Below are 144,179 nucleotides of genomic sequence, written 5' to 3' on the forward strand. Positions count from 1 at the left end.
CCATGTGCCACTGTTGAACCTAAAACATGGCTTCCCCCTCCAACCTAAAACATGGCTTCCCCCTCCCCAGCTTCGTCCCTGCATCTAACCCCCCGGGGCTGTTATGCTAATGTACTTCTTTCAGCTGGGTGTTGATGCAGCAAAGCTCTAGATCAACGTCAGATGCCATATAGCCTAGTATTGTAAACAGTCTGGACATATTTGATTCACATTGCTTTTGCTGTACAATGCTATTTTGCTCCACATATAAAAAAAACATTTTGCTATTGATTTCTTTTAGAAGACTGAAAAGATCAGCACTTTGAGATTTTTTTAATGAAAAGTACGTTACAAATAAGATTTATTATTATTATTAAAGATCATGAATTATTAGTGAAGTTGTCCGCACTGTATTTTCTTGAAAGAGTCGAACGAGCAATCATTTTTGGTAGGGAGGTTCTCTCAAATTACGTACGCCGTTATGAGAGTCTAAATTCAGTTCTAAGTGTGTGTGTGTGTCACTGCGTTGCTAGTCAGTATCGCGTCCGACCTCACTTGCCCTCGCCTGGCTCAACCTCAGGTCCTCTGACTTACGACCACCCTCGTGACCACCTCTCATAAACACCGCTTCAGACAGCTACTGTACACCCCTGAGACAGCTTCAGACAGCTACTGTACACCCCTGAGACAGCTTCAGACAGCTACTGTACACCCCTGAGACAGCTTCGGACAGCTACTGTACACCCCTGAGACAGCTTCGGACAGCTACTGTACACCCCTGAGACAGCTTCAGACAGCTACTGTACACCCCTGAGACAGCTTCGGACAGCTACTGTACACCCCTGAGAAGCCAGCGACTGGGCGGTGTTTATACTGAGGAGCGCGTTTAACCAATTCAACTTGGCTACATGTGCTCTCAGTTTTAGACCATTACACAAGAAAAGGACTGGTTGCTTTGGTTCGTATTTCCAATCTGCAGGACTGATCCAGCGCCCTAACCCCCACCCCCCTTCAATCGCCCTAACCCCCCCCAAGCGCCCTCAACCCCCCCCCCCCCCTCAGCCCCTGCCCATGCTGACCCAGAGTCACAGTTGGCCAGGCCACAGGGCCATGCCAGTCTAGGACCATAAAAGCTACTTCTGCCTCTGCTGTATGAGTTTCAAAGGCATTTTTACAAGCTCCACAATTTAGACTAGACTCATCCAATACATCCAACACAGAACACCAGTCTTAATGAATGTTATTTTATTTCCATTTATGCACAAAGTGAATTGCTTTTTGTTGACTGGATGCAAGTTGTTTTGCTATTAATGAACTTAACTTGCATTTTAGCTGGGGCCCCACTGGCGTCGTGGTGGGTTTTGTGAGTGTCAATGAGTAGTGAAGACTTAGTCCCAGGGGCCTTTAAACCATCCAAAATCACCCAGGTTGGGGAGTAGGTCGGTCCAACTTTAACACTTCTCATTTTCTTTTTGTTCCATTTTACTGCATCGCTTTTGCAACTTCATTTTCTTTTGTATTGTATTATATCACAACTGAGTTTGTCATGTCAAAGTCTTGTCTCTAAAAAATGTTAATGGAAAAGATTAGCCTTAGGGGGACACAGTGTAGTCATGGATAAGAGGGTGGACAAAAAAACAAATGTTCCTCACTGGTGGAGGCATGGGTCTCTTGGTGATTTGAGAGTGTTTGCATTTATGATGCTACAATATGGTATCATAATTGGTTGCCTGCTGCCCGATCATTTACAGTAGGCCAATTATTTTCTTTGATATTATTATGATCGTGCCTTGATTTCACCTTGAATCCCATGCCATCCCATTCAGTCTCTGGGAGTGCTTTAGCTAAAAAGTTTCTGAGAGTAGCTGATATGTTTGGTGATTTGCAGATACTTTGAGCTTTATAGAACGATGAGTAGCAACAAGTCTACTTGACCGACAGGCCTGTATTTCACCTCCAACTCTATTGAGCACTCCACTAGCTCAAAGTAAGCACTCTGCTCCTCTTCTGATGTCAACCAAACCTATCATTATACAAGAAGCCCCTTTACCTTTTGTCCCTCATGCTTCTCCCATTTGAATATTGAATCGCAATGCATTTCGTTAACCAGAGTATTGTGCACCAACAAAGCAGCTGACAACTCAGGTTTCAAACAAGCCCATGACATGAGCCCCCCCCCCTTGAAGGCCTCCACATCGGTGGCTACAGCTGTCCCACTGCCCAGCTATCTCTCTATTGGGAACGGATGGTTTCCTTTTGAAGAACCCCCCTTTCACCATTTCCTGGTTCTGACCACTTCAAGGTTATCAGATAAACTGTCCTGTTTGCAGGAGGTAGCATCATTATTAATAATAACCATAAAATCAGGCAATACTTGGCTCTTGAATCCAAACTGATCACTCTCTGGATGGAGGCTTAATTTATTCAAGATTCAAGATCTGTTTATTAGCCATGTACATGGTTTACACATACTAGAAAGGTGTCAAGGGTAATGGCATACGCTGATGAAGACGACATAGGACAGTTATGGACAGGAGCAAAGACTTGACAGTGCACATGCAATACAAAAATACAAAACACAATATAACCAATAAAAAGAAAGAAAGGCACAATGCAAATTACTCGATATATACAGAATAGAGTGTGGTGAGTGTACAGGGTTTAGGTTTTAGCTCAAGAACAGACCTTTTCTCTTACAGTAGAGAGGTTCAAAACATCTGTTTTCTCATTAGAGCAACGGTTAACAGTAAACGCATTACCTCAAGTGACGATGGCGTATAGCGAAAGCGCTGTTGGACTGAAAGGACTGGGGGTGAAGAGGTGTTTAACATGTGTCTCTGATTTAAGTCCTCTCCCTCTGTTCACACAACATTCTCCTGTGATAACTCAGACTTCCTGATTCAATTATTTTCTCTCCTGTCCTCTAATGTCCGTCCCGCCCCGACCCCCTTGACTCTGGGTTCTCTCCACTGAGAGACCTGGCAAACAAACAGCCTCGCGTGTTTAGACTGCAGCGCTAGCGGGGGCTACGGAGGAAGCAGAGAGAGACCGACAGACGGAGAGACAGACAGACGGGAGAGACTCCAGGCATACCCCTCTGCTCCCCAACAACTTCTTTGTTTCGTGCTCTCCTCCAGCTCACGCTGTCCTTGCCTTAAGCCACGGCTGCTGGTGTTTTCATTAGACCCACAGCAAGGCTACTCGCTCCAGATGAGGACGAGAAAAAAAAGATTGCCTCCCTCCCCCCTCTGGAGAGAGACAGCAGGGCATAAAAGGGCAGTTGTTTGAAATGTACACAAGTCACTGATGGGACGATTTACTCAGGCATAATATTATTTGCAAATGTACAGTAGTCTACAGAAAGCTTTTAGGGTCTATAAATAAGTCAGGAGTGAACTAACTAAGAGCAATGAACCTTTACAAAGCTCAGGGGTGGGGTTGTTTTTTTGGAGTGGACTTGTTTTACACCTTTGTTTCTCGAGCTTCTGTTGGTGTTTTTAAGCGTTTGGAAAAGAGGGGCTAAAAGTGGCTGCAAATCACCCAGCGTGATTCTCATGTTTTATAAATGCCTCATGTCAATCTGCATGTTCAGCACACATCTATCAAATGAATGCCTCGACATTAGATTACATCTCAAGAATATCTCCTCAGTATTTCAAAACCACTGTTCTGTTGACCTGTATTTCAGTTGCTTTATTTCTATTACATTCATATTTCTATTATATTCATATCTTACGTCAGGCTGTGTGTGAAAATGGAACTAGTTCAGTTGCATCCTAACTTGGGATCTGCATGTGGGGTCTGTAGGGATCATAGTGTTTTAATGTTGTAACGTTAGGGCAAATTAACACACATCCCTCTCTCTGAAACCAATCAAATTCAAAACACCTCTCACCTTTTATTGTTTGTGTATAATCTGCTCAGTTAAGTAGCTGATCCCAGAATCAGGTGTGAGCATGTCCAAATCTTGATCACATGTTTTTTGGGGGAATTAGAAATGCAGCTTGATTTGGGTCATGTATGCTCTGTATAGGGATTTTCCTGGGTTTTGTGGGTTTCCACAAGCAGAAGCAAAGTTCTGCACTTTTTAAAAGCATTCTTGTTCGTCAGAGAGTACAACAGTGCACCCTCTCTCCATGACTTCCTTCTGTCATCACAGGTCTCTCGCCCAGCTGATGTAGCCGTTGCGAAGCATCAGAAACAGGGCCAAACTCTGTAGTTTCATCCACATATTCACTACAATAGCAGTCATACATGAACATGGCCTAGTTCTTGTCTGTGTTAATGGATAATGCTATCCATTACAAAGCCAGCAGTGTGTAAGGCTGTAGTTGAACTCATTCATTGTTCCTTCCTACATTCTACCTACAGCATTTGGAATGGGGAAAGTGAACGGGCATGTGGGAAGAATATTGAGTGACCGAGTGGCTGGAGATTGTTCTAAAAGACAATTCACAGCATTGACATACTGTAAAGTCACAGGCATCTGGGATTCTTATTACCAATAGATCATCAGTCTTTTCCGACATAAGTATGTTCCGTTTTTTGGAAGGAGTGTAAGCGTATAGCGCAGCTTCTATTGAACTTCCTGATTGACAGATACTAAACATTTAGAACATATTTTCAGCATCTAACAATGCATATAGCCTAGCCAGAGAACAATCATCTGTGTCTTTTCAATAGCCAACTTTGCTTCCCGCTGCTCCTTTGCGTAAGTTCTCACCTGCATGATTAGACCTTACTACAGTATATAGCCTTCGTCCCTGCCCAACCCCCACCTCAGTCTGTGGCCCTCAAGACAATGAACGTTCTTCCATGATACCGGTTACTCTGTATCCGAGTGTCAGAATAAGATCGTTATTCTCCTTTTATTCTATCATTTTACCATCTTCCAGCACTGTTCTCTTGTGCCCTATTGAGTGACTGTGAGAAGCACTACAGTAGCCAAACAACCGAGTAAGCCTTCTGCAATCTTTTCCATTTCACCGTCAAACACGTACCCAACCATACACCCCAGTACATGATCAGTGTTTTAAGAATGCTTTTGAAACGTAGTCGACATTTGCTGCTCTCTTCCTCTCAACTGAATGCTGAGAAGATCTAAATTAGGACTTCCCAAAAACATTGTTGAGACCCTTGAACGAAAGTTCCATTTTCACAATGACCCCTTTTTTCCATTTTGTTTCAAATAAAGGTTAATGTTCAGCTCTTATTGCTCATTCGCTGTTTCATTTTTATTCCAGGAAGTTCCCTCTGAAGCAGGGAGTGTCTGCATATAAAATGGTCTGCAGTTCTCTGCTTCATAGGTCAGAAGCTTGTTTATCTTGTCTCTGTGGCTACGCTCAGTCCCAACTAAATTTTTTGAACCTCTGTCAAAAAAAAAGAAGACCCAATTGGCATGCATCATCTTACACACCAGATAATTCAAAAAGTACACTGAGTAAATATTCAGCTATGCAGATTTTCGATATTCACATTTTGTCCAACATCTACCTTTTTCCAGTTTTTTTTTCCAGTAACAACACCCATTTGCACACACACACATACACACACGCACATAAACTCACACTCACACACCCACTCATCATGATGCATTAAAACAAACGTGAAAAAAAATTATAATTGGACAACAGAAAATAAAGCAAAAAAAAAAGAAATAAATAAAACAATCATGCACAAATTTCGCTGCTTGAATGGGACTGCTAGCCAATGCTGGTTGAGATGCCTTTATTGATTGTCCAATTGTATACACTGTAGATGCCACCAGCGCCTCCTCTACCCTGGCCATGGGAGGCCCCCGCAGTGCTTTTCTCACCTCTTCCAGCTCCGCCTTGCACTCCGCTACGTCAGCCAGCGAGGAGGCCTCTGCCCACGCCGGCGCTGCCGCCTCCGAGGAAGCCGGGAGTAACCGCGGGGCGGCGGAGACGCTTGGCGCCGAAGGCGGGAGCGCCGTCGGCTGCAAGGCTGGCGGTGAGAAAGGAGGCGGGGCAGGATCGGTCGGCGGAGGGAGAGGGACGGTGTCCCAGGAGGCCCAGCAGCAGCAGCATCACCAGCAGATGACCCCCTCCAAGCGGCGGACGGTGCTGAACATCTCGCCGCCACCGGAGGACCTGCTGGACACCAGCCGCATGTCCTGCCAGGACGACCTGGAGTCGGAGCAGAGCAACAGCATCTGGATGGACGACTCCACCTCCAACTTCAGCATTGTCAGCTCCAGCTCCTACAACGACAACACCGAGGTGCCCCGCAAGTCCCGCAAACGCACGCCACGCCAGCGGCCCGGGCCCAAGCCCGCGCCGGCCGAGGAGGCCAGCATGGACGTGTTCGACGCAGACAGCGCCAAAGGGCCCCACTTTGTCCTCTCCCAGCTGGGCCCGGACAGCAAGGCCTCCACCAAAGGAAGGTAGGTGTCCCTACTGGGGCTGCATCCCACTGTTGACCCTAACACTTCCCTCTGGTCGGCGGATTTAACTTCCCTTGTTATTGTCGTTGTTTCCGTTTTACACCTCGTAAGAACCGTCCTCGTACATCGTGGTGTAGTTTAAAGTCGCACAGCAACGGACGTTTGAGATCATCTAACTTCCGTAGTTTTAAGTATTTCCGACACGAACAAGCTATGAGGGTGGGACATAATGTTTAGAGGAATTTGATTGGAACATTGACAAGTGGACGACGGGTTTTAAAAACTTTAGACAGATTCGATAGGATAGCGTTGATTGACGGGTGGATGTCGTGAGATTATTGGCCTAAAATCTAAGGTACCTGTTCTCGTAATTGCATGTGACCTACCATTTTACAGGAAGTAAGAAATTATATACTTTGATATAAGATTACAACAAAAGTAGAATTTTTTTGTAGTAATTTTTTTGGCATACATCGTTGAATAGGTGAACACTATGACCAATTATGTGAACCAAAATGGGACAGAATGCTTTTTTCATTTCTGTGCGACTTTTAAGTTCTCTGTTTGAACCTATTCTACATCAGCGTGAAGTGAAATGTATAGGATTCCATGGATGTGTCCACTTGATAGGCTGTTAAACCAATCATTGATATACACCTGTGTGTAGTCTTATGATTGGGACATCAACAGAGGAGTTACTACTAGAGGAATAGTCTCTTTAAATGATTCCCATAGTTGATCCCTTTGTCAAAATATGTGTGAGGAAATAATACAACTCACCTTGTACACTATAGACGGAAACCACCGGCTCAACTCTTCCATTGGTCCGACACTGAAAAGAACAGGGGAGATCAGAGAGTAGGGAGTGGTAGGATACCACGGCACAAACAATGGCGAGCCATTGTGAATCACACACAGCCTATTTGAAAAGCCCTGGGTTAAAAAGCAGAGCGGATTGAATAAACAGTTAAGTCGGGAAGCCCTTTAGATCTTCTGATGGACTCAACTAAGTTTAGTTGAAAGTGGGCCGCCGGACTGTACACATTGCGGAGCTGTGGGATCACCATAGCAACTATCAAGAGTTTGATCTCATTCCTAACCCTGCCGCTCTGTCTCAGTCTCGTGCACACACACACACACACTCGCACACACACTTAGACATTCACACACTGAATATTTATATGTATATAGGTTACCGCTTGGCTGGAACTTGTAAGAGTTCAGTGGACTGTGTCCAGTTCCTGTCAGTACCTTTCCTACAGAGAGACAGGAAGCTCGGTGCCAGCGGTGGGACTGACCCAAGGACTGACCCTTCCTCTGCTGATGAATGAAGGCCAGGGACAAGAGGAGCAGGAGAGGGGGGGTTATTTGCCGCTGAAGGACTGCCCCTTGTTGACCTCTGTCTCTATCACAAGGACAGAGACAGGCCGCTGAATTATCCCCCGCATGCAACAACGTGCGTTATGAGTGGCGTCGAGCGTTTCACGGCAGGTGGCAGAGACGGTTTAGGGAGGGGATCAAAAGCAGGCAGGGCCTTTGTGATAGAACACCGTGCAAGTCGCTATTAGATTCAAGCTAACCAATCATGTAATCCCGTGCAAACCGATCGGTCTTTCCTCTCTTGCAGTTGCTCGGACGGTCCGCAGGCCTCCGCGCAGAAAGGGGGCGCCCTGTCCTGTCAGTACCCCCAGAAGAGCGAGGGGAAGGAGCTGAAGATCCTGGTGCAGCCAGAGACGCAGCACCGGGCGCGCTACCTGACGGAGGGCAGCAGGGGCTCGGTGAAAGACCGCACTCAGCAGGGCTTCCCCACCGTGAAGGTAGGGCTAGGCCGGCCCAGGTCAACCTGCACGCCCGCCTTTGTCTGTAAACAAGAGGGGTTTACACACAGGGGGCAGTATTTTAACTCTAGCCCCAGTGTTTCTACGTGCCCTTATCTATCTCTCAGCAAACGCCAGCATCAACTGGCGTCAGGCCCGTTGTTGCACAACGCCTTCTCGGTGAATAAACTTGCGCAAGTCGGTGATTCAGGGATTGTCACTGGCTTTGTAGAGACCTGTTTGAGAGGTGATGCAATGCATCTAGCCGCTGGTTATTTGATTTCGCTGAACTATTGTTTAATAGCCAGCAGTTAAAAACATATCTGGTTAGGCTGCTTAAACTTACAAGAAGACAAATATTGACATGTCCATCAGGAAAGTGTGGGCCCCTACTATTACTCACTCACAGTGAATGCAACGCATGCAGATATTTGCCTTGTTTGCGTTCTTGTGTCATATCTCTGTGTCAAACAATGTGTTGCATAATTCACATTTCTTTACGCAGGGTTAGAACATGAAGGAAGTGGCTCAGTCATGATGGCACATTTCTTGCATCCTCTTGTCTTAGTATTATGTACACATAGCACCAAGCATAAAGCTATCAATGCACAGACAGTAAGCCTGTGTCAACATGCTCTTTTAGCTGGCTATCATTATCCCTTGCCCCAGAATTATTATAGAAGTCTATAAATAGTCTAGAAGTCTCTACTTACTGCGTTCAGTTACTGCGTACTGAAATGCAACGTTCTGGATTTGAGCTACGGTCTCTTGATGTCAATGTTCCCCGTGCTTCTCCTCCATCCACAGCTGGAGGGCGTGAATGAGCCAGTGGTGCTGCAGGTGTTTGTGGGTAACGACGCCGGACGAGTGAAGCCTCACGGCTTCTACCAAGCGTGCAGGGTGACCGGGCGCAACACCACAGCGTGCAAGGAGGTGGACATCGAGGGGACCACGGTCATCGAGGTGTCCCTGGACCCCAGCAGCAACATGAGCCTAGCGTATGTACCTCGGTCGTCCAGATCCGTTTGTGTTTCCTGTCCGTTTGCTGCGTCACTCCTCACAAGTCATGCTCTGTCACAACTGTTTGAGCATAATCAGTCGTCAGGCCTAATGACGGCTGTGTGTGTGTCTGGTGTGTGTGTGTGTCTGTGTCTGTGCGTGTGTGTGTGCGTGTGTGTGCGCTTGGTGTGTGTCTGTGTGTGTGTGTGTGTGCAGTGTGGACTGCGTGGGGATCCTGAAGCTCCGCAACGCTGACGTGGAGGCTCGTATCGGCGTGGCTGGCTCCAAGAAGAAGAGCACGCGCGCCCGGCTGGTGTTCCGGGTCAACGTCCCGCGGCCCGACGGCTCTCTGCTCACGCTACAAACGCCCTCGTCCTCCATCCTGTGCAGTGAGTGACTGTGGGTTATTCATAGCTAGCTTCCTCCCACCAACCAGGGCTCGGCCTTGAATCCAGACCAAGGCACGCCACCAGGACAGCAGAGAATCAGGAACAGCAAGACAGGCTCAGATAGACAGGCTCAGATAGACAGGCTCAGATAGACAGGCTCAGATAGACAGGCTCAGATAGACAGGCTCAGATAGACAGGCTCATAGACAGGGTTAGATAGACAGGGTCAGATAGACAGGGTTAGATAAACAGGGTCAGATAGACAGGCTCAGATAGACAGGCTCAGATAGACAGGCTCAGATAGACAGGCTCATAGACAGGGTTAGATAGACAGGGTCAGATAGACAGGGTTAGATAGACAGGGTCAGATAGACAGGGTTGGATAGACAGGGTCAGACAGGTGACAAATAATACAATCTGAATCAGGTCAGATAGACATGTTAGATAGGTCTGTCAAGGTGGAGAATGGACAGAGGGAACATGAATTAATAGTTGTGACAGAAGGAACATGAATTAGTGGTTGTGATAGAGGCCATAGTGTCAGTAGACAGAAGCACACACTGTTACCAGTCCTGTCTACACAGTGTGGGTTTTCCAACAGAGCACCAGTAGCCAAAATAAGCCAAGTCTAATGGTTGTCATTTTCCCATTGATTGTAATACTCAGAGATGTGTGAAGGCTCCCCAGACGTTCATGTGTTCCTCTGGTTGTGGGCACGTAGGGTGTGGCCGCTCACGGAGTGGCAAAAACAGGAAAGACCGCTTTGGGGCATAAGAAGTTTCATTGTGGCGAGTTTGAGGAGCGTTCCCAGCGAGAGGGGTGAGAGAGAAAAGGGAGAAGAGAAAAGAGGTGTGGACTTCCATTGTTTACAGAGAGCCAGAGTGGAATCCGACCGGGGGAATATCTGGCCAGAAAACATAACGTAGGAATCTCCAGTGGCGTCGCTCGGCGTCTGCGCTGAGCCGAGGAGGCGGACGGCGCCGAGGGAGGCCGATGAAAGCTGGAGGGGGGAGGGGGGGAGGCAGAGGAGGAGGAGTCTGGTCTTGTTTACAGTACATCAACTTTAGGCATTTCTTAAGCTTGTGAGAAAGGGGCACCGCAGAGGTAAAATTAGAACCGCGACGAGGCTCACTCTACTGGCTCGATAACGATCCGAAATTAGGGAAATAAAACTTAAACGCTCACTGACACACATTCGGACGGTTTTCTTGGGCCAGCTCGCATTTCCCCGGCAGTGCAATTAAAACACAGTTGCCATTTACTGTCGTAACCCAAGAGTACAAATGTGCCTTCCAAGAAATCACAAGGTAGTCTTGAGCAATTGGGTTTAAGCTGTTCTGCTGGCGTCCCTGTCCCTGTGCATGCCAGGGGCTCTGTACCCCCGAGAGGTAGGGGGGGGGGGGGTAGGTCAGTCAGGCGGGAGCCTGGTCCAAGTTTGTCTTAAAGGCTTCTGCTCATGTGTATTTGTGTGTGTGTTTGTCTGTCTGTCTGTGTGTGTCCTGTGTGTGTCTCCTGACAGCCCAGCCCGCTGGTGTGCCTGAGATCCTGAAGAAGTCGCTCCACAGCTGCTCTGTGAGGGGCAGGGAGGAGGTCTTCATCATCGGCAAGAACTTCCTCAAGGACACGAAAGTTATATTCCAGGAGAACGTGTCAGGTACATTCACCAACCTTCTGCTTTCTATTCTATATAAATCATACGTGTTTTGTACGATTAGTTATTTGTGATCGTCTTCGCCAACACCCTCTTGTCTTCTTCAGATGAGAAGTCCTGGAAGTCAGAGGCTGAGATAGACATGGAGCTGTTTCATCAGGTACGGCTGATTGTTCCCTGGTTATTTGGATCCCGGGTGATACATGCCAGAGATTAATGAGGTTACATAAGAGCGGCCCAGTTGATATTTGTAGAGGGATTTAGATGTAATCATCTTAAAGTGCTGCTCACTCCAGGTTCTGAGTGGCCTCATTGTGTTGTGTCCTAATTATCCGAGGCCTAGCGATAATGATGAATAACAACCTTCGCCCTTGAGAACGCTTGCTGAACGAGCTTCAGTCAGATGTTTAACATCTTTAACTACACTTTCTCTGACTTAACAGGCGTGCTATGCACATCAATCAGGCCTATTACTCAACATCAGGTTTTTTGTTTTTCATGTCTGATGTTGTCTTTCACACTGCCCTCACTTGCCTTTTTTCCAGCTTAGTCACATTGTGGTTTTGCATGCATTTGAAAGTCAGTAGCTTTCATAACGGCCAACTCTACCTTGTAGTTTGCATAGTGAATGGAGCTGTGATGTCAGCTTGTGATATTTATGTGTCGTTTTTCTCCCTCCCCCCTCAGAATCACTTGATAGTGAAGGTTCCACCATACCAGAACCCCGGCATCTCGTCAGCAGTGTGTGTCGGGATCTACGTGGTGACCAACGCTGGGCGGTCCCACGATGTCCAGCCCTTTACCTACACTCCCGACCCAGGTCTGTCAGTCTGTCTGTCTGTCTGTCTGTCTGTCTGTCTGTCATAACCACCCTTATATACCATGTTCTGAACATGTGTACCAGAAGGGATACATTCAGGACACATGATGCAAAAGACAGATTACACATACAGTACAGAAAGCAGAAATGCAAGCACAAATAGGATAGACCCAGTAAAGAAAAGTACAAAAATCTCCCACAAAAACTATGTACACTATAGTGCATTCAACCGAATCGACTAGTCTGCTATAAGTTTCAAGATTCAAAATGTCTTTATTGTTACATCCTTCATACAAGTATAAGGGGGTAAAATGCTTGGGCTCTGGCTCGTCAGCCTTGCAGCAACAACAACAACAACATAATAATAATAATAATAATAATAATAATAATAATAATAATTTACAAGATGATAGTAATAATAAAAAAAGAACAGTGCAAAGCAATGTTTGCCATGATGCTCCTTATACAGTACTTGGAATACCTTGCAACAGACTCTAAAGCTTGAGGTCCTTCCTTCAGTCACAGAGTTTAAATCCATGGCTCTAGACCTATTTATTTCGAGCTGTAACTGTTTTTAATTATTATGATAGTATTTTGAATTTGTTTTGTTGATTTGTGTTCACGAGTATAAATAAAGGTTTGAAATGAAATGAAATGAATAGAACGGTGCTATACAATACAATAAAAGTGAACTTATTATGGTGTGTGTAAAGTGTAGGTTCGAGAAAAGTGCAAATGCGCATTGTTCACACGTTAGTGTATGTTTTGTGTATGCTCAGTCTGTGTCTGTCTGACAGGCAGGCAGGCAACAGGCCACTAGCGTCCATTGTTCAAGTGCCCGGTTGCCTGGTGGAAAAAGCTCTCCCGAAGGCTACAGGTCCGGGCCTTGAGGCTGTGATAATGTCCGCCAGGCAACGGCAGCTGAAACAGGCCATGGTTGGGGTGGCTGGGGTCTTTGAGGATCACACCGGCCTTACTGGCTCTCTAACCGTCGTGTAGCTCCTGGATGGAGGGAAGCTCTCATCCCCTGATGCGTTGGCCAGTCCGCACTACTCTCTGTGGTGCTTTGTGGTTGAGGGCAGAGCAGTTCCCACACCACGCTGGGATGTTCCTAGTCAGGATGCTCTCAGTTGTGCCTCTGTAGACTCGTAGGATCTTGGGCCCCGTGCCAAACTGTGTGGCTGTCCTCGACACAGGAAACCATGCCCTTCTCAGGAACAGGGTAGCGTTCCCCCCTCCTATTCTCATACGATATAGCTGCTTATCTGGAGGTCTTATGGGCACTGTTGCATGATGATGAGAAGGGTTGATGATTACATTACATTACATTACAATACATTGCATTACAGTAATTTAGCTGACACTTTTATCCAAAGGAACTTACACTAATTGCAAGCCAATGTACTACTACTTGCCAGAACTCACAAGTGCATCTCCTTTCTAAAACAAGTGACTAAGAGTATAATCTAGTGCTGAAGGCAAAGTGCAAGAATAGCAAACTAAAATACAATAGGTGCTTAAGAGGTAGGTCGTGGTAGCATTTCTTGAAGAGATGCGTTTTGAGCCTGCAGCGAAAGATCGGCAGTACAGTGTCCAGTTGATTCCATCACTGTGGGGCCAGGACCAAGAAGAGCCGTGACCACGTCGATCGACCACAGGGGCCTCGGAGTGACGGGGCAACCAGTCGCCCTGAGGTAGCAGAGCGTAGCAGTCAGGAAGGGGTGTAGGGTTTGACCATGGCCTGGAGGTAGGAGGGAGCTGTTCCTTTCATGGCCCTGTAGGCTAGTACCAGAGTTTTAAACTGGATGTGAGCTGCTACAGGGAGCCAGTGTAGAGAACGGAGAAGGGAAGTTGTGTGGGAGAATTTGGGGTGGTTGAACACCAGGCGAGCAGCAGCTTTTCAATTTCCAAGTTGTAGAGGTTTAATGGCTGACACCGGGGCCCCAGCAAGGAGGGAGTTGCAGTAGTCCAGGCGGGAGATGACAAGGGCCTGGATGAGCACCTGCACCGTTTCGTCAGTGAGGAAAGGGTGAATCCTCCTGATGTTGTAGGGCAGGAATCTACCCAGAACATCGCTAGACCCTTACATGTTTATATTGCGCATGTCTGTGCCCTTTACACGCAACACTGTATTTACATCCTGACAACACACTTCCTCATAGTTGTTCCTTAATACAGTACATGAGCACTGGACTGGACTGGGTGATTTGAGTTTAAGTTTCACAGGAACAAACTTGACTTCTGCAGTAGTTCAAATGAGAGTATCGAGTACGATGCAGAGCAGGTGTGCGTCCTCTAGACACCTCACTGTGGGGGCTCAGCTACAGTCAAAATCACCAGGTTGGTGGGGTAGCGGCACTCCAAAAATAATAAAGATGCAAGACTTTAGGGTCAAGTTAAATTTTTTATTAGGCAATCAGGCTGACACATTTCGGCATTGTGCCTTCATCTGAGCCTCATGTCAGTATGATGGTGCCAGCCTCTTTTATATTTTACATAATACTAGGTACTAGCATAGAACATATGAAATTTACAAATATATCATAACACATAGGCAAAAAATTGCAGTGAGACCATTCAGTCATCATCTCAGAATAGAAGGTACCAAGGAAACCATCACTGAATACAAAGGCTATGAGGATTACTGTATCAAGGGACCATGCTATCTATCTCGAATGTGCAACAAGTTAGACTGTAGGCCTACTAGGACTCATTCATACTCCTGACATGTTACAATAGGCTTAAACCTGTTTGAGATATCTAGTATGGTCCCTTGATAATCCTCAAAGCCCACTCGAACTGCTGTTTGTGTTGGATTTGCATATTTATGTTCTATGCTAGTTCCTCCCCCTACACAGGTGTGGATGACCTTGTGCAATACTCAAAGAGGCTGTGTATATATTTGTATATTGAATGTGTTATGCTACTGTAGTATATGTAACCCCCCCCTACACAGGTGGGGGGGGGGTGATCATGTGTATACTGAATGTGTTTTAGCACCTCCCCCTACATAACAGGTGGGGGTGATCATTAATTATGTGTAATATTAAAGTGGCTGGTACTATCATACTGATATGATGAAGGCACAATGCCGAAACGCATGAGCCTGATAGTAACTTGGGAACAACGTAACTTGAGCCCAAAGTCTTGCACCTTTATTCTTTTTGAGTGCCGCTATCCCCATCAACCTGGTGTTTTCGAGAGTATCGAGTAACTTCCAGTAGTGAGAAGTTGACTGTTTGATGTCAGAAAAGGAGAATAAAAAGAAGCTCCCGCACACCGTCTACATCACTCGCCGATAAACATGAACAGGACAAAGTTTCGGTCCGCAGACCTCCTTCAAGTGAACTTGACGTTGAACTTGAACTTGGGAAATTGAAGGTCTGCGTACCGAAACGTTGATCCATTAAAGTTTATCTGCCGCTGAAGTAGAAAGTTTGTGGGAGCATTTAATATCATTACTGTCTTACTGGCTTTCTCCTACGCACCTGTCATATCACAGGTGTGCAAAATATTTTTTTTCCTTAGAAAATGAAAATAAACATCTCTTTTGACGTATAAACTTGTCCCATTTTTTACAAGTGATCTGTGTGCTGAAGATGTCTGTTGGTCTGTGTTTGATCCAGCAGCCAAATCAGTGGATGTATCTGTGAAGAAAGAGGTCCCTTCTCCCATCAAACCTTGTCCGTACGATGAACGAATGAAAGGTACAGTATCGTATTAACGTATTATCACAAAACTGTATCATGAGTCCTTGTTCTAGCTCATAATTGTAGTTGTCTGATAGTTATCTGATATCTGGTGTCCTATATCCTGACATTTATGGAGACATGTTTATTGTCCCACTCCTGCAGCTATTGACAGTGCCTTGATGCCCCCGATGTTGTCTCTAGTGAAGAGAGAGGAGGTCACTCCAATGGAGGTCTCCAGCAACCTCCAGTCTGGCGCGGTTTTTAAGGTGAAACTTCTTCCAGTTCAGGCTTCCATAACGAATCATATACATTTATTTCAGACATATCCAGAGATGTGTTTTCACGTGCTACCGCTCACACACCCGGTGGTATCTCTTCTCAGCAGAACTCTGACGTGCTGTGTCCGGCCCAGACCCTGGACATGAGCTCCAGCCTGCCCACCAACAGCGGCCCGTTCTCCAGCCCCCTGCCGCGGCCTCCTGGAGACGCAGACAAAACCCAGGCGACGGTCTTCACCGGCGCCGAGTCGCTGAGTACCATCCAGGAGCAGGACATCGCCCCCTCCAGTCCCTTCCCTGTACCTGCGGATCCTCTGCTCCAGCAGGGCCGGTCTGGCAGCAACACCGGGGCTGTGGGGAGGCTGTGTGGGGAGTCCTCCCCCCAGCAGCACCAGCTGCCCCACTTCCCCCCAGATGAGGTGGCCCAGTTAGAGCAGGCGCTCACACAACTGCAGGCCAAGGGGTTCTGCAGCCTGCCACTGCAGTCAGAAAGCTCCATGGCCAAGCAACAGCAGCAACAACAGCTCCAGCAGCAGCAACTGCAGCAACAGCAGCTCCAACAGCAGCAGCAACTGCAGCAACAGCAACTTCAACAACAACAACAAATACAACAACAGCAACAACAGCAACAGCAACAACAACAACAGCAACAAATTCAACAACAACAAATACAACAACAGCAACAAATTCAACAACAACAACAAATACAACAACAGCAACAAATTCAACAACAACAACAACTACAACAACAGCAACAACAACAACAACAGATTCAACACCAACAGATTCAACAACAACAACAGCAACAACAAATTCAGCAACACCAGATTCAACAGCAGCAGCAACAGCAGCAGCAGCAGCAACATCAGGTTCTGGAGAACCTACAGCAGCAGCTGTTTCAGTCCCAGATCCCCATGCAGTGTGGTATGTTCCAGGGTGGATCGCGAGACGAGAACGTTGAGCAACAGGGTTCCCCACAGAGCATGGTACAGAACCATGGATCCCTCTTCCAGCAGGCCCAACAACAACAACAACAACAGAAACAGCAGCAGCAAGCAGCACTATTTCAACAAGCCACTGAGCTCCTCTCCATCCAGACCAAATTTCTCCAACAGGTGCCCTCACACCCCTCCCCACCCCTGTTCCACAACCCCAGCCCCCTGGCAGAGGCGCAGGACCCCCAGGGGGCGCTGTTCCATGGTCAGAAAACCTCTCCCACCCAGGAGCAGGTCCAGGCAGCTCTCTTCCAGAACACCCTGACGGTGCTGGGGGGGACCAGCCTCTCGGATCAGCCCCCCTCAGCCCCCAGCATGTTCCTTCCCCCGAGCGCTCTGCCCCCTCAGCTGGCGGCCGGCGGTAACCAACAGCAGCAGCAGCAGCTGGCCTTCCTCAACGCCCTGCAGACCTCCGCCCCCGAGCCCCAGTCGGTGTTCCAGGCCCAGAGTCAGCTCTCGCCCATCCAGCAGGGAACCCCCATGGAGCAGCAGCAGCAGTCCCAGCCCCAACCCCAGCCCCAGCCCCCGCAACAGGCCTCCATGTTCCAGAACATCTCCCCTCACCCGCCCGCCAACACCCTCTCGCAGAGCCAGCTCCAGCAGGCCGGACTGCTGTTCTGCAGCAACCCCCTCTCGGCCCCGAAGCAGCCCCCCGGTCTGCTGTTCAGCGGTCAGGGCCAGATGCCCCCCATGAGCAGCAGCAGCCTGGTCTCTCAGGAGTCCCAGAACCCCTCCATGCTCTTCTCCCAGACCAGGATGGTGAACGTCAGCCAGCAGGAGGCCTCCGAGCCCATGGCCTTCCAGGACCAGAGCTCCGTGGTGGGGAACCCGCAGGAGCCTCGGCAGCAGGGGCTGTTCCAGGACCAGCAGCCCATGCAGCTGGTACCCAGCGCCAACACGCGCCCCGAGCAGCCCATCGCCCTCTTCATGCCGCAGTCCAACATGGCCGCCCTGCAAGAGGGGGCCATCTTCACCGCGCAGAACGGCGTGGCAGGCCTGCAGACCACCAGCTCCTCCCCGGTGCAGCAGCCGGGCTCGTTGTTCCAGACCTCCGTCAGCGGGAATCTCAGCCAGCCCAGCCAAGCCCGGCAGCCCGGCCTGTTCCTCTTCGGCATCCAGAACGGTAAAGACTCTTTTTTTGTTGTTGATATTTTTAAGGCATTTCTGCTTTATTATGATAGGACAGTGTGCAGTAGGTGACAGACAGGAAAGGTGGGAGAGAGAGAGAGGGAGAGAGGGAGAGAGGGGAAGATATGCAGCAAAGGAGGTGGGCTGGATTCTAACTCACGCAGCTACAGAAAGGAATAACCTTTATATGGTAAGCGCCCCAGCCCGTTGAGCTACAGTGGCACCCCCTTGAACGGTAAAGACTCTTAACCGTGCGCTGTATGTGGTGACCGGATGTTTTTCCCTGGGTCCTCCCGCTGTGGTGAGTGACCGACCTCTTCTTTCATGTTCACAGAGTGCGGCCAGCTGATAAACACTCCAGGGACCACCCTGTCCGACCAGATCATCGCCATCAGCCAGTCTGGCCAGAACCAGAGGGAGAGCGACGCGCAGATCCAGTCGCTGCTCAGCCAGTCCATGTCCGAGTCCAGGAGCATGCAGGACAGCATGACCGCCTCTCAGAACATGGAGAAGATAGATGACCTGCTGGTTAGCCTCCAGGAGCAGGGCAACAACCTCACTCGCTCCTACTAGGCCTGCTGTCGGTGTCGGGTAAATACTCTTCCTCATCTTCAAATGCTGTGGTGTTTTGGTGTATCGTAAAAGCTAGGACGAAAAGTGTAGTGCTTTGTGGTTTAAACGTGAGGAATGCACCTTTGAGATTGTCTCACAATGAAAAGTGCTTTATGAATAAATTGAATTATTTATTTATTATTTAGCTCGAAGCATTGGACACTGCTGTTAACGCCTGATTCAACTCCCTCTAGGAGCATGTGGGCAGTGGAAGTCCTGAACCTAACTCCGTGGCCGGCTCCTGTTCTGACTCAAAGTTACATTTAAACGTTGGCTTCCTTCTCCTCTGAAGACAGTCTTCAAGAAGATGCTCCAAAGTGTCACAGAAAGTGGCCCGTGTCATTCCCTGACATGGACCTGGGACTGGGTTGGGTGGAGAAGAACATGCTTAGATTACATAGCTACGTGTTGACACTACACCAGTAGAATGTGTTTTCTTATTGTGAATGACACATCGCACAGGAATGATTGGCTAACTCAAGAGTATGTTCTCAGTACAGCACTTTGCAATGTGGTTTTGTACAGATGTTGGTGCGCGTTAGCACAATATTCTGTAGTCTCCAGGACCAGACTGTGGGTTTATAACACATTGTTGATGTCCCTTTTGTACCACATAAAAAGTATTTTAGGAACAATGAAATAGTAAAAGTAAATGTACAACCCATGAAAAGAAACCTTTGTAAGGTATTTTTACATTTGTTCCCCCAGCACTTTATGATGCTTTTCGTTTGTGACCAGTTTCTCATGAAGTCGGCCCACAGATCTCTCTGTGCAGTCAATAGCTATTTACGTCCTCCCATGTTTACTGGATGTTTATGGCTCATGCATGTTTCTGAATTGAGGATCTAGTTAAGTATGTTTGGTTTAATGCAATACCAGTCGTCTCCTTAGCAGCCTCACACAACCTACAGTAGTTACAGTGCTGTCGATTCCTGAGAATGACTACATGTTTGAATATTACACCGTGAACCCCTATTACTGGGAGACCTCAGAGTGGATTAAAAATCATCCAGCCTTTAAATCATTTACATTTAGTCAACATTCAGCTTGAGTATTTGTGTATTTTTGTATGTTTATACATGCGTACCTACAGTATATCATCCATATACCAGATCACCTGGTTGTCTGTTTGATGTCATTAGTACGTGTTTGCCGTTATTTGTGTTGTTATATTGTACATGTAGATATTGTGTGGCATTTTAGCTATTTCCATGGCAGATGTTTTATTTGCTCGCGTCTGGCACGCATGAACTGGATTTCTATCCATATGCAGATCAGAAAAGAGAATGTTTTCCTGCTCCCCTCAATGTTGAGGTGGGTTTTAAGAATGCTGCCATGTTACAGAGAGGCAGCAGTTCTTTGGCTTCATCCGTTCATAGATGGGTTGTTTCTCTTGTTATGGTGCTACCTGCAGGAAACAAGCCCACTATCATACATTTTATCTTTGAAAATGAAATGAGTATGAAATACTTCTGTTTATCTTACTGTAAACTATCAGCTCTCTTGCCTACAGTTGGCCCTCGTTGGGCATCTCTGGGCCTTTAGGCCCGTCGGTCTCACGTTACCGTCACTCTTTGTGATTGGCCAGTTTTATGGCTCGTATTGACAGTCGTGTTGAGACATCGTCTGTGACTCGCCATGTGATGACAGGGAGGAAGTGGGCTAGAGCAGTTGTTTAGCTTTGACCATGTACGGTTTGTCTCTAGTGGTCAGGTGTGAAGTACTGCTGCCAAACTGGAATGTGTGTGTGTGTTCTTTACATTTGAGTATTGGGGACGGAGAAGAGCCAACTGAGGGTGTGTCTTCATTTTGGTCTGAATCTGAGTGTACTTATGAACAAGGGGCTGGTCTCTGATGATTGGCTCAGTTGAGTGCCTTCATAATTATCCCTTTTTTCTATATTAGTATTCGTTGTTGACACCATTTTCTTTTATTCGCTTTAAAAAAAAAAAAGAAGAAAAAAAAAGAAGCTTTTTATAACGGAGTGTGTTGAATCTCTGTTTGGTCATGTGAGTGGTTGGGCCTATGGTGTGCCTCAAGTTCCCCACACCAGAGTTTGATCTGAGTTCTTTTAGATATTTAAAGGGACCCTACTCCTTAAGAATGAATCATAAACTTGGTTTGGAGAAAAGAGCTGTCTGTGATTGGCTTTCTTCAACTCTTGTGATAGTCATACCTATTTATGTGAATTTTTTATAGGATATACAAATATTTTATCATAGCTTTTTTACTGGTGTACTTCGTATACCTCTTCTCAGAAAACCATATCTAATTTATTTGTGTTTAAGATGTGTCTACATCATGTCTCACAATCATCGTTGTGCTACAAATGACGAGATTGGTTTTAGTTTCTCTGCATTTTTGAAGACAAAATCAATGTCAGCTATGTGATTTGGCCCCCGTATCACCTGTTTTAACTAACTGGATGTGCTTTAATGTGACTTTTATCCTTTCTACTTAAAAAGTACAATGATATGATTTTGTGATTGTGAGAGTTGAAATGAGTCACATGTACATTCCTGTGGATTGTATTCCCTTTTTGATTTTGGTCAGGTACATATCAATACGTTGAGATTGACTATAAGCCATATTTTTCCAAACCTGATGGTTAAAGAGTCAGACCCTTCTGATAATCGAGTGAGACGTTGACCCTACACTGTCATATTTCCAACCTCTTGGCTGAGGGGAGCACAGGACTCTCTTGGGCAGCTATGCCAGTGTAATAAAGCCATCCATCAAAACTGCAAATAAGATGTATCCATACAAAAAAAACTCAAAGAATGTATATCTGGCCACCTCACCCGATGTTGGACCAATGAAGTTAATAAAGTACATTATTTTATATATCAGCATACTGCAAAAATACAGTGTGTGCACTATATACATTAACTACTGTAAGTAGAATGTTTGTGTTATGCATACACAGTGATATCATTTTCAAAATGTTCCCTGCAAATTAGTTTATATGACCAGAAGCATGAGATTTGACAGGTAGGCAGTATCACTGGTCACAGTGTACTTTTGCAGTAGAAAAATGTTTTATTTATTGAAATCCTCAAAAGTATATGGAATAGTATATCGGGTTTTTAGATACTTGAATAATTGATCTTGAAAACAAGTATATTTCAAACCAACCAAAACCACAGTAATGTTAGATATGGGATCTTCCTTGTTCAGTTGTAATTGCACCAAGACTAACCAGTGATTCATGATGTAATAGTGTACAGAAAATGTTTTGTAGAAATATTGTTCTGTACAACGAACATTAGAGGATATACTTGTGCCTTGACAAACTTTTATTGTAGATAACAGAAATGTTTCTTGTACCATTGTTGCCTGTTTCACTCCCACTGTGCAGTGGGTCTGATCCCTGGATAGCTAGTGCTAAGCCATAACATCTGTATGCATCAGTTACTCTACAAATGCCGTAAAGAAATCAGTGACCAGAAAAATGTAATAGTTGTGCAATTTTGTTGACCTTCTGATTTATTTTCAAAGATATTCATTGCATTTATGTTGTCTAACGTACGTGCAGTTGAAATTTTGTTCCAAACTGCTATGCAGCTTGACTCTGTAAATCTGTTACTTTTAATAGGCTATGTATATTTTTTCTATCCAGTCTCTCTTTATTCTTCATCACAAACGGGAAAGTAGATTTTTAATTATAGCAATTATTTATATAGCTTCATACTCAGATGATGTTGCGTGCCACGAGGAAGGAGTTGTTGTTGTTGTTTTATGATTGGGCAGTTTGTCAGTCCAGACAAACAAATATCACTAAATCCAAACATGGGGTGTTCTATGTAATTTTTGTAAGTCTCATCGGTTAGTCAGTTCGCAAACTGTTCCCTTTGTGTCTTCTTCTACTGTCTTGGTTTGATGTGAACGTCTGCTTTGTTTCCAGGAGAGGTATGGGCACGTGTTTTGGGGTGTAGTGCACTTGTCGTTAGCACTGACAGGTTATGGGTTTGGGGAGTGGAGTGCAGATCACTGATGGGTTTCTAGTTACCATGTGAACAACTGTCAAATATCACTTTTGAGAAATTAAATTTATCTATATACATATACATGTATTTTTGCTTTTATTGGGGGCATTTGTATACTCTTGCAGTTATATTTCTGTAAACCTGCTGCTATCTATATTAATAAAGATAGATGATACCTTTCCCTTGGTGTCTACTTTCATGACATTTATAGTCCTCCCCGCTATCAGACTAGACACAAAATACTCAAGATGTGGGTTTTTCTTCTGGCGCAATGTTACTAAAACCAACCAACTCTTCAGGTTGTATCTTAACGTTTTGTTGTCGTTCACTTCTGATATCATGCTAAGTTATAGAGAGGCACATTGACACCATGGCTTTGGGTATGACTTTATTCTCTTCCTTGCGCCCCCTTGTGTAGGAAATGAGCCACTCCCACAGGTTATTCACCAGTGTTATTTCCTTCACCTATCTGAAGACCCAGTTTGGTCTATTTGCTAGCCTATGGAGCCCTATTGTGGACCCAGAAGTGTTGAGTAGGCCTACCCCAAAGTTTTATGCTTAAGTATATATGGGCCCCCAACATTTAGAAAGTACCAGATGCTAATGTAACCGTCATACTCTTGTCTGCGTTGTGTTCAACAGTTCGACCCATGCCCAGGGTGGGATTCAAACCCATGTTTGACAAGCTCTCCCGCTTCTGAGGCGGACGTGCTGACAGTTGTGCCAATAGGGACGTCCCTCTTGGAGGCGGTTACACTCACCCCTCTAAATTCACTCCACACCACTGGATATCCGGGTCACAGGACTAATGTAACCATCATATTTTTGTCTGTTTTGTGTTCAACAGTTCGACCCATGTTAAGGGCTTGCCGGGATTCCAGCAGGTTCGACAAGCTCCCGCTCTCTTTGACAAACTTACATATTATGTTGGGCAATTTGCATAAACTAATTAGCATCATATAAAAAGTGTAATTTGGGCAAAATTTTGAAACAAACTTCATCAGTCCCTGCCTATATTGCCAATGCTCACTGCCCATGTGCAGTTTCAGATGGACTGACCAACCCACTGAGGAGAAAACACTGGATACAGACAGACAGACAGGGTTTTCTCTTTAATAGCAGGATAGACAGACAGGGTTTTCTCTTTAATAGCAGGATAGTAGGATTTAATAGTAGGCTAGAGTGATAGTAGGATTCCCTGCAAGTCTATGCATTTTTAAAAAGATTAATGGTGTCTAGAATAGAAACCACGGAATCTCGGTCATCTAGAATGTCCTTGTATCAGTTCTCTTAATACATCTATTGTTTTCTTTCTTTATTTTTTACTTTATTCATAAATTGTTGGCAAACATCTTGGTATATCCCATGGATGTATTAATAGGTATATCTATTAGGTGTATTAATACGTATGTAGAATAATGTAGGTTCTATTAATACATCCATGAGGTATATCCATGGTACCAGTGTGATACGCTTCAAGGACGCTTGGGCGTCATTACCATAGGTCATTACGCACAATCCAACGTCAGGTTTTGTGTACGTACGTAGCCTTCTCTCTGCAAGACGAAGAACATGGCTGACGTTACAGCGGGGGACGGAGAGAAACTCAGCAAAAAGTGAGCATATATCTTACCCCTGTATCGTTACAAAAGTATTAAGTATTTTGCAGTGTTTTGATGGGGTATGTTAACTACCCTCAATATATGTGTCAGTACGTAAAGATCGAAAGATACTGTTGCACACAATTACATCAGGTGAAAGCACGATGGGAAACGAGCGATATCATGCTTGCATATGCCGCTGGTCAAGTGTGTTAGCTAGCAAGCAAGGGCACATGGTGCTTGTAGTCCTCAATTCAATGTGCTTTATTGGCATAAGATATGTTTGTAAATATTGTCAAAGCGACACTTGTAAATGAAACAAAATCAATAGAACAAAAATGCAACACAACAAACAAGGAAAACAAACAAATATGTAAGCTAATTGCTGGCGATACTGTATTATTTGGGACAAAAATGTAAGGAAGGCAAAAAAAGTACCCTAACCCTAGTTTAATGTGATCACTCTTTGTCCTAATAATATTTTACCCTAAACACAATTTTCACTCTCTTCTAGAATTAGTCAGGGAATAAGTTACCTTTTGGTACAGTTTGTCTCAGGGTGCACTTTTCAAAATGAAGAACGAAGTGCCTTCCCCTGCTAGTGACCTCATACTGTACATACACACAACTCTTTGGGTAAGGGTTCGACAATTTGTGGTCACTGAAGCTGTACTTGGGTCAGGATCTGTCTCTGCTTCTCATCTCTGACATAGAAAAAGATAATCAGCCAATGTGTAGGCTATAGGCCTATTAGTAGTAGATAACAAGTCGGTAGGATACCTCAAAGGATACTATAAATGTCCTCTGATTATTGACAAATTGTTCATTTTATTCTACCATGAACTACCAGTTTTCTTTTTTGGCCCTTGACGGTCATTTTCAGCTCAGAATGAAAGTGTAACCATGATTGAAACACACCCTCCAGTATCACTTACCCTCTGAATGGAACCACACAGGAAGTGATGAAATCTTGGATGGAACTGATGCCACTCGGCCAGCAACATTTATTTCAGTGAGCTGGCCATGGCTGACGATGTATCATAATGTATGATAGGCAACGATTAATGCCTTCTGCAATAACCATAGCCTACATGACTTGTTGTTAGCCTATACGGATTTGGAAAAGTAGTCAAACACACGCATTTCAGCACCACAGGAAACGGCAACCAACACACACACAATATTTACAGGGAAATCTTGCTCAGCCTTCTCAGTGGGTGCTCAGGCTCTGAAGCACCCACGGAATCGGCGCGTATACAATGTGACCCAATATATCCAACTCTAGTCCGTGCTCTGGTTGTAGTAGCTCTCCCTGGCTTGAACAAGGACCCAAAGACAGCTTTGCTCTGTGTGTGTGTGTGTGCGTGTGTGCGTGTGTGTGTGCGTGTGTGCGTGTGTGCGTGTATGTGTCTGTGTGTCTGTCTCTCCAGGTCTGGTCATTGACTGATGTAGCTCAGTAGGTCAGCCTGCCCTCAGCATGCTCACTGTGGTCAGGGTTGCCAGGCAGCAGGTGTGCCGTGCCCTCAGGGTCAGGGCACAGGGGGGTCAGTTCGCTCTGCCCGGCTCAACCGCCGTCCCAGCCCTAATTCAGGGGAATCGCTGGCGAGGTGACAAAAGGTTGGTGGCTTTTCCATTTCCATGAGAAAAACAACCAACCTTTTGTCACGCTGATAATGAACGGGTTCTCTTCCCTTTTATGCGTGGTTAGTCATGGTTATGTACTGCTGTCTTTAGTCCAGCTGGCAGGCTGCTCTTAACGGGCGCGGTCTCTGTTTGTGCTTGTGTTGTCAGTGAGCTGAAGAGGCGGATGAAGTCTGATAAAAAGGCAGCGGAGAAAGAAGCCAAGGTTGTGGAGCAGAAGAAGGAAGCCAATGACAAGGGGGATCAGGATGCGTACGGGGCCGATGAGGAAAGCCTCGACCCTAATGTGAGTTCCACCGATGTGTATTAATGGCCTTCTGTCTCTTATCATAGGCTAACAGAGATAGTTTTATAACTATAAACATTAGTGACTGGGGAAAAAAAATATTGTAGTAAGTATATTATAATCTCCTTTAATTATTATTATTTCACTTTCTCTTTCTATGCTATAGCAATACTACAAGATACGCACCCAAGCCATCCAAGCTCTGAAGGGCACAGCGGAGGACCCATACCCTCACAAGTTCCACGTAGACCTGTCACTCACAGAGTTCATCGAGAAATACAACCACCTACAGCCTGGAGACCAGCTCACAGACATCGTTCTCAGTGTATCAGGTACTTACTGTACTTCCATTGTTTTCAACGGTTCTGATTTGCTACCTGAAGAATATTAGATTGGGTAGTCATTCAGAATTTCTGACAGATGTTCAAACGTACCGTGTAGGGCTGGGTTTAAAAAATCGATTCTGAATCAAATGATTCAAAATCGATTCATGAATCCCCAAATTTATCTTTTATTTAATGAATGAATGAAGGAATGAATAGTTCATTAATCCATTAGAAGTAGGCCTGTTGATGTGTTGCATAACTTGGCAGTCATGTAATTAAGGTTACAGCTAAAAAAAATAAAATAAAACAGGTTTTAGTAACACTAACCAAATCGATATTGAAGCGAATCGTGAGAATCGATTCTGAACCTTGTGAATCGGAATCGAATCGATTCTTGAAATTCGAATCAATACCCAGCCCTAGTACCGTGTGTTTTCGGTAGGTCGTGTCCACGCCAAGAGGGCGTCCGGCGCCAAGCTGCTGTTCTATGACCTGAGAGGGGAAGGCGTCAAGCTGCAGGTCATGGCGACCAACAGGTAGTCGTTGACAGTTTTAGGTGCAGTGCGTCCTGGGAATCACTCATTTAACATGATGCATATTTGTGATATTCTTTGTTCACGGCCCGACTCTCTCTCCCTCCGCCCCGCCAGGAGCTACAAGTCGGAGGAGGAGTTTGTGCGCATCAACAACAAGCTGCGGCGCGGTGACATCATCGGCGTCCGTGGTAACCCCGGGAAGACTAAAAAAGGGGAGCTGAGCATCATTCCCGTAGAGATGACCCTGCTGTCGCCCTGCCTGCACATGCTGCCACACCTCCACTTCGGCCTCAAGGACAAGGCAAGCATCCGCGCTATCTGCCTACACTTGTACTTTTGGGAGATAAAGGAAACATACTACGCATATACCATTACTTTTGCACGGTATACCGCTACTGAAAAAGTACCGCAGTACTTTTGAAAGCGGTTCTACACCAGCTTTTTGAAAAAATTGACACTTTTTTTATCATGCGGATGGCTATTTGATCCGGCTAATAGGATTCTGTCTCTTTAAGCACAAGGGTGCCATCGGTGACGTTGCATTAGTGCTGTGTGTGACATGGCGGAAAGTGAGTTAGTAATTTGAGACACAGCAGCGAGCATGGTGAGAGTCGAGAGCGGCGGTAGAAAATGGACCACTTCTTTGTTTTATTCTCAATCAGTGCTGGTTGTTGTTGAGTGTTAGTTGTTGTTGAGACTAGACTTGGCTAGAAATGCCTGCAGCTTCAGTAAGACCATAACTCATTGACAAAGAGGGGGCCCGAAGTGAAATATGGAGACATTTTGGTTCTATAGCAGATGAAAATGGGAGCCCCTAAACACAGCAGCATTGCAAGTGCTGTTTTAAAGTGTGTCTCGCAAAGATTGACAGGTGATAGTTGACTAGTTCACTCCCCTGTTATGTCCATGAAAGAAATATAGATCCTGCATATTCCCCAAGCTAGCAAACAAGTCATCAGAACCTCCCCTGTACCCACGACAGAAATTAATGAACAAGGGAACACTTCATCTTCAATCATTATCGCGGATCTCGATGAATGAAAAAAGACGTAAGAATGGTCAATGAAAACCAAAATCATGGTTTGTGATGTGTGATGATTAAGTGTGGTGATACATTGGTCATAGCCTAATTAGTTAATGATGAGACTGATTTTAAATACACAGTATTTATATAGGCGTAGATTTAGGTATGGACGCTATGGACATGTCCATACCAAAGCCACGGAAACACGAATTGTCCCTACCAAAAATAATAGAGTGAAAACTGTAGTTTTTAATTACCATTCACAACTTGCGAAAGCAAAACGGTTGGGAATTAAGGCCTAGTTGACAGCAGCATTCAGCAAGCTATCCAATCAGCAACGTACAGTAGCTAGTAATAAATCAGTTTTGGTATAACCGTTGCAAACTCCTAGGTTTGAGCAATGTCTAGCTAGGTTCACTCGCCCACTGAATTGCATAGTAGGCTAAACAAACCAGACGTAGGCGTAATTCTGTTCATATTTCATATGCTACACAGAATAGGCTGTAGGCTACACGGAAAAGAGGGTTTCATGTCTGCAAGTAGTTTGATATTGTCAATCATTTCCCTTTTATGATAGATGGTGAGTGGAGGGTAAAATGCAAAAATGGACATTAGAATCTTTGGGGGTCAAAGCAGCAGAAAGGCAGGATCAGGAGAGGCAGAAGATGCATCAGGGTTACAGGTTAGATTATAGTCTGACTCCACAGATGTAGGTTTTGTGGATAATTCTTGTCATTCATTGTCACATTTCCCAATCAGTGGCGACGGAAATTAATCTGATTCGGCCACCACCCAGATTCAATCCAGACTACGTGAAACAACAACAACCCAGTGTGTCCCTACCAAAGCTCAAATCAAACCTACGCCTATATATATATATAATATATATATATATATATATATATTATATATATATAGAGAGAGAGAGATTTTTTTATGACATGGTATTGTGACATTACTTCTTATACACATTTATGCCTCCCATAAACTACACTACTAGTATATCGCAAGAATGAAGTTTGTATAATTGCACGAGTATATAATTGCGCGAGACATGGGAGTGGTGCTCATCCTGCGCTCTGTTTGTCCACAGGAGACGCGGTTCCGTCAGCGCTACTTGGATCTGATTCTCAACGACTCTGTGAGGCAAAAATTTGTAACACGCTCCAAGATCATCAGTTACCTCCGCAGCTTCCTGGATCAGCTGGGATTCCTGGAGGTAAGCATGAAGGCCACCAGGAGGCACCAGTGCTCTATACATTTACATTACATTAGTCATTTAGCAGATGCTTTTATCCAAAGCGACTAACAATAATTGCATTTAACGTAGGAAAAGCCAATGTACTACTACTTGCCAGAACTCACAAGTGCATCTTCTTTCTAAAACAAGTTACTAAGAGCATAATCTAGTGCTGAATGCAAAGTGCAAGGATAGCAATCTAATCATACATGCATATGTTTGTGCTTTGTGTAATGTTGTATGGAGTGTGTGCGGTTTGGGGTCCAGGCAGTGGGATTAAGCAAGGCAAAGCTACCATATGCTTCACAGGGATGGTAACATATGAACAACTGTCCGCACAACTGTCCACACGTTGACAGCCTGTGGTGTGACGCAGGACGGGGTGTCCTAGCTGAGACAGTTCAGGCCTAATCGCTAAAAACAGTCGTTTTTTTCCCTCCAGATTGAGACGCCGATGATGAACCTGATCCCGGGCGGAGCCGTGGCCCGACCGTTCGTCACCTACCACAACGAGCTGGACATGAACCTGTACATGAGGATAGCCCCCGAGCTCTACCACAAGGTGACACATGCACACTTACATTTACATGACGTTAAAAACAACTACTAGGGATGCACCGATGCATCGGCCGAACATCGGCATCGGCCGATGTTGGCCTTGTTGACTGCCATTGGCCCATCGGCAAATAAAATGACATTCACCGATGGTAGTGGCCGATGTTATGTTGCAACAATTACTGCTTTTTTTTGTTGCAAAACGTAGCCTACCCAGCTGCAGATTCGGAGAAGATCTGTGATGTAACACCGCAAACGCACGTGTAGTTTGCTTTCAAATTAAAGTGAAATAAAAATCAGCGTTTTGGAACCAAACACTTCATTTCTTTGTTTCCCTGGCACAAAAGGGGGAATACAAATTAAATTAAATAAACATCGGCCATCGGCATCGGCCGGATTGTTATTTTAAACATCGGCATCGGCCCAGAATTTTACAATCGGTGCATCCCTTACAACTATGTTCCCATTTGCAGCGAATCAACGTAGTTCCTTATCATTCTCACCGTGCTTCCCTGTCCTCTGTTTCCAGATGCTCGTGGTCGGTGGGATTGACCGAGTGTACGAGATCGGTCGTCAGTTCAGAAACGAGGGCATCGACCTCACCCATAACCCAGAGTTCACTACCTGTGAATTCTACATGGCCTACGCAGATTACCATGACTTGATGGAGATCACAGAGAAACTTCTCTCAGGTAATTTAAGCAGGTGGGCAATAAGGGCTGCCCCCTGAAAGTCGACAAGTCGAATCATCAGTCGGAGACCCTTAAGTCGACTGAGATTCTTCAGGTCGAACAGTTGTTTTTTTGCTACACTGTCAAGATGCGCTTGTGGGGGCGAAGACCACTCATCTGTCTGGTGATTTATATCGGACAGGCCGATCATTCGTTTCAGACCTGAGCTATTACAGTAGCTATCTGTTGTGCAGTAAAAGGAGACTTAAGACTGATACAGCGCAGGGAACCCCTCTTCCCTCCGCTATGCGTCTAGCTATGCGTCTAGCCTAGCCTACTATGTACCAGCAGTCACGTGCATTTCCCAAACGGAATATCACAACACAACTGCTTTCCTAGATCAGTCTTCTTGTACTAAGATATCCGCTGGAATTTTTTTCCCCCATAGACGGATTAAGCTCTAATGTCCACAAAAATGTTTTTGGCATTGGACAGTAACCATATTACACAGATTAGCACTCAGTAGGGATCAACTAAAATGTGCTTTTTTGTTGTTATGACCATGACTTGTTGGGTTGTCTATCTGTCTCCACCTCAGGAATGGTCAAGCACATCACTGGGGGGTACAAGGTGACCTATCACCCCGATGGTCTGGAGGGACAGGCCTGTGAGATCGACTTCACCCCTCCCTTCAGGAGGGTCAGCATGACCGGGGACCTGGAGAAGGAGATGGGCGTCAAGTTCCCCGCCCCAGACACCTATGACAGTGACGGTAGGAGAATCTGTCTAGGAGTAGACGATCACAACCCCATCTTTGATATGCTCACACACAGTTCATAACTTCTCTGGCTACAAGCTCCACCATTCTGACTTCTCGCTAACACATCTTTTCCTGCCACCTCCAGAGACCCGTAAATTCTTCGATGAGCTGTGTGCCCAGAAAGGGGTGGAGTGTCCCCCACCCAGAACGACGGCCCGCCTCCTAGACAAGGTGCTCTTTTTCATCTGTCATCATTTGTTCTTCTCCTTCACCACAGTGGCTTTTTTAACATGACTGAACATGAACCCTGATTGTGTCTCCTAGCTGGTGGGAGACTTCCTGGAAGTGACCTGTATCAACCCCACGTTCATCTGCGACCACCCCCAGATCATGAGCCCCCTGGCCAAATGGTGAGCTTTCCCAGCCAATTTCCCTCTGCCAAGGTCCATTTGACAACGAATCAACACCCACATCAAATATGCTTTATTATCTCATAGTTGTGTGTAATTTGCATGATCAAAGATCAGCGCAATATGAAATGTATGAATGAATTTATGCCGGGTCTTAGTGAGAATAGTGGTTATGACCAGCTGGTGCAATGGTCTTAAAGTTACGCCCTACTTAGCTTAAAACCAGCCGTAAGGCCTGTTGGTGCAACCGGCTCCTGATGTCTACAATCACCCCATCTCTCCTCATACAGGCACAGGACACAGAAGGGCCTCACCGAGCGGTTTGAGCTCTTCGTGATGAAGAAGGAGATCTGTAACGCCTACACAGAGTTGAACGACCCCATCAGACAGAGGGAGCTCTTTGAGCAGCAGGGCAAGGCCAGTGGGCGGGTCCTAAATCAATACTTGAGATCTTTATGCAGTGCTGTAAGCCGGTAACAATCCCACGTTGTCTCTAACGGGACGTCTGTGTCTGTTTATGTTTTTAGGCCAAGGCGGAGGGCGATGACGAGGCCATGTTCATCGATGAGACTTTCTGCACGGCTCTAGAATACGGTCTACCGCCCACCGCTGGCTGGGGCATGGGCATCGATCGCCTCACCATGTTCCTCACCGACTCCAACAACATCAAGGTACTCCTCTCCACATTGAAGCATAAGGAACCTGTCTGAATCCGACCAGTTCTTTGCCTCAGCGATGCGCTCAAAGAGTGTAAAGAACGTATCAGGGTCGCGCTCATTAAACTTGGGCACTAAACGCAACATGTTGGGACTTGACTTCCCCGTACCAGCGCACATCCACACAGTAACAATTACTTTCTGCACAGCAACTAACAATCCAACACTCAGTCAGAATTTAATCCTTCCTGTCAAAAATCATCAAATTCACAACACATGATGTATCTCCCCAAACCAGAGCTAAAATAAAAAAACTGGATATACAGCACCAAGCCGCCAGCACTCAGCTGGCTAAAATCATCCAATAAGCTGCACAATCGTAACAGGTACCAAACAAATCTAACTTCTAACCTTACCCAATCAAAATCCCGGATGAGCCCCCACTTGTCATGACCTGGCTCAGATCGCCACAACAAGAGGGAGACGCATCACGGTTTGAATATGACAAAATATTTATTAACCACAGAATATATATAATCAAGTAGAACAACTAAACTAAACCAAATAATAAAATATACGATGGGGTGTGAACGTCAATGATATCAGTGGTGCTGCATGTTGGATGTGTGTGAATGTGTGGGTGGATGGGTGTTGATAGGTGCATCAAAGAAAACTAAATAACTACCCTAACATAACCAAACACAAAACAAACAGGTTCCTGTCAAAGGGAACAAAAGAGGAGCGGAGTGGCAGCAAGAGCGCGAGCCAGCATTGTGGTCCAGGGGCGTGGCCTTTGAGCCTCACCAGTGTACCGGGCCCAGGTGCACCAGGTTGGCTCATTACCCGCAGGGGGTGAGAGGCAGATTAGAATGCTCATTAAAGGGGAACGCCGCTGTCATAGCAAGTTTAGCTCAAATGTCGCTTTGTCCTCAATGAAACCGATCTGTACACACCAACATTTAACCGATCCATGCAGTAGTAATGTAGCTCCTCTTTCCTCAGTGCGCACACCCCCTTTATAATGGAGGTCTATGGGCCTCTGCTAAAAACTATAATGGAAGTCTATGGGCCTCTGCTAAAAACTATGATAAACATGCATTATCAAGGCAGGAAGCCCCTTACCGGTCTCAGTAGAATGTTGTCTTGTGAAATGAATCGCCATCCCCATGTGTTGACGTGTTAGGCATGGCTAGGAGGATGTAAACAATCGTCTAGCTTTACTGCAGCGGACGTTTACAGTGCAAAAGGTATGGTCTAGTGCGTTCGTTGAAATAGTTCTGGCTCAAATGGAGCTTTTGTTTCAATATTTGGTTTGAGAATGCAATATATTTCACATGACAGCATAATGACACCGGTAAGATCACACTCTGCGCTTCCTGCCTTGAAAATGCATGTTTATCATAGTTTTTAGCAGAGGCCCATAGACCTCCATTATAAAGGGGGTGCGCACACAGAGGAAAAATAAGCTAGCTTACTACTGCACAGATCAGTTAAATGTTGGTGTGTATGGGTCGGTTTCATTGAGGACAAAGCGACATTTGAGCTAAACTTGCTATGACAGCGGCGTTCCGGGCGGCTGTAGCTCAGTTGGTAGAGTGGGTTGTTCAATGATCAAAGGGTCAGTGGTTCGAATCCCAGCTCCGACTGTCCACATGTCGAAGTGTCCTTGAGCAAGACACCTAACCCCAAATTGCTCCCAATGAGCAGGTTAGCACCTTGCATGGCAGCTACCACCATTGGTGTGTGAATGTGTGTGTGAATGGGTTAATGAGAGGCCATTGTAATAATAATAATCATTTTATTTATACAGCGCTTTAAATCAAAGTGCTTTACAGAGCAGCTAAAAAGGCAAGTGTAAACACTCAACATTAAAAAACAACACAACACTCAATAAAAACACTATCAATAAAACAACACAACACACTCTAAGACACATATACAACAGAAAATAGGTGGGTCTTTAGCTTAGCCTTAAACACCTCCACTGAGCAAGCCTGTCTAATGTCAATTGGAAGACGGTTCCAGAGGGTCGGTGCGCGTAAAGAAAAAGCCCGCTCACCCACCGTCTTCTTTTTGACTTTGGGGACAGTGAGCAGACCAGTCCCCTGGGAGCGCAATGACCTTGAGGGGACATATGGGATCAAAAGGTCCTTCAGGTAGGATGGCGCAGTAGCGTTCATAGCTTTGTAAGCTAGCAGCAACATCTTAAAGTCTGCTCTAACATGAACCGGGAGCCAATGAAGGGCAGCAAGCACTGGTGAGATGTGAGCATATTTGTTTGACCCAGTCAGAATGCGAGCTGCAGCATTTTGGACCATTTGTAGACCATGGAAACTCTTCTTAGGCAACCCTGACAGAAGGGCGTTACAATAGTCCAAACGGGAGGTCACAAAAGAATGAATAAGCACTTCTGCATCTTCAGATGACAAGAGTGATCTAATCTTGGCGATTCTCTTGAGATGAAAGAAGGCAATTTTGTAAAGCGCTTTGAGTGCCGCCAAGGTCGAAAAGCGCTATATAAGTGCAGTCCATTTACCATTTACCATTTCCCCTTTAAAATTATCAACACTCTGCCCCAGCAACATGCAGATTAGAATGCTCAATTAAGATGATCACCACTCAGCCCCAGCAACATGCAGATTAGAATGATCAATTAAAATGATCAATCAATCAATCAATCAAAGCTTTATTTGTATAGCGCATTTCATACCCAGAGGCAACACAATGCGCACAATGCGCAACCCCCAGCAACATGCAGATTAGAATGCTCAATTAAGATGATCAACACACCCCCAGCAACATGCAGATTAGAATGCTTAATTAAGATGATCAACACACCCCCAGAACATGCAGATTAGAATGCTTAATTAAGATGATCAACACACCCCCAGCAACATGCAGATTAGAATGCTCAATTAAAGGACAATGCTCGTTTTTGACAACCTGGACCTTATTTACGACATATTATAAGACATTTGACTCACCGAGATCACTTTGGTGTAGTTCGGAGGCCTGTAGAAGGAATGTAAAATCCAGCGCGAGCCAGTATATCCATGTAATGTCGGTGGTCGGGGCACTTAGAATGCAGTTTGTAATGTCGGTGGTCGGGGCACTTAGAATGCAGTTTCTAAAAATCTATTTTCTGCCACGAAACGGTTGTTTTCATCAATCTGTCTTCATGAATCGCTAGTTGTGCTTACATAGAGCATAGGCCTGTGGTGGTTTTTCACATGCCTCTGTAATATGATCTTTAGAAACGTCTTTCGAAACGAAATTGCTTCCTCACTTGCTCCAGCACGCATGCGCACAGCGTGCTGGAGCAACGATTGCGCGCTGTGCGAGGAAGCTATTTCGTTTCGAAAGACGTTTCTAAAGATCATGTAAGTGCCCCGACCAACGACATTACATGGATATACTGGCTCGCGCTGGATTTTAAATTTCTTCTACATGCCTCCGAACTACACCAAAGTTATCTCGGTGAGTCAAACGTCTTATAATATGTCGTAAATAAGGTCCAGGTTGTCAAAAACGAGCATTGTCCTTTAAAATGATTAACACACCCCCAGCAACATGCAGATTAGTATGCTGAATTAAGATGATCAACACACCCCCAGCAACATGCAGATTAGAATGCTCAATGAAGACGATGATCAACACTCAGCCCCAGCAACAACCACAGGGGTCATCACATACGGCCCTGCCGGAGGGCTGCGCTGCCCTGCTGCTCACTGACTAATGACTGCGCTGTACACCTTTACAGTTGGTGTCACTGAAGTTTGAATGAATGTTAACCAGTGGATGCTGTCTCGCAGGAGGTGCTGCTGTTCCCCGCGATGAAGCCCGATGACAACAAGACAGCTCCGCCCACGGAGGGCACATCTGTGTAGCCACATCTGTCTAGCCGTGTGACCTTTGGCGACCTTGCTAGCTGGGCTGGCACATCTCTGCGAGTGTTGGCACGAGTGAATCTGATTGGTCTGTTTTATTGGGCTTCAGTAGAGTCTGTTTTCCATTTTATTGTCTGATTTGAGCATTGATGTCTGCATTATTAAGGGTCAGGCAGCTTCTAAAGATTTACTTCTCAAAATTGCAGTTTAATGGAACAATTATGGAAAGCTTAACCTTCCAATGTTTTCTTTTTATGGTTGTCATCCATGTCCTCTCTTTAATAATTAGAGCGGACATATGGACATATACCCCATTCACTGCATTATTGAGTGTACATCTTTCACTCATGTTTGTTTGAGATGTTCCCCTGATATGCCATAGAGTACTTTTATAAGAATCTTGCAAATTGAGTGCAGAAAATGCAACGGTCCTCTGCATAGAATTGCCAGCGGCACACAAATAAACTTGATTATAAGAAATGTGACTGACTGTATGCCATTGCATTGTACATTCAGTGTGAAATTTGGTGAATTAGGGAGCCTGGAATTAAATGTGATCAGTAGGTGAACTTCCGGCCAACTTCCAGCATGCCTCGTGACCGCGCAATGAGTGATGGAGCGCGCCCCTCTTCTGGTCAAGTGCATCATGACTGGAAACGCTTCGGTCGACGACACTCTGTGAAGATGGCGATGAGAGTGGCGCTTCGGTGCATTTCTGCAAACTTTTCCCCAAAACTGCCTCTACTCTCTCGGCCAACACAGTTAGCTGCGAGTCGGCTGGTTTGGACGAGCGACATTCCACGGACATTAAGCACAGCTTCAAGACTGTCAACGGGTAACTATTTTGTTACAGTGTTCTCCAAATTGGCAAACTCACTGATATAGATGGGTTAGACTGACCAAGATCACAATTGGTGAACCAGTTCAGACGCTACATTTGGCTATATATCTCACGCCGTTTTAATCACTTTCCCACGGTTTATTTCTGCCTGTTGACAGTGGAAAGTTAAAGTAACGGTATTGTCGAATTTGTGATCCCTGCAAGAGAAAGTTAGTGTAGTGAACAAAATGTGTGATCGGTCAAAGTAGCCAATGCTAGGCTGTGTTAAACACGTTTGGTTGGAATTTTGTTGGTATGTCGGCCTGGTTTGTGTGGTTTGTATTTGATAGACAATAACGGTGACGTTAGCAGAGCTCTGTTGAGACTAGGAATGCAATTATGACTTTGTGTTTAGCCTAGTACGGTAGCCTACATCAAAGCTTCGCTTTATTAAACGTTTTACATTTTTGATGTCATATGAGATTACAATGATTTAGTGTTCTATAGGTCATGAGCTCCAGATTAAACAAAACATTCGTTTGCAGTAGATCGGGCACTGTCTCGTGCACCATGTAGTGGCTATAATTACGAGCGCGAGCAAAGTCACGACACGCACGAGCTTGGATATCTGCCTCCAACCCTGGAATGATTTCAGCATTCCTGTTTTTCAGGACACTGAGTCCAAAATTGCAATATAATAGTGTTTCTGAAATAGAGACCCCTGAAAAGATTGTAAATCATTCATCCTTCAGACACTCGATCCGGTTGTGCATTAGGCAATAAATTGAGAGAGATTGTGATTAAACTGTTTTCAGTCTTTGACAAAAAAAAGAGAATAAAACATCAATGTAACTGTTATTCTAGAAATCACCAACATGAACATTTCAAGTGAGATTTGAGGACAAACAGGCTCCCTCCGGAGTCTTTCAGACAGTCCAGCCATGCTTCAGCATCTTGCATAGTTCACAATCTGGTTCAAACCTGTATTTTTCTGCATGATCTGATGCTAGCATTGGAAACTGTTGAGGCATTTTATTTGCCCCCCAGGGTATTGGAATTGTCACAGCTTTTGGCATTTACCATATAGATTTCCTTATTCTGCAGATTTAGATTATTACTATACACAGAAAAGAGTATGCTTTTATTTATTTCACATTGTTCATTTATGGTGTTTAATCCTATTTCCAGGAAGAATAAACCGCGTAGGGACAGTATTTACAGCAGATTTGTTTTACTGTACCATTACAATTTGGCTAAATCTGAATAAATGCTATTTTGGCCAGAGGCTTCGTCACAAATGAAAATTCACACTTTAGTTAAAGGACTAAACATAGGCTACCATACTTATTCTGGTAGGCCTGCCTCTTGTTGCCTTGCTGTATTAAGAAGGAGGTTTGCCATGTTGCACAACACTATTTGGCTCTGGTCCATAGTACATTAAAGTGTCCTTTGGACAGTCAATTACAAGAACAATGTGTGATTTGGTGTTGTTTAGTTAGGTTAGCTAACCCAATTTCTTGCACGTCCCGCTCATGGCCTAAGCCTAATAATAATGACCAAAATCCGCTCAATGGGACCCCTGTCCCCCACCCCCATGCCCACCAAAAAGTTTGTTAACACAGCAATGAGAATGGTCCATTCATGTGGAACAAATACTTATGAGTTTCTTAAGGCTATATAATTATTATTTTTAATATTGTGGAGTTAATGCATTGTAGGCCTTATGCCCAGAGGGCCAGTACAGGAGTAGGTCTCCATTCAAACCGAGCAGTAACTGATTAGATCAAATTATTGCATGACCTGTATGGATAACATTCACCACCCCTGGTGTAGTAAATTTCACAGTGCTTTTGGAAATTCGACCTGTTAGAGATATTCCATCTCAATCTCTCTCTCTCTCTCTCTCTCTCTCTCTCTCTCCCTCTCGCTCTCTCTCCTCTGCAGCCCTTAAATACACAGACAAACATGAGTGGGTACGAGTAGAGGGTGGAGTTGGCACAGTTGGAATCAGCAGCTTTGCTCAGGTGGGTTGTCCAGACATTGATTATTGTTACCCTGGGTCAGTCTGGCTTTTTAATGCTTAATATTCCCGCTACCTCTCTGATTAACTTGTTATTTTTAAATATTGCCCTTTGTCCTGCAATAGATGTAACTGTACCAGAAGGAGCAATTTTACACTTTTATGACTTTGTTGTTCAAGGTCATCAATTACATTTACTACACTTGGCTTTTACAATAACGTTTCAGGGTCTAAGCCAGATTTGAGTCTTCTACTGCCTGTTTCAATTGCCTTCCATTGATGTCAAAAACGATTGACGTCAAGTTTGGATTGGCGAGCAGCATAGCAAGTGCATACTCCAGATGTATGTTTTACATAGTCAGATTTAGAGTGATTTATCTGCTGAAACATCTCCCCCATTTCTATCCCTCCTAGGAAGCATTAGGCGATGTGGTTTACTGTGGACTCCCTGAAGTTGGCCAAAAACTTGAGCAAATGGGTGAGAGTCATATGTAGTTCCTCTCCTGCACGCCACATGACCCTAGCTGTGAGCTGTGTTGCTAATACAGAAGGTTGTGTGTTGTGCTCGGTTGTGTTGCAGAGGAGTTTGGTGCCCTGGAAAGCGTGAAGGCTGCTAGTGAGCTTTACTCTCCTCTGACCGGAGAGGTGACTGAGATAAACACAGAGCTTGCTGACAATCCTGGCCTAGTGAATAAAGCCTGCTACGAAGGGGGTGAGGATCTCACATATTGAAAGCTTTTCATTTGAAAGTTGTATGTCCCTGTGATGATCGGCAACTCTCTATTTTACTAATCAAATGATTCTTTTACTAATTAGTACTCTTGTCTTTATCTTCTAGGGTGGCTAATTAAGATGACAATTGAAAACCCTGGAGAACTTGATGGCCTCATGGATGAAGCTTCCTATGAGAAATTTATCAAATCACTTGAGTAGAAAGCTGTGACCCTTTTTCTAATGTTAATGCTGGTCATGGTTAGAGGACTAATCCTATCTGTTTTGACTGTAAAGTCCCAGCTTCCGGGAGATCATCACATGGCATACATATTTATTGTGATATGGTCATTTATTCATGAAGAATATACCAAGGTAACCAAAATTACAATATTTTGAATTAACAACTGTCCCATAGGTGGTTAGAGTTGGCGAATCCTTGAAACATGAAGGGCTTTTTGATCTCAGGCCCTGTCAGTATGACAGTAAGGACTTGTGTTGGGTGCTCTACGTGGACAGTGTTGGGTACTCTACGTGAACAGAGAAGTGGCTACAGGTTGGAAAGTGATTGTAAATGATGCAAGTTGGATACAATAAATTACCACCTTTATTTTGAAGTAGCTGTTCTTGTCTCTTTTTGCTCATCATTCCTATCAAATGTAAAGGGGAATCCTTGGCCTCCTCTGGCAGTCAAAGCTAACCTTGGCTTCTCCGGAAACGTCAGAACAATAACGTTACATTTAACACCCAAATACTCTTAACACTTAATTTGTAAAATAGTCTACAGCCTGTTATCTATACTCAAATGATTGAGCTCATCATACATTCACTTCAACTAAATGGTTGCTCAACAGAAAAATACATTATAAATGGTTGTCCCTACACTGTAAACAGTGTAGCCCATAATTCAAAGGGCGTATATGGTCCTGTTTTACACTACAGTTTCAGAGCTGTATAGTCTATATTTCTGCAAAAACTGCAAGATTATGGACAGTACTAAAGCCAACATGCTGATAGTGTAAGTTCCCTCTTGCTGCCACATTAAAGCTTCACACCTTGACTTTTGCCCTCAGATTAAAACACAGATGAGTTGCAGAGGTTGGTGATTAATGATTAATGGTGCAGCGTTCACTCAGAATCAGTGCAGCAGACAAGCCTGGGTTTTCTGCTGTCTGTGATAAAAATCTGGAAGTATGCCAGAGAAAATGTAGATGAGAGCTGTATTGTTGTAATATATTGTACAGTACTTAATTCTTCTATTGTAGGCCTACTAATATTGCATAAATGGGGGTAGGAGGTTGATTGTGGTATCCATCTGAAATCATTTTAGTTTCAAATAATGTGAGCATGCCTACATATCCTACAAGAGCCATAACTACAGTATTTGTCTTACCTACAATCTTAATCCCTTTCCTCGAAATTAAAATGAGATGCAAAGCCTAGACTAAAGGGATACTTAATTTTAAATCAGTGAAAATAAGTGCAGAGTTGAAGGCTGGGGATCTGGAGAATCACACAAGGTAAATTGTAAAATATCACACAGACTTGCACCTTCAGCCACAGGCTCATCCCACCCAGGTGCAAAACTGAGCGGATCAGGCGCTCCTTTGTGCCAGCAGCCATCAGACTATATAACAGTGCCTGAGCGCTCCTGAGTGTTGTGGATGTGTGTGTGTGTGTGTGTGTGTGTGTGTGTGTGTGTGTGTGTGTATGTGTATGTGTATGTATGTATGTATTCTATATTTATGCATACTGTATGCATATATTTCTTATTGAATCAAGTATATATATTATTTATTATATTCTTTATTCTGCTGTACTTTTTCCCCACTGCTGCTGTACTTTTCCACTGCTGATACACCCAATTTCCCCACACGGGGATTATCAAAGTAGCCTATCGAGTGATACGAGCTGCAGTGCCATCTTGCGTTGTACTTGTGAATCGTTTTTAGCTGCTGTTACTGACTGGGGAACTGGGATTTCATATATAATTGATCACAAAACACTTTTTGTCGGCAAAAGGTTTTTATTTTTTATAAAATACTAGAGCAGGACTACTTACTAAAATTAGTCAGAAAATGCGTTTTTCTCTCCCGAAGTAATTTACACTTCCGGTTGAATGTTCTGTTCTTGCTTACCATTGGCTGTCATCTATATATCCCATAATACAGTGCGCTTGTACTTCCTTTTTCTTTTCGGCCATTTTCCCCCTCAGACGGTATGTTAAAATAGTCTCCATACATTTCCAAACAAATCTCTCACAATCCTGTAGAATTGCAAAGTGTGTATCAGTTTTTATACCTGTCCGTGACAGTACGACAGTTCGGGATTCTAAAAATATGATTATTTTTTATCGACGCAAAAGAGATTAAATGTATTGTAGGTAAAAGAGTAGAGGAATGGTTGTGAGCTTGAGTTGAAGTGCATGCAACATTGTGTTAGCAGTGACGTTTCCATCTCCCCTTGCGGCATTTGACTTCAATATACAGTTTTAGCTAAATAAGCCCCAGACAGGTATTATTCCATAAATCCAATGACCATTAATTTAATCACGACTAGTGTATTCGGGAACATATCCTAGCTGCTTTTCATACCTAGCTATATATTGTTAGCGGCACGACTGGTTCGGCTAGCATTGGATACGTTGGCTACTCGCTATCGCCCAACGTGCTCATGCTGCTTGAAACGCAACATGAGCTATGCGTTCTGTACAGCCGACTGGTTTAACTGTCTTTTCGTAGTGGACGTGTTGTAATGTTCTGTTATCCTATACGCGTTCCAGGGAAGTAGGCAACTATGGCCCCCAGCCGGAATGGAATGCTCTTGAACCCTCACTTCCACAAAGACTGGCAGAAGAGGGTGCGCACCTGGTTCAACCAGCCCGCAAGGAAAACCCGCAGGTAGGTGCAGAGGATCAGCTCAAATTGTTGCAGTGTTTTGACGGCATGTGGCTCATTTTGGCTAGCTAACCTAGCTGGCTAGTAACGTTGGCTAGCTTCAGTAGCCTCCATTGAATGGAGGAGAAATATCCAAGTTGTGAACTTGTTGGCAAACAATATTTGCGTTGAACGGGTAGCGTGGCATATTTTTGATTGTAAAGTGTTCTTGTCTTTCAGACGAAAGGTTCGCCAGGCTAAGGCCCGTCTCATTGCTCCGCGGCCTGTCGCTGGACCTCTCAGGCCACAGGTCCGGTGTCCCACCATCAGGTACCACACCAAGGTGCGTGCCGGGCGTGGCTTCACCTTGGAGGAGCTCAAGGTAAGATGACCAACATGGTTTTCCTTATACTTACATCATACATGGTTTAGAAGTGTTCTGCGATTAGACCTGTGTACTCAGAAGTTCAGGATCAGATCCGGCTCACAACCTAGTAACTATACATTTCCTGACGAGGTCTGAAGTCTGTAGGACATTGTGAAAGTCTGGCGTTATAGAACAGATAATGCCAGACCGCGGTCAAAATGATGACTGCTTCTCTGGGTCCTCTGTAGGGCTGCCGCGGTTACGTGTTAACCTGTGTTCTTCGTTTTTTGTGCATATACAGGTCATACACCGGTGCATTACATGCCCAGTGTTGCCCACTGTCGTGTTGCTTATCTTAAACCCATAGTTAATTTTCGTTCATCAAAAAAACTTAAAGGACAATGCTCGTTTTTGACAACCTGGACCTTATTTACGACATATTATAAGACGTTTGACTCACCGAGATCACTTTGGTGTAGTTCGGAGGCATGTAGAAGAAATTTAAAATCCAGTATATCCATGTAATGGATACCCAGTATATCCATGTAATGGTGGTGGTCGGGGCACTTGGAATGCAGTTTCTAAAAATCTATTTTCTGCTGCGAAACGGTTTTCATAAATCTGTCTTGATGAATCGCTAGTTGTGCTTACATAGAGCATAGGCCTGTTGTGGTTTTCACATGCCATGATCTTTAGAAACGTCTTTCGAAACGAAATGGCTTCCTCACTTGCTCCAGCACTAATGCGCACAGCGCGCAATTGTTGCTCCAGCAAGCGGTGCGCATGCGTGCTGGAGCAAGTGAGGAAGCTATTTTGTGTCTAAAGACGTTTCTAAAGATCATATTACAGAGGCATGTGAAATACCACAACAGGCCTATGCTCTATGTAAGCACAACTAGCGATTCATCAAGACAGATTGATGAAAACAACCGTTTCGCGGCAGAAAATAGATTTAGAAACTGCATTCTAAGTGCCCCGACCACCGCCATTACATGGATATACTGGCTCGCGCTGGATTTTAAATTTCTTCTACATGCCTCCGAACTACACCAAAGTGATCTCGGTGAGTCAAACGTCTTATAATATGTCGTAAATAAGGTCCAGGTTGTCAAAAACGAGCATTGTCCTTTAATTTGTAAAATATGAAGGACGCTTCAAACTGTCTGACAAACTGACTAGTTCTATGAACGTCCGTTTGGCTGTAGACGCTATATCTAGCTCTCTAGCTAACTTTAGCTGGCTGTGTTTTGCGTTGCCTGATTTCAGTCCTAGCAACAGGCTACTTGATGAACCTCCCTCCAGCAATATTTCCTCCATGCATGCACCAGTACTTTCTAATATATAAACGATCCAATACGTATATACCACATAATGGTGTGTGAAAGAGGGCATTGCATGGAAATGTGGATGCTTGGAGTCCTTCAGCAGTCAAATGATGACAAATTCTCCGGAATCTCTGTACTTTTTTGATGATTCTCTTTGAACCCCATATCTGATGACTGTCTGAGGTGATGAAAAATGTCTGGTATATCAGGTTGGTGGCAGGTGAAAGGAGACTTATTAGAAGGGATGTGGGCCTTTTAATGATCTGTTAATTTGTGGGTGGCAGATGATGCCATTTACATTATGAAGCACTGCTACATTGAAGACGGCCTTTAAAAATATAAATAAGAATAATTGCTGATATACTAATGCTTGGTTTGTAAGGCAGGCCTTGTAAATGTTGGCACTTCCTGTGTTCACTATGTTCCTGTGTTAAGATATGAAGGACGCTTCAAACTGTCTGCTCTAGTCTTCTCCCTCGTTCTGTGTGCAGGCAGTAGGGCTGCTCGATTATGGCAAAAATCATAATCACGATTATTTTGATTGATATTGAGATCACGATTATTAAACACGATTATTCATTGATTATTTTTTTTTATCAAAAGTTTTAACATTTTCTTAACAAATTTTCTTAACAAATCAAATTATTGACTTTGATAACAATTAATTTATTAAATGTTGACAGTGGCTTTTCTTTTTAACAATGTTCTTTGGGAGACAAATAGTGAACCTTGACCTTGAAAATAAATTAAAAGTGCCAAAACTGATAAAGAAGCTTCAAAGCACCGCCACCACCACAGAAGAAGACTACCTCGGAAAAATAATTTCACTATGACAGAACGCGTCTAAATAAGTTATTTAATGGTAGCGCCGAGGCTTCAAAACCCAGCATTTGTTAAAATAGACCCTTTTGCTTAGGTAAGTGACGTTTCATGTTTATCTGACACTTATAAATATGAGCGCCTCTCCTAAATAGGCCGACACCGATTTATTTTGACGGCAAAGTGAATGGACCGGCAAAGGACTGTTGTCTGGCATGAGTGAGCGGAATGCACTGAGAAGGGCTGCTTTGAGGGGCGGCTACGACTGCGTAGCAAATTTTACACACCGTGTCAACTTGGTCCAAATCTGTCTCCGCGAACCCATAGTGTTTCCACACCACTGACGTTGTTTTAGCTCTCTTGTCCACCTCTCGTTCTGCTGCCATAATCATCTTCTTGTCGTGTTTTGTTCGAGAGGAGCATGCTTGCGCCTCGCTTGACAACTCGTCTCGCTTTGAAGTGTTTGTTTTGGGGCTTTGGGGGGTGGGGGAGGGGTCAAGCACAGTATAGCTCTGCAGTGTAGGGTGCGCTTGATTTGTGCAAAATCGTTTTATGGCGATTATTTAGTTTTAATGATCATTGACAGCCCAAATCGTAATCTAGATTAAAATCCGATTAATCGAGCAGCCCTAGCAGGCAGTGATACAGGCTCGCAACACAGGTTCAAAATTTGATGGTGTCAAATTTCACTCAGTCTAAAGCGATCTGCCCTCAGCCTTTTTCACTGTCCTTCGGTGATATTGGCAAACTATTTCAAACGTAAATGAAGCGGTTGTAAGTATGCCTTCAAATGCTCACGTCGCCATGTGTTTAATGCAAACAGTTTTCAAACGTTCTCTTAAAAGCCCCTCAAATTGAACCGATGTTGTCATGAATTTATTAACCGGGTGGGGGAAATCCACATTGTGCCGTCGCTAGTTCTGTTCTCTTGATGATTCTCTTCCTGATCCATTTCTGATCATTGTTTCTTCCTCTTAATATTCTGTTTCTTCCTCTAAATATTCTGAACTAATAAAGCCTCTCAGGTGGAAGATGATGGTTTTGCTGTGAAGCTCTACCCAGAACTGTGTTCAAATGTGTTCTGTATGCTTGTGCAGGCTGCTGGTATCCACAAAAAGAGAGCACGCACCATTGGCATCGCAGTGGACAGCCGTCGTCGTAACAGATCCACGGAGTCTCTGCAAGCCAATGTGCAGCGTCTGAAGGAGTACCGCTCCAAGCTCATCCTCTTCCCCAGAAAGGCCTCCGCCCCCAAGAAGGGAGACAGCACTGTAAGTGTCTAAAGTTAAAACCTCACTGAGTTTGTTTAGGCCTCCGCCCCTAAGAAGGGTGACAGCACTGTAAGTGTCTAAAGTTAAAACCTCACTGAGTTTGTTTTAAATGCTCTAAGGCCAGATTCATGGGACAGCGTGCGGGACGTAGGGTAGGGGGAAAAATAACACAGAATCGCAATCCTTTTTTTGATTTCGATGATTGATCAATTTTTGGTTTTGAATCGAAATCATGACACCCCTAGGACAGATGGTTAATGTAAATGGTGTATGAAAGAAGAGGGCATTGCATGGAAATGTGGATGCTTGGAGTCCTTCAGCAGTCAAATGATGACAAATTCTCCGGAATCTCTGTACTTTTTTGATGATTCTCTTTGAACCCCATATCTGATGACTGTCTGAGGTGATGAAAAATGTCTGGTATATCAGGTTGGTGGCAGGTGAAAGGGGACTTGTTAGAAGGGATGTGGGCCTTTTAATGTTCTGTTAAATTGTGGGTGGCAGATGATGCCATTTACATTATGAAGCACTGCTACATTGAAGATAGCCTTTAAAAATATAAATAAATAAGAATAATGGCTGATATACCAATGCTTGGTTTGTAAGGCAGGCCTTGTAAATGTTGGCCCTTCCTGTGTTCACGGGTGAAAGCTACCTTTGGATGAGCTTGTTCTCCCTCTGCCTGTCTGACCCAACTTGTTTCATCTTCACAGGAGGAGGAACTCAAGATGGCCACACAGCTCACTGGTCACGTTATGCCCATCAGAAATGTACGTATCAATGTATTTCAGGCCAGAATTTGTAATTTCTCCGATGTGTTTTGTGGCTGGGGGTGGATGTATTGATTGATAACTACAGTTGTAAAAGGATCATTTGACGACGGTTCCCTCTTCACTCTCCTTCCCAGGTGATCAAGAAGGAGAAGGCTCGGGTGATCTCTGAGGATGAGAAGAACTTCAAGGCGTTCGCCAGCCTGCGTATGGCCCGCGCCAACGCCCGTCTCTTCGGCATCCGTGCCAAGAGGGCGAAGGAGGCGGCCGAGCAGGATGTGGAGAAGAAGAAATGAGCGAAGCGTTAGTTTCTATGGAACTTTCAAAAATAAAAACCATGTGTACAAAAACTCAGCGTTGCATGGTTGTTTATGAATTGTGAAGTGATCAGTTGGCATTTTTATTAGAAAAAAAGTTATTTGGTGGTTTAGAGAACTTCCATTTCTAACTGATGGCATCAAATGTCCGTCACCACCTGAATATACCTGATGCTAGGCCTATACAGAATAGGCTATTGCTGGCATTCACCACCTGGCTTGAATGCACCTGATAAAGAGGCTTACACCGAGTAGCCTACTGGCATGGACCATCTCCAGACGTGATAAGATTGTTTGGCAGAGTAACCACTAGGTGGCAGTAGTGTTACAGGATTCTATAGCTCTGTAAATCAACCAGGCCTGTGAGTGCTCCAGGTATGTAAATTATTGAATCAGTTTATTTATTAATGTAACACCCCTCTGAGATGTGAGACTTCTATTGATGCCATGTCTTTATAGTAATTCAAACTCAGGCCTAACTAATTTTGTATTGTCTGAATTGATGTAACATGGAGGATAGTTGGTTTGCTTATCCATTCTTCCAGCTCATTAATTTTTATGGGGAGAACAACTTCTAGCTATCATCTGTCACCATGATAAAATAAACATTACACATTGTCAATGTCCAGACACAGCAGGTGAAATACTCAGTGATAGTATTAACGCTTTGCTACCTTTGGGCAACTGGTTACCCCGTCACTCAAACCGAGGCCCCTGCGGTCGATCGACGCGGTCACGACTCTTATACACTAGATTATGCACTTAGTCACTTGTTTTAGAAATAAGATGCACTTGTTTGTTCTGGCAAGTAGTGGCACTCTGACTTCCTCCGTTAAATGAAATTACGCTTTGGATAAAAGTGTCAGCTAAATGACTAATGTAATGAGGGTGGCCAAGGGGAAATAAGGTTTTGTATACAGTAGCTGTAATCGGCCCTCTGCCCGAAAGGCCTCAAAAGTTGGTACTTCAGTAGAGTGCAGAGGTCAATGCACTCCCAAAAAGAGAGGTTAGAGGTTCTCACCAACAGAATAACTGCAAAAATAAGCAGGCACACTACTAAATTGCAATTATAGAGTGTGTAACTTACACTATATGGACAAAAGTATTGGGACGCCTACACATTACACTTACAGAAGCTTTTATGACATCCCATTCCAAATCCATAGGCATTAATATGGAGTTGGTACCCCCTTTCAGCTATAACAACAAATGCTCTTCTGGATGAATGGGCAAAAATTCCACAGACACTCCAAAGTCTTGTAGAAAGCCTTCCCAGAATAGTGGAAGCTGTTATAGCTTCAAAGGGGGGGACCATATCCATATTTATGCCTATGAGTTTAGAATGAGATGTCATAAAATCTAATAATGTAATGTAATGTATAGATGTCCCACTTTTGTCCATATAGTGTATTTTTTCAATGAAAAGGGGACACTACATTAAGAATGGCAAATTACATTTGACAACTGTACAAAGCCAATAGCAGTTAATTAGGCCAACAGCATAGACTTCATAACAAAGGGTAGGTCTTGGATTGTAGGCTACACGTACTGAGTTTGTTCACATAAAGCAGTCATGCAAGCCATATGCTGGCTTTGTATAATGTCACAGCTCTTGGTTTGTGGGCATGGACAGAAGCAGAAGGACAGTGAGAGTATTATGCAAATACCTCATGTCCTCTGGCCCTGGCTGCTCTATTGTCTCTATGTCGAGCATGACCAACTCGGATCAGAGCTTAAAAGGAAATATGCCATAGCACTTTAAAGTCAATTTTTAACATTTTAGGCCACAGTAAGGGTTAATGATTGTTGATGCAGCCTATACAGTATGTATGGCATTGGGTATAGCAGAGTATGTATGGACTTCCTTTCTGGACCTCAAAAACTAAATAATTACAGCTCACCACCTCACCGCATCAGGCTGACAGGAAATGAGAGGTTCATGAAGGTTCACACCTCAGTCATAGTGGAAGGTCATTGAGAGGAAGGTGAGGAGGACCCTGGAGGACTAGATTCTTATTAGCAGAGCCATTATTTGGAACTGGATCCTGTTACAACACCGTTGAGAGGAGATACTATGACAAGCACAGCCCCTATGGAAGAATCAATACAAGATTGTCAGATTGCCCAAAACCTACAACCTACGTCAATATTGCCGGGAATATCTCCACACAGCTTGGTGGAGGGTTATTATTTTTACACATTCAGGCCTGTGCAGAAAATATTTATTTTTGGCATACTCCTTCAGTCAGGAGAGGGGGATGTTATTAGTTAGGCTGTTCTTTTTTCTCAGTCTTAGTCGTGAAAAACAATATTTAATTTTGTAAAAACTGTTTTTTAAAGATATTTTTACATGTCCACTCAGGTGGACAGCATGTATTTTTGTTTTCAAATGAAATACTATGTATTTAATACACAAATGAATAAAATAATATATAAAGATGTGAAAATGATACAATTATATATAAAATATGCATACATATTAAAAACTGGATACTGGCCTGTTACAGTGCAGTAGGCCTACTGCTGTTAAATACTGTACATAACCCATTAGCCCTGGTACAGTACTGTACAACACACTAGCCCTGGTACAGTACTGTACACAACACACTAGGCCTGGTACAGTACTGTACAACACACTAGGCCTGGCACAGTACTTTACAACACACTAGCCTTGGTACAGTACTGTACACAACACACTAGGCCTGGTACAGTACTGTACAACACACTAGCCCTGGTACAGTACTGTACACAACACACTAGGCCTGGTACAGTAGGCTACTGTACAACACACTAGGCCTGGTACAGTAGTCTACTGTACACAACACAATACTTGATCTCGATCTCTACAAAATATAAAGATATACACACATTTCAAGTTACATTCTAATAACATGAATAAATTGATTTACAGCCAAAAAGTTACAACATGAAATATTTTCAAGAATAACAGTAGCAGTAATGAGAAATATAGCTAGCGATGGATGATGTCCAATTTAGTGGACAGGTAATTAATTGTAATTTCCTCCCAATATAAAATCAATACTTATTAAGTAATGTTATCAATTTCATGACTCCTTAGTTGTTACTTGATGTCACCAATTTTAATTTTCTACCTGCAAGGGTCTCTTACTAGAGAAGAACTGGCAAGATATTGTTGAGCAACTTGAGATTTCTAGCTGTCTGTCGGCCATCTTGGTTTTGAACGAATTTCCTTGCACTTACAATGGCTTGCCACTGGGTGGCAGTGTATGGGATGATGCTCTAGCGTCCACTCTAGTAGCTGATCTGCAACTATGCCATCAAAACCCATGCATACAAGAAAATAGCTTTTAGCTGTCCACTGTAGTGGCCTCTGCGTGAAAGTTTTTGACAGTTGGTCAGAGTGCTATGCGAAGTAATAGTCCTACTGTGTTGCCAAGAGTTGGAGTGGTTAAAACAGCTAGCCAGAAGTAGGAGTGTGAATACAGTTGGTCCATGCATGACTCGTCCAGAGTCTTTGTCTTTTCACAGGAGTAGCAGATTGCTGTGGTTAAAAGACATACAGAATGATGGTGCTCAGATATGTGGCCCTGAGCAATGTTGTTTCCCAGAATTATCACTGAGGAGCAGACACAGGAGATGGAAACTGCATAAAAGACAAAAATGAAGGTTTTTATGGTTTGAGGTACCAGAGAAAAGTGAAAGATGGATAAAAAGCAGGCTATAGATAGAGTGTGTGTACACACTATGTGTATGTGTGTACCCTACATGTGTGTGTAGGTTTGTCTCCTAAACACACACACACACACACACACACACACACACACACACACACACACACACACACACACACACACACACACAGAAAGCCACTGACTATTACAGTGGCTTCACAGCCTTGATCACTAGACAGAGCTGCCTACTCCACATTACTGGGTGTCTGAGCCTGACTTTGTGTGGAGAACACTACCCAGCCAGAGATTAACTGTAGGTCACAGTAAGAATACAGTGCCATATGATCCCAATTCATAATGTATAATAGTGGAGGAGGGAGGTTGTTCCTTGATACTATAGGTTGTTGATGAGGTGACCTTAAGTGGACAACAGCCCAGTAAAGCCAATCATTAAAGTGAGTCAAATGTTCAAATTCAATCAAAGTGTCCTCTTGAAGTCAACGACGGAGCTCACGGACCGTACCACTGAGGTAATTGGCGGTGGTGGTCTCGTATGTGGAGGTCCCTTAAGGTGTAATTGCAAAATCCCAATTTGACCAAGCCGAGTGTGTGCTTTTTCCTTGAAATAGAGACAGTGTGAGCCTACAGTTTTAAATGAGGCCATGGAGAAAAAGCCCTTACACCTGTATATCTGAGCAATGTATTGTCGGAGGGCAAGCTTTCAATGTTATACAATATCTGGTAGTTATAGTGAGTTCACTGGAATTATGGATATGTGGGTGGGCTGCAAAGGGCTTAAAACAGACAGGATTGAACCAGTTAAACGATGTATCTGTGTGGGTGTTAAGCAAATGGATTTGAAGCATGCTTAAACATTGGCATTATGTTACGTACAATGTCCAGTTTTGCTCTCTGTTGCAGTGTGTGTTGGGGAGATGGAGAGAGAAAGAGAGAGAGAGAGACTGTATGTCTTTGTGAGTCATCTACTGTTATGGCATTGAATGCAATTCATCTCAGCAGTTGAATGTCAGTGTGAGCATAGATCCTCAGCTCTCTGCCACATCAGGGAGCTTTCCCCCCCTGCCACCCCCCTCACACACGCACACACGCACACACGCATGCACGCACGCACACACACACACACACACACACACACACACACACACACACACACACACACACACACACACACACACACACACACACATTGTTATATAACTTGTCACCTGGTTATCTGTCTCATTCCATCCCAACCCTATTGTTTTCTTGTCTCACCTACCTGTTTTTATGCAGCTGTACTGAGGTGAGCAGTTACATAATCCTGTTATCGCTTCAACAATGCTGTGTGTGTGTGTGTGTGTGTGTGTGTGTGTGTGTGTGTGGCAGTGATGAGAGATGAGTAGCCTAGTCTCTTCTATTGCTCAGGTTTACCCTTAGTAGACAACCACATGTTAATTTGTGATGCCTATATACATTAACACTCTCTGGGCCCTATACATGAACAATCTCTGGGCCCTATACATGAACAATCTCGAGGCCCTATATATTAACAATCTCTGGGCCCTACACATTAACAATCTCTGGGCCCTACACATTAACAATCTCTGGGCCCTACACATTAACAATCTCTGGGCCCCTTCAGCCACTGAAAATTGTTTGTGATCGGGTCTAATTGACATGGGCTTAGAGGATGAGGCTACTAAACATTAATCCCACATTAAATTGTAGCCTAGAAATCGAGAATATCACCACTCCCCCCAGACTGTAACATTACAGAGACCTCTCTCCCTATCTAAACTGAACATAGGCTCTAGGTCTCCCCCTAGCGCCACTGTGGTGACACGACACGCTGTATTAGTGTTGTAGCTGGCAGACCCACTCCCTCTTTCCACTCGCATACCCTGCTCTTCTTCCCTTGCCGCCCCTCCGCTCCAGAGTTTCGGAAAATCAAGCAGTGTGCTGGAAGAGAGGTTTGAACAACAAGAGTAGGTCCAAGGGACCACGGCAGGTAGGAAAAAGCTGAAAGTGTTTGTGTGCCTTGTCTTGTTTGAGTAGCACCCGAAGAGGCTTGTTTAATTGTTGTCGGCTAATCGTTCAAAATCATTTAATTGTCTTGTGATGGATAATTAGTGAATTGCGGGAATGTAATTTTGTGTTGTTTTAGTACTCATTGTGCAATGTGTGGACTTGAAGGCTACGGAGGTTTCTTAAAAATTAAACGACCAGTTACAGAGTGGATTTTAAAGATAATTTGATTGTAAGCTGGTTGAACAGTGAGCCAAACCGCACTCGACTCCTTGAGCATACAAGATGGAAAGTTTAAGCATGCTTTTTTATAGGCTTCGAGACCAAAGAAAGAGAGATGATGTGAGTAGAAGAGAATGTTTTAACACCCTTGGTATCGGAAATCTATTTTATTGTAAAAGTCTTAATACAAACCCAAAGTGTGGATTAGGTAATATTACATTACAGCCTAGGCTGCTGCTAATTAAATAAATGTAGGCCTCTCTCATATTGTGCCTGAAACTCGCCCGTCACAAATAGTTAGAAGGGCGTAATTGCCCAAAAACGAGAGCTGCCGAATGATGGTCGCTGTCCTTCGGCGGTGGTGCTGAAGTAGCACGAGGATGATGGTTGCATCTGTTCCATTTCATCACTCATCAGTCATCACAATTTTATTAATTTTGTTATTTGTTGGAGCACTGATATGATTCAGTCACCAAACAAACACTTCGAAACCACAACAAACTAGGTAACCTTTCATTGCCTCAATTCACACTAGTTGGATATTTGTGTTAGCCGTCTTTTGCTAATGTTTTTTCCAGGATATTTTGTTTGTATACATTTGGGTTGCCTATTCCATAAGGTCAATTTTACTTAATGGATATTTCTGTGCGTAGATTCGTTTGTGGACTGAGAGAAGAAGGTCGATGTGGACCATAACCTTTTTCCTGTTTGTGATGCTTGAAGGACTATTCATGAAGACCTGAAAAGACCACCTATCACTATTGCTGTTCCTGACTCCTGGCAGCTCCCTCATGATCTAATCAAGACTTCAGAGTCTGAAACCTGACCGCCATCCCTCTCTGTCCATCATCTCTACAGAGACGGAATGATAGCAGTCTCAGGGAGAGAGTTTTGACAGTGAGTGATAACAGTGTAGGGGCTCACGCTGTTCCCCTGAGGATCTATAGATAGAACTAACCTTTTGGTCACAATTCCAACCAGGTACAAGGATATCGCTTTTATGTATCTTATAAATCAGTGCCTTTCCTGGTTTATTTACGTCAACCACCCCCAGCAGTTCCCATCTCCCTGAGCTGCTAGCCCTTCAACAGTACCCCCGCTCCTCTGTAGCTCTGCGGGCGCTGATCCAGGATGAACGACCTCCAGGAGGCCATCTCTCCCGTCGCTGGGCTCAGTGGGCCCGTGGCCTGCGTGTCCAAGGTGGAGCTGCGCATCTCCTGCAAAGCCCTGCTGGACCGAGACACGCTCAACAAATCGGACCCCTGCGTCATCGTCATGGTGCAGACCCAGGGACAGTGGACAGAGGTGAGTCCCCATGTCTTCTGCTCTACTCTGAAGTCCAACAGGTCCGACCCGCTGTGCTTGTGAAGTCATTAGGGGAAACCCGAAAGCTCCCTGTCCCTCCCTGTGAGTATGTTGATGGATAACAGAGGGGCGTCTTCAAACAAAACATCTTGACTTTTTCAGAGTTGTTTATTGAGCGTCATACAGCACACGTGCAATGGGTGGTGACACAGAACACACACACATGCACACACACACACACACACACATGCTGAAGCAGTCGCCGATTAAATTTGTCCACTGCATTCCTCCCATCCAAGCTGTCAGTGGGCAGCCTCAACAGTGGCGCGCGGGGCCCAAGTCCAAGTGCTCAGTCCGGGTCCCGGGCAGGGACAGGACTGAGGAATGTCTGTTCTTCTCTATGTTTTTCATATCGGGGTTCTATGTTGAGGGAACCCGAGCGAGCACACGCAAACTCCACACAGAAATGACCCTGGAGATAGCCCATGTGAGAATCGAACCCGGGACTTTCTCGCTGCGAGGCTACGGCGTAAAGCGCCGAGCCACCGTGTCCCGTCCCTCCGCGGTCCGACTCGTGTTTGTACTAGGAGGTGTGCGATTCCGTTCGCTCTACATGGGGCAGGCGTGCGAGGCGAAGCAGCGGGCCCCGTTTGGGCCGGACGGGAGGCGTTGTCACCCAGCAGGAGAGAGAGGAGGAGAGGAGGACCCAGTGGGAGCATCCTTCCTCCCCCCATCCCTCTACATCAAAGCGGAATCACATTCACGAGGGATAAAGAACACGAGTACAAGGCTGTGTGGAACAGCTGTGTCAGTCGGAGGCTTGAAGACACCAGAGAGAGATTGGAGGAGCGAGCTTGGCGCTGCGTGCCAACATGTCAGATTGGAGGATGAAATCTTAATCCCGGCTCCGTTATCCCAGCAGCTCTGCCACGTTAGCAGATCACAAAGAACAAAGCAGAGCCGGGGAGAGGTGGCAGATCTGGTTCAGGGTTTGCCGGAGATGCTGCCACCTCCCTTGCTTTTGAAACTGAGACAGGCTCTTAGAGCACAGCTACTTGAAAAACGCAATTCTGAGGTCGTTATTCATACGGCTGGAGAAGGAAGATGGTATTTCTTCTTCTTCTCCTTATGGTTTTTTCTTCCTTTTTTCATTTTCACTCCCTCACTCTCTGTAGTTAACACCATTTTTTGGTCCCCTGTCTGTCTAAGAATTACACAAGGATATCACATCTGTGACGCTTTGGGGTGTGAGGAATGTATGACTAGTATATCCCCCAAGGCAGCCTGTACACACAATAGTGAGTTCTCTATTACTGAGGTCCTGTCAAGCAGGCTGGTTCACTGGTCCTCAGGGACCCAGCTAGGCATAGGTGGTTGATGGAGAAATCCATCTGTGTTACTCAGTTATCTGGGCATTATGAATGAAAATCTTACTTGGTTTAGTTTAGATTTCAAGAACATGCTGAGTGGTCGGTCAAGCTGGGTTCAAACAGAGACAATAGGTTTATTCTGATGTTACATTTTGCAAAGCGGACTCTGAAAACAGGAAGTGTTTCCTTCGATCAGAGTGGACTGGGACTCGGGAGTGATATCTTATAACGTGAGAAAGGAAGTGACATGCAGTTTCAGGATGAAGAAGACAGGGAAGTGATGTCACACAGAAACAAATTGTAGTTTTAACAGACTGATTCTAGGGGAACAAACTACAAAGTTAGAAGAACAGTCAGGTAGGAAAACAGAAAAGGTAGGTGACATTGGTGAGACTGAAATTTCATTAACAGTATCCAGTTGGGGACGAGTGTGAGTATGATTCTTACGGCCTTGCGCCGGTCCACAGTTATCACTTCTGCGTTAATTACGTCATACATTAGATACAGGATCCATTTGCTACAGTAAGTGGCCTAGGCAGGAGGGTGTGTTATGATATGCCGCCACGCCAGCTGCAAAAGTACATCTTGCAATTATGCGCCGATCATAGACTCCCGTCCTGAAGGGAAATGGGAAATAACGATTAGCCGCGTCATCGCTGAGGCGTAGCAGCATGAAAACAATCGTTGAAGCCCGCTGTAGCATCAATGCAGATGTGGGACACTGAGACACTGTGCCCAGACCTTTGAGAATAATGCAGCCTGGCTGATAGTGTTGAACATGGCACTAATCCATTTGTTATGGTTGCTAATGTGATAAGGACTCAGTGCATGAGAAATTGAACCCGGGTACTCTGCTGGGAGCTATGATGTCTACACAGTCCTTCATTGTACCTTTAAGCGCAGTGATACTTTGCAGAATAAATAGATCACCTAAGACTATAGATACATGATAACTGTCAGGGCAGATAGTTTGTTTCAAGCAATGCAAGTGACATCGAATGAGAATGGTGGGATATAATATAGATATAGCATCCCCCTTTCTTTCACTGACACTATCCGGCCTGGCTCCTATTCAAGTGATGTGTGTTTAGTCCTTCTCTCTTCAAGGAATATAATATAGACTCATATTATAAGTCCATCAAGTGTTATTTCTCTGTCCTCATGAACAACAGGCTGAACAGTGTAGTTCAGCTGTCTACGGGGATGATCTTTGTTTTAATATTCATTACCAGGGCACCTGTCAGAATTAGGAGTAGAATCTGCAAGGGGCTAGAGGGATGGTTGCCCAAGTACCAGTATTTGAATATCATTTGCAATCGTATGGTGATTAAGCTTGGACCTGTATCCTCAGGGGACCCTACTGAATGATATGAGAGAGAGAGAGAGAGAGAGAGAGAGAGAGAGAGAGAGAGAGAGACCTCCTACCTTTATGTTTTTTTGGAGGTTCAATTTCTGTTCTTAAACTGTTCTTTGTATAGCATATTGTTACAGACAGTTCATTCAAATTAGTGTAGTCCCCTGTGTGCAAGATGTTCATTAGCTACAGTTTTTGCATCTCCAATTTTCTCTCTCCCTCCCTCCCTCCCTCTCTCTCTCTTTCTCTCTCTCTCTTTCCCTCCCTCTCAGCACACACACACACACACACACACACACACTCACACACACACACACACACACACACACACACACACACACACACACACACACACACACACACACACACACACACACACACACACACTCTGAGACACTCATTCATTCCCACATGCACATACAGCATACACACACACCACTCTGCCTGGCGTGTCTCTGTCCATTAGAGCCCATTTAGACGGATTAAGAAAAGAACATGTAAACGTTGAGATTTGTTGCAGATAATGTCATGTCCAAGAGAACCACTGGCGCGATGCCACTGCCTGCTGTTCTTTTTTCTTTTCTATTTGACCTGCTTCTGTTCATGGAACCACATCACGATTGTGATGAGAGTTGTTGTGTAGAGAGATGTTGTGAATCACAGAAGAATCTCTTCACCGGTGGTTTAGCGAGATAGCGGGCTGGGTGAGGACAGAATTGAGGCCTGAGCCGTGTGGGGAGAGGGGTCCTCTTGAGTGTCCCGCTATTATGCCTGTTTGAATGTTCACCTGGCTGGCACACTCCTCCGCCCTCCAGCCTACGCCAGGAGTTAAGAGTAGCTAAGCCCACCCATTCAATCCATTATTCTCTCTACAATGACGAGTGCCAGGGGAGGGGGCTATGCTATGTGCCAGAGAGAGAGTATGATCCTCCATGGACAAACCCTTATCGACTTTCACAAGGCAGGTTTGAACCACTTTCCACCTGTAGGAGTTCTGTGCCCTCTCTTTAAAGCAGACGTTGGAGCTTGAGGTGATGTCTCCGACGCAGCCTTCGACTGAAATGAGCTCATTAGATTCCCCTGCCCTTGGTTAATGAGCTCACTAATAAAGACACAGGCAGTTCCCACAGCCCAGATGGGGGGGCGTAACTCAAAGGACCTCAAAGGACCTCAGAAGTCCCTCCCTCCCCCTCTCGTCTCTCTACGGCCTCGCCCCGGTGCCACACACAAACATACTCCCGCCCACTGCGTCTTCTGTAGCTCACTCTCTCTCCGTAGTTGTCATCACACAAACAAAACTCACCTGTGTTCATGAATCTCTGTCCAGATGGCACAGAGAGAGAGAGAGAGAGAGAGTGTGAGAGAGACGTCGAGACAGGTAGAATGAGGAGGGTAAAGGGGTGTGTTTGTGTATATGTGTGTGTATATGTGTGTGTGTGCATGCGTGTGTGTGTGAGTGTGTGTGCGTGTGTGTGTGGTGGAGGGTGTCTAATTAAAGCACGTCTTAGCTGCTATCTCAGGAGAAATTAACCAGTCTGTGTTTGCAAGGTCAATAATGAATGAGAAAACAAGATACCCCCCAATTCTCTGGTCACCGGGTTCATTGTGTTTTACCCTCCTAGGGAAAGAGAGTGAGGTTAGGACTAACATGCATATCCATCAGAGGACCGGCCACGTTGTCGACCATTGTGACTGTGAGGTATGGTACATTCTGATTGTTTGGAGACCGGAAAGATCCGCACACATATCTCCCGGTTCACTTTGTTGAAAAAACGCAACATTCCGACCCTTAGGTCTTAGACCCTTAGGTCTAGTTGCCTGATGAAGACCTAAGGGTTGAAACGTTGCGTTTTTTCAATAAAGTGAACCGGGAGATATCAGTGTGTGGATCTTTCCTCTCTCCTCACGTATGTACTTTCAGATCCAGCCCCTGGCCTACTAAGGTTGGATGTGCACACAGCTCTAAGTGTGTGTGTGTGTGGTTGTATGCTCATCATGTGAAGGCCAACAGCATGAGGTAAAGCATTGGGCCATGAATAAATTAATGCAAATGTAGGGGTGTGGCGGGGGGGGGGGGGTGCCGTCCATGTACTGGAGCCTGGCATGTGCCGTGTGTGACGCTCCCATGACAGCAGCATTAGAGGGACTTGACTATGCTGATCGGGGACAGTCATTCTTCTTGATTTCGGCTCAACAGAGACAGTTGGGGATTTGGACGTGCTACAAGGTGGTTGTTAGCGTGATTGATTGCCAAGCTGTCCCCAGAGCACTCACATTCCAGGTCAGCGCCAGCGAGATGATGGAGAATGACTTTTTGAGGAATGTTTGACTACCTGTTTGTGACAGTTCACACTCTATCTTCTGATTGTGTAAAGTTAAAAATAATTTCCTCAAGATTTAGATTGACAGTGCTTGGAATAACCAACAGTGTATTTTCTGTTCCGCTGTTCCAATTTTAAATTACAGTACCTGTTGTTTAGACAGCATCACAAAGTAAATGTAATTACAATCTGTAAAAGACAACGGCGATGTTTGATTATGAATTGGCTCCTCAGAATAGCAGAATTTGGGGAACTGATGCTGTTAGCTGGGCGCAAACACAAACACATTCTCCACACTCCGCCGTGGGCAGATGGAGGTGCAGATCCCAAACACGCGCTGAGCTGTCTTGACAGGTGGACGAATATCTGAGGACACACACGGATCTTGTGTGCGTGCCGAGCTCCCGGTCACCGGCCCCCTACAATCCCCTCTGCTGAAACCCTTAGGACAAGAGGTCCATGAGCTTGAGACGTTAGAAAAGTAAATAGGAAAACAAACAAATGTTGTAAACAATGGCAGGTGTTCAACAACAGATGGGGTTTATGCTACACCCCCTGCTCTCATGCACACGTGAGCTCCGTGTCTCATTGATTACCATTTCAAATGACTCAGCAAAGTTTAAGTGATGGGAAATGCTCAATATTCAGGGACATATTCCAACGATCTATTCCAGTCTGCTGAATTCTAATCCACTGCGTTTTCCCCCCCAGCTGGACAGGACAGAGGTGATCAAGAGCAACCTTCACCCGGTCTTTGCCAAGGTCTTCACTCTGGACTACTACTTTGAGGAGGTGCAGAAGCTGCGGTTCGAGGTCTATGACATCCATGGCACCCACAGCATCGGGACCCGCGATGACGACTTCCTGGGCGGGGTGGAATGCACGCTCGGCCAGGTACAGTAGCTCACCTTCAGACACCTCCATCCCTCAGTCACCTGCACACCCGTAACAAGTTGGTCAACCTTGTTTTAGTGTAGCGCACAATGCTGGCAGATACTCACTGATGTTAAACCCGAGGTCCACTCTGTGAACAGAGTTAGCTCTGAGAGCACAACCGGTTTTACAGCGGTAAAATACACACATCTCATACTACTCCTACATTCTTTCATACCTCTCTTCCACTCCACAGATTGTGGCCCAGAAGAAGATGGTGAAGCCTTTGTTCTTGAAGTATGGGAAATACGCTGGAAAGTCCACCATCACAGTAAGCTTGGCAGTGGAAGAGGGAAGCGTATTCATGTGGAATGAATGTTAAAGCAATTAAAGCAATTGTAAAAAATAGTCAGTGGGATCGAGGACTCTGCTTCCAAACAAAACAACATGTCCGCCCATCGGAAAACAGCTGCAATGGGAGCACTTTCAGACTGAATAATGAAGTGAAATGAAATGGCAATGTGAGTATCAGGCGATTTGATCGGTCAGAGAGATGGCTAAAATACAGATAGACAGTGGCATGGTAGCATGATTTTGGGGCGGTTGTGCTTTCAAAGCATGCCCTGAGGTTTCACAGCACCAGAAGGTTTGAGACAGACAAGTTTTGATTGGATAAACCTTCCCAATGTTAAAATGTCAATGGGAATTCCAATGTAAGCATTTCGAGAGCTGGCTTACCCTACACCTACTTTTACAAATTACAGATTAGGTTACATTTCGACTGATGACAACATTGTTCGCGGTTTTGTACGTGTGGACTAATTTGATTATTTGATTTTTCATTTGGTCTTGATTTCCATAAGCCAGAAGCGGTGGTCATGTGTGTTTGTAAATCAGAAGACGGGTTTGATCCAAGTGTGGGCAAGTTGTGGGAGGAAGCGCTATTGACGAGTGACGCACTGACAGCTGTTAGATCAGAATGTGCAGTTGGTAGATGTGTACATTGACACTCAAAGCTCCCCCCTCCCCCACTCCCCAGTCCAAACCCTGTGTCTCTAACCCCCCCACGCAGGGAGCTGGCTTCATTCAAAGTTTTGTTTTCATTCGTGGAGTTGGCCCCCGATATGGATCCGCTCCAAAATGTAATGGGTTCTAAATCGGCCCATGCTACACCCCTCCTCAGGTAGTTTTTGTGTAATAATTAAATAAATGGCCGGAGTGGGCCGCTTATCTTTACCCTGACGAAACAAGCGGTCCTGAGACGAATTCCAAAATTCCATGTTTGGGCAGCTCCGTGGCGCCCCCCTCGGGTTGCAGCCGGCAGGGTCGGTGCGGTGCACTCCGGGCTCTCCCCCCGAACATCCCAGTCCAAACCCCTTGTCTCTAGCGCCCCCACACAGGGAGTTTTGTTTTAATTTGTGGACCCGGCCCGTGATTCAGATCTGCTCCAAAATTGAATGTGCTCTAAGGTCACTCATGATACACCCCTCCTCTGAGTTTCCTGAAAATCAGATTGATAGTTTTTAAGGTGAATGGCTGGCCGTGTTGGGGCGGCCCTTGGCCTTCCCCGTGCTTTGGATCCACTCCAAAGTGTATTGAGTTCTAAGTTAGACAATGCTACACCCTTCCACCGAGTTTCATGAAAAGCGGTCAAGTAGTTTTTGCGTAATCCTGCTAACAGACATACAAACGAACACACGCATGCCACCGAAAACATTACCTCTCACCCTGCGCAGTCGCTGGGACCGAGGTAACTACTGTGAGAGCAGTATAGACAATAGAGAGTGGGGAAATGCAGTGAGAATGGTGTGAACACTACGTTACTGTTAGCAGCACAACGGTTGGAAACAAAGACAGGACGTGTGTACATGTACATGCTGTGTCCGTTCACTGAGGACTCATCACACTGAATCATTTCTGGGGACAATGTGTCCCGTGGGACAGTTTACATTCTCATCCAAGGGTTTTCTGGAGCAGCTCCAAACAACAGTAATAAAAACACTGGCTTTTCTGAGCTGGAGGGGATTTAAATTCTATTGAATTAGAGGACACAGCACCTGTCAATATTTGCTGAAGTGTCTCTCTGCAGGTTGACGTTTCTGGGTATTTGCCAAGTCAATTTACTATGGACATTAGAAAAAATGACATTGGGCACATCACTCAAAATGGTTTTTGTTTTTGTTTACAGGTACATTCTGAGGAAATATCTGGCAACAATGGATATGTTGAGCTTTTCTTCTGTGCCAAGAAACTGGATGATAAGGTAAATGGACACTGATTGCATCGTCACAGAGATTAATTTAGATACGAACCCTTGTTTAATGAAATGAAAGCAGAATTCATAATGTCTTCAACAATAACAAATATGAGCTAGGTGAAAATAGAGAGAGAGAGAGAAAGAGAGAGAGAAAGACAGAGAGAGAGAGTGTTTGTGTGTGTGTGTGTGTGCGTGTGTCTGTACGTGTGTGTGTGCGTGTGTGTCAGTGGGGGTTATGATGTGATTTTATGATGTGATTCAAACAGCCCCCTGCCAGATATAGCATCCCCACTGCTGGTCCTGAAGCTCCGCAGGTGTCTGTTCCTCCCACAGCAGCAGCCGTACACAAACGCCTCCACACTCTCCTCCCACTCTCCCTCTCTCCCACTCTCCCTCTCTCCCTCTCTCCCCTGCTCTCTACACATATCTTCCTGATTCTCTCTTACTTTGCCTTGGGCTAGACTTTCTGTGATAATCAGCAAAATACGTATTATTGCTGCCAGCACCCCCCCCCCCCCATTCCATTTCTGTCTGCCATTTATTAATTCATACATTTCAATTTCTTACTTCTGAGAGGATAAATACATAGCAATATCCAAAGGATATACAGGACTTGCCCTTCTCAACTCTGAGCTCCTGCCTCCTCTCACAAGACGAGGAAATCAATCTAACATGGAGCTTTCACGGCCGAGAAGGCAAAGATCCAGTAGCTTTGGGTAGGAAGTGCTTTAGCAGACAGAACGAGGCTGCTGGAGCCCATTGGGCTCAGAGAGGGAGGAAGTAGGCAGGGAGGGTTCAGAGGAACGTTTAGCGGGTTCTGGAGGATATTCTGATGCAGTGTTGAGATTTGGGAGCTGCAGCCCGGGCACCTGCATTCGCTGCTCGCAGTGACACACACACACACACACACACACACACACACACACACACACACACACACACACACACTGCCCTCGGCAGAAGCCCCTGGTATCTCAGTCAACAAGGCTCCCTGACATCAGTAATCACTGCAAGTGATGGACTCTGCGGTCTCAGGGGGGAACAAGGGCCACCGAACACATTACCCAGGCCTATTACCCAGGCCTTTTTACCGGCACAGACCCCCTAACACCATCAGAGAACGGAAGCAAAGTTCTGCTTAGTGTGTAACTTTAGATTCTCTCGAGCAGACCTGCATTAAGTATTAATCACAGCCATGGCGAGGGTGGTCCTTTGTAATGCATTTATTAGAGTTAGCAATTTACAGGCCCAGCGATATGCAGGCTGAAAATCCAGTCTGTGAGAGAGAGAGGGAGAAGGAGAGAGAGAGAGAGAGAGAGGGAGGAGGGGAGAGAGGGAGGAGGGGAGAGAGGGAGAGTGTGAGAGATAGAGATTGGAAGGGTGAGGGTAGGAGAGAGTGTGTCATAAAAAGAGAGTGAAGAGAAAGAGAATGGAACAGAGAGAAAAAAGAGGGAGAGGCGATGGGTATTGGGGGGGTGGCGACACATTCAGGCAGATTAATTGCCAGGCGACAATCTTTCTATGGGATCTGTGCCTTCAAATGACTTTGAGGCTCCCATTACACTGAGAGATATGATTCTAATAGAGACCAGGCCCATTATCTGCTCCGGCCATAAATACTGTCTCTTCCATAATGGATATCAAAGGCTGGTCGCACACTCCCAACTTCCGGGGCGATTTAAAACAGGGGACAATGGTTGATGGGAAGACAAAAGGCACCTCTTCAAAGGACATGTAACGTATTTGAATGACGCTTTGTATTTCGCCGTGTGCGTTCAGCGTCAGCCTCTAAAGGGTTCTCCCGGCGTCAGTGTCGGCGGGAGGAGAACCCGGGAGACTGTGTAACTGACAGGTAACTCAATTAGCGGTGCAGATTATGTAAACATGGGTTGCTGCTGTGATTGCCGGACAGAGATTAGCTGTTGACACGCGCAAATATAACGCGCGTCAGTCTGCGCTGACGCCACTGGCTAGCGGTTGCCGTGACAACGGGACAGGGGCTACCTCTCTCTCTCTCTCTCTCTCCCCGGTCCCTGTGGAGACGTATCAGGGCTAATGCAGTGAGGAACGGGGACATTCATGTCTCTTTCTGTGCCCCCCACCCCTGGCCTCTCTCTCTCTCCCTCTCGGCCTCTATATCTCCTTCTCTCTCCCTCCTCAGTCTCTCCCTCTCTCCTTCTCTCTCTCTCTGTTTCTCTCTTCACACACACACACACACACACACACACACACACACACACACACACACACACACACACACACACACACACACACACACACACACACACACACACACAGGAAATCATGTCTTTCTTTTTTTTTTTCTTCTCTTATTCTCTGAAGAATCAATTGACCTCAAAGGGGCAGTGGCTGTCCTGCACTCAGAGCCTTAACTGGAGACTGCACGTTGAATGTCTGTTTCACACCCTTCTGCTGATTCGATTTGTCACAGTGCTGAACAAAGGCTGTTCACACACAGGGGACAAGCCGTGTCAAATTTAGTACCATGATGGCTTCATTAAGTCCTCAGCAGATGACTGTCTGTCTATGTGTGATGCCAGGGGTCTGAGGGATCTGTATTAATCCAATAATGTGGATCTGTACCTATCCAATAATGTGGTTAAACAACACAGTAGGTGGTGAGTATATAATAATAATACACTGGACTGTTTTTCTGTTTTGTAGGACCTCTTCAGTAAGTCAGACCCATTTCTGGAAATATATCGGATCAACGACGACGGTACAGAACAGCTTGTTCACAGAACTGAGGTAAGGGAGCGATATCCTCTCCTCCCTCTCTTTCCTCCTATCCTTCTTCTCTCTCCCTCCTCCTCGTTCCTCCTCTCTGTGTGTGTGTGTTCATCCTGTCTGATGCTCTGCCTCTTTTCCCAGGTGATCAAAAATAACCTGAACCCAGTGTGGGAACCCTTTAAAGTGTCCCTCATCTCCCTGTGCAGCTGTGATGAAGACAGGAAGCTCAAGGTGAGTCAACACAGAGAGTGACAGGTGCAGACCTATTCTATAATGACCACATTGATCCGAGAAAAAAAAAGATAAACAAGATATAGGAATCTCATAATTGGTGTTGTGCTGAATTAATGAATGTACTGTATGAATGAGTGAGTGAGAAAGTCAGTGAGTAAATGGTAAATGGACTGCACTTATATAGCGCTTTTCCACCTTAGCGGCACTCAAAGCGCTTTTACAATGGCCTCTCATTCACCCATTCACACACACTCACGGCGGTAGCTGGCATGCAAGGTGCTAACCTGCTCATTAGGAGCAATTTGGGGTTAGGTATCTTGCTCAAGGACACTTCGACATGTGGACAGTCGGAGCTGGGATTCGAGCCACTGACCCTTCGATCATTGAACGACCCGCTCTACCAACTGAGCTACAGCCGCGAGTGATCTGACGAATAACTGTGAGCAGCTGATAGTTGGGTCTGTGTCTCCTACAGTGCCTAGTCTGGGACTACGACTCCAGAGGAAAACATGACTTCATTGGCGAGTTCTACGCCACCTTCCGAGAAATGCAGAAAATCTCCAGTGGAAACAAGGTCAGTGAAGGAGAGAGAGAAAGAAAGGAAAGAGATAGGAGAGAGAGGGGAGAGAGAGGGGAAAGAGAGGGGAAAGAGAGAGGAGAGAGAGGGGAAAGAGATAGGAGAGAGAGGGGAGAGAGAGACAACAGAAAGGTTTCATATGTATCATCAAGTCGCCACTGTCCTCTGGAGAAAACAGGCTATGGTGAAAGAAATGTCACAGTAATGTAATTAGGTGGATGCCAAATTCCTCAGGGTGCAGAAGTCATAACGCCGTTTATCTCTTTTCTTGAAGGTCACGTGGGACTGTGTGAATCCAAAATACAAGCTAAAAAAGAAAAACTACAAGAACTCTGGCATGGTGATCCTCAGTGATCTGAAGGTAAGAGCCAGCTGTGAAAGCTGCCAGGCAAACCTCCACATGACGTAACAGGAACATCAACACAGTGTTAACATTCAGACCCTGATCTCTGTTCGCTGTTATGTTTTTCACACCAGCACAGAGACATAATTAGCTGCTGCTCATATTTCAAACGTGTATCATGCAGGTTTCTGTCCTCCCCCGCACACATACACACTCCTGTGGGTGGCTTCTTCTTCTTCTTCGTCGTGCGGGTTAGGTGTTGTGTTCTCCTCTCCTCCCCAGGCTTGGGGCCGAGGGGCTATCCTTTTACCAGCCCGAGTCTGGGTGAGGGGTCACCCGAGCTATATATCCGGGCACACCTCCAGGAGCCATGTCACTGTTTCGTCATCCACAACCGTCAGGCCACGCATTCCGTTGGGTGTCCGGTATGTCGGACAGTCCTGGATCACATGTATGAGGGGTGGAAGTAACAAAAATTAATAAATAAATATGTTGTAGATTAAAATGCAATTGAATTAAATGTGTGATCGATTAAAATGCAATCGAATTAAATGTGTGAATGATTAAAATGCAATCAAATTAAATTATTCATTAAATTAATCATTCAATTATTCATTAAATTAATCGTTAAACTGCACTTTTATCATTTGAGTGCGCTTTTATCATTAAAAGTGTGCTTTCATCATTAGTGTGCTTTTATCAGTAAACTGCACTTTTATCATTAGCGTGTGCTTTTATCATTAGATTGTGCGTTTATCATAACAGTGTGCTTTCACTTTTATCATTAGACTGCGCTTTTGCCCTTTCCCAACACACACCACTCTAACGATAAAGCCTTTATCATTAGACTGGTGTGTTGTATGTGTCAATCAGCTGACCACGCCCACAGGCATACATCCAGGCTATCCTTGTCGATTGGACACGTCTTTTGATGAAAAATGTCATGTGCATGAAACAAATGGCGCAGGCAGCCTCTGATGTGCAGGGTTTTATTGTAAATAAACTTTGAGTCTGTCGAGATGTTACTATCAGCGGCCCAAGCGACGACGTCCTCCTTTTCAACTTGGAATGGCTCAAATGTTTTCTTGTCAATGCACAAGCTAGCGGAGTTCAAATAAATCCAAAGGTGGTCGAGCTAGTAGCTGATGCTACAAGCGAACTTCTAACGTTACAGCTAACTGAAGCCAGTTTTTCCCATTGACGTACATGCAGACAGACGTGGTTAAGTAGGGAGACGACGTTTAAACATTTCTCAGGAAACGTTGGAGTGGTTTGTCAATTGTGGCTATTCCGCCTTTGGAATAGCTGAGTGCCTTGGAGTACACCCCAATACCATCAGACAGTGGCGATTCTAGACCTTTTTGACTGGGGGGGGGGCACAGAGATATGCCAGAGTGGCAATTCAGTTGTTTTTTTCTGCATGCGTGCATGTGAAGAAGCAAAACACATGTTCCCAAAGCACAAGTCATACCTACAAGCTATAGTGGCCTAAATATTTTTTTTTTTTACAAATTGTATATTTCCACCCACTACAGGAATCACAATAATTAAAACGGTTTTAATAAACTTTACTGCATATGCGCCTACCATAATTTGTACTCTGGTTCCCCAACACTGGTTCCCCAGCCTCCTCAGCACACACATCACAGGAATGGTCCATATTTGTCATGTTTTGTGATTGAAATGTCAAAATCATAAAACCAAACAAATGTAATCAAGTGTCCACTGTCCATAATTTATTCTTTTAACATGGTACCTCCATATTTAGGCTACATTCAGAAAAAAAAATCATCAGATCACATCATTCAGCCAGTTTATAAACAACAATACTGCAGCAGCTGAATACCTCTTACACTAGACAGCAGTTAATTAAAAAAGGTCAAAGAGTGCCAAAATGCAGTTTTATTTACAGAACTTGCATTGCTCCCTGCCACTTCCTGTAGGTTCTAGGCTACAGTGATGTGCACAGCCTGCATGTAAAGAGTCACCATTGCCAGCACTGTTGTCGGTAACCTCCCCTTGTCTTCGGGACCACGGGAACCAGATTTTGCAGAACCTGGCGCTGCTGCAGAACAAGCCCGAATGACACCATAAACCAATCTCCATTGAAAAGCAAATGTTAAAATGAAACTGTTCATTGTCTGAAATTAAACTAACCACAATCTCATTGACATGATCAAGGTAATTAAATATGTTTACCAATGGGAAGTCTGGAACTAGCAGGATTTTGCCTACCCATGTGTAAGGCTGGAGACTCCAGCTACACATCCAAGCTGGCTCTGGCTGTCATCCTTATCATAACTACAAACAGTGCTGGCTGCTCTGGCTGCTGTCTTACATTTGAATGCTCTGATTTATTTTCATACTGTAAATAGTTGCATGACACACATCGCTTTATAACACATTTCAGGTATGATAACTCATCTGGGATGAAAAAGGTGACAAAGAGCAAACCCATACACAAATCAAACAAATGACCAATTTTGGATTAAAAAACAGCCAATTCATCCCCTCCACCCACCTTTGAGTGTGAGTAGCAGCTGCATACTACTATCAATCTGATGACAAAATTGAGTATCATACTCCGAGTTCAATTCTAGTCCCACTCCCATGACAGGACAGCAGATTACCTTAAATTTAACCTAGCAATCAGAAAAACTTTCGTTTTTTGTAACATGTTTTTCATGAAGGCTAATGTGCATTTCAGCTAGCTAGCTAGCTATCATAACGCTAGCTAGCTGACTTTAGATTTACAAGCAAGTGGAGAGACGATGATGACACTAGCTAGCTTTCATTAAATTGGTGTTACAAAGAAAATAACTATGTTTAAACGTTTTAACTACTGACACACTCAAAAAAACATCTTTCTGAGGGGGAGTTAAAGAATATGTGAGACAGCCAAGTTCAAATACCTTCTAGTAAAGTTAGCTAACTGCTTGCTCCTGCAGAAAGCAGTGTCCATGAGCTTCTGTGGTGGACTAAACCATTTTGTACATTTTGTTAAGGGGTGTGTAGGAGGCTCAACTATTTAGGGGATTAAAGATCAGTCTCTCAGACTATATTTTCAATCAATTTTAATTCAGTTATGACACCGACTCATTCATTGGAAATGACACAAATACAGACAAAATCACAGGGGTGGCACCTTGGCCACCCCCTAGAATCGCCTGTCTGGTCGCGGTCGCAAGACCAGACATGTCCAATCGACAGGGATAGCCTGGATGTACACCTGTGGGCGTGGTCAGTTGATTGACACATACAACACACGCCAGTCTAATGATAAAGGCTTTATCGTTAGATAAAGCACAGTCTAATGACAGAAGTGCAAGCACACTGTAATGATAAACACGCACTCTAATGATAAAAGCACACTCTAATGATAAAAGCACACGCTAATGATAAAAGTGCAGTTTAATGATAAAAGCACACTCTTAATGATAAAAGCGCACTCTAATGATAAAAGTGCAGTTTAACGATTAATTTAATGAATAATTTAATTATTAATTTAATGAATAATTGAATTTGATTGCATTTTAATCATTCACACATTTAATTCGATTGCATTTTAATCGATCACACATTTAATTCGATTGCATTTTAATCGACCACATATTTATTTAATAATTGTTGTTACTTCCACCCCTCATACACATGGCCTGCGGTTTGTTCCTCAGCGCCACACTTGCACGTGTGGGTGGCTGTCGTTGGTGTTCTGCCATCTGTGTTGCTAGTTCACAGCCGTTCTGAGTAGGGAAAGCTTGGTTTTTAATTAGCGGTGCTAGTGTAATAGTTCCTGAGCCTGTTGTTCTAAGTCGTTTGCTTCATCTTGATCATTTCATCTGGATATGTTTACCAGGTACAGCCAAGGAGCTAGCTGCTGGTGTCTTTCTTTCCATCCCAGGATGCCAACTCTGGGTTTGTAATCTCAGGCTGGCATGGAGATCAAACACCGCTACAAAGACCAGGGGCTTCATTTATAAACGCTGCATAAGTACAAAAGCATGCGTACAATACTTTCTAAGCAACCTTTGGTATTTATATATATAAAAAGAAAAAAAACGGTGACTTCGATGGCAGAAACCGTAATGTAACCAACAAATGGTCAATCAGATTGCGAGGTCGGAACTACCCATTGTATAATTGTCTTTGTCTAGACCATGATTTGCCAGAGTGATTGGAAGAGAAGGGAAAAATATTATTTTTGCCGCAGGATTTAGGGGCATTAGAAGAGATTTGGACCAGTTGATTTTTTTACCCAGAAAAGGCGCCGAATTGCTCAAAAGGCTTCAAGACATGAGGAACAGAGTTGGCAGATAAGAACAAACAGACATCGTCAGCATAAAGATTGGTAGACTGAGCAGTGTCTTTAATTCTAATAGGGGATATATTTCTGTCTTGTCTGACCGCCTGCGCTAGTCATTCTAATGATAAGGTGAATAAACCAGATGATACGGGGCAGCCTTGTCTGGTAGATCTGTGTAGGACAAATTCACGTGAGCCAGGGTGACCAGTATTAACTCGTGCAATAGGATCTGCATAATGTTTGAACCATTTTAATAAAACGGTCCAAATTGAAAATGTTTTAATGCTGCCCATAAGTAGTCCCACTCCACTCGGTAAAAAGCTCTCTCTGCGTCCAGAGAAAGAACATCACAAGGCTGCAATTGAGTTGAGCAGAATCAATTATATGCAGTAGTCGTCGAATGTTATCTGAGGCCAATGATGAAATTACTGTATCCAGACGATGGAACCTGAACCTTTGCAAATAGCTTAAAATAACTATTTCTTGGTCTTTAATGTTTTTTGGTCATGTTTTTTGGTCCCGATGGAAACTGCCAAGCGATACAGAGTAATTGATTGAATGCTTAATAATAGGGCCAACCACTTCCCAGAAAACAGATAGTAGCTTTATTCTTTATTAGATGGTAATCCATCCAACCCTGGAGATTTTGATGCTGACAATAAGTCCAGTGCGTCTTTAAGCTCGGTCAACGTGATTGGGGAATCTAAAACCATGATTTGCTTGTCTGATAATGATGGTACAGGGACTGGGAAATGGAAACGAACTGGGATATGCATTGAAACGAATAGACTACATTACGTATTCTGGAATTACATTGCAAATGGGGGATTTCTGAGTTTCTGGGTGTGAATCTAAAGAATGAATGAAGTCCGATCAGTTGGTAAAACGATAGCCCCTCAAATAACCAATTTTATGTAAGCTACTGTCTCAGCTGTAGCCAATCCAAAAAAGCAGTTTGCAATTCAGACCGGTCAAACTGAGAAATGTAGCCTACATTAGGCTATAAGCAAAGACAACTAGATTGTCAGAGAAGCCTAGTAGCCTACTACTACTACTACTTTATATATATATACGTATATATATATAAAGAAAAATACAAATACAGTAGGACTCCACTTATCCGAACCCAACAGGACCGAAGGTCGTTCGTATCTCTGAAATGTCCGGATGACTGAAACTTATGTTAAAATGCACCAAATTCAATAGGTAGTATACTTGTTTCATATAGACTCATAATAGACCGATAAATACCCTTAATTACTTTTGAAAATGCATCAAAATTGCAATCAAATAGCCAACTAAACTCATATAGCCTAGCCTATAATAGACCTACAGTAGCCTATAATAAAATAAACGAATTTCCACTTGAGTGCGTGCTTTGATCAAATACAGTAGTTTATTCTCAAATGAGGCGTACGCTGCATCGATAGGCTACTGTATTCGCAGAACAAAATGGTATAGCCTAAAAACAACCCAACATTAGAACAATTAGAGCAAATGATAATCAATAAATAAATAAATGAAATGACAGACAAGTTGTCGTGTCTTAGGCTATTGTAGCCTAAAAGAAAGTCTCTAAAACAACCGATGTAGGCTAACGTGGCCTAGGCTGTAGGCTATTATTTAACAAATACAGTAGGTCTAGTAGGCTAATCTACATGCTCACAACACGTCTGTGTTCCTGAAGTCCATTAACTGGGAACGAAAAATGACTCGATGCTGCTTCAGGTTGCTGACGCGCTTTCTGGCTACCAAGGAATGCAGCTCTCGCGCAGCAGACTCGTTTGCGTTTTGCGCTCGACATTAGAGTAACAAAGAAATGAAACGTGACAGTAGACTACAGCCTACAGGCAACATGTAGGTCTACATACAGTTCTGTTTTTATTCACAGTAGGATACAGTACTGTAATGAAAATCCCACCAGTAACCAGATAGCAGGCTAAAAAAAAAAACAAACGTTTTTTAAGCCTGTCCGGTAGACCGGGAGGTTCGGATCTCTGAAGTTCGGATGAGTGGGGTCCTACTGTAATAGTGCAATCCAACCATACTCAATATCTAAAAAAAATTAACTCCTGGCTGACCGCCCCTCTCCCTCACTTTGACATTGAGCAAAAGCGTTTCATCATATTGTCCTGCATACACATACATCATTGATTAGTGTAGCCATATATAGCCTAACAGTCACATCAACTTTAACATTTATAAGAAGTACAATTAAGTTGAACTAAAATACTAAAACAGCAATAAGAGAAAGACGCTTATGAGTTTATTCAAGGTGGCTGTGGCCATTGTCTCTGTCTCTAGCTCTGTCAGGTCTGGTGAGACTTTAATTCCAAGGTAGCTGAAGCCTGTAGGGGACCATTTGAAAGGACAGCTGGTAGGTAAAGTTAAACCAGCAGCACTAACTAACGGCATGACTTCCGATTTGCCATAGTTTATTTTGTAGCCTGAGAAGGAGATGAACTCATTAATAACAGAGAGAGTAGCTGGTATTGACATTTCAGGTTTTGCCAGAAACAGCAAAATGTCATCCGCATAAAGTGCAATTTTGTGGACCGTTCCCCCAACTGTCAGACCATGCACAACTGGGTGTCGCCTAAAAGCCTCAGCTAGAGGCTCAAGTGCCTGTGTGAAGAGCAGCGGAGATAGGGGGCAACCCTGTCTCGTCCCCCTACGCAACGGGAAAGCCAATGATTGTGTGCCATTAGTTATGACACAAGCCTCTGGCGAGTTGTAGTGTCTTAACCCATGTAACGAACCTCCCCAGCCCAATCCCCAATCCTCTGTGTTTCTGAGAAATGGTAAGAGCTTCTCCAGTCTTGTAGAAAGCACTTTGGAGAGCAATTTACTATCCACTCCAATAAGGCTGATGGGCCTAAATGAGCCACATATATCAGATGGTTTATCTTTCTTCAGAATGAGTGTGATGTTTGCTAGGTTGAGAGTAGGGGAAAGGTGTCTGTTAGTTAAAAGATAGTTGACTCTGCCTTTCTAGTTAACAACTGATTCAAGGCTGAACGGGCTGCTTCCAGGTTTTTAGACAGGGTTTAAGAAGGTGCACATTTAAATTGTACCTCCAGCTGTTTTATTGTGTTCTCTAGGTCAAGTTGCTCTTTAATAGCAGCCTTTTTCTGAGCTGTGGTGTACGATATAATACCTCCCCTAAGATAAGCTTTAGCTGTTTCCCATAGCAGGGATGGACTGATGCCTGAGGTCTTATTAGCCGTCATAAAAACATCCCACTGTTTAGTAATATAGTCAATGAATGAAGGACTACTCAATAGAGGGGGGTTCATCCTCCATTGTCGAGAGGAGGGGTCAGTGTACGGAGGGCAGAGGCTCAGACTTACATGAGCGTGGTCAGAGTGAGCATATGCCAATTGAACACTCCCTCACCCTATCCAGAATCATTCTGGATGACAGAAAGAAATCAATTCTCTAGAATGTCTGATGGGGTTGGGATAAGAAGGTGTAGTTCTTCCCCCTGGGATTGGTTATTCTCCAAGTGTCAAACAGCTCAAGTCATTGCAGAACTCTTTCAGCCTAAGACTCTTCCGAGGGGTCGGGCTAGACTTAGGTGGTGACTGGTCAACACTCGGGTCAGGCACAAATTAAAGTTGCCCCCTAACACAACATATGGGGTGGATACTGATGAGACATCAGAGAAAAGCTTAGGGAAAAAGGCAGCTTCATATTAGGGCCATATATGCAACCTATGATGACCTGAGACATACCGGCCGCCATTGTCCTTAATGGTTGTATCTAAGGTAAATGGCAGACTATGGTGAATTAATATGGCTACTCCTCTAATCTGTGTGTTATAGGATGAACAGAACACCTGGCCCACCCAGCTCCTTCTCAGTTTCAAATGTTCCAAATCATTTAAGTGGGCTTCAGACAACAAATCTATTTGTGTTTTCTCTTTTTTCAAAAAAGCAAGGATCCTTTGCCTCTTAACTGCATTATTAAATCCTCCCCTTTAAGTCCATGCTCCTTTCCACCAGGATGCACACTTTGAGTGCACAAGCCCATATCCTTGGCCTCCAGAGTTGTCACGTTATCCTCCGTTGCTGATACACGGCTCTCAGCTTCCGTGATGCGCTTTGTGTTAGACTCCAGCCATGTTGTGATATTGTTCAGTGTAGTTGGGAACTCTTCCAATTTCTTCTCCATCATAGTAGATATTTTCTCAATAACGTTCCTAGATATGTCCATAGCGAGAGCTTCAGCATCGATGGCACATGCCCCTTCTCCATTGCTAGCTAGCAGTTTCCTTGTTAGCCGGCACATTCTTTTTCGCTTCTTGTTTTTCGAGAGGCTTATTCGCCCCAGGTTTAACGGCTTTAGGAGGCATGTCACCTAAGTAGAATGTTATTAGACAAACTTTTGTATGGTTGCAACTTTGAAATATGAAGTAACTAGTCAAATATAGCTCATTAGTAGCGGGAGCTCAGGAAGAGTCGACTGCTCAGGGTGACATCGCGTGACCCCCTTGTGAGTAATTTCTTATTTACATAAATGAGGAAAATAGAAATAAGTTTAAAAAGAAAAAAAAGAGATAGATAGGCCTATTTACAGTACATACTGCATAGCCTACCCATATGAGCTACACATTGGCCTGCATATACATACATCCAAGAATTCAGGCACTTTCAAAATTGGATATCCGGTCACACAAACACACATCCACACAACATCTCCAGCTCATTAGCATACCCCTTCTCATCCACATTATATAGTCTTCAGACACACACATCTTCCCATCAGATATCATACAGTGCTGTCCTCTCAAAAACGCATTACACACACACACACACACATCTACCCGCACGCATGCACACACGCACACACACACACACGCACACACACACACACAGAAACACACACACGCTAAATAGATTAGCCTACTGTACTTTGTAAAGTTCTGCTCAAAGTCCTATGGGCCTAGCGTATTTCCCCTTAAGTCATAAAGGGACAAAAGTAGAGAACATTACCTTTTCCTATTAATCATGTTTCTAAATCTTAAAACTAAAACTTTTATATGTTAAGGGAAATCTAGAAAATAAAGCGATGCTCGCTCAAGCAGGCTACCAGATCAGAGGGGACACAAAAATATACTTTAGGCTCTAACTTTTCCTCATGTCTCAATATAAATAGCAGTAAACATTTAGATCCTAATTGTTTCTGTGTTTTTTTCCCCACTCACATCTCCCAGGTTCAAAGTCCAAGCAGCATGGGCCTTTTTCTGAGATTCACACGTCGCACTCTGCGAATGCCATGTGACAAGTAGGGATGACTCCCTGGTCTCCATGGACCTGTTACACTGTCTCTCGTCCAAGGCTCTTCTCAGCCTTCCACATTAGATCTATGGTGTTCCGACTGGTCACCTCTTTCCCCGGCAATTCCCAAACCGGTCCATGGTTCGGGATGGTCTGTCTGTCCGGTCCGGTAGCAGCCACCAGCTCGGTTTTTGAGATTAGCCCCCGCCTCTCCCGGGCACTTGCAGCAGCTCGTGGGTCCTGATACATCTGGGGGGTCTTATCATCAAAAACAACCTTTAGTTTCGCTGGCGCTAGAATATGCATATTTATCTTTTTGTTTTTTTTGTTTTGCTATTCTTCACTTTGCCTTCAGCACTACATTATGTTCTTAGTCACTTGTGTTTTGGTTTTTGGTCCTTAATGACCTGCTATAATGTATTACATTGTATATTGTCATACATGATTAGGCATGATTAGGATCATAGGCTAAGGCATATTTTCTTGTTTCTGCTGAGGTTACAAGTGTAGTTGAACTTTGATCCAGGTAGCTGGAGGCTTAAGAAAACATCTCTGTTGATCTAAGCTCATGGTAACTGGTCAAGACAGGCCAGGATAGGGGCCAGCTTTCATCACCACAAACATCAGATCACCCTTTCATTGTCCAATCATCTATGAATCATCATCATATTTATGTGTGTTATCCTTCATTGCTTCAGCTAACTGCAGTTAACCCGGGATGTGTTGTTGTCTGTCAATAAAACACTAAGGCCCAAATCCACAAAGAATGGATTGCTCCCGCTAATAGCTCTATATTTTGCACAGCGATTGCAACGGCAATCTGCTCCAGTTTAGCACGATATCCACAAAAGATTTTGCTCTAATGATATGCCCGGGCAAACACGCCCACAAATTTGCCAACTGTGTGCAATTTGCGCCCATGATTGCAACTAGCCATGAACGCATTCTTGCTCTCGCCTGGCATGACGGTGCCTTTGTCTGGCTACAATAACTGCTGCCATGATCCCTTCGAGGGGGCTTGGTCAGGCTTAGCCCCTTCAGTTTACTGTAAGTTTAATGTAACGTTACACTAACGTTATAGAAAAATAGCAAAAACAACAAAAATATTGGTGAGAGATAGGTACCATCGAGATGGCAATGAGACACTTTCTTAGAAGTTTTCCCCCATTAAATATTTGAAGCTTGTTATCTGATCTGTCAAGAGATGTAGGCTATTTATTAGATTTGAACTTCTCAGTACACTGTAGATGGGATGTGATTAAAACGCTGTAAAACGCGTTTGAAATGGATCTTACAAAATGATTCGGGAAAAAGACTGGAAGGGTCGTTAGGAACTTACGTACTTAGGAAGTTCAACAAACAAGCAAGTGTCTCTCACGGCACCAATTGATGAATTTCGTTGTCTTTTATTATTGTCCTTATTTCAGCTCTGCGTTGTGTTTTGATTTCAATAAAAGACGGCCCCAATCTCACACAATACCACACAGTCCAGTGTCTCCTTTTCAGGTGTATTCCAAATGAATCTCTCCAACACGGGATTTGAGCCTCAGCAAAATATCGGTTTATTCCAGAAGGTTTTACATACAAAAGACGATGGCATGGCCTAATGTACAGTCGACCTCTCTGTATGCTGTCTGGACCCAAATCAAAGTATTGGTCTCGTTGCAACGTTCTTATGTGGTTTGAGTGTCCCCCTCCCTCGTCTCTTCTCCGATAAGACTGTCTCTGGTCTCTTCTGTGGCCTTGTTTTGTCCCATTAACCTACGCCGCCTTGGCGCCCAGGCCTTTATCTCTAACCACAACAATGGTGTTTGGCACAGAGTGTACCAGCCATGGAATGTCTTTATCTCATAAGTCTAAACACCGTTTCTTACCGAAAACTCAAGCCGACAGCCATACTCAGAGGTCAATCATCATAATTAGGAAATAGCAAACAGGATCATATTAAAAAGCATTTCTCTGAAAATCAACAATATTCAACAGTAGCTACAACTCTACTGAGGAAAGGTAAGACAGAATTTAGCTGGTTTCTTTTTCTTGTCTTTATATTTTGCTGGTTTGGCATGTTGGAGACATAGCCTAAGTAGGCTATAGCATACAGCGCTGTCCCTGTTACTATATGGAGAGGATAGATAAAACACACATCACTTGGTTCAGCCTTGCTTGCCTTTCGTGGCTTGGCTCTTGGCCCTACTGTTAGGCCTACTGTAGAAATCCACAGAATGGAAATGACAGGGTCGCACTGAAATGAAAAAAAGCATTCTGTCCCATTTTCGTTCACATAATCGGTCATAGTGTTCACCTATTCAACGATGTATACCAAAAAAAATACAAAATTCTACTTTTGTTGTAATCTTATGGTGCGTTCCAGGCAACCCGTAACTTGTGTTTTTCCGACCTTCTACACGTGAAAATGCACTGGAATGGCAGTCAAACCCGTAACTTCCCACCCGTGAACTCGTACCAGATCGATGTACTCCCAGTTGTGCTCTCTGACGTCACACAGCCCTCTAAGCAAGATGGCAGCCCCCATGGGTATGGCGACAGAGATAACTTTAGGGCAACGTAAAGTACATTTGTACGTTGTAATCAAAATAATACAAAGGATTATTATGCACTACAATCTGCTGTGTATGTAATGATGCCAAAATATGTTGATAAGAGATAGCTACTCTTACCATATCGGCTTTTTTACATTTATCCAGAATGCCACGCATTCAGACAGTTTGCCTGGAACGCTATGAAGTCGTGAGTCGTGACTTGAAGTCGTAACTTACGTGCTCAAAATCCTATCTGGAACACAGCATTATATCAAAGTATATAATTTCTTACTTCCTGGAAAACGGTAGGTCACGTGCAATGCAAAACAGGTACCTTAGATTTTAGGCCAATAATCTCACGACATCCACCCGTCAATCAACGCTATCCTTCTATCGAATCTGTCTAAAGTTCTTAAAACCCGTCCACTTGTCAATGTTCCAATCAAATTCCTCTAAACATATGTCCCACCCTCATAGCTTGTTTGCCTCGGAAATACGTCAAACTAGGGAAGTTAGATGATCTCAAACGTCCGTTTCAGTGCGACTACCAGACCCTTCTGAGTTTTAAGCTATGCCTCAGTCTGCCTTATTGATGACATTACAATGTTATTGTAGCCTACATTTGTTCTTGTATATAGATATAAGATCTTGGATATAGTCATATCTTTCCCCAGGGTGTCAAGCTTTTCTCTATATTTCAGGACACAGATTGGATCATAATGAAAACGACAGACAGTACTTTTTTGCATAAAATATCAGTTTGGTTTGTGTCTGTGCATCGCAGCTGGCAGAACTTATTTTTAAATCCGCCTCTATAAATATTTCTCCCTTAATATCATCCAATATCAATTCAATATCATTCAAACTTATGAGGAGAGACAGAAGGAGAGAGAGAGAGAGTGCGCACGCTGACTGCTGCAGTTAATACCAGATTTTCAAAAGCGGTATTTGCACCTCCCTAACCGCGTGTGGCAGTTAGCTCATGGTGTTTTGGGGCAATTTTGCACGGAAGTACCTAATTTACATACATTCAAATGAGCCTTGCGCAACTGTGGTGCTATTTGCTCATCAGTGCAGTTTGCAATGCTTTCCCCCCTTTGCGTGTGCTTTGTGGATTGGATGCTATTTTGTCTCGTTTGCATGGGGTTTGCCGCCGCAAAAGCCGCACAATCCTTTTGTGGATTTGGCCCTAAGTCTTGTAACAGCAAATCCATCATCTGCCTTTTCCATCTTTAAATTCAGTAAACTTCTACACTATCTATCTACAGTATCTATGTCTGTTCTAAACATATTTTTGCTTTAAACCAGCAGTCATGTCTTCTGGTCTTTGTCTCTCAGCTTCACAGAGTGTATTCCTTCCTGGACTACATCATGGGAGGATGCCAGATCCACTTCACGGTGAGCTAAACAGCCCGTCTTCAGCGCCATGCTGCCCGCACCCACAGCCCGGTGCAGCGCTGGCCTTCAAAGGGTGCCTCATTTACCCGCTGCCGTCTCTGCATCTTAATGTTCGGCTCAGTTAAGGTGTTTTATAAGATAACAAGCCTGCTTATATGATATTATATTACTTGCTTGTCTCAATTCGGGCTGGCGTCCAATTGCCAGGCTGTGCCAAGTTGGATTCTCCAAATGTTAAACTACATTCATTGTATTCCAAGTGTTAATCAACGTTTAAACATTCCACTCACTGACTAATAGTTGATGCCCCCCTCCGTATATGTTTATGTGTTCTGGTCATTTTCTTGCTAGAGGCAAGTCCTTGCAATTAATTACAACCTCTCTGACTCCGGCCTGTCTCTGCCCTCCAAGGAGCTCCCTCGTCTCCACTAGCTCCTGACCACATTACTGAGGCAATAATGAATATTAATTATGGGCAATGCTATATTACAGACTGTGCCTCATTGTTGTCAGAGACTGCTGAAGTCCATGTGGGTGTAAAGGCAGTGTTTACTATCGAGTGCCTCTCAGCAGATAGAGCTGCACAGCCCTCTGATAATGTACATGATTAATATGTAGATATACTGTACGCACTATACATTATATTGATTCCCCATGTCGAAGTAGCTTGGCAATTATTCATGTGCTTGTATTTATAGCACGGCTGCATTACATAAAAGTGAAAAGAAGACGATCTTGACCCCCTGTTTGACCCTCTGGGTTTCATGCCCTCAAAGCATCCTGCTCATACAGTATGCTGGCTCACATAGTATCTGGATTTCTTTGAGAATCACCATCTGCACAATGAATGAGTGTAAAAGTGTAAATTCAGCAGATGCCTTTAGCCATCCTCATTTACATATCTGCAATACATATGTTTAAACAACTTTTTCAGTTACGCAATAAGCAGTTACGCAATAAGCCTGAAGACATGACAGCATAATTATTATTTCAGATTTTATGTACAATCTCCAAGTCTATTCCAATCTATTAACTGTACACCACTGAAGGACACACTGACAATGAAACACAACCTCACCACCAGACTAATACTATTCCTCTGGACAGAAACCATCTCCACAGGGTGCACTGCAGACACTACAGGGTGCTTTTACACAACAGGGATTAACTGTGTGTTTCACCTTGATGCCACTGTTCCTCCTAGCTCTGACCGCCGTATACGGACCTGTCATTGTTCTAGGTGGCCATCGACTTCACCGCCTCCAACGGCGACCCCAGAAACAGCTGTTCCCTCCACTACATCAACCCCTACCAGCCCAACGAGTACCTGAAGGCCCTGATCGCCGTGGGGGAGATCTGCCAGGACTATGACAGGTTAGTCGCCAACTCTGAGGGGCTCCGTCACCCTTGTGGAAAATGAAACTATGGAATGCTCTTCACATTCCGTTTGTCAGGGTGCCTTGTAATAATGTTCAGAGAAAGAGAGAGATGGGGAGAGAGAGAGAGAGCTAGAGAGTGGCTGGCCCCAAGTCATCAAGTTCCCATTTAGAAATGGCATTTGGAAATGGCAGAGCAGTGGAATTGAAATGTAATGGAATTCAAAGAGTTCAGTTTATTAAGCTGCTGCTCACGTTTGAGGTGTAACTGATGATGTTGAACAATTACGGAACCCCTAAAGTGACATGGGAAAAAAGAAAGAAATCATGGTAGAGAAAAGAAAAAAAAAAAAACATGGGGGGGGGGAAATCATGGTGGAGAAAAAACTAAAAAACATGGGGGAAGAAAAAAAAAACATGGGGGAGAAAAAAAAAATAAAACATGGTTGAAAAATATAATATACTTATACTTATACTTATACTTAAGTCTCCCTATCTCCCTCCCCTGCCTCCCTGTCTCCCTTCCCCTGGCTCCTTTTCTCTCTCCCCCGGTCTCCATTTCTCCCTGTCTCCCTCCCCCTGTCTCCTTCTCTCCCTGTCTCCCTCCCCCTCCCTATCTCTCCCTCCCTCCCTCCCTCCCTCCCTCCCCCTCTCTCCCCATCTCCCTCTCCCTGTCTTTCTCTTTCGGGTCTCCCTCCCCCTCTCTCCCTCCCAGTCTCCCTCCCCTTGTCTCTGCGCCCGTCCAGTAACCCTGGGTGATGGTGATTGCTACACACGCCCTGGTCTGGTGTAGGCTAACCAGCGCACAATAACCATAGCTTACTGCAGAAAGATAATAAATGAGTAATAAGGACACAATACAGTTAGGCCTACTGCAATTAGGAGAAGTGGGCTTACTTTAACACAGAAGCAACCACATCAAAATAGACTAATTTTACACATTACACATGATGATGATGATACAGCAAATTGAGAAAATGCACAACCAAAATAGGATTTATTGTTAATATTACCGAGACCCCCCAAAATTTCACAAATCGTGTTTTCAGGGGTGCTCATGTCTCATTTAGCGCAGCCATAGCTCCCTCGGCTCCCCGCACAGTAGTCTTACTGACACAGGTAGAAACAGACACACAGAGTTAAGGCTATAGGGTCAGGGTTGAACCAACAGACAGAAACAAGTTCCCTCTCTGAATTATTGAGGGGTAAATGTTGTGCTTAACCATAGCTAACCAGTGTCAGTGGTCCCTGCTCTGACCTGGAAGTAGCCTACACCTGGAAGTAGGCTACATTTCAAAGTTGATGGGTAAATGTTGATGAGTAAGTTTTGCGAGATCTCGCAAAACCCCCCTTTTGTGGGGGGTGAGTGAGGGGAAGGGAAGGTGGAGGAGGGAAGGGGAGAAGCGGAGGAAGGGGAGAGGAGAAGGGGGAGGAGTAGGGGGAGGCGCAGGGCCAGGAGATTTGGCACAGCAGGGGTTTATAGGGGAGGTTTAAGAGATCATGCATTATTAAATGACATCCATTAAACCATTTTCATTTTTTTTTTTCTAATGTTTGTACCACGTTGTGTTCCATTGGAATTCCTTTAATGACTAATTCAATGTTTGTTTGATATACATATATATTTTTTATGTGCTCCATTTTGTAGTAGAGATCCTTGTGTACAGTGCATAGGCACAAAGCCAAATGAGGATGAACACGGTGAAGTCACGCTACAGTACCTCGCTATCCTCCTAGTGAATGGGAGGCGACCGCTGTCTGCCTACTGTAATTAGCAGGAGATAGAGGCATAGGGGAGACAACAGCAGGAGTTGAAGTTCGACCAAGATACGGGTGCCATGTACAACTAGAAAAGCTTGAAAGAGAGCTGCTCCTCACACAGACAGTAAACACAAACAGTAAAATAAAACTGTATTTAAAAAGTAGCAACGGTATAATACTAGAATAGTATAGAGAGGAGAGGACCTGAGTGACAGAGACAGACCCTGGCTGCCTCTGCTGCAGGATGCCTCTGATGCAGCTGAATCACTCCCGTTCACGTGGGCGTGTAAACAAGCTGTCCTTGCGTGCCCCGGGCTGGACGCCTACATCGGCCATCCCAGTGTGGGTTGTCCTCTTCGGTCGGGCCGGGTTCTCAGGTGCTCCACGTGGCACGCGCCTGTCTGGTGTCAAGTGTTGTGGGATAGAGAGAGGCCTGGCAGGGGATCCGCTGTGGGAGCTGGACCCCTTTGGCTCTGAGGTGTAGCGGAGGTGGTGTGGATCTGAACCTCGCACTCGGGATAAAATAGTTCTGCTCAACTTATCATGAATCCAAATGTCCAGGGACCATGAAGATTTCTCTCTCGGTCTACTGGCAGATAGACGTTTTGGGCTTGATGAGCGTTGTGACCAGGAAGAACTGGTACAGATGTGGGAAGTTAGAAATGTCACATGCTGCAGCATTTCACCTCGCGGTATTTGGCAGGGAAATCCCGTTGGAAATCTCGTGGGATTTCAGACGGGTGTTATTTCGTTTTAGTGATTCACCACCGCCAGGTGGCGTCTTTGAGTAGATTTAGCAGGCTGGGCTCAGTGTTTTTCTCCTATAGTCTACGAATGAAGCATCATTAAATTTCACATTCTTTAATTTAAATGCTCTGTTGTAAAGCACTTTGAGCTGAATTTATCTGTATGAAAGGGGCTATACAAATAACGTTTAATTGTTATTATTACCTTGTTATCAAACACATGTTTTCTCCATCTCAATGTAATTTAATTATTACGAACACCTTTAATATATCTAGGCCTACAGTAGCCTATCTATCTCGGCAACTGACGTCGGGTCAAGACGTGGTGTCTGTTAAGTCAAATGCGCAAAATAACAGTATTGTAAATATATTTGTTAGTAAAGATGTGGTGAACGTGAGGGTTTTGCGTTTTGTTTCTGGAACGCATTCAACTGGTAGGCTACTCGTAAACCCCGGAAGTAAATTTGAAGACAGGGCACCAGCTAATGTAACCAAGTCTGAGCGCAGTAGGCTATATGGCTTCAGCACGATACAAAGAAAAAATAAGCTTGATCGGAGGTGTGGATCCATACAAAATTGAAATAGTCGCCATGAGTAATGATCACTCATTGCCAATCATATCCGGACATTAACTACTTTGTACATAGCGGCAGGTTTGACAGTGAGACATCAACCGATAATTGTAATAATGCGATTATTGAAATGGTCTTGTGAACGCCTTTATCTGATTTCCAAAATCGGGGTAAGGTCCATAGGACGATTGTGGGTTTTCATTTGCACATAACTATATTTTAATAAAACATTGAAGTCCGCCTGTCAATGACTTTCCCTAAAATTGTGTTCTGTTGCACCCCCTATTGTTAAATTATAAATGAAAAAAACATACACGATATTTTGTTATTTGAATGATCTTGAATATACCGGCCGCCAGCTGTTCAATGAACGGCTATAGGGAATGCGCAGTTTCGCGCTGGCTACAGCCTATTATATGCACAGTTTCGCGCTATGTAGGCTATTATAAATAAGTATTATTCATTGGGGGAGCTTGGACTCGCTGGGGACTGGTGGAGAGACGCAGAGCCTCCCCAGACGCGACATCCTCCAGTTGGCTGAAGAGCTGCGCACTCTGGCGTCCAAACAGCCACCTGCGGCGCCCCTCGCAGTGTCCACAGAAGAATACCCCCCTAGCCTATCATAAAAAGCGTTGCGTTCTCATAGGCCTATATTAACTTAGATAATTATTAATTATGCTCAGGTCATAATGTCCGTTGAAAATAATTCCCTCTTAAGCAGAATTTGAATTGTATTAAAATAGGCTAAAATTAAATTTCCACATATTCTGATTCCTTCTAGGTCTATATAATTTTTTTTTTTTTTTTAATGTGTAGCCTATAGGCTTCTGCGATGAACAAAACAGCCACAATGTAGCCTGCTTAGCGAGCGAGAGGGCAGTCTACCATAAAGTGTATAACCATAATGTAATATATCTAGACTACATGAATTGTGGTATTTCTTTATATAGCCAATTGTTTCTCAATAAACAGTTATGTCATCCTCTGAGTCCGAATGTAGGCTAATAGACCGGCAGCTCTAAATGCCTTCCCAATCAATGAGACATGGTTGTAATAATGATGTTTTATTGATGAAAAGGGTAAAACTGAAAAACATGGAGAGTCATTGCATTGATCGATGCAGTCCACTACCAGCAAACACTGAAAATACAGGTCCTCAATTTATTTAGATTAGACTAGCCTATCCAACTGGACCACTCCAATGAATGTTGAACGTAGCCTACTTTTATTCTTTAGGTTTTACAGAATCGGCCTACAATGTCCACACATGCATGCGCCATCTGACTAGCTCGTCACTCGCCAGCGAACATGGACTAGACTATTGTACCCACCCCCCCCAAATGCTTTTATATTCAAATAAACTGGATGAACCGGTTTCCTAGCCCTGGATCGTGGGGAGGGGGGTAGCCTGCGTTAGCGGGTGCTTTGCCATGACCGGCCATTGAATTCGCTAGTTTGATTGATAGATGGATGGATTAACGTCCAAAGTAGATTGTGCAAGTATTGTATAGGCCCATGTGTAAGAGATGAATGGCTGTAACCATGAACTCAGCCAGAGGTAGGCCCTACTGTAGATTATCAGCATTATCACCAGTCTCAATTTATGTCTCAATTTATGTGTTGCCATTAATTTAAACCACCATCTCATCTAGACTACTTCTGTTGCTGCATTTTTACATTTATGCTTTCATGATTTTAGAGCGCAATAAACATTTTCCAGGATTCCGATAAATCCATCCATTCATCCAACTTTGTTCTGAGCGCAGCGCAGGCTGGTAGCCTACTGTCAAGGCTCACGACTGATGCACTCCCTTAACACGTCTCGCATCCCCAGACCATCAAGAGAATTTCAATATGAAAGACCTTGGGATTCCAGGAGTCAAGGCCGTTTCAGACGGGGAGCGACATTCCGCCTGCGTTCTCGCTCGGATCAGCGGGGGACGCACGCGTCCTGCGCGCAGCGGGGAAAGCTGACTACAATTCAGCTCTTGTCGCGGGCGGGCGTGTGCAGCCTAGTTCCATATGAGAACACTCCTCGGTCCAATTCCGTATAGTTGATCAGCCTGTGTACTTTCAATGAATGTATTATTAGACATAATATCATAATAATATATATAGCCTTCAACGACCTCCTGAGCTGCCTGCCTGATGGTCTCAGGGCTAAAGAGACCGCGCGTCGTTTTCCTCAACTATTGGCATGCTATCAATGAAAAGAAATACATTGTAAATAAACATGGTTTTAGGCTATTGTTTTTATGTAGGCCTATAGATTAAGTTATTTGTGTTCATAAGGTAACGTCATTGTAAACGAAAGTAGCCTATAGCCTATAATCCAATTGACTGGAACCAGGGGGTTTGACAAAAGTTATGAGGCAAAATAATTTGTCTTGACTGCATTCAAGATGTATCTTTCACATTAAAACTACATACAAAGCTGGGAATGCTAAGAAAATTGCATATGTTTGCAAACTAAAACAAGTGAACACAATTTTACAATCGAAAATGCTTATGAGACCATTATTTTACTTATATGGGGCAAAAGTGGTTTCTCTTCCTGCTTCTGCCTAAGCCCTCCACAATACCACAACACAACGGTGTCATGTTTTACCGAAGGAGAAGTGAAGAAGACGGTAGCTAGCAGTAGCTAAAGCAGTTAGCTAATGTTAAGATCATTCCTCTAGCTGCTTTGCTGCTAATGCGAGTTCGTCTCCGTTCCTGCCCGAGAAACAGAAGTTAAACTAATAGCATCAAAATCAAAATAGCTTAAGGAATCATCGTTGTAAAGTTAGCTATCTGCTTTTTAGCCACCGACAGCTACCGTTAATATTATGGAAGCTGCTGTCGTGAGCTAACTTGCTATCACGGTCTTATCGTGCAGCTTCACAGGCTGCTATTAGCAGACAGCACTAATGTTGACAAAATCACACTTGCACATCATTAGAATTCCAACCATTTATATGGGATTTATCATTCAACTAAACATGGAACCTGAATACTACCTGATATTTCAACCTGCTGCCATCAGTGATCGGCGCGTCTGCTTGTTTGAGTCATGAATATCTTACGCAGTTACATTCCATGTAGTGTCCCAAAACTGTTAAATCATTCCCCATGTAGTTCACTATGAGTCGCACTCAATACATCCATGGTAATAGGGAGGGAGTGAGTGAACCATTTCAAACACATCTCTGGTCATCTCCGTTAGCCATCTTACTCGTCCTGATGCCATGTTCCATGAGAACACTCAGCCTAATGTATTAAACTTCTACTTGTCCCGACAGTTAACAGATATAGATCCGGCGACAGTTACAGAGATAGAAACTATAAATAGATAGGCTTTGTTCGTAATAATTAAATTACAACCAGACAGAGAACAAGGAGTTTGAGAACGGTAGGCTCATCTAATGTGCGAGATGAGCTACAGCAATGGGTCAATGAGTGGTATTACTGCGCCCCTATGGGCAGGCGAGCGGTGGTGCGGAATGCCGTAAAGCGCCTGTTAGAATACCGCGGGTCAAGTTACATTCTTATGTTCCCACATCTGTAGGTGTGCTCACGCCGACCGAGAGGGCACTTATGCCAGTCTTGGGCACGTCTCCCTCGTTTAGAATGTGTTGTTACATGTCTCTGGGAGGTGAGAACGGTTAGGTGCCACCGTGTCCTAACAGTAAGCTCAACATGATAATGGCACCCTCGTTTACCAGCAACCCCCGAAGCCGCAGTCACAGCCTCACATCTGGCTCCCTTGTCTCTGTGAAGCTGACACACTGTCTGGATCAGAGTATTCTGGGCTGTCAGTGTGAAATATCATTAATAGGCTACTCTTATTTTGGGACGAACAAACAGGAGTTATTGTTTGCTATTGTTGCTGTCTTCGTGCACTTTCTGTAATTTTATAGATTGAGACCACTATTTATCATTCTTCTTCTTCTTCTTCTTCGTTTTTTTTGTCGGGTTTGATGTGTCCTCTCCCCCCCATGCTCAGGGCCGAGGGACTATCCTTTGACCACCCCGAGCCTGGGTGAGGGGTCACCCGGTCTATATGTCTGGGCACACCTCCAGGAGCCATGTCACTGTTTCGTCATCCTCAACCGTCAGGCTATGCATTCCGTTGGGTGCCCGATATATTGGACAGTCCTGGATGACATGGTCTGCAGTTTGTTCCTCAGCCCCACATTCGCACGCCGCACAGGATACCAAGCCCCATCTGTGCATCGATGAGCGGAAGCGTCCGACGCCGGTCCGGAGGCGATTAAGCCTCACCCACGCCGGTCTGGATAAGTCCATCCCGGGAGGGGAAGGACCGGCGGCCGGGATGAAATCACATGTTTGAAATCACGTGTTTGCCTCCCACTCCGCACGCCAGGTGTGGACCACCCATCCTGCCTCACTGATGTTAAGATCTCTGCATTGCTGCAGGAGATCCCGTGCGGCAGGCAAAAAAGGGTGTCTCGACTTGAGACGCCGGGGAGGCTGCGCTATTACAGTGAGCCTGTCATGGAGCAGATGGTTAGGCTCCACGGCCCGGCAAGCAAGACGTGCTGTGGTTCCTATGCGGCGGAGGCCAGCGGGCTGGATGCCTGCAAGAATGGGAAGGTTGTCCACAGGAGTAGGACGCAGGCATCCTGTCACGATGCGCAAGGCTTCGTTGATAGGCGGGTCAATGAGGCGGGTGTGAGCACTGCGACACCAAACCGGTGCGCAGTATTCACTGGTCGAGTAGAGTGTTTTTGCGCCGGCACCCCAGGCTGATCAGACCAGTCGTCTCATCAACGCCACACAAGCTGTTAACTCCTTGCACAGGGACTCGAAGTGTCGGCAGAACGTGGGCGACCTGTCGAATGTCATGCCAAGATTGGTTCAGTGCTGCATTGCAGGAGTGTTCCATCGATGTGCACTCACGTTTGGCTTCCTTGTTGTTAAGGTGAAAGGCCGCCGACACAGTATTTGCCTCACTGAGCTTCAATCTCCATTCCCGGAGGTATGCCGCTAGTGTCTGCATGTCATGTCTCAAGGTCTCCTCCACACCCTGCCAGTCTCCAGCTGAGTACACCAGCGCAAGGTCATCTGTGTAGACATACTTCCTGGAGACTGTTATCGGTAGGTTGTAGGTGTAGATGTTATAAAGGAGGGGGGCCAGAACAGATCCCTGGGGGACGGCATTCTTAAAGCTTCGCTGTCCGCTACCGGTGGTGAGGGTGAAGCTGCGGTTTCGGACAAGCTCCATCATGCTGACCATGTGCCGGTCCGGCAGCAGGCAGAGCAGCTTGCAGGTCAGGCTGCGGTGCCATACAGTGTCATAGGAAGCCGCCAGGTCTATGAAGACGGCTCCGGCCTTCTTTTTAGCCACAAATCTATGTGTGATGTCTTGAGTCATCAAAGTGACTTGATCTACGGTCGATCTCCCACGTCGGAACCCGGCCTGCTCCTGTGGGAGCAGCGGGTTGATGATTGGTTCGACGCTGGCGTAGATGAGAGGATCTTGAAGGGAATACATAACAGAGATGGGGTAGTAACTCTTGGGGTCCCCTTCAGGCTTGTTCGGCTTAAGGATCGCGACAACTAGAGCTCTTCTCCAGATTTCGGGGATCTTGAGTTTGCACAAACAGGAAGAGTGGAACGCTCTTAACCAGGACATCAAGGCAGGCGCGACATGGAGTATAAGCTCTGGGCAGATAGAATCAGGCCCCCGAGCTTATCATCATAGCTAACTATGCATTGTATATTTGTACAACTCTATTTGTAAATTCAATTACGTCTATTCATTATATTCATTATCTTTTTATAATGTTGCAATGCATAACCTATGCCCCCTAAAGTCACTATGGTAATCAGGGGTGTGCCTTATTTATGGTACGTCACCTATGGGTGTTGTAAGACTTTGACAAAGGCCACAAGGAAAAACCGTCTGCTTTGAGAGCCAGAGTGTGCGGTTTCTTTCTTTTATTCACTACTCGCATTGTGTCATAAAACACTGAAGGAAACCTGACACCAAGGCAGAGCTGTGATGTGTGACCTGAGCTCAACATGCTGAAACATGAGGCACAATCAAAGACAAAGTACTCCACAGCACCATTTGACCGTTCACAGAAAATATAATTGAAGTAATTGATTTAAAAGAAGGACAAAGAATATCCATTCACCCAACTTCGTCCTCGAGGGCAGTGTTCCATAGGCCTATAGGCCAGCCATTCTCGGTTCACCATGGATCTTCGTAAAATTCCTCTTCTCATTTTTTTTTTCAGTAATCCAAACTCCATAGCCAATTCCTATTTTGACTTTTGTTCACTCACACACGAACCAACCAATTCCTTTTTCATTGATAACAGATCTGATTTATATAAAACTGACAATTTAGCCTATTCTAGGGATTATTTTGCAAAAACAGATATCCGTTTGTAGATAAGGTATCCTAAATCAATGTTTGCCCATGTCTGCTGTGAGGCTTAAAATAGTAGGCCTATTCATCTCTTGATACAGAATGACAACATGCGGGAAATGAACATACAGTTAGCGTATTTGTAAAAAAAAAAAAAATCTTATATTTATTCACAAGCACAAGCTTCTGCGTCAGGATTGCTGACATGAGCCTGTTCAATAAGACGGCATGAGTCCTTGTGCATCAGGAAAGGTCTGCAGTACCTTCCCCAACAACCAGACTCTGCGAGGGGCATTAGAGTCCATTACGATGACATCTCCTGTGACAAAGCTTCTCTTGTCTTTTGACCACCGTTGCTGCTCCTGTAACAGTAAGTATTCCCGAACCCATCTCTGCTAAAATAGATCTGAGAGGAATAGAGTTTGCCTTCATCGTCTTTTGGTGTATGAGTCAGTCTTCTCGAAAAGCCCAGATGGGAGAGCAAGTTTGCCTTTCAACAAGAGTTGGTGATTTGGAGTCAAGGGTTCAAGAGGACAGTCATTCAATATGGATTCCACTTCGCAAAAGAGAGTTGGCAATCCTTCATCATCCACCCTTTGCTGTACAGTACAGTCTTCAGCACTTTTCTGACCATGCAAATTATCCTTTCCCAGGCTCCACCATGGTGTGATGCCACTGGAGTGTTGAAACTTCATTTCATTCCTGACTGAAGTAACAAGTTTTGAATTTTCTTGTGATCAAGAGCAGACAGAGCTTCTCTCAAATCCAGTTCTGCTCCCACAAAGTTGGTTCCGCTGTCTGACCTAATGTGTGTTACTTGGCCCCTTCTGGCAATGAATTTGCCCAGTGCATGAATGCAAGAAATGGTGTCTAATGAATACACAATTTCCAGATGCACTGTCCTGCTGACCAGATCACTCCATAGCGTTTAACGATGCTACGGCCTACCTTAACCTCAAAAGGGCCAAAATAATCAACGCCAACTTTTGAGAATGGTGGGAGGTCAGGTTGATGTCTCTCTTTTGGAAAGTCTGCCATCTTTTGTTAAGCCAACTTTCCCCTGTAACGTCTGCACATGACGCAGGAAGAGATCTTTCTTGCAGCATTTGCACTGGTGATTCCATCCACAATGTCCTAATTGCTCATGAAGGTAATGTAAAATGAGAGTCGAGATGTGCTGATCTTTAGCAAGAATGCTAGAATGCAAGAAGGTTTCATGTCATCAGGCATTTATGCTTTTCTGAGCCTTCTTCCCACTCTCAAGAGCCCATTTTCCAGAACGGGATCGAGCTTGTTAATGTGACTGCTTTTATTTTTTCCAGATGTTCCCATTTTCAAAGGAGTTATTTCATCACTGAACCATTCTAGTTGGCAGTACTGAATGATGCCACTTTCAGCGGTATCCATATCTCCCAGAGACAATATTTGCCCATCCAGTGTGGCTCTGATTTTTGCATCTCCTTATCCACTTGTCCTTCTGTTGAGTTGCATCACATCCACTATTGGATACAGAAGTGTGTATTTCATTTCTCTTCTGATTCAACAACGGCAACATTTTCCTCATCTGGAGAAACCAAACAACTGAGGTCTTCAGCCTTTTCCATGAAGAGAAATGGGTTATTAGCTGCCTTGTTGCACTCTGTACCTCTTTGCCGATACTTGTTGCATTTGATGCATCCCTGAAAACTACAGTGTTGACTGAGAGGTTTTGTTTGACCTCTGGGTCATCACTGCTGATAGACACAGAATTCACAATGTTAATAGGCCATTGTCTTTCGTTCTTGTACAGAAGGTCTGGGCTGTGGATCCATCTGCTGCATGTGAGAAGATACTTAACTTTAACCCCGCGTGAGGCTTCATCAGCCAGGTTCTGTTTCCTATCAACATACCTCCATTGTGTGACAGCAGTGGCTTCCCTTATGGCAGAAATCCTATTGGCCACAAAGGTGTGAAAGCGCTTTGTTTCATTCTTGATGTACTTTAGCACAGCTGTGCTGTCTGTCCAGAATATGGACGTTTCCAGCTGTCATTGCAGTTCTGCTTTAAGCATCCTGTTAACTCGCACTGCAAGCACAATGGCTGTCAGCTCCATCCTTGGGATTGTCACATTCTGGAGCAACTCGTGCCTTTCCAAGAATGAAGGCTAGATGAATCTTCTCCTTGTCATTCTGCAATCTCAGGTACGAAACTGTGCCACTGTGCCGTAACCATCATCGCTTGCGTCCGAGAAGTGATGTACTGTAGTTGGGTACTTGCAACTGTCCAACATTTTTGGGTTTGTTGCATCTCAGCACGCTGAATGTGCTGAGCTTTCTTAGGTCTTCTAGCCACCCCACTCACTGCAGCTGGTAATTTTGAGGAATGTCATCACCCCAACTGTAGCTCAACCTACAGAGCATAAACTTGGCAGGTGAAGTGTGCTAAAAATCCAATGGGGTCGTAAACAGAACTTACCACGGACAAGATGCCCCGTCTTGTGAGTGGTCTTTCCTGGACAGCCATCTTGAACCTGAAGGTGTCAGTTTCTGCACACGACTGTAGTCCAAGAGTTCTCTCAACCAGGAGATTGCCTCTGCCATGATCCAGTTCTTTAACTTCCTTGGTTCCATGTCAATGGAATCCAAAACCAACCTGCTGTTGCTGATCCATTTCACCAGCTAAAACCCTCCCAATTGGCATACAGCTGTTAGGTCTCTCACCACGGCCACGGCTTCTGCCTCTGAAGACAGGGACTTCAAGCAGTCGTCCACATAGAAGTTATGCTTGATGGTGTCAATAACAAGTGCTGGTAACTGTTGTCCTCAGCAATTTTTCTCAGAGCAAAACTGGCACAACTGGGTGATGATACTGCACAAAACAGATGAACAGTCATTCTGTATTCAGCAGGATGTTGTGTCAGTTCACCATTTGGCCACCACAAGAAGCGAAGCAAATTGACATTGTGTTTTGCCACTTTGACTTGGTGATACATTGCTTGTATATGAGCCATCACTGCTATAGGCTCTTGACAAAACCTTGTGAGCACTCAGAGCAAGGAATTTGTTAAATCAGGTCCCTGGAATAGCTGACTGTTGAGTGAGATTCCTTTGAAGGTTACAGCACAGTCAAATACCACTCTCAAGGTTCCTCTCTTAGGGTGGTGAACGCCATGATGCAGGATGTACCAGACTCGTACTTCTTTGACCATTCCTGTTTACCACTTCCCATGGTTCCATTACTTTTGAAACATTAGTTCCAATTAGCAGCTCCACATCAGCATCAATGACAGGAACTTCCAGAGTTCTCACTCAGAAATCTTCCTGTCTTGGAATGCTCTCACGAGTATCTTATACTGTGTATACACACCAGGCAGTTCAAAGTAGGTGTTGAAGCAGCTACCTCCAATCCTGAGATGACATGACTGTCGACAAACATTTATTGTCCCATTGTTCTTAACAGAATTTTGGCATTTCTTCCTCTCACCTTTAGTTCCCTCATGAGTCGCTCAGAGAAAAAGGTGGCATTGCTGCCAGGATCTAGGAATGTGTGGGTGGTTAGCATTTTGCTGCCCGTTGTAGCCTTGATCGCACAATTGGCAGAACACAATCCTGTGCTCCGGCCCCTAAATGGCCACAAGTCTTAGGCGAGACTGCACCACTGTATCCTGAAATCTCTTGCTGTGTGTCCTCTGATTTGATTTCTTTCTCCTTTGAATTGATGTGGAGGATGCTTGGATGTTTCAGGTTAAATAACTTACAAGACAAATGACTACGAGAATCCTTGCTCACGTGTCCATCAGATAAACACTCGAAACAAACACTGTTCTCTTTTATAGTCAATGTTCTCTCGGTGTGTCTTCTTCTCCATTTTGGGGTACATCTCCAATCTGTGACCCTCTTCACACAGCAGACAAGACGGTTTTCTTCGTTTATCAGGTATGTTTTTCTCCCTTTTCTTCTGAGTCATGATTTCAGAATTAACAGCTTCCACAGAGGCAGCGAAGCAGCTTCCTCTTCCCTTGAAGTGAACCTGCGAGACTGTTTCCACCTTTGTGCTTTGGTGATGCATCCTGAATATTTCAAAAGAGTGGATTAGAAGTAATAGACACTTGTACCTCTGTGAAATTGACAACATCACTGAAACCTGCTTGACGACAGTGCTCATAAGCAGTGTTTCTCCTTCTTTCCATCAGTTTATATGAGTTTCAAGATTATAGAAGCAAATTGGGCAGCATATTAATCTCTGACAAGGGACTAATGTCCTCCATAGCATTAGAGCAGACATGGCAAAAGGGGGTGGGCGCACACACACACCTGCGATGCGAGGAGACTCGTTTTCACAGTGACAGAAGCGATGGCAGAGAGAGTGAAAGGTTTAAAGTGTGGCTCTATTTCACAAGAGTCGATTTAGAAACAGCCCATTGTCACAACTGTGACAAATATTTTACGTCAAACTACTGAAAGGGATCTGCTCGAATGATCTGTCGGGTCGCTCGGCACATGACTACGGTTCGGTTCGCTCGGCACATGTCTGTACCGTACCGAAAGCCCCATAGCGTACGGTACAGTACAAATACATGTACCGTTACACCCCTAGCGTTCACCCGTCTGGTGGTGGTCATTAACTCGATTCGGGCAGCGGAGCCCTTCCCTGTTGTTTTTTTCCTCACTAAGACCAAGAAAGTGGATCACATCCCTCCAGTTCTGAGGTCCTTACACTGGCTACCCATCTGTCAAAGAATTGACTAAAATACTGCTGTTGGTTTATAAAGCACTGAATGGTTTAGGGCCACAATATATTTCTGATCTGCTGCTACGTTATGAACCATCCAGACCTCTCAGGTCGTCTGGCACAGGCCTGCTTTCTGTCCCCAGAGTTAAAACAAAACATGGAGAAGCAGCGTTCAGTTTTTATGCTCCACATATCTGGAACAAACTTCCAGAAAACTGCAGGTCTGCTGCAACTCTCAGTTCTTTTAAATCAAGACTGAAGACTTATTTTTGCCGCTACTTTTTATTAAATCAAATAATTATTCATTCATACACTGCACTGTAACATTTATTCATGTATTTTATTTTTCCTGCATTTTGTTTTATATTACCTTTTATGTGTTGCACTTTGTCTTGATGCTTTTAATGTCTCATGTAAAGCACTTGGAATTGCCTTGTTGCTGAAATGTGCTACAAATAAACTTGCCTTGCCTTGTTTTGACAGGTAGAGCCGCTACACACTACGAGCAATGAGTATATTTTCGGGGTTGTCAGGTCCTCAGTTTGAGCGGCGGTATGTTTTTCTGCTTCAAGCACGGCAGTTAAAACATTTCCGCCAGTCACTGGGGACAGTGTGAGAGGAGAGATTTGATGGCAGTCTTGTCTAGCTATGTTTATGAGGGAGCGAGGTTGTTTATGGCGGTGTTTGCATTCTATCTCACAAAATGCATGAGTCGACTACCTCACACCTAGCTACTCTGCTTAATGTCTTTGATCATACTCTGTCTGGTTCTCACGCGTCACTGAATCTGGCGGACGTCACAGTCTCAGCTAGGTATGCAAATGAGATGACAAGCTTCCCAAGAAATGTCAGAGATGAAAGCGGCACTTTCACTCTCTCACAGCACGCATGCGCCGGCTAGCTCGCATGCAGACGTTCGGCATAGTGTTTGTGAGCTGTCTGAGTCTCATTGTGTCTCACTTACACATGCGGTATCAAGCGCCGCGCTGGTGGAGGTTGGATATGCATATGAGGCGACAATATTCTTTGTGTTACAAGACGCTGCCGTTTTGTCTGAATGGGCAGACCGACGGCAGGTTGTCTGTGATGCAGATACAGCTGACTCACTTACTCATTCTATGAATTAAGTGCCTTTCGGCAGGAATGCCGTTCACCAGGGTCGGTATTTAACGACGGCCATGATGCCCCTCAGTCTGGCCGTGATGCCCCGAAAAAAATTGTACCCCCTGTGGCCACCATGGCTTTTGTGCCCCTGCTACCATCAAGGTTACTTTAATCAGTGGTCTCCATCAAACATCAGTGGTCTCCTGTCTTTTTTATTCCTTCTTTTCTTGATATTCCAAAATGAATTAAATTGACGCTACAAACATTACCAGTAGTATACAGTACAAATGTAGCCTGCTAGTGGCTTTGATACAATGTGAAGCTGGCACGCGCCACCAGCTGCAAGGACTGCTGCTGCATTGTAGTGCATTGTGTCGATGATAGAGCAGGCAAGCAAACAAGGTCTGAATTGATTATATCGATATATCATAAATTATGACACAGTTCAAAATACCTTCTATCTAGCCATTGCCCAACTTTTCTCCTTTTTCAACAAAATAATTTCCAGAGCAGAGATGAGCTGTGTTCAAAAACGTTCTCTATTTCCTATATAGTGCACTATATCCAATCCAATCCAACTTTATTTGTAGAAGCACTATAAAAACCACAAAGGACCAAAGTGCTGTACAGAAGAATAAATAAAAACATAAATACACAGCTCACACAGGCATAAGGTACATACAAATAGGTCACAAATAGGTAAAAAAAAGCCTTACAAAATGTCAAAGGCAGGGAAAAAAGGTGGGTTTTAAGAAGACATTTAAAACCAGACAGTGAAGAGGCCTGTCTAATGCCGGGCTCAGACTACAGGATTTTTGGGCCGATTTATCCCTGATTCACCCCTCCCGACATTCGGAGGAGAAATCTGGTCTGGAACGTTGGTCGGGGCCGATGATCGGCCCAGATTATCTTGTAATGTGAGGGGTTTACAGATCCAATCTTATACCTCCAGATCGGCTCGCAGACCCATCGGGGAGGCCCCGATAATATCAAACATGTTTGATATTTAAGATTATTACGTCCCGACTTTACAAGTGAGACTGCGAGACCAGTGGTTTGTTGCTCCCTTGGGCACGATAAGATCCTGTAGTGTGTGCTGAGCCGTTATTTTCAAATCTTGCTGTGTGTGCTTGTTTGAGATGTGCAAGAAGAATATTTGTTAAGATTCTCCTTATGTGCGTGATGTAACCCGATTTTGAAATTGGTTAGGATTTTAAATATCCTGTAGTGTGAGTCCGGCATAATGTGGAGAGGCAGATCATTCCACAATTTAGGGGCGGCACAGAAACGAGGCATAGGATTTTTTATGTCCCTCTCAAGGACGGCCCGCCTTCCGAGGTCATTGGAAGCGGACCTCAGCTATTGGAGGGACCGGTGCGTAATAGCGCACGGCGTCCCAATAGGCAGGGTGTCGGCTCACGTTGCGTTTTTTTTTCACAGACGCATCTCTAGACGGCTGGGGTGGTACAGGTCTGTCCCAGGCCGTAGGTCGTTTGTGGGCTGCTGAGGAAAGGCGCCACATCAACCTTCTGGAGCTAGAGACGGTGTCGTTGGTGTTGCGCATCTTTGCCCACCTGGTAAGGGGGCGCGATGTGCTGGTGCGGCCAGGGCTCACATCAACCGGCGGGGAGGAGTCTGGTCGCCGGCACGTCACTGTTTGGCAGTGGAACTGTGGCGATGGGCTCATGTCAACCTCTGGTCTCTGACGGCGCGGCACATTGCCAGCCGCCTGAACGTCAGGGCAGGTTTAATGTCCTGAGGCGGGCCTCACCCAGGTGAGTGGAGCCTACATCCTCTGATTGTGGCTCAGCTCTGGGCGCGGTTCGGGAAGGCCGAGGTGGATCTGTTCGCTTCGAGATAGAACGCGAAGTGTCCCCTCTGGTTCTCTCGGACTCAGCGGGACCAGCCTCCGCTGGGGGTGGACGCGTTCGCTGTATGCTTTCCCACCAGTGGGATTAATCCTACCTCTGTTAGCCAGGGTGTGGTTGGAGGGTCTATCAGCTGGTAGCGGAGGTGATGGCCATGGCGTCTGTGGATCCGTGGCTCATCTCTCAGTGGCTGAACGCGCTATGTTCAGCGCATGGCTGTGGTCCAAACTACCCCCCAGTTGTTGGCTTGCCACGGCCCGGGGAAGGTGGATTCACTGCTATCCAAAGAGCATCTCTCTCAACGGATTTGTGAGGACATCTCCAAGTCTTATGAGACTGGGGGTCGCCTTCTGCCTGGGGCTGTTCAGGCACACTCTACGAGGGGTGTGGCCACGTCGGTTGCCCTGTTCAATGGTGTGTCTGTGGAGGACATTTGTGCGGCGGCGACTTGCCCGTCACCGTCCCCTTGTGTCCACTATTATCTTTTGTCCTTGTCGTCTTGTCTCTGTGGAGTCATCTGTGCTGGACACAGCTGCCAGCGGGAGTCAGCGTTAGACATGTTGATCAAGGGCGGGACCGTCGTGAATGGCATCGCTCCTGTCCCTTTGGGACTGGGAGAAGCTCGGACAGGTTATGTTATGGTGTACTACGGTGTACTCCCCCCCCCCAACACACACACACCCTCATTCCCCATGCCTTTTTGTTCTAGATAAGAAACCATTCAGGAATGCCACAATATTTCCAGGAGTTAAGTAGACATTTTTTCTTTCTTAACTGCGTTTAGGAATGAGGACCATTGTTTGCCTCTCAGACCCGTGAAATCAGGAGGATATCACAGTCGAGCATCAGAACTGTTGTGGGATGGGATTCACATAAGCCCAGCAGAGGGACTGATAGACTTCTTTTGACACTTGCGTTGAGCTTTGAAAAATATTGACTGCATTCCAATGCCTCCGAGGAGGAACTGCAGATAAAACAGAGGCGACTTTAAGAAGTTGTGGGCCGATCAGGTCGATAGGCTGTGGTGTGCATTAGGCTGATGAATGATAATGAGCTTTTTGTTTTGACAAAACACTGTTGATGGAGTACAAAGATCCAAGATAAACAACAACAAACACTAAAAATGGAGGCTTATTTCCATAGCTCTTCTCTCATCCCTCATCCTCACTATCCTAAAAGTGTTTTTTGTTTTTCTTCACTACTGTCTTGTTAATGTGTTGGAGAAGCTGTTCACAAACTGCTGATGGGCAGCTGGAGATTGAAAGCTGTTGGGGGGGGGGGGGGGGGGGGCAGAACATTAATTAACCAAAATTAGCCATAGACAATTAACCAAACACATTGTCCATCATCAATCAATCAATCAAAGCTTTATTTGTATAGCGCATTTCATACCCAGAGGCAACACAATGCGCTTTACAGAGAACAAGGGAGGTGGGCATACGACCCACTCTCTACATATTCCAGAGGGAAGCAAAAAAACAGTAATCACCCGGGGGCCAGATAAGTGAGCTGTAAAAATTCTTCCCTGACCCCTCTCAACAAGGCGATCGAGCAAGCTCCAGGAGTATGTTTGTCTACCGGCTAAGAACATTTATGAAGCAATACATTGCATTGAATTACATTTCAGAGTGAGAGAGGCTAAAAGCATCATAGGAGAGAGAATATTCTACGGACATGCTACATCATCCACAGTAGACTCAGGGGTATCTATCGGACTTCGTGAGGTCTGCTGGTGACAGTGGGGCATCCACTGAACCTGGTTAGAAGATAGGAGGGAGAGAGAGAGGCACCAGGGAGAGGGAAGGCAGAGGGAAGGCAGAGCAGGGTTAGTAGCACATAGAGTCATTCAGACCACACAGATATTGAAACAGGCAACCTGGGGCAGGCTCCTGGAATATATTTGTCTAATGGCTAAGAACATTTAAAGAACAATAAATAATAGTAAATTAAGTTTAAATTAAGTTTTCGGAGCAAGAAAGGCTAAGAGCATCAGGTCCAGGCCAAAGCCGGATGTGGACTGATGTGTGTCTTGTGTGTACATGTGTGTGTGTGTACTAAATACTACGATATCCACAGCTCCGCAGCTGACACTGGACCTGGTTAGAGGATAGGAGGGAGAGAGAGAGACACTAGGGGAGACAGAAAAACGGTTCAGCACACTGAGTCATTGAAGCAACACAACTTCAAACAAACTTCACAACTTCAAACTTGAAACAACCTGTTTCAGGATAACCAGCTTCTGTACACTACTTGATATACATACATTGCATAGCAGGACAAGTATCAATGTATACAGAGGATTCACAGGTAGGTTTGAGGCTGCCTTTCTGTATCTCAGGGTCCTAGCTAGTGATTGTAGGCTAGGTCGAAAAGGTACGTCTTGAGGTCTCGCTTGAAGACCTCCGTTGTTTCAGCCCTTCTTAGGCACTCCGGTAGGGTGTTCCAGAGGTTGGGGGCATAGAAACTAAAAGCTGCCTCTCCATGTTTCTTGGTCCTGGCTTTTGGAACTGTTAAAAGTTCAGTGCCTGAGGATCTAAGTGGTCTGTTTGGCATGTACTTAACAAGCATGTCTGAAATATATTCTGGTGAGTGACTGTGGAGAGATTTATAGACTAGTAATAGTATTTTAAAGTCTATTCTAGAGTTGACTGGTAACCAGTGTAGTGATTTTAACGCTGGTGTGATGTGTGCCCTTCGTCTAGTCTTAGTGAGGACTCTTGCTGCAGCATTCTGTATTATTTGTAGCTTAGAGATTGTTTTCTTTGGTAGGCCTGATAGTAGAGCATTGCAGTAGTCCAGCCTGCTTGTGATGAAAGCATGCATTAATCTTTCGGTGTCAGCCTGAGAGAGAAAGGGTTGCACCTTGGCAATGTTCCTTAGGTGGTAAAAGGATGTCTTTGTAATATTCTTGATGTGGTTTTCGAAGTTAAGATCTGAGTCAAGTATGACACCTAAGTTTTTAGCCTGGCAATTGGTGACAATTTCCAGAGTTTTTAGGTGTGCAGCTAGTTTCTCTCTTTCAGCTTTTTCTCCAATGATCAATACTTCTGTTTTGTCCTGGTTTAGTTGGAGGAAATTATGTGACATCCATACATTTATATCTGTAATACACTTGACAAGGCAGTCAACCATACTGTAGTTACTGGGTGTTACGGAAATATAAAGTTGAGTATCATCTGCGTAGCTATGGTAGCTAATATTGTGCCTCCTGATGACACTGCCAAGGGGCAGCATGTACAGGCTGAAGAGTAGAGGTCCTAGGATCGATCCTTGGGGCACCCCACAGGTCATAGGGATCTTTCTTGAGCTATATTCACCGAGGGCAATGAAGAAATCACGACCGGTTAGATAGGTCTTAAGCCAATTTAGGACTGGACCAGAGAGGCCAACCCACTTTTCCAGTCTTTCGATGAGGATTGCATGATCTATAGTATCAAAGGCTGCACTCAGGTCCAGGAGGACAAGAACAGAAAGCTCTTTGGAGTCAGCATTAATTCTGAGGTCATTTACAACTTTGACTAATGCCGTCTCTGTGCTATGGTGGGCACGGAAGCCGGACTGGAAAAGGTCAAGGGTACAACTTGTAGCTAGGAAATCATTAATCTGTGCGAAAACAATTTTTTCCAGAATTTTACTCAAAAATGGAAGGTTGGAGATTGGTCTAAAATTGCTAAAAACTGAAGTGTCTAAGTTGTTTTTCTTTAGTACGGGTCTCACCAGAGCAGTTTTAAGTATTGGTGGGAAGACACCTGTAGATAGGGAGTCATTAACAATGGATAAAATGTCATAGGATACAGAGTCAAAAATAGTTTTGAAAAAATCGGTGGGGATGGGATCCAGCAGGCATGTGGAGGTTTTGAGTTTGGATACTACTTTTCTCAACATTTCTGTGTCCATCAGTGTAAACAGGCTCATATGTCCATTACATGGAGGGAGAGGATCTGTGAACGGGATGCATGGCCTTTCCTGAGTGATATTCCTTCTAATATTCATAATCTTATCTCTGAAGTAAACTGCAAATTCCTCACATTTGGAGGTAGAGAGCAGGTTATCAGGTGTTTTTACGGCAGGGTTTATTAGGCTATCGATTGTTGAGAAGAGCACTCTTGAATTATTTCGGTTGATAGATATCAATTTTGAGAAGTGGTCTTTCCTTGCATTTCTTATTGCTTTATTAAAAGCAGAGAGATGATCTTTGAGAATATCATGGTGGACCTGTAACTTGGTTTTTCGCCATATACGCTCAGAACTTCTGCAGGTTCTCTTTAGTTGATATGTTTCCTCATTTCGCCATGGGGCTTTATTATTGGTTGTGATCCTTTTCAGTTTAATAGGTGCTACAGAGTCCAAGGCTGCCCTTACTCTGGTGTTAAAGGTGGTTGCCAGGTCTTCAATAGTTCCTAAGGGCCCCACTTCTGGAGTTGATAAATTGTTTGTGGTCATTATTTCTCTGAAACTATCGGCTACTGCGGAGGTAAGATAACGTTTCTTTATAAAGCGCTCAGTATTATTTTTGACTTTAGGAACTAATGCAGTGAAGAAGATACAGAAATGGTCGGAGAGGGCGAGGTCACTAATAGAGGAAACAGTGATAGTCAGGCCCTTAGTAATCACTAGATCAAGGGTGTGGCCACGGTTGTGAGTTGGCTCAGAGATATGTTGGGTAAAATCCATGGAGTTTAGGAGGTTGATAAAGTCCCTAGCTTTCGAGTCCGCCTCAGTGTCTACGTGTATGTTGAAATCTCCAATGATGATAATCTTATCATAATTTGTATGGATGATGGACAGGAGTTCTGAAAATTCTGTAGAGAAGGCAAGGCATTGTTTGGGAGGCCTATACACGGTTACTGCCAGAACTGGGGGCTGGCATTTTAGGACAATAGCGTGGTATTCAAAAGAGGCGAAATCATCAAAGGAGATGGTCCTGCAGCTGAGGGCATCTTTAGCTATGGTGGCTGTTCCTCCACCTTTTTTCCCACTTCTGATAGATTGAAAAAAGCTGTAGTTAGGAGGAGAGGCTTCAATGAGGGCTGCTGATCCATTTATATTTAGCCAGGTTTCAGTTAGGAACATACAGTCTAGTTTGCGTTCACATATAAGATCATTAATGAGAAAAGTTTTGCTTGGTAGGGACCTGACATTTAGAATCGCCATTGAAATAGCTTCCGGAAAAAAGGGCTGGCTCGCCTGACTAGTAGGCCTGGATGGTATATTCACTGGAACTGATATCAGGTTTTTTATATTAGATCCACCTGACTGTTTCATTATGGTACTAGGGGTGCGGTGGGAGATAATTCGCTGAATGGCATATTCAGGTGGGCAGAATTTGTTTATAAAAATATAGACGTCGCTATGCCAGGTCTCAGTGAGGGGCAGGGAGTCAAGGTCTATGGTGATGGGGCGCTGGTGAGATGGAGCTGGTGTAGCCCGACCCGCGGGTACAGGAGGTTTATGTTTGGCAGTAGGGTGGTTGAGACGGGTCGGGCTAACCCCACATCAGACGCTGGAAGATCTCAGCGTCAGGTCCATATTCATACTGAGCAGATGGGCACCTGACCTACTAGGATGAAGGCCGTCCCTGGCGAAGAGGTCCGATCGGTTTAAGAAAGTGGTGAAATTATCTATGAAGGGAAGCTTCAACTGGCAGCAGTAGCCTTTCAGCCAGATGTGGAGCTGACAGATCCTACTATATTTGGCATCACCATATCGGGGGGAGGAGAACGGGCCAGAGATGATGCAGGTCTTTCCTGACGCCTGAGCAGTGGAGATCAGGTCCTTGAAATCCTCCTTCAGCCGCTCAGACTGCTGGAGCTTGATGTCATTTGTTCCGACATGGATGATAATGGATGAGGCCAGGGGATTTTCTGCGAGGAGTGATGGGACAACAGTCCTGATGTCCGAGACCTTAGCTCCTGGGAAGCAGCAGGTCCGGGCTTTCGGGACCACTACATGGCGCACCATGGAAGATCCGATGACAAGCACAGATGGGGGGGCGGGATCAGTGGCGGGCCCACTGGGCTTAGGGGACTTCCTTTGCTGCCTCACACCTGAAGGCCAAGTGGTAGAGGGTGGGGGCCGGGGGTCCCCTCGGTGGACTGGGCTATGCTTAGGCCGGGGAGCAGGCTTATTAGCCTGGCTATTTTGCCGCTCACCAACCAGAGAGGTGTGGGTGGGCTGCGGAGTATGGGTACGGTACTGAGTAGGGCAGGGTGTGAGATGGGCCCCAGTAGCAGAGAGCCTGGACGAGGAGCTGATGCTAGTATCCTTGGACCTCTTGGATACAGGCTCGGCCAATAAAGCAAAGCTATTCCTCAGTTGGAGGGTGTCGTCGTCGGAGGGTTGGGAGGGGACCCTGGAGGTTTCCCTTTCTCGTTTCCGCCTAACAGTGGTCCAAGGGGTGGGGCTTGAATGCTTGGGTCTGGCTCCGAGTCTGGGCCAGGATTTCTCACTCAGGAGGAAACTAAAATCCACATCTCCACCCCCGGATGTCGCCGACGGTGGAACAGTGGGAGGCTGGACGTCGACATCTGGGTCGGGTAGCACTGAGTCCAGGTAATGTTCGACTTGATGTATAGAGTGTAGAGTAGAGATCCTACCTTCCAACTCTGAGATTTTTTGGCTACGCTGGAGGCAACCCGAGCAGTTAGGGTCGGGAGGGTGTGGAGCCATCACAAGACTCGTTAAAATAATTGCGGAATTAAAATAAGAGGATAAAACCGCCAATCTATTTGCTAAGAGCAGGGCTCAGCTGCTGGCTTGAGCAAAACAACGCTCAGCAAGCTGTAAGACCGACGAAAACCAGAGGACAACCAACCCAATCTACTTGCTAAAAGCAAGGTTCAGCTGCTGGCTTGTATATCCCGCTCAGCAAACTGTAAACAAACAAAACCAGAAGACAACAAACTAAATCTACTTGCTAAAAGCAAGGCTCAGCTGCTGGCTTGTAAATCCCGCTCAGCAAACTGTGGAACGAACGAAAACCAGAGGACAACAACCTTAGTCTACTTGCTAACACAAGGCTCAGCTGCTGGCTTGTAAATCCCGCTCAGCAAACTGTGGAACGAACGAAAACCAGAGGACAACAACCTTAGTCTACTTGCTAACACAAGGCTCAGCTGCTGGCTTGTAAATCCCGCTCAGCAAACTGTGGAACGAACGAAAACCAGAGGACAACAACCTTAGTCTACTTGATAACACAAGGCTCAGCTGCTGGCTTGTAAATCCCGCTCAGCAAACTGTGGAACGAACGAAAACCAGAGGACAACAACCTTAGTCTACTTGCTAACACAAGGCTCAGCTGCTGGCTTGTAAATCCCGCTCAGCAAACTGTGGAATGAACGAAAACCAGAGGACAACAACCTTAGTCTACTTGCTAACACAAGGCTCAGCTGCTGGCTTGTAAATCCCGCTCAGAAAACTGTGGAACGAACGAAAACCAGAGGACAACAGACCTCGAGATCCGGACGTCGGACTCTCAGGTACCACCAATATTAATGCGCGATTTTGAGAACGGAGGTATGGTATGCAGGTGGATAAAACTCAATCATGACCCCTTATGCATTTTATTCACTCATTTTTCACAATTTGCTGGCAAAGAAAATGTGTTTGACCTCATTATGTCTCAGACAATTGTGCTCCCGTCCGGCTCTGGAGCTTCTGAGGGTTATTCCTGTCCTCTCGGCATCGGCTCTCTGCCTGCAGGGGTTCATTAAAAGCAGGATTAGCCGTTTACCCCAGCTCTGTAGATCCGCCCCTCCCTCTGGAAGCAAGGAGAGGAGGCTGGCCGTTCCCGTCTCTCCTCTCACCTCTGCATGGGATCAGGGAGTTGTCCCTCCCCTCCATCGGAGAGACGAGAGTAGAAAGAGAGACCATCTTCCAGAAGTCAGCTGTGGGGTTAGGAGAGATACTGGAGTGTATGTCGGTGTGAGTGTGTGCTGTGCATGTTATCACTTGTTTGATTTGTCATTTGTTTGGTTGTTACCGGGGAAGAGGGTTTTGTTATATCAGTATATCAGAGTATCTCATTGTATATCAGAGTATCTCATTGTATATCAGAGTATCTCATTGTCAGAATTTACACCTGTTCAACAAACAAACCTCGCTACTCTTTTGTCACTTGATAAATGCAGGTTACTGCCTGAGAGCCGTGAGCAGCTGTGAGTAAGCTGTGTCTTTCAGAGATGACAGCGGTCTTGTCCCTGGGGGAAACCAGACAGTTGGTCCCCGCAGCTTCTCTCTCTTCCGCGGCTGTGAGGCTGGGGCTCATCTGTGGAGCGAGGCCAGAGAGCACGGCTTCCAGGAAAAGGCTCTTCTCCTGAGACACAGAGAAGCCCAGTACTAGACTGACTATATTTAGCACTAAGCAGATCACTCTCTGTACCCGGTTGAAGACAAAGCTAAGAAGTTGTTAATGTGTTGAAGAAGCTTCATCAGCCACTGATGGGCAGTTGGAGTTTGAAAGTGAGGGAAATATTTAACTGTCTGTACTGAGCGCTCTGAGGCAATCTTCAATTTAATGCTCATTAGTGTTCCTGGCCCATGTCATCCCGCACCCCTGCCCTTCCCACAGTAAATAAATCAAACAAGTAATTTAAAATGTACCATGGAGATAGTTATTTCAGATTAGGCCCTACATGGTGCTGGATGTAGCATGGAGGATTCGTATTTTCCCTTAGCCGTGACAACATGAAGGAAATGTGATGATATCTGAGGCAGCCTCATGTCTCTAGGCTAGAAAACTCGAATGTGATGGTAAACAAGCTAGCACAGCCCAGTCTCACACTCGCAGTGTCTCTGAAGCCTGGTAGAGACCGTCACATACCCGGTCACAAAGAGAACGGTACCGCTCGCTAATCAACAGTTATTAATCCAGTTTTCTTTCAACTCGTGCCCACCCCCCTAGCCTCCACTCTGAAGATAACCTTGGTACCCTCTCTTGCCCCAGGCCCCGTACTGCTCTGTGAGCCTCCCAGCATGCATTGTGATCAGATGTATGCCCTGTGGTATTTCCCTGCATGCACTGCTTCTATTTTACTGTGCCCTGTGTTCTGCCCCCCCTGCATTTTCATCTCTGGAGCACTGTGCACCCATGTCCCCTTCAAAATTAGCATTTCAGTCTTAGCAGCTCATTCAAAATACAGCAATACAGATTATGATGTGAGGGATGCAGCAGGTGTGACAGCAGCAGCTGTGATGGCACAGCTACCACACAGCTAGGGAGAAGGGTAATCCAAGCTCAGCTTAGATTGCACAGGTGGCTAGTGTACTGCGGTAGAATTCACATTTTCTGGCAAACAAATTGATGATGATTCGTGGCACTGGCGATTCGTCTGCTGTTTGAAAACGTACCCCCAAACAACGGCATGACCCTTATTGCGAGGGGTCCTCAGCAATGCGTAATGGGGTGTAATAATTTGAAAAGGACAAATAACAGCTAGGGGTGACTGCACGGTCCCATTCTGAATCAGTGCATTTGGCCAGGCTGTTTTCTCCTTCAAAGCACCCCATCAGTGGAATTCAGTGCCACAATCAATTAGAGAGAACCTTCTACTAATTTAAATGTAGTATTAAGAAATGGCTCCTGGAGAACCAGCAGTGTCAACACTGATCTGTTGTGTGCGTGTGTGTGAACGTGTGTGTGTGTGTGCGTGCGCGCAGAGTCACTGAGAGTGAGGTGTGTGTGGGTGGGGGGGTAGAGCGTGTGTACCCTTGCATGTTCTTACAGTAGCTAAGTATTTATAACATTGAATGTATCATCTGCATTTTATGTGTTTGTTACTATATGGAGTAAGTTTTAGGTCAGGTGGACTACTCTGCTATGTTTTATGTATTGTGTGTTTGTAATTGTGGATTGTGAATTATGTATTGCGATTTTTTATTCTGCCATCAACCTGACAAGGGACTACAGATGAAAATTAGCCTGTTGGCTATATCTGGCCATTGTTGGATATGTGCTGTGCCTATTTTAAATAAATAAACTAAAAATAAATAAATAAACTAAAACAGACAATGGGGCAGATTTACTAACATGTTAGCGCCTGTTTTTTGGCGTTATTCTGTCGCACCATTATCTGACAATAGGGCATGGTACAGTATGTGTGAACAGACCGCACATGGGTCAAACCACATTCTGCCTGGCGCAAGACCACAGAAGGGCAAGTTGCGCTTTCCTACTCTTGCATATGTGTTCAGGTTCGAGGGAAAGGTGGGTGTGAACGCGCACAAAACGTGGAGGAGAGACTGATTAATATCCTGTTGTATGTATTAAAACTCCGGGGTAAAGCGCACGTCTCTTTGGCGGTGAAATTTCTCTGCCTTTGAAAAGCAGGTGAATCCAGTTGCGCATCACCCACCAGCCCACACAACCATATCCCCTGTTAATTATGAATGTACAGTTTTATGAACTGCATGCATGGGGGAGCAATTATTAATCAATATCTGTGATAATCGATATTTGTGCAACACAGATATTTACTATACTGTAGTAGGTTGCATAGCCTACTAACCAAATTGGTCTCAGATAGATTTGATATGTCCTGATGTATTAAGGCCTGAAATTATCCAAATGCAGTAAATTACGATTATAACGTGGACTGGAGCATTTACAATGCAGACATTCACTGATGACAATTGGCACCATTCAGGGCTGCACGGTTTTGTATTAAACAGTTGGCTTTAGAAAATTAATATATACCAGGGATAGCCTACAATGCACTAGCAAATAAAATACACAAGGCCGATGCAATCATCGCATTACACTATCAACAGCCATGACCAGCCTAAAGATGGTCTACCACACCAGTCCTCATAATTTAAAGCAGTCAGTTACACAGAGGTAGCCTAATTATGGACAAAGCAAGACTGCAAGTCGCTATATTTTCCAAGAGCACATTACAGTTTGAAGGCGGTGACATGCACTGAAAGCGCACAGAAACGCAGGCTTTGTACATCCACTGCAAACTGAAGACGCACCGCGCGCACTTTCTGCGGACTGCCCAGGCACAGTTTACGCTGTGCTCACAAATGTTAGTACATCTGCCCCTATGTTTTCCTCCTGTTTACCCTCGTTGTGTTTCCACATGGTACTGCAGTGACTGTTCTGGCCCATTTCTTATACATTTCAGTGACAAAAGATTTTCTGCTTTGGGATTTGGTGCCAGAATTCCACCCAATTATGAGGTAAGCATTGTCTCAAACAGTTACCTACCTGCTCATACCTATTTTTTCCTTCCATCGATCATCTCTCTCTCTCTCTCTCTCTCTCTCTCTCTCTCTCTCTCTCTCTCTCTTTCTCCCTCCCTCTCTCTCTCTTTCTGCTGGCCTTCCTTTCATATAAACATTGTATTGATGGTCGTATTCAGCCGTAATGATTGTGCCCAAAGTCTATGTAATAAATAGGCTTGACCTATTTTCCGACGTTACTCACCAGTCTGTCTCACATTTCAAACTTAAAATTGCGTTTATTTTTTACTCAAACGCCCTTTACATTCTCTGCAATACCAACTTTGCAAAGAGGAAATAACATGTTCTCAGGAAATTAGACCAGCTGACGGCACCAAGAGCATCTGCTTAAGCTGATTGGACCTTGAGAACCCAAGAGCTCGCAGTGGGTTTTAACTAGCCCCCTAGGGAGAGGGGTTGGAGCGCAATGCACATGCATACACATATACACGCGCACGCACACACACACGCACACACATACAGACACACAGCACATGCAAATGAAAATACTCTTGACACACAGTACCCACACACACACACACACACACACACACATACACAGGTGGAGAGTCACAGGCTCACTAAAACAGTGGCAGGTCAACAGACAGATAGGCAGGCAGGCAGACAGACAGACAGAAAGATAAGCAGGCAGACAGACAGATAGGCAGACAGACAGATAATCAGACAGACAGATAAGCAGGCAGACAGACAGATAGGCAGACAGACAGATAAGCAGGCAGACAGACAGATAGGCAGGCAGACAGGCAGGCAGATTAGGAATAGAATGTACAGTATTCGTTATCTTCGCCACGGTTTGTCTCACGATTATAACTTGATGAAAAGTATCTGTCTGGTCACGAAGTGAGGAGCGAAGACAATGGCTCTGATTGGACAGAAAAGTTTCAGTTTGAGGCATGAGACATATTTTCACAGCGTGTTTCATTATGCGGTCATATATTGTGATATATTTAAATTATGCCTGTAAACTATTCAAGATATGATAACATATTAGCTCCAGATGTTTTAAAAGCCTGGCGGTCCTCAAAGACCCCATTCATATTTTAATTTCTGGAGACATATTTCAGTCTCTTCCCTTTAAAAAACAAAACAACAACGTTATTTTATGTCCCAACCAACAGGTGTCTCATGACTTCGCCATCAATTTCAACCCCGAGGATGATGAATGTGAAGGTAGGGGAGACCAGAGGCCTTTTTCTGAGCTCTGTACAGTCCTACCCCACATGCGATGACTCTCCTCTGGTCATATTTAACATTAACATTTCACCCTTGCACACCTTAGACATGTTTGCACAATCTAGGCATACTAAGGAACCTACTTCTATACTATTATTGTTTGTTTATTTGGATAAAAGCATGTTTATTTGCACTGTTGTATATTTGGATGTTTGTGTATTTAGTATGTATTGTAAATTTGTATTCTAGTCTCTGTTACTTTGTTGTCTTTTGATGTTGTAACAGGGCACTTTCCCCCCTGAGGATCTGAGAGCTTTTCCCTTTTTAAAACTCACCTTTTATGGCTAGCAAACCTGCAAATTCATCATCTCTACAATGCTTTGATCCCCAAGCTCTGCTCCAGCTCTCCATGTCTCCGTTTCTACTTATGTTGCCTAAAGGTGTGTGTGTGTCTGTGTGTGTGTGTGTGGGGGGGGGGGGGGTTCGTTCATGTGTGTGTGTGTGTGTGTGTGTTTTTCCTCTGCTCAGAGATCCAGGGGGTGGTGGAGGCCTACCAGAACTGCCTTCCTAAGATCCAGCTGTATGGGCCCACCAATGTGTCTCCTATCATCAGCAGGATAGCCAAGCTTTCCGCAAGGGAGGAGTCTGCCAAAGATGCCTCGGTGAGTGGCTCCTTCCACCTCCAATGGGGGCATACGTAATGTTAGACTGCCCCTATGGAGGGATGAAGCATAGTTCCAGTGTTCCGGTCCTGCTGGTAACTGTCTCAGGTTGAAGTCTGTGTGTACACTGTTAACGCCACAGAGCAAGCACACACCAATGGTGGTGGAAGGTTTTATGTATGTGATCATAAAAAAAATAAAAAATAATAATAATTATACTATGTATGCTCTGATGAAGGTCTAGTAGACCGAAAGCTCGGCTAATTAAAAATGAAACACTGCATGGATCTACAGTAAGTGCGAAGAAATATTTTTCTATCATGTACAGTATGTGAATCAGTGAATCATAGATTTCACAAAATCTGTGGATCATTCCGTAGTTAATGCTGGTCTGAATGTGTTTATGTGCTGTATCTTAAGCACTGAAAGGATTCAACATAATGCAGTAGAAACTGAGCAAATAAACAGGTCCCAAGGTCTCTGTTCGTACTATATCTACTGTATGTGTATTCCTGAATATCGTACATGTCTCTCATGTTTTCAACACTTCTGGATCCTTGGTTCTGGCTCTTTCCCTGTCAGTTTGTCCTTGTGTTGATCTTCATTTATTATTCAGTCGTCACAATCAGCCCCCCTTCCCTCAATCAGTAAATGAACCCACTGGATCAATGTGCTCAGATCCCTGGACATGGGTTAAAACTGCAGACTGGGCCTACAGCAATTAAGCCTGAACACTCCGCAGACACCCGCTGGTCCAGACTCTTATTTTTTGGTTGAGAGGGAGCGGGACTGAGAGGGACTGGTATTGGATTTCTGTGGATGTAGATGAGCCTGAGGGGAAAAATGTTAAAAGCTTCCTTCCTGCTGTTTCTCAGTGGGGGGCGGTTAGTGTGTTACTGTGCCCATCAACAAGCCAAGGTCACTAAGATGTGTGTGTGTGCGCAGCACACGGTATAAAAGTGAACCCTTTCCTGTCTCAGCTATATCACATCCTGCTCATCCTCACGGATGGCGTGGTGACAGACATGGCGGACACGCGGGAGGCCATCGTACGCGCCTCCTACCAGCCCCTGTCAATCATCATTGTCGGCGTGGGCAACGCAGACTTCACAGACATGCAGATCTTGGACGGGGACGACGGGGTCCTACGCTCGCCCAAGGGAGAGTCAGTGCTCAGAGACATTGTGCAGTTTGTGCCCTTCAGAGACTTCAAAACGGTCAGTGTTCCACTTCCTATTCTTGCTTCCCTCCCTCCCTCCCTCCTTCCTTCCTTCCTTCCTTCCTTCCTTCCTTCCTTCCTTCCTTCCTTCCTTCCTTCCTTCCTTCCTTCCTTCCTTCCTTCCTTCCTTCCTTCCTTCCTTCCTTCCTTCCTTCCTTCCTTCCTTCCTTCCTCCCTCCCTCCCTCCCTCCCTCCCTCCCTCCCTCCCTCCCTCCCTCCCTCTACACCCAGCTGGGCTGTTTTCTCGCAGAGCCAAAGAAACGAGAATGATCATCAAGGTCTTAAAAACAAGACAAAGGGGGTGCCCCGGTAGCTCAATGGATCTGGGCGTGTACCATGTAAAGGCTAGTCCTTACTGTAGTGACGTGGGTTCGAATCCGGGCCCACGCCCTTTGATGCATGTCTTGCCCTCTCTCTCTCTCCCACCTTTCCTGTCTGTCCTTCCACTGTCCTATCCCAATAAAGCAGAAATACCCCCCCAAAATATCTTAAAAAAACGAACAAAACACTTTTCGGTCATAGCGATGCTGCTGACCTCCATTAGATCTGACAGAGTGTGACCTCCAAAGTCCCTTCAGTAACCGCATTAGGCCCAAGCAAGTCCTCTGTGGTCCACATAAGCTGGCTGCTTCAGCTGGCCTCACCAGAGCTGCAGATGGACAGGCTGGCCGGGAGAACCACAAGCTCCTCACAGTTCTCCCATGAATAATTCTGGCTCCGCAGCCGTTTCACTTCAGACAGCATAATCTCATTAGCTTGGAAAAGGGAGGATGAAAAATGCAAAACGCCTCCAAATGTTGTTGTAATTTGCCCCCGTGGGCACCCCAACACACCCTCTATCCCTCATGCTGCCAGAATGTCCGAAGAAACAACACAAATTACACTTTCCATCCTCCCTTTAGAACACAATTAACTACGAGTTTCACTGCATTTCCTGTGATACTCCTGAAAATGAGATTGCTTTGACCCTGTGAGTTCCCGTGCTCCAGCGCTTTAGCGTCTTTGCCTCCTGGACTGTTAGCTGTTCTCTTCTCTTTTCACAGGCCTCACCCGCTGCACTGGCCAAGTGTGTCCTGGCTGAGGTCCCCAAGCAGGTGGTGGAGTACTACAGCCACAAGGCCATCTCCCCCATGTGTCCCGCCACGGACTCCCCCAACTCCATCAGCGACACCCCCACGGAATAAGCCCCCCCCCCCCCCCCCGGACCAGGGCCTAAACCCCAGCCAAGTCCAGCAGGGAGTGGGTGGACGGCTCCTCTGGACATGAACTATGATAATAGATACTAGTGTTGTCATCGTTTTGTTTCTTATTACTCATAATGTATTTACACACAGACTGGAGACAGAAACCTTGGGATTGATATTTTATTTATTTTTCCTCAGTTGGGATCATGTTCCTCTGCTTGGCTGTGCTTCATCTCACTGTTGAGCATGAGAGCTGGAGCCTTGGTCTGGTCCGGTCTAGTCTGAGTCCTGCTGCTAGAGAATGCACGCAGGCGAGCAACGCAAGTTCATTTACCAGCATCACTGGCTCCTTGTTCCCCAACCAACCTTGAATTGGCTCTTCTGCCCCCGCAGTTGCTCTGCTTTTCAAGACTGTCCAAAGCTTCAGTCTGCCTGCCTGTCAGTCTGCCTGTCTGCCTGCCTGTCTGCTCCCGTACGTCTGTGTCTGACCTCCACGTGTGGAAGCCAGTCTCCGGTAGCCTATTCCTGGCCTTGTCTGTAGCGTGCCAACTGAACTACTGAACTACTATCCAGGAGGGATATCACAACATACTAGCTGAAAACATGGCGCTCTGTTGAAGCACGATATTGTGGTGAAACTTGAAATGAAGGTTGCATCGTAGTGTATTCATGAGGTGGTTATGATCATGACTGAAAGAGCATGATACTGTACATTAAAATATTAGTGTTTCATGCTTTATCCAACGCATTATGGCAGATTATTAGTAATGTGCCATACATTGCAACTGAGCTGTGGCTATATTTCACGTCAAGTTTGAGGCAATATTAAGGACAACCTAATGAAGGTGTTATGAAAGAACTACCAGGTGAAGTTGTTCACCAATATAAGAAGACAGTATGACCATCAATACAATAGACCCTTTAAATTTTGGATAAAATGTATCTCAGTGTGAAGCTGTGGGAGTCTGTCTGGCCTAAAGTTCTGACAAATGTACAGTAACATGAGTGGCATGGCCTTCTATTGATGTGTTTGTTCTCTGACGTACAGTAAGCAGTTTTTAAAGACATAAGCAGTTTTTAAAGACATCTCCATTTAAATTATGTTCTTTATTCTCGTTCTCTCTCTTTCTGGAAAATATTTTCTGACAATACAGTGACTTTATGATTGTGTACATAATATGGCAAAAATCCCTTTCTTATACAACCCCATGAACGCTTAAACCTTAAATCTTCTTACTGATGCAATTCAGGTATAAGGTACATTAGAGAGATGGTGGCAATGTACAGTAGGTAAACACGGATCACACTGACAAAAGTTGACATGGTTGAGAGAAACTGGAGAAAGTACTGAACATAATAACATTCAACACTCAACTTTTGCTATTGCACAGTAGCTGCTGTTACAGTGACAGTTTCACAGGATATGTTACTAGCATCTTTGTCGTTACCTGCTGCTTTATCAGAGTGAAACTTTGTAGTGGCCACACGTCTTGCACCAGTAAGAGTGCTATGAATGTTTGCCAATACTGTACATCCCAAGTGACCAGAAACCTAACCACATTCAAATCCAGAAAATGCCATGGACCAATTGTTGTAACTTTGCTTACTAGACTCCGGGGGGTTTGTCCTTGTCATGGCCTACCTTCCCTTTAGCGATGGCTCCCTACAGCTATCAAGCTCAGTTTAGTCCGTCCCTCAGTACTTTGCTACCAGCCCCCTTCCTCAGATGCACTCCTGTTTATTTACACTCTGATCAACTTCCCCAAGCATTCGGTGCTCCTGCTGCTCTCTGAGCTCCTTTTGAGGAGTAGAGCAGTGAGTGAGTGAGCGAGGGTGCGTCCGTCACTGGGCGCAGACAAGATGGAGACTTGGCCGGCCTCACATCCACAGCCATAGATGAATGTAAATAATCCCCGGTGGGCTTTGATCTCAGTGGTACGGAGCAGCGTCGGCGTGTGACAGGCGGAGAACGGAGTGTACAAATGCAGAACATGTACCAATATTCCACTGGTTATTTATTGAAGTATGCTACTTGATATGATGGACGGATTATTTATTTGTTTGTTGTGTTTGTGAACTGTATCTATCCATGTGTTTGTTTGACCAAGGCACAGTATTTTATGAGTATTCATTTATATCCTGAATGCCTAATGCACAAGCTGGTAAATGTAGTTGGGCTGTGAGCAATATATTACTCTCTGTCTTGTTTTCACTAACTGAGTTATTCTGGTACCGATCATTGAGGATATCAGAATATTGAGCAAGACAAAAATGTGTTAAATCGGTAGATGATTGGTTGTTTATATGAATAGGACAGTCAGCTGGAGACATCAACTGATGAGTATTAATTTGGCCTTTGGGGGCAAGATGTCCCACTTTGAAATGTTTGGAAAATACATAAGTGGCACGTAATCGAGGCACATAATTGAAAGTATTCATTCTCATTCTGTACTCTGGAATCTGGACTGGACTCTGGAGGCCATTTTGGTACCGCAGATGGCATCTTATTTCTGATATGTGTGTGTGTGTGTGTGGGGGGGATTTTATTGCATGCTTAATTCTGCTGTTGAGATGTGCTGTACAGTCAGTTCCGTTGGAGTACGTACGATGTGCTGATATGCAAGCCTGCCTTTACACACACCTCTCTCCATGTATTGTATGCTCTCTTGATCTTGCATTTAAATCAATAAACCCAGACGTTTAACTGCAGGACTGTCTCTGTGATGTGTCCTGCTTGTAAACCTGTGATAGATGTGTCTGTCCTTCCTCCAGGGCGTCATATGGAAACAGGATTTAGTACAGTACATAGAGATGAGTGTACATAGAGAACAGTAGTGGGAATGACTCTGTGTACCTCCTCACCCACCTCACAGCAACTCTCTCTGATAACCCCAGACCACCAGAGAGCTACACGCACACATCCCCAGTTCATTTCCCTCACCTAGGCTAGCAGTACGCTACTACAGCACATAGATCTAAATTTTTGGTGCAATTCAATAGAAATTTTAAAGAGGGATAGCTAGCTTACTGGGAAAGGAAGGTAGGCTACTAAATAAAGTCCCCATAGGTGAGGTTGAAACTGTGCGACTGTGATTTCCCTTATGGGTGCTACACAATCTTTCCCCCTGACCCGGTCAATGATGAAGCAAACTAGTCTATGGAAGCATCGCTGCATAGACCGGCCGGGGTCTCTGGAATTCCTCTGAACGCTTCCTTTCATTCAGCAGCTATTGTGAGGGAGTGCTGAACAATGGCTGTTTCCATGGCGACGGCAACTCATTGAGGCGTCCGCGTGTCGCGGCGGCACCGGGGGTCGAGACGCTGGGAGGAGAGAGGGACACCGAGAGTGCATTGATTGTGTATTTCAGTGGCCCCAGGGGGAGCCCAGACTCCCTGAGGCCCCTCAGTTGTGCTGTGTGTTAGGCTACAGCTCCACTGGATGAAGATGGTCGTTGAAGAGAAAAGAAAAGAGCCTGGGTAGTCTCCTAATGTAACACAATCACTTGCGTCGTACACTGTAAATTACGGTGCCCCTGAATTGTCAGAACACAACACAAAAAGAAAAGAACTGCAACCAAAAAAAGACACGCAACACCTTAAGAAATGAGAGGCGCTGCAGGCGCAACCCGTTAAGAAAAGAGCTGCAACCAAAGAAAGACACCCAACACAAATCAGCCACAACGGAAGTGAGCTACATGATTGTTGTTTACAATCCGCTGAAGAAGAAGAAGAAGCATAACATTTTGCTTTCTTACAGTGATGGAGTTGCCTGCTTGTCTACACACATGCCCGTTTGAGAAGTAAGTGAAACAGAATTGTCTCCCGCAGTGGCGATTGCTCCTATAGCCTAAGCCAGGGTAAGCCTGGCTTACCCATACAAATCCAAATCAAATTTGATTTTTGCGCCTTCTCTCGAAAGAAGGCACGAACATCGACTTTCAGACTGTTTTTGACCTAAATGCGTCTTCTGCCATATCGATTAATTTTCCTCCGTGTTTAGCGTTTTGGTAGTGCTCCGTCTCCTCCTACAGTCCTCATGAAAATACAGTCCCCGTTACGGTCCGTTGAAAGCTGTCTTACTAGTCATTCACTTAAAGGAGTAGAAAAGGGAAAAATCATGTTTGGCCCTGTTTTAAGGTTACTTATGATCATATACAATGGTTCAGATCAAATCGTTGACAAAACTAGCACTTTTGAGAAAGTTGATAATTGCTCTACCACCATTTAGGTCATACAATGGATGTGGGTGGGCACCTTGAAAAACCATTCAAAAACATGTTAAACTCTTGATTTCAAAGACAAGAAGCTCACCGAGGGGATAATTGGTGTCCGTTGGTGTTCTGACATCAAATCCGCAGCAAAGTATGAATCCTGTAGGGTTTTATTGATCATTTTATGAAATCCATTGACTTGTATTGAAGCGACTGTTGTAGATGTGTAGATCAATCCGCAGAGGGGATTGAGGAAGCGGAACTACTTACGGTAACTATTGTTATTGTTTATGTTGCTAGGCTACCTAGTTTGCGGAAGTTTAAACACGTATGTGCTGCGACTAAATAGTTCTATGATAAATATTTAAAAAATCCTTTCCAGATGAACTAGAATCTTACTTTATGGCGAATTATATGTCAAAACGCCAACTAACACCTCGGTGAGTTTCTTATCTTTGAAATTGAGAATTTAACATGTTTTTTTGAATGATTTTTCACGGTGCCCCCCCACATCCATTGTATGACCAAAACAGTGGTAGAGCAATTATCACTTTCTCAAAAGTGCTAGTTTTGTCAACTTTTTGATCTGAACCATTGTATATGATCATAAGTAACCTTAAAACAGGGCTAAACATGATTTTCCCCTTTACTACTCCTTTAACATTACCCGTGTTTCCATAAAAGCAATGCGAATTTTAAGCAGACTTTTGAAAGTTTGCTAAAAAAAAAAGCGAATTTTGTGTGTTTCCATCCATGGTTTCCATTAACTGTTTTGAGCGAATTAACTAGGCTACGAAAAGCGTGATTTCGTCAGAGGATAACGAAGTGTGAACAGGCGGGCTCTTTAAAAATCCCTGAGCTGAGGTAAACAAACAAGGAGCCGGTCTCTTTAAACATCAGATAGCTGAAAACACATTGCCATCACGTTGTACAAGTTGGCCACTTGTGCAGAATACAGAGTTGTGGCAGAGACATTTGGTGTCAGCAAGACAACTGTTCACCGCTGTGTGTACCCAGTGTGCAGGGCCATACGTTTCAAGATGTTGAGCCAGTTTGTCAAATTGCCCGACGTGGCTGAGGCACAGGCAATAGATCTCCGCAACTCCACAACACACCTTGTGCCACAAGTGTACGGCGCACTGGGCGGGACCCATGTCCCCATCCTTCCCCCATCCAATGGATACCGGCATTATGTGAATCGAAAAGGTTGGCCCTCCATAGTGTTACAGGCGCTTGTGGATGATCAGTTCCTAATCAGGGATATTTGTGTTGGATCACCCGGCAGTGTGCACGATGCAGCTGTGTTCACCACATCCAATTTGTACAGGTATGATTCCTAACAACCAGTTGGTTACCTTGTTAGTAAACTTGAAAAGCAAATGGCTCTACTCGTATGATAGCCTATTCTGTAAATGTAATGTTTACATTAAATTTAACATCATACATTAAAAACAACATTAAAGTTCTCAGTCGCTACAAGTGATAGGCTACGCTAAATATAAAGTGTAGGCTAAAATTTTGATTTCAGTCAAAATACTTTTTTTCTTTAATCCCTGTATTTATATTTACATTTTCAAGAAATGTGTGTGTGTGCTTGACTGGCTCTGGCATACCCGGTGCCAGGACCCACCAGAAGCCACTGATGTACATGTGCTACTGTACGACACATGTGAACAACAGGCATCAAGGTTAAGGTTACGTTTTACCAGAGCTGCTGAAGCAGTGCATGGAGATCCGCCAACACAATCACTGGTACTGTTCAAGAAAGGTTGAAATAACTGTAAGTAGAAAAAAATCACAGCATCACTTAAAATGTGATTGACAGAAGTTACAATAAGCGATATCAGTATCTAATGTGATGAGAATCCTGACCCCAACTGAGTAAGGGCATATCATCTCTGAACTGCACTAGAGTAAGCAGGTACAACGTGGCAAATGTTACACTCACTACTCTATCAGCCAAATTGAATTCTGCAGTACTTCTGCTTGTAATGATCACTTCTGAATCAGATGACTCTGAGCGATCTGCGCAGTCTTAGCTTGATAGGCGAACTGTGAAGCAAGATCAGACATGAGAAGATTTTGAATTAATCTGAACAATGGACCGGTTTTCTTGAGATACGAATCAATTCCAGAATTGCTGACCATTGTCAATGACATCTTCAGCCGTACAAATGTACAGTGTGATGCGTTAGTACGCCTTCCCCACTGCATCCTTGTGGCGTAGGAGAGTGAAGGTCTGTCTCTGGATTAGTTATCTCCGTACCATCAGGGTAGAGCAGAAGGTAGGGACCACCATCTACATTTTGGTTGAAATCCCTCATTTTTTTCCCGCCAGCTTGGTGACTAGGGGTAGTTTAGAAGAAGTTGTGGAGTTGCTAAGCACATCGACCATCCGCTGGTGCTGTACAATACGGTTACAAAAAATGCAAAAAATTTAAGTCCACACTGACAGCTGCTCCAAGGTATTTTTATTACTAGAGGACAAAAAAACAATGTTTTGACCCAAGGTGGGTCTTCGTCAGGCTGACGAAGACCCACCTTGGGTCGAAACGTTTTTTTTAGATATACATCTAGATATAGATATAGCTATTTTGTGCATCGTGCTACTCACCTGAAATCAGAGACAACCTGGCATCAGCAAACTGGCTGTAAGAATGCTGGCTCTCGAGTTAACACGTGCCTACTTACTGCCTTTCCCCAAGACTCCAATAGGGTCTGGCTGCAGACTTCAAACCTCCACCACGGGACCCTCCGGAAGCTCCACCACGGGGCCCTCCAGCAAAAACCGTAAGCTCCAGCGTTTATTTTTCGTTTATTTTATTTATTTATTTATTTTTAAATTTAATTTTAGTTTTCATTTAACATCCAATATTTGGTATTATATTGTTAGCTAGTTAAGTTTATTTAACATGGTCATTACAGTAGCATATGAGTGATTTTGGAGATTACTACAAATACCACAGCTTTGCAAAGACATATACAAAAATACATCCACAAATATCCATGCAAACTTTGGATAAAAGCATCAGCTAAATGAGTGTAATGTAATAATGTAATGTAATATACTATATGCTTACTCTATACTATCATGCTAAATGACTTTGTTTGATTGATTCACCATTGTTTATAAAGTAGGCTAGGTCTACCAAACAAAATTCTCCATCAATGGCACCCATGGTGGAAACCAAGTTTATAGATGAAGACACTGAAATACACTTAACCTCTACTTTGTAGATTGATTCACCACTGTTTATGAAGTAAGCTAAGGCTACCATAAACAAAATTTGCTGGCACCAGTGGTGTAGTGGAGCACTTCTTTATCCATGGACCCACAGTATACCCACTTCTTTAAACACCACCAATGTACAAACTGCTGCAGTGTACCCACTTCTTTATTTAGAGTATACTCACATCATTAGTCACCACTACACCCCTGGCTGGCACCCATGGTGGCAATCATTTTTATAGATCCAGAGACTCAAATACAATTAATCTCTACATTGTAGATTGATTATAAGCAGGCTAGGTCTACCAAACAAAATCATCCATCACTGTCACCCATGATGGAAATCACGTTTGTAGTTTATATATGAAGACACAGAAATACACTTAACCTCTACTTTGTAGATTGATTCACCAGTTTATAAAGTAGGCTAGATCTACCATAAACAAAACTCTCCATCGCTGGCACCAGTGGTATAGTGGAGGATATACAGTGTATACCCACTTCTTTATCCATGGACCCACAGTATACCCACTACTGTAACCACCACTAATGTAAAAACTATAACATTTCTGCTACACTATACCCACTTCTTTGGTCAGAGTATACTGACTTTTTTATCCATGGACCCACAATATACCCACTTCTTTAAACGCCACCAATGTACAAACTATAACATTTCTTCTACAGTATACGCACTTCTTTATCCATGGACCCACAGTATACCCACGTCTTTAGTCACTACACCCCTGGCTGACACGCATGGTGGCAATAACTTTTGTAGATGAAGGTAATCAAATACAATTAATCTCTACTTTGTAGATTAATTCACTATTGTTGATAAAGCAGGCTCCTGTAGGTGTACCATACACCAAAGTCTCACCAACACAAATACACCAAAATAAAATATGTATGCAATGAAATATAGTTTTAAAACATGAAGGAGTCCAGTCAAATCAAATAAAATCAGTTAGTGGCTGTCCTGGGCCAGCAGACGCTGGGGTTTCTATCAGACTCAGGGTGGTCTGCTGGTGGTTAGAAAATAGGAGGGAGTGGCACTAGGGAGAGGGGAGGCAGAAACTAGTTAGTAGCATGCAGTCACATAAGCAGCACAGATATTAAAACAGACCATGTCAGTCGCTGCGCAACAAGCATCTGTACTGTATGTATATATCTATATATACACACAGTGCATAACAGTATATACACCAATGTATACAAAGGACTTACAAGCAGGCTGGAGGCTGCTTTTCTCTGTCTCTACTGTAGGTCCTGGCTAGTGATTGTAGGCTAGACCGAAAAGGTAAGTCTTACGATCTTGCTTAAAATGTCCATTGTTTCAGCCCTTCTCCTTCTCTGGCAAGGTGTTCCAGAGGTTGGGAGCATAGAAACTGAAAGCTACCTCTCCGTGTCTCTTGGCCCTGGTCTTTGGAAATGTTTGGGGTTCAGTACCTGAGGACCTGAGTGGTCTGTTGGGCATGTACCTGACAAGCATGTCTTAAATGTATTCAGGTGCGTGACTGTGGAGAGATTTATAGACTAGTAAAATGATTTTGAAGTGTATTCTAAAACTGACAGGTAACCAGTGTAGTCATTTTAAAACTGGTGTGATTTGTGCCCTCCATCTACTCTCGTGCTGCAGCATTCTGTATCATTTGTATTTTAGAGATAGCTTTATTTAGTAGGCCAGACAGTAGAGCATTGCAGTAGTCCAACCTACTGGTGACATATTTACTAGCAATCAAAATTAACAATTAAAAAGCAATGGGTAGGCTTTAGTCACTGATTTAAATACGAGCTTTGACAGTCATCATATTGGCAATGCCATGCTCTAGAAGACCTATGCGCATCCTATCGTTCCGCCAAGTCAAGTGGGTGAGTGAGGTAGGCTATTAGCCTGACCAGAACCAGTTTCTATAGGAATGGTTGAAATGGGCTATTTTACTTTCACATGGGTGTTAGCTCTAATTTGAGATTTTGTCACACATTTGTTGTAGATGGTTTTCCGGAATCTTTCCATAGTGAGTGAAGACTTATTGGACGAGAGTCGGAGAGGAACCGCCCACAACCCCCTCCTCACCGCCTCCGTCCCATTGATTTACAGACACAATTAAGAGCCCTCGGCACGGCCAAGCAGCAAGCATCGACAATAAAATCAACAACAGAGTCGCAACCTGCGACAGGATGCTACTTAATGAGAAACAGCGGGTTGTATCCCTTTGGCTTTTATACAGCCAGAGCCGATACAGGCAGGCAGGCAGGGGAGCTGGGAGGACTGGGAGGACTGGGAGGACGGGGGAGGACGGGGGAGGCTGGGGTGTCGACTGGTTCGGGTTTCTGTCCCTGGCAGTGGGCTCTAATGAGGAGGTGAATGATTGAATGCAGAAGTTGGGAGCTGCTCAGGAGTAATTAACCGTCTCCTCCTCCCCCCTGGGAGAGGAGAATCTGTCTTTGATGGCTTCCAGCGCCTTCGTCTGATGTCCTCTGACATCGCTCTTCTATCAGCTACAGCCCTCGCTCACTTTGTAGGCCCACAAACACACACACACACAGGCACGCATGCTCACAAACACACACAGGCACGCATGCTCACAAACACACACACACACACACGCACACAGGCACGCATGCTCACACACACACACACGCATGCTCACACACACACACATGCATGCTCACACACACACACACACACACACACACACACACACACACACACACACACACACACACACACACAAGGGGTGCCTTTGATGGAAAATGCCTTTTCGGTGATTGCATCTCCAAGGATACACCAGTCCATGGAAAACAAAGTTCAGAGCTCAAAGTTTTATTTGTTACATGCATCACCATACTAGTACAATGTACAGTGAAATGTTTTCTGCTATGCTTCCTACATGTGCTCAACAGAGTAAAGTAGAGTAAAAAGTAACATTTTATAAAATGCCAAAATATATAAAAATCGAATACAAAATATATACAAGTATGAAATGAATGAAAGAACAGATGAATGTACAGTTGGGTTAAATACTGTATATAAGTATACATCGGTCTATCTGTCATCACCATCATCGATCTGGCTTTCACACATTTCTCCCTGTGATTCACAATGGCCTGTTGTCAGTGTTTGTAGGAGAAGTATGGAAGCATGCACCTTCATCTACCTAGCCTACAATCACTAGCTAAGACCCTGAGATTCAGAAAGGCAGCCTCAAACCTACCTGTGAACCCTCTGTATACATTGATACTTGTCCTGCTATGCAATGTATGTATATCATGTAGCGTACAGAAGCTGGTTATCCTGAAACAGGCTTGTTCTGACTGTTGTGTTGCTTCAATGGCTCAGTGTGCTACTAACCGTTTTTCTGTCTCCCCTAGTGTCTCTCTCTCTCCCTCCTATCCTCTAACCAGGTCCAGTGTCAGCTGCGGAGCTGTGGATATCGTAGTATTTAGTACACACACACACATGTACACACAAGACACACATCAGTCCACATCCGGCTTTGGCCTGGACCTGATGCTCTTAGCCTTTCTTGCTCTTAGCCTTTCTTGCTCCGAAAACTTAATTTAAACTTAATTTACTATTATTTATTGTTCTTTAAATGTTCTTAGCCATTAGACAAATATATTCCAGGAGCCTGCCCCAGGTCGCCTGTTTCAATATCTGTGTGGTCTGAATGACTCTATGTGCTACTAACCCTGCTCTGCCTTCCCTCTCCCTGGTGCCTCTCTCTCTCCCTCCTATCTTCTAACCAGGTTCAGTGGATGCCCCACTGTCACCAGCAGACCTCACGAAGTCCGATAGATACCCTCTGTGTCTATTGTGGATGATGTAGCATGTCCGTAGAATATTCTCTCCCCTATGATGTTTTTAGCCTCTCTCACTCTGAAATGTAATTCAATGCAATGTATTGCTTCATAAATGTTCTTAGCCGGTAGACAAACATACTCCTGGAGCTTGCTCGATCGCCTTGTTGAGAGGGGTCAGGGAAGAATTTTTACAGCTCACTTATCTGGCCCCCGGGTGATTACTGTTTTTTTGCTTCCCTCTGGAATATGTAGAGAGTGGGTCGTATGCCCACCTCCCTTGTTCTCTGTAAAGCGCATTGTGTTGCCTCTGGGTATGAAATGCGCTATATAAATAAAGCTTTGATTGATTGATTGATTGATCTGTCTGTGTGAGTCCGCTCTGAACAAGGCACAATATTTTCACCATGTTTTATTATAGGAAGAAAATAAGAAGCATTTGCCACGAAATGGGGTCTGCACTTCAAAGTACTATAACAAAAAAGACCCCCTTGTGTTCAGATCACTGTTTCTCTTTCTCACTGACAGAGCCCCCCCCCCCCCATCGGTGGAACTGAACTCTCAAGCTGTGATCCCAGAGAAAATAAATGCTCTGTTGATTTTCAAAGCGTTGTTTCAGTCTGAGGTGAAAGTTTAAGCTATACAAAGCTACGTAAAGCACGCAGACAGACCAAAACTTTTTCAAAGAATTGAATACTCTTCAAAAGGAAAGAGAAACATCGAGTTTGTCGTCAGTTTTGCGTGACCTCTATGGTGACATTTAATTCATTTACAAAAGTTTTACTCCAAACTAAACCAAGCTCACTGCATGGTTTCCTGTAACCACAAGGAAGAGGTTCTACCCCTCCGTGTTAGCTTCTCGTCTGAAGGCTTCAACACTGCTGGCTGTCCCTACACCATCTATCTATGGAAGTACCGCATGTACAAGTCACCTTCACTGGTACATTTATTGAGATATGAATCATCACTTTATCTTTTCTTTGACATTTATTGATGCAGGCGTATTTGGTAAACTTGCATTTGCTTTGGTGCATCAGAAAACCCTTCGAAATGGTACAGCAGCCTGTCCAACCTTTCCAAAAAGCAACCTTTCAAATGCTAGCTGTGAGCCACTGGAACGCAGTGAACTGAAAGCTAGGAAAGGTTACAGTAGATTTTATTTTGCATCTTAAAAGTTCAAGGTATTCATTTTTTGATAAGGGGGATGAGTCCAAGGGTGTGTTAGACCCGTAACCGGGTGAGAGTTGCAGGCATTAGCACAGCTCACTCTGCTGAGTTCAGAATCACTGGATAGGGAGCCCTCAAAGACATATGGAGGGCAATTAGAAACTGCTCCGGCTGGGTAGAAGTGTCTGGCTAGTTTCACATGTATCCAATATTCTGTTTAATGCTCTCATTTGAAGACCAATTCAAGGTTATCAGTTCAAACTGCATAGTGTCCTACAGGCCTCCAAAGTCTAATGTATATCATATCAAAGGGGGATGCACATAGATCCTACCCCTAAAGTGTATATGATAATAATTTCTGGACCTCGAGGCGTCTTTATTTAGCCATACATGACACACAAACCCACATGACTGATGTGCGACACAACATACACAACACACACACACACACACGCACGCACGCACACACACACACACACACACACACACACACACACACACACACACACACACACACACACACACATCTACAGCGGTCGCCAGTGGAATTTGTCCTCTGCATTTATTCCATCCAAGCTGTCCTCCAGAGATTCAAGATTCCTTTTATAAGTCACATGTAGTGTACAAGCACAGTGAAATGTTGCTGCCAGCTCCAAGATTATGTTACAGATAAATCAAATCAAGTTTATTTATATAGCACAGTTTCATACAAGTGAATGCAATTCAAAGTGCTTCACAGTAATAAAACTAGAAATGGTGCTCAGAGAGCCCAGACCTCCCTTGATTGCTTGTTTTCCTGACACCAGTGGATCAGGAGCCTCACCTCCTCCAGGTAGGCCCTCTCATCATTGTTGGAGATCAGGCCTATCACTGCTGTGTCGTCAGCAAACTTGACGATGGCGTTGGAGTCAAAGGTGGCTGTACAGTCGTACGTGTACAGGGAGTACAGTAGTGGGGACAGAACACAGCCCTGGGGGGCTCCCGTGTTGAGCGTGAGGGGGGATGAGGTGTGGTTGCCCACCTTCACCACCTGGGGTCTTTCTGACAGGGACTCTTTCTGAGGCTAAAGCTCATAGTAAAATAAAATTTAAAAAACAAGTGAAGCACCACCTCTAGCCCCTCATATGTAGGCACATGTATTGTAAGCACATGCTAGTATTGTGGTATGTGTAGACATGGTACTGTGATATGAATGTAATGTATGACCTTTTTATGAGAATGGACTGTTAGTTTTTATGTTTTTAATTTTTGTGTAACTGTTTTGTCTAAAAGCGTCCTATCTGTTGTTGTTCTGTGTTATGTGTGGACCCCAGGAAGAGTAGCTGATGTCACTGACATCAGCTAATGGGGATCCTAATAAAAATCAAAAAAAAAAATCTAATCGCCCCAAATCATTCCAACAGGCAGCTCAATACCTTCAACCATTATGTTTGTTTACAAACTAATAAAGGCTTTTATTTGCTAGCTTGCTTGCCTGCTGTGTTAAGTGTATTGAGTGCAGTGGACTAGTCATTAAAACAGTTACATTTGTGTGGTTGTATATATCTTGTTTAAAGCTGACACCCCTGTGAGTTAACAAATGGGGGTCTCGTTTTTCTGCAGCTAGCTCTACATCAGGGAGAGGGATGAACAAATCATGAGAAAGTGCTAATGTGCTGTGTCCCATTCTTTGTCTTTTCTTGAATAGATAATCAAGTTGAAATACCAATTTGCATCCCCCTAATGGCTTTCTGTCTCTATACATGATGAATGAGCTTCATTTTGTCCATTCTTGGTCTGCTTCCCAGCTATTAGGTCAACTACTGTACAGTAACAACCAGATTCAACTAAATGACTACAGTAGAAATAATACTATATTATTGTGTGTGTGTGTGTGTGTGTGTGTATGTATATATATATATATATATATATATATATACATATATATATATATATATACATATATATATATATATTATATATATATATATATATATATACACATACACACACACATCTCCCTTTTCGAAACAAAATCAAACTATTAGTTTACATGGATATATTGTTGTTGCTTCAGTAATAACAGCAGTACTAACTGCCGAGGAATAAGAGCAGCATCGGAGAGCTGATGGTGGTGTCCTGTCAGTGCATGCTCATGATGCAGGCAGTATTGTCTTCTAACTGCTTACACTCTCACACTAGTGATGTATTCATTGTTACGGCGGCACCTCCGCGCGCATTCCCCTCCGCTCCTCCGAGCTTGCCGGTGGCCCGACGCGACGTGCGTCGGTCCGGCTCTACCCCGCGGCGTTCGGGGTCTCCCGAATTCCCGCCTCCTGAGAGTAATCCTGAGACGCCCAGCACCTCAGCACGCGCACGGCGCGCGCTCCAACGCCACAGGTGAAGGCAATCGTGGTGATCAGTGAACGCGCTTACGGCTGAGTGCTGTGCACCGGGTCCCAATCATCATCATCGCCTGCCTACAAGAACCCTGGTTTTCTCCATGCTCATCGCCAGAACTTCCCATAGAATTCCTGTGGCAAGTACCCTAGCCAGCGTAGCCTACCTTGTTGATTGCTGTCCGTATCTCTGTTTTCAGTTTTTGCTTATCCATTTTTTCTCGTTCCGTTTTATTTTCCCTCCAGACCCAGTGTGCAGTGCTCGGCTTGCCTGCTATCACCACCCCTGGACTGAAACACGGATTCCCTGACCCCCCCTTCTGGATATGGACTTTGACTACGGATTACGGATATTGGACATTGTTTGCTGATCGCCTGACCCCTGCCTGTTTATCGTTTTTGACCTTGCCTGCTGGACTTATTAATTTATTATTAAACCGCCCTTTGGGCTTTGCATTTTTCTCTGCCTCCGGTGTCGTGCGTTTGGGTCCAAATCCAACCCAGTCATAACAGAAGTTCTGGCCAGTATGGACCCAGCCGGCACTGGAGAGCAGTGGACCCAGCCCCAGCGTGAACCTCACCTAGCTAACCCCAAGCCATATGATGGGACCTTCTCTGAGTGTAGGGGCTTCCTCATGCAGTGTGGATACATTTTCCAACATCAACCCAGCATGTATTGGTCTGACGCTGCACGGGTGGGCTACATTGCTACACTCACCACTGGGGAGGCTCTGAAGTGGGTCCAGGCAGCCCTGGGTCCGGGCAGTCACCTCCGCGATGACTATGCTGCTTTTGAGGCCGAGTTTAGGCTAGTTTTTGATCATGCTGCTGATGGTCAGGACGTTAATGCCCGTCTCACCACCATCCAGCAGGGTGGCCGCTCCGTGGCTGCCTACGCTACCGAGTTCCGCACCATGGCTATGGGTAGCGGGTGGAACGACGTCGGTCTGCGCAGCGAGTTCCGACGAGGCCTGAGCGAGACTCTCAAGGACGCGCTGGTCAGGGACCGCCCCACCTCCCTTAACCAACTCATCTTTCTCGCTATGGAAATCGACGAACGCAACCAGGAGAGGAAGCGTGAGAAAGCGCTGCGTCATCCCGCCCCCTCTGGTCGCTCTCCGGGCAACTCCTCCACCGTTCCACTTACCCTGACCATGCCTGCTCTCACCAGCGATGAGCCCATGCAAGTGGGTAGGGCTCGCCTCACGGCTGTTGAGAAGGACCGAAGGAGGGCACTGGGATTATGTCTCTACTGTGGAGCTAAGGGCCATCTGAGGGACAACTGTCCCACTCTGCCAAAAAGAGTAGGCTCACCAGCCAGGAGGGGATTTCTGGTGAGCCGTGTTACCCATTCCCCACCATCTGTCAGCCCTGCCCGGTTCGAAGTTACCCTCGCCTGGCACGGGCAGACGCTTACTATCGGTGCGCTCATTGACTCTGGGGCTGATGACAACTTTGTGGATGCGCACCTTGCCGCCTCAGCGGCTTTCCCCCTCGCCGCCCTGGAAACCCCTCTCACCGTCTCGGCCTTGGATGGACACGACCTAGGCCCCCTCACACACCGGACCGAGCCACTGACCATGACAATTTCCGGAAATCACGTGGAGGAGATCCGGTTCTACATTCTTGAGACCCCCCGGGCTCCTCTCATTCTGGGCCGACCATGGCTGGAGCTCCATGTGCCGCATGTCAGCTACGGCCCCGGCCGCATTCTGAGCTGGAGCACGGCCTGTTACGCGCGGTGCCTCCGTGCTGCTCAGACTCCCTCCCTGTCGTCTCGGCCGCCCCCTGCTCCCCCCGACCTCTCCACCGTGCCAGAGGTTTACCACGACCTGGGAGAGGCCTTCAGCAAGGAGCGCGCCCGCACCCTTCCCCCGCACCGGCCCTACGACTGCGGCATTGAGCTCCGCCCCGGCGCCCAGCTCCCAGTTAGTCGCCTGTACAACCTCTCCCTCCCTGAGAAGGCGGCTATGGACAGCTACATCTCTGAGTGTCTGGCTGAGGGCCTCATCTGACCCACTCTCTCCCCGGTGGCGGCGGGGTTCTTCTTCGTGAAGAAGAAGGGTGGGGACCTCAGGCCATGCATTGACTACCGGGAGCTGAACGCCATCACCATCAGGAACACGTACCCTCTCCCCCTCATGAGTTCCAACTTCGAACCCCTCCTGGAGGCCACCATCTTCACGAAATTGGACCTCCGGAACGCCTACCACCTGGTTCGAATCCATGAGGGGGATGAGTGGAAGACCGCGTTCAAAACTCCCCGAGGCCATTACGAATACCTAGTCATGCCGTTTGGCCTCACCAACGCCCCCTCCGTGTTCCAGGCTATGATGAATGACATCCTCCGGGACATGCTGGATATCTTTGTTGTGCTCTACCTCGACGACATCCTGGTGTTCTCCAGGAGCGCTGAGGAACACGTCCAGCACGTCCGCCTTGTCATCCAGCGTCTCCTGGAGAACCGCCTCTTCATCAAGGCCGAGAAGTGCACCTTCCACACTCCCTCTGTGGAGTTCCTGGGACTTATTGTGGAAGGTGGACAAACTCGGCCTGATCCCAAGAAGATCCAGGCTGTCGTCGAGTGGAGCCAACCCACCACCCGTAAGCAGCTGCAGTCCTTCCTTGGCTTCGCCAACTTCTACCGGCGATTCATACGGGACTACAGCCGGGTGGCCGCTCCCCTCACTGCCCTCACCTCCTCTCTGCGTCCTTTTACCTGGACACCTGCAGCCAGTGCCGCCTTCACCGACCTCAAGAGGCGGTTCACCTCCGCGCCGGTCCTGCTTCATCCCGACCCCTCGAGGCCCTTCACCGTGGAGGTGGACGCTTCAGACACGGGTCTCGGCGGGGTTCTCTCACAACAGTCAGCGGCCGACCAGAAGATGCATCCCTGCGCCTTCTTCTCCCGCCGCTTCACACCTGCAGAGGAGAACTACGACATCGGCAACAGGGAGCTGCTGGCTGTTGTGGAGGCCTTCCAGGAGTGGCGGCACTGGCTAGAGGGCGCGGAGCACCCCGTCACCGTCTGGTCGGACCACAAGAACCTGACCTACCTCAGGTCGGCCAGGCGGCTGACCTCCCGTCAGGCGCGCTGGGCCCTGTACCTCGGACGGTTTAATTTCCACATCACTTACCGTCCGGGGTCCAAGAACACCAAGGCTGACGCACTGTCTCGGCTTTATGCGGCAGGGGAGGATCTTACCACTCCGGACACTATTCTTCCCGCCTCCCGGGTGATCGGGGTGGTCACCATGAACGTCGAGGCAGTGGTCAGGAGGGCCCAGCGCACCCAACCCGACCCCCGGACTGGCCCGCCCAACCGGCTGTTCGTCCCGGCTGCCGTCCGGACCCGTGTCCTCCAGTGGGGACATGCGAGCCGGTTTGCCTGCCACCCGGGTTCCCACCGTACGCTGTCTTTCCTACGCCGGCGGTTCTGGTGGCCCACCATGGCAGCGGACGTCAGAGAGTTCGTCTCCGCCTGCACCACCTGCGTCCGCAGCAAGGCATCCCACCAGCCGCCGGCTGGCCTGTTGCGACCCCTTCCTGTGCCCAGTCGTCCGTGGTCACACATCGCTCTGGACTTCGTGACCGGTCTCCCTCCCTCCCGGGGAAACACCACCATCCTCACCATTGTGGACCGGTTTTCGAAGTCTGTGCGCCTCGTGGCCCTACCCAAGCTCCCCACCTCGATGGAGACGGCGGAGCTGCTGACTGAGCACGTCTTTCGGCTCTACGGTCTGCCCCAGGATGTGGTGTCTGACCGTGGACCCCAGTTCACGTCTCAGGTATGGAGGGCATTCTGTGCGGGGATTGGGGCCACGGTCAGTCTCTCTTCTGGTTACCATCCACAGACCAACGGCCAGGCGGAGAGAGCCAACCAGAGCCTGGAGTCAGCCCTCCGGTGCATGTCCTCCCTTCACGCTTCCTCCTGGAGTCAGGACCTGCCCTGGGTCGAGTACTCACTGAACGCCATGGTCAGCGAGTCCACCGGCATGTCACCCTTCGAGTGCTCCCTGGGGTTCCAACCTCCCCTGTTCCTGCTCCAGGAGGCCGAGGCGTCGGTGCCATCAGTCCAGGCTCATCTCCGCCGGTGCCAGGGGGTCTGGTCCGCAGTGCGGTCCGCCCTGCTCCGCGCTACAGCGCGCGCCTCCCGCGGTGCCAACCGGCGGCGTGTCCCGGCCCCGGTGTACCAGGTCGGTCAACGGGTTTACCTCTCCACTGCTGACCTGCCCCTCCACGTCTCCTCCAGGAAGCTGGCGTCGAGGTTCATCGGGCCCTACCTCATCGACCGGGTCGTCAACCCCGCCGCTGTCCGGTTGATTCTCCCCGCCTCCCTTCGCCGGGTCCATCCGGTTTTCCATGTGTCTCGGGTCAAGCCCGTCGTCACCAGCGCCCTCGTGCCACCGGCTCCCGCGCCGCCCCCTCCGCAGCTGGTGGATGGCCACCCTCAGTGGGCGGTGAGGCGGCTGCTGAAGGTCCGCCGCCAGGGCCGCGGGTTCCAATACCTGGTCGACTGGGTGGGGTATGGCCCGGAGGAACGGAGCTGGGTTCCTCGGTCCCAGATCATGACCCCTGTTCTCCTCCGCGACTTCCACCGGGCCCATCCTGATGCCCCCGGTCGGTCGCCAGGAGGCTCCCGCTTGGGGGGGGGTCCTGTTACGGCGGCACCTCCGCGCGCATTCCCCTCCGCTCCTCCGAGCTTGCCGGTGGCCCGACGCGACGTGCGTCGGTCCGGCTCTACCCCGCGGCGTTCGGGGTCTCCCGAATTCCCGCCTCCTGAGAGTAATCCTGAGACGCCCAGCACCTCAGCACGCGCACGGCGCGCGCTCCAACGCCACAGGTGAAGGCAATCGTGGTGATCAGTGAACGCGCTTACGGCTGAGTGCTGTGCACCGGGTCCCAATCATCATCATCGCCTGCCTACAAGAACCCTGGTTTTCTCCATGCTCATCGCCAGAACTTCCCATAGAATTCCTGTGGCAAGTACCCTAGCCAGCGTAGCCTACCTTGTTGATTGCTGTCCGTATCTCTGTTTTCAGTTTTTGCTTATCCATTTTTTCTCGTTCCGTTTTATTTTCCCTCCAGACCCAGTGTGCAGTGCTCGGCTTGCCTGCTATCACCACCCCTGGACTGAAACACGGATTCCCTGACCCCCCCTTCTGGATATGGACTTTGACTACGGATTACGGATATTGGACATTGTTTGCTGATCGCCTGACCCCTGCCTGTTTATCGTTTTTGACCTTGCCTGCTGGACTTATTAATTTATTATTAAACCGCCCTTTGGGCTTTGCATTTTTCTCTGCCTCCGGTGTCGTGCGTTTGGGTCCAAATCCAACCCAGTCATAACATTCATTCACAACATCTGTGACGTTTACTGTAGGTACAGTATGGTACACAATGTCATCCTGGTCATCCAATACTTTAACCTCCTTGGTGTGCTTACCCTTGTGATTGCAGTATGTATATAGTATCTCTATCTCTAGCTGATGTACAGTAAATTATGAATAACAAGTTATCAATTTTTAAAACTTTGTTTTCAGCTCTTTGTCATGATTACTTTTCTAGTTTGTCACTATGTGGAAAATATGAATGATCTTTCACTGGCATTATAATACACCTGTTTACAACAAATCTTCAAAGTCTTTGAGAAACTTTCCAAAGGTGAAAAGCAAAGCTTTAATATTCACAGAGGGCTGTACAGTAGTAGCGCTGAGGTCTCTGTAAAGACCTCGCCCCCAACCGGCTGTCGTCTCCCTCTGACCGAGACAGCCTGCCTGTCAGTGCACAACCTGCACAGACACAAACACAGTCTTGAATGAAAAAAAAAGTTTTATATAGTTTATACTTTTTATAAACCACACAGTGACACACACATGTACGCAAGAGCAACAACACAGCACACAACACACACATGATTTCTTCAGGGGTCGCCAGTGTAATTTGCCCTCCGCATTTTCCTATCCAGGCTGTCGCCCTCCAGGGCAGCCAGGAGCAGTGGGCAGCCTCGTCAGTGGCGCCCGGGGACCAAGTTCAAGTGCTCAGTTCAACTCCAGGGACAGAATGGAAGAGCATCTGTTCTTCTGCATGTTTTTTGTATTTGGTTCTTGGGAGGAAACCATAAGAAACATGAAAGGCTCAGGGGAGCTTCTTGCTGTGAGGTGACAGAGCTGAGTACTGTACCAACATGCCGCTCATGAGCAGTTTGGGGTTCAGTGTCTTGCTCAAGGACACTTCGGCACAATGCTGGGAGCTGGAATCAAACCGGGGATCTTCCGATCCCTAGCTGGCCGCTCTACCTCCTAAGCCAGGCGTCGCCTGATGTTCCAATGCTTCATTTCCTGCTTCAGCACTAATCATACATAATCGTACCAATATTCTCCATATTCTCATCTCAGTAAGCCCATTCCTGTAGCCATGAGCTGTCAAATGGGTTCTCCAACTGTTTAATCACATGCCAGAGGGACGGGTGCCATGACTCAACTTGCTGTCTGGTCTCAACCAACTTTTGCCACACATCCTTCATCTTGCTCTCAGTATTCACACACACACACACACACACACACACACACACACACACACACACACACACACACACACACACACACACACACACTAACACACACACACACGCACACACCAGGTTTAGTATTCACCTTTAACACATGGCTGCATATGCTTCATTTACCCCTCGCTGCTCCTCAGGCACCCATGTAATTGTGAACTCCTCGCTAGTCAATCTGACCCTTCACAGTAATTAGCAATGCTACTGTGTAGTGAGTTTGTGTGGCAAGATGGCTCTATGCCCGGAACTGCTCCCAGACCAGCCCTTGAGTGTCAGCATCTCCCAGACCCAGAGCTGGGGAAACTACTGACTAACTCTGCATGCATAATGATTGGATAATGACTGGATTAGAAACCCTCCAGCCAGACAAATCAACATGTTCCAGATCCAGATCTGCAGATTGGTAGCAACATGAAGCTGTTTGCCTTGGGAGACTGGCTATCGCCAGTCTATTAGAGCGATGGTTTAGCATACCTGTGCTCTCAATGTTCTCCTAGTCCAGGTGGTACTGTACTTGTTAGACGGGGCAGTTTTCAACTTTTTTTCTATTCAATTCAATTCAATTCAATTCAATTCAATTCTATTCTATTCTATTCTATTCTATTCTATTCTATTCTATTCTATTACATTCTGACATACCTGCAATTTGTTTGCAAACATCCAGACAATACACCCATGGTAAATGTGTGCGCGGTAAGCCATGCGTCACCAGAATAGCAATCAGACAGCTTAATAAGGCTGTAGTTCCGTTATGCCTTCACGTTAGCCTGTCTGTTGACACCCGATCCGCAGGTCTGTGGTCAATGTAGCAGGGAGATAGCGGATATTGATGACACAGACAGACAGGAAGATGTGTATTGAACCAGCGTCACATCTGATCTCCAAGGTGGACCCATGCTGAATCAATGCCATTGATCAACACCTGGTCGTATGGAACAGAGACCAGAGGCAGTAACAGGACACACACTGCTCACAGTGATTGTCATTTCCTGCTATTTCTGCCAGTTATAATGATGACTGTTATTGTGTGGGACTTTTCCAAGGACATCGTCAAGTTGCCGAACCCATCCAGCCTTTTTATTAATTGTGTTTTGTGCAGAAGCCTTCCCTTCAGCGTTCCCTTTGGAAGGAAGATAACAAGACAAGGTCAACGAATCCCGGCAGGAGTATAAAGCATGTCTCAGTTCACTGCGCCCCACTGGGCCTGTAGACGCATGCTTACTGTCCACCACCTGCCGCGTGTTTACTGGTTCGTCTCTGCAGAGCTGCCTCAGGATCTCGGAGTGATGGTTCCACCTGGCTGGCCAGGGCAGCTGGACTCCAGGTGGTCCTGTTTTCATCTGCCCACCGCTCCACTAGAGGATCCGTAAAACGTTGGGAACACTCATTTGATATGTTTGCCATAGCTACCGCAGCTGCCCCGGTCAGTGGGTGTGAGGAGGGTAGTTAGATGTATGACTCCACTATAGAGTGTGTGTGTGTGTGTGTGTGTGTGTGTGTGTGTGTGTGTGTGTGTGTGTGAGAGTGTGTGTGTGTGTGTGTGTGTGTGTTTGTGTGTGTGAGAACATGAGCCAAGGTAACAACTCAACTTCTATTTCTCTCCTTTAACCTTTATTTCTGGACTGGACTGGCCCTCCCTTCACACCAGACGACTTCTTCACTGGCTTCAATAAATGTTTAAAACAATTCTGGGAAAGTTTCTCTACCCCTCATCCTCTCTCACAATGATTACCACTTATGGTCTAGTGATTTCATCAGGCTCACCATCTCAAAAGCTGCACAGTTTTTGGCCGCAACTCCCTCCATTTTGCTGCAGCGAAGGATTGGAACACTTTACAAAACACACTCAAACTCTGCACTCACATCAGTTTGTCACAGATCATAGTTGAATGCTGGTCCTGTTGATTATCCCCCCCCCCCCCTCTTACACACACACGCACATTCACTCACACACACAAAACAAACCCCCCCTGCCTCTCCTTTCACACAGCGCTAGTTGACTTTGTTTTTAGACTTTCGCTGTCTTTGCTGTTCTATTTCGTGGAGCTTGTGAAACCTAGCCAGCTACCTAGCCGGCTCATGAGAAGACTGAAGCCTAATTTATACTTTGTGAGCCGTGAGCCACATTTTTGGCTCATTGACGGCATTTGGAACGTCTCGCAGGCTGTGAGCCGCTTGGCTCGTACCACCTCAAATTTCTAGCGGCTCACACCGCGTCATTATATGTCACACATATTTGATTGGTTGACTGGCCTGGAGAGACGAAGCGTTCTGTGTTGCTAGGAGATGAGAAACATTTTCTTGTTTGGTAACAACAAAGCATCACATGGACACAGCAGGGCACGGCTCATTGAGTATAAATGCACAGAGCTATGAGCCATGAGCCATGAGCCAAAAAATGTGGCTCACGGCTCATGGCTCACAAAGTATAAATTAGGCTTGAGAAGAAAGAAGACGACTAGCCGACTCACCGTGGAGCTGGCGGCCTCCCTCAGGACGCCCCGGCCGACGCTGCCTAGTCTGCCTGAGAAGTTCTGCGGTTGCGGCGCCCTCTATGGCGATGTGGGACATCCACTCTGCTCCGCTGCATGGGGCCGCAGCACGCCAGGGCGGGTCGGGTGCCGTCTCCTGTCTGCCAGATCTGCGCTGAACCAGAGCCTCTGGAGAGGCTTTGCCGGGTGCAGTACTTCGAGTGCCTGCCGCCGCCGCTGGGGAACGAAGATCCTGGACCTGTGGAGGGCGACTCAGAGAGGTATGGTCGGAGGGCCTATCAGTGATGGATGCGATGGTATGCGGAGGTGATGGCCATGACGTCTGTGGGACTGTGGCTCGTCCCTCAGTGGTCGAGCGCTCTGTCCCAGGCGGAGGCCTCCATTTGCGTGCCTCCGGTTCTGGGGCGGCCGCTGGTGACCTGGCTCTTGAACGTCGGACATTGTCTGGTAGAGGACTCTCTCTGGCTGTGATCAGTACTATGAGAGAGAGGGACATCGCTCCTGAGTCCTGCTCGGTTGAGATGATTCTGGAATTTCTCCAACACCTGGTAGATCATGAAGACGGTTTAGCGGCATCCACTATCAAAGTGTATGCGTGCGCTATTTCCCGCGATGTCGCCAAAACCACGGTTTATGGACATCCCCTAGTCAAGTGTTTTCTGACCGGTGTGCACCGTCTTCGTCCTGTGCGCAAGGCTACGGCGCCGCCTTGGGATTTGCTTTTGGTTCTGAACGCGTTATGTGGGAGCACTGATTGAACCAATGGAGCAGGTTTCCTTCAAGTGGCTCTCTATCAACACCGTGTTGCTTCTCTCTTTGACATCGGCCAAACGGGTCAGTATTCTGAGAGCTGACAGTTTTTCTCATCACGGTTGATGGGAGCAAGGCTGTTTTGCACACGGATCCATCTTTCGGTCAGAAAGTGATCCGGAGCGCATTCAGCGCACAGGGTTTAGAGCTGAGCTCCTTGTGTCCTCCGTGTCATGTGAGTGAGGAAGAGGCTCGCTTACACTTATTGCGTCCTGTGCGTGCGCTGACTTGTTATGTTCAGCGCACGGCTGCGGTCCGAACTACCCCCCAGTTGTTGGTTTGCCACAGCCCGGGGAAGATGGATTCACCGCTATCCAAACAGCGTCTCTCTCAATGGATTTGTGAGGGCATCTCCAAGTCTTACGAGACTGAAGGTCGCCCTCTGCCTGGGGCTGTTCGGGCACACTCTACGAGGGGCATGGCCACATCGGTTGCCCTGTTCAACGGTTGCCCTGAGTGTTTGTGGCATTTATGACATTTGTGTCATGTGTGTCACTGGTTATTACAGTAACTGTCCGTTTTAGAATAGACTTAAAAAATATTTTATTAGTCTATAAATCTCTCCACAGTCATGCGCCTGAATACATTTCAGACATGCTTGTCAGGTACATGTCCAACAGACCACTCAGGTCCTCAGGTACTGAACTCCTAACATTCCCAAAAGCCAGGACCAAGAGATGTGGAGCTTTCAGTTTCTATGCCCCCAGCCTCTGGAACACCTTGCCTTTATTGTGTTGTCAAGAGCTGTAATAACAGGCAGTCGAGGCCAGGGTATCACAGGTTGTTCCATAGGTTTCCAAAGGATCCGGAGCGGGCGAAACTATGGCTACTTGCTTTGAACATGGATCCCAACACACCGACGGAGATTATCAACAAGCAACGTATTTGCATAGATCATTTTGCACAAGATGACCAATGCAAACCAGGCCAGGTCAAGCCTGGCTTATGTGTATTCGCTGGCTTGTTTCTGTGCGGGACTGGTAGGATGGTAATGTCTGATAAATGAAGATGGGTCTTGTCTAGGGCTGGGTATCGGTACTCGATACCTTGTAGTACTGGATCGAAACAAACTGATACCAAGTAGCATCGAAACGTCTTCAGTCAAACCAGTACTTCATTCGATCCTTTTTGTATTGAGATCTAGGAAAAAAAAGACGTTGTAATATGGTCCAGTCACCGCAAGCGTTCTTCAATTTAATGTGACGCGTGATTGGCCCATTACGGCAGACAGCTACAATCCGTCTGGTGAAATCGACTGCAACTGCGAGTTGTTAACACAGTTTAGCACGCTGAGGTAATGCCACCAAAACGCTCAAAGGTATGGTTATACTACACGCCTATGGTGTATAGTAAAAATAAATGCATAAAAATGTGTATTTCCCCCATTAACTAGCTAGCTAGCTAGCATTAGCAACCCTACTGTAATGCATTGCTTAGTGCATTGGTTACTTAGTGGTATTTTTAACTTCTGTAGCAGCGAAATGTGTTTAGGCTAACGTTATTAACTAATGGTATGCTTAATGTTAAGACCCCCCTAGGGCTACTACCACCACAACTGCTACTGCTGATGTTGCCACCCCTAGCAGCAGCCTTGACCGTTCACATTAGCTGCAAGGTCATGGATGACTAAAAAATGTGTAGTCACTGTCAGTAGTTATATTGTAATAAATGCAGTTTGATACTCTTTTAAACACTTTCAAAATGTATTCTTGTATATAATTATTTGAATGTGGGAGTATTGATGGCATTTTACACAACTGAATGCTTCCATTCACATGATGGTTATGGAATGGACAAAATGCAAAAAAGAAATTCTAAGTATCGATTGAAGTATTCAATTGGTATTGGTATCACTTTAAGGGAACTGGTATTGGTACTGGTATCGTACTTTTTGAAATGATACCCAGCCCTAGTCTTGTCACCTGGACACATCAGTTCCAATGTTTCCAATGCTAATCCAGCACAATGAGAGCGGGATAGCCAGTAAGCTCATGGGCTCACAACAACTAGCAGCAGCTTCCATAACATTAATGGAAGCGGTCAGTGGCTAAAGCATTACACTGATGATTCCTGTAATGTTAGCTATTTTGGCTGCAATGGGTTCAACTTTTGTTCCTGGATAAAGGTCATGACTTGCTGTTTTGCACTTCCCTTTAGGTGGTGAATAAGTAGACCCAGGACACAGTGGGCTATTTGGACATCTACTAGGATCTTGATATGAAGATATGAAAGTAAAGTATTTGCGCTTAGAGGTAAATTGTAATTAAAATGGTTCTTAGCTAAGTAACCTAAGTGTAGGCAGACTTGAAAGGTCAATTGTAATAATATCATGAATTAACAATTGTAAACATAGTACTCAACAGAATAGGTAATACTCAAGTCTTGATTGAAACTTTTCCTAAATGCTTTATTAAACATATAGACATGCACATTAAAAGTAGCCATACGTTGTTATTTTGCATGTGCTCTCAGGACATGTTGTGGTTGTGACCATCTTTGTAAAGAAGAGAGGCATGTAATGCACATGTATACAGTATTACAGAGTCAGTTGTCTATTGTATAGACAAGGTGCAAGGTGTCACGTGTTCACTTGTTGGTCCAGGGGGTGGCATGTGTGCCATTGTTATAATTAGAGTGAGGGCCTATGTACAGTATAGTACAACCAGAGTACTATAAACAACTGACTGCGCCACTGTACACTCGAACCAACACCTGACAACACTTGAGCAATTGAACACCTTGTCTATACAATAGAGAACTTACTCTGCACTACTGTATACTACTGAACACTATACTTGACATGTTATGTAATTGCACTGCCTGTATCATGGACACAGTCACAGCCATCCATGATGAGATACTGCTGTCTGGCCATGTCATTACATTACATTACATTACATTACAGTCATTTAGCAGACGCTTTTATCCAAAGCGACTAACAATAATTGCATTTAACGTAGGAAGAGCCAATGTACTACTACTTGCCAGAACTCACAAGTGCATCTTCTCTCTAAAACAAGTGACTAAGAGCATAATCTAGTGCTGAAGGCAAAGTGCAAGAATACCAATCTAAAGTACAGTGCAATATAATATAATACAATAAGTGCTTAGGCTGGAGGATTGTTGTAGTACTTCTTGAAGAGATGAGTTTTGAGCCTGTGACGAAAGATGGGCAGCGACTCTGGATGGCCCTTCGGAGATGTTTCGGCCCACGATCACCACGGAGCGCCACAGAGACTAAGCTAGTGTAATTCCCCGGCTTCCACTAGCCGACGCATAGTGGAATACCAGAAGAAAGCAGCAATACCCCCGGAACAGAGAGCAACGACGACAACAGAAACGACATCGACAGAACACAGGTGGAGCAGGGGAGGAGGTGGGGCGAGGGCGGAGATACGAGTGATCAGCAGTAATGGCAGAGCGGACGCGAGAGCAGGGAACGCGGAAGCAGCGAGCGCGCAGATACGAGCGATCAGCTGTAATGGCAAGAGCGAACAATGACGTGTTTTGACAGCTTAAATACATGCGCTCTAGCGAGCTGAACCAATACTATGACAGCTGACAGTCAGCTGGTGGGTTGCGTCATATGGGGTGTGACTGATAGGCCTCTGCCGATTAGCCCGGCGTTGACATCCGTGCCTCGCCTGAAGTAAGTCGGAGACTTCATTTATATAAAGCCTTTTTTGTGTCGCGTAGACATACAGTACATTTCATCTGCATAATAACATGATATGGTGGTGAATAAAAACAGTGGTCAGAGCAGATTCCTGGTGCCACAGCACAGGTGGTGTTGTAGTCCTATCCCCAACTGAAAATATTGATCTAGTGATTACTAAACCCATTGCTAAATCACAAACTACTAAGCTATCCCATAGGAATGAGCCTATAACCATACCAGCTGGGCAAGCTGACTTTGCTAGCTACCTAACCTAGCCTATTGTCCTGCTCGATTGCTGTGCAAAATATCAACTGACCAGTTGTTAAATGTATTTCACAACACTGGTTATTCTACTCACGAGACAGTCCCAGTCAGCTGACGTTGCTTGCTGTGTGAATAGTTTAACTACGTACGTTGTGAGGCAAGTGTTGGTGACAAGGACTAGCTAGCTTTTAGTTGCTAACCTTAGCTAAAGCACTTTGAGAGAATGTGCACAGTATCTCCAACTCCTCGGGCCTTGAGTTTGGTAGCTAACACTAGCTAGCGTGTTAGCTAGCACTAGCTAACATTAGCTAGCTATCATTGGGCTTCATTTCCTGAACTTAGCTTTAGCTTAGCGTGCAGCCAGGTTTACTGTTTACTTCAGATATTACTCTACATTTCAACTAGCCCTTCTCAGTCCCGTTGTCGCATTCCGCTCGCTCATGCCAGACAACAGTCCTTTGCTGGTCCATTCACTTTGCCGTCAAAATAAATTGGTGTCGGCCTAGTTAGGAGAGGCGCTCATATTTACAAGTGTCAGATAAACAGGAAACTTCACTTACCTAAGCAAATGGGTCTATTTTAACAAATGCTGGGTTTTGAAGCCTCGGCGCAATAAATAACTTATTTAGACGCGTTCTGTCTGAGTGAAATTATTTTTCCGAGGTAGTCTTCTTCTGTGGTGGTGGCGGTGCTTTGAAGCTTCAACCCGCATTTCCCAAAATGTTGGCCATGTCCTTTAAGAAAGGCTGAAACAATGGACATTTTTAAGCGACATCTTAAGACTTAACTTTTCAGTCTAGCCTACAATCACTAGCCAGGACCTAGAGACACAGAAATGCAGCCTCCAGCCTGCTTGTGAATCCTGCATATACATTAATTTTGTGTATATCCTGTTATTCACTGTGTGTATTTATAGATGTATATACAGATGCTGGTTGCCCTGCGACTGGCACGGTCTGTTTTAATATCTGTGCTGCTTATGTGGCTCTGCATGCTACTAACCCTTTTCTGCCTCCCCTCTCCCTATTGCCACTCCCTTCTATTTTCTAACCACCAGCAGACCACCCTGAGTCTGATAGAAACCCCAGCGTCTGCTGCTTCCTCCCTCCTCCCTAGTGTCTCTCCCTCTTATACTCTAAACAGGTCTTGTGGACACCTCC

At 45.3% G+C, this 144,179-nt stretch overlaps 5 protein-coding genes across 9 annotated transcripts; all 5 read left to right on the forward strand.

Annotated features, from left to right (window-relative positions):
* The first annotated feature begins 1,541 nt into the window (after nucleotides 1–1,541).
* On the forward strand, nucleotides 1,542–20,758 carry nfat5b (nuclear factor of activated T cells 5b). 4 transcript variants are annotated; one of them, XM_084436680.1, is made up of 13 exons: nucleotides 1,542–5,285; nucleotides 5,737–6,382; nucleotides 8,010–8,199; nucleotides 9,007–9,197; nucleotides 9,415–9,587; nucleotides 11,107–11,241; nucleotides 11,346–11,398; nucleotides 11,926–12,058; nucleotides 15,685–15,765; nucleotides 15,913–16,016; nucleotides 16,133–18,146; nucleotides 18,486–18,742; nucleotides 18,958–20,758. In XM_084436680.1, exons 2-12 carry the CDS (start codon nucleotides 5,766–5,768, stop codon nucleotides 18,722–18,724), a joined length of 3,930 nt encoding a protein of 1,309 aa, XP_084292806.1. In that variant the 5' UTR covers nucleotides 1,542–5,285; nucleotides 5,737–5,765; the 3' UTR covers nucleotides 18,725–18,742; nucleotides 18,958–20,758. The 4 variants fall into 4 exon arrangements, with proteins under 4 accessions (XP_084292806.1, XP_084292807.1, XP_084292808.1 ...); XM_084436681.1 differs by having other exon boundaries at nucleotides 16,136–18,146; XM_084436682.1 differs by having other exon boundaries at nucleotides 15,952–16,016.
* Nucleotides 20,759–24,306: 3,548 nt separating this feature from the next.
* On the forward strand, nucleotides 24,307–36,802 carry kars1 (lysyl-tRNA synthetase 1). Of its 2 annotated transcripts, XM_084436692.1 has the most exons (15): nucleotides 24,307–24,365; nucleotides 25,781–25,967; nucleotides 26,142–26,277; nucleotides 26,444–26,609; nucleotides 27,046–27,139; nucleotides 27,254–27,440; nucleotides 29,257–29,382; nucleotides 29,846–29,965; nucleotides 30,488–30,650; nucleotides 31,228–31,401; nucleotides 31,535–31,620; nucleotides 31,714–31,799; nucleotides 32,090–32,216; nucleotides 32,327–32,470; nucleotides 36,268–36,802. In XM_084436692.1, the coding sequence occupies exons 2-15, from the start codon at nucleotides 25,828–25,830 to the stop codon at nucleotides 36,340–36,342; spliced, it is 1,824 nt and encodes a 607-aa protein (XP_084292818.1). In that variant the 5' UTR covers nucleotides 24,307–24,365; nucleotides 25,781–25,827; the 3' UTR covers nucleotides 36,343–36,802. The 2 variants fall into 2 exon arrangements, with proteins under 2 accessions (XP_084292818.1, XP_084292819.1); XM_084436693.1 differs by lacking the exon at nucleotides 25,781–25,967 and having other exon boundaries at nucleotides 24,318–24,365.
* Nucleotides 36,803–36,967: 165 nt separating this feature from the next.
* Nucleotides 36,968–40,489, forward strand: gcshb (glycine cleavage system protein H (aminomethyl carrier), b). Its single transcript, XM_084436691.1, has 5 exons — nucleotides 36,968–37,177; nucleotides 39,107–39,186; nucleotides 39,597–39,660; nucleotides 39,763–39,894; nucleotides 40,021–40,489. Exons 1-5 carry the CDS (start codon nucleotides 37,027–37,029, stop codon nucleotides 40,113–40,115), a joined length of 522 nt encoding a protein of 173 aa, XP_084292817.1. The 5' UTR covers nucleotides 36,968–37,026; the 3' UTR covers nucleotides 40,116–40,489.
* Nucleotides 40,490–42,082: 1,593 nt separating this feature from the next.
* rpl13 (ribosomal protein L13) lies at nucleotides 42,083–47,665 on the forward strand. Its single transcript, XM_084436690.1, has 6 exons — nucleotides 42,083–42,111; nucleotides 42,676–42,793; nucleotides 43,010–43,151; nucleotides 46,378–46,551; nucleotides 47,265–47,321; nucleotides 47,459–47,665. Exons 2-6 carry the CDS (start codon nucleotides 42,690–42,692, stop codon nucleotides 47,615–47,617), a joined length of 636 nt encoding a protein of 211 aa, XP_084292816.1. The 5' UTR covers nucleotides 42,083–42,111; nucleotides 42,676–42,689; the 3' UTR covers nucleotides 47,618–47,665.
* Nucleotides 47,666–54,669: 7,004 nt separating this feature from the next.
* On the forward strand, nucleotides 54,670–114,438 carry cpne7 (copine VII; the record flags this gene model as incomplete). The annotated part of the gene is made up of 15 exons (XM_084437365.1): nucleotides 54,670–54,843; nucleotides 60,600–60,782; nucleotides 61,018–61,092; nucleotides 62,950–63,024; nucleotides 65,704–65,787; nucleotides 65,911–66,000; nucleotides 66,479–66,577; nucleotides 66,855–66,941; nucleotides 80,384–80,443; nucleotides 81,684–81,817; nucleotides 110,083–110,137; nucleotides 111,319–111,370; nucleotides 111,902–112,035; nucleotides 113,016–113,252; nucleotides 114,298–114,438. 15 exons carry the CDS (start codon nucleotides 54,670–54,672, stop codon nucleotides 114,436–114,438), a joined length of 1,680 nt encoding a protein of 559 aa, XP_084293491.1.
* Nucleotides 114,439–144,179: the final 29,741 nt, after the last annotated feature.

This window comes from Borostomias antarcticus (assembly GCF_949987555.1).
Source record: "Borostomias antarcticus genome assembly, chromosome: 4".
NCBI classification, from domain to species: domain Eukaryota; kingdom Metazoa; phylum Chordata; class Actinopteri; order Stomiiformes; family Stomiidae; genus Borostomias; species Borostomias antarcticus.

What these genes read in the sequence shown, in the direction of transcription:
- nfat5b (XM_084436680.1), top strand. Translation starts at nt 5,766, where the DNA reads ATGGGAGGCCCCCGCAGTGCTTTTCTCACCTCTTCCAGCTCCGCCTTG. An exon ending in AAGGCCTCCACCAAAGGAAG is followed by an intron (nt 6,383 to 8,009) that starts GTAGGTGTCCCT and finishes CCTCTCTTGCAG; the next exon opens with TTGCTCGGACGGTCCGCAGG. An exon ending in ACATGGAGCTGTTTCATCAG is followed by an intron (nt 11,399 to 11,925) that starts GTACGGCTGATT and finishes CTCCCCCCTCAG; the next exon opens with AATCACTTGATAGTGAAGGT.
- kars1 (XM_084436692.1), top strand. Translation starts at nt 25,828, where the DNA reads ATGCTCACTGTGGTCAGGGTTGCCAGGCAGCAGGTGTGCCGTGCCCTC. An exon ending in ACTTCGGCCTCAAGGACAAG is followed by an intron (nt 27,441 to 29,256) that starts GCAAGCATCCGC and finishes GTTTGTCCACAG; the next exon opens with GAGACGCGGTTCCGTCAGCG. An exon ending in ATCAGCTGGGATTCCTGGAG is followed by an intron (nt 29,383 to 29,845) that starts GTAAGCATGAAG and finishes TTTTCCCTCCAG; the next exon opens with ATTGAGACGCCGATGATGAA.
- gcshb (XM_084436691.1), top strand. Translation starts at nt 37,027, where the DNA reads ATGGCGATGAGAGTGGCGCTTCGGTGCATTTCTGCAAACTTTTCCCCA. An exon ending in CCAAAAACTTGAGCAAATGG is followed by an intron (nt 39,661 to 39,762) that starts GTGAGAGTCATA and finishes GTTGTGTTGCAG; the next exon opens with AGGAGTTTGGTGCCCTGGAA. An exon ending in TAAAGCCTGCTACGAAGGGG is followed by an intron (nt 39,895 to 40,020) that starts GTGAGGATCTCA and finishes TTTATCTTCTAG; the next exon opens with GGTGGCTAATTAAGATGACA.
- rpl13 (XM_084436690.1), top strand. Translation starts at nt 42,690, where the DNA reads ATGGCCCCCAGCCGGAATGGAATGCTCTTGAACCCTCACTTCCACAAA. An exon ending in CCAAGAAGGGAGACAGCACT is followed by an intron (nt 46,552 to 47,264) that starts GTAAGTGTCTAA and finishes TCATCTTCACAG; the next exon opens with GAGGAGGAACTCAAGATGGC. An exon ending in ACGTTATGCCCATCAGAAAT is followed by an intron (nt 47,322 to 47,458) that starts GTACGTATCAAT and finishes TCTCCTTCCCAG; the next exon opens with GTGATCAAGAAGGAGAAGGC.